At 44.4% G+C, this 144,179-nt stretch overlaps 3 protein-coding genes and 1 non-coding gene across 12 annotated transcripts in view; 1 reads left to right on the top strand and 3 right to left on the bottom strand.

The window, feature by feature from the left end:
• Positions 1-39,685: 39,685 nt before the first annotated feature.
• Positions 39,686-63,903, bottom strand: C20H17orf67 (chromosome 20 C17orf67 homolog). Its single transcript, XM_033847025.2, has 4 exons — positions 63,546-63,903; positions 62,492-62,592; positions 42,290-42,427; positions 39,686-40,125 (listed from the first exon to the last, which is right to left on the bottom strand). Exons 1-3 carry the CDS (start codon positions 63,598-63,600, stop codon positions 42,311-42,313), a joined length of 273 nt encoding a protein of 90 aa, XP_033702916.1. The 5' UTR covers positions 63,601-63,903; the 3' UTR covers positions 39,686-40,125; positions 42,290-42,310.
• A 9,799-nt stretch (positions 63,904-73,702) lies between these two features.
• Positions 73,703-98,837, top strand: DGKE (diacylglycerol kinase epsilon). Of its 7 annotated transcripts, none has more exons than XM_019945478.3 (13): positions 73,722-74,338; positions 74,603-75,079; positions 82,533-82,692; positions 84,471-84,590; positions 86,638-86,781; positions 87,026-87,183; positions 87,561-87,612; positions 88,698-88,811; positions 89,856-89,927; positions 92,598-92,725; positions 92,942-93,053; positions 93,434-93,609; positions 94,291-98,837. In XM_019945478.3, the coding sequence occupies exons 2-13, from the start codon at positions 74,625-74,627 to the stop codon at positions 94,316-94,318; spliced, it is 1,719 nt and encodes a 572-aa protein (XP_019801037.1). In that variant the 5' UTR covers positions 73,722-74,338; positions 74,603-74,624; the 3' UTR covers positions 94,319-98,837. The 7 variants fall into 7 exon arrangements, 6 of the variants coding, with proteins under 6 accessions (XP_019801040.1, XP_019801037.1, XP_019801038.1 ...); XM_019945479.3 differs by having other exon boundaries at positions 73,722-74,060; XM_019945477.3 differs by having other exon boundaries at positions 73,723-75,079.
• On the bottom strand, positions 76,873-76,945 carry TRNAE-CUC (transfer RNA glutamic acid (anticodon CUC)). The gene has a single exon. It is a non-coding gene; the product is annotated as a tRNA-Glu (tRNA).
• A 29,191-nt stretch (positions 98,838-128,028) lies between the features above and the next one.
• Positions 128,029-144,179, bottom strand: part of TRIM25 (tripartite motif containing 25) — a 22,971-nt gene continuing 6,820 nt past the window's right edge. The window contains exons 3-9 of one of the 3 annotated variants that reach the window (XM_033846611.2): positions 142,471-142,704; positions 140,226-140,397; positions 138,649-138,714; positions 136,443-136,469; positions 136,035-136,118; positions 135,858-135,956; positions 128,029-134,404 (exon numbers count right to left, since the gene is read on the bottom strand). In XM_033846611.2, the coding sequence (XP_033702502.1) occupies positions 133,875-134,404; positions 135,858-135,956; positions 136,035-136,118; positions 136,443-136,469; positions 138,649-138,714; positions 140,226-140,397; positions 142,471-142,704 (1,212 nt within the window). In that variant the 3' untranslated portion in view covers positions 128,029-133,874. The remainder of the gene's footprint in view (positions 134,405-135,857; positions 135,957-136,034; positions 136,119-136,442; positions 136,470-138,648; positions 138,715-140,225; positions 140,398-142,470; positions 142,705-144,179) is intronic. The other 2 variants (XM_019945458.3, XM_073797639.1) reach the window with 2 other exon arrangements.

Genomic DNA, 144,179 nt, shown 5'->3' on the forward strand with positions numbered 1-144,179 from the left:
AGTTGTTCTGGCATGAACACTGCCCCCTGCTCTGTTCTTCTGTCCCTTCTTCGTCCATACCAGGGGAAGACCTGGTTATCCCCTGTCCTCTTAGGGAGGAATTAATTGATAAAAATGACAACTTTCAGCTCCATTCTGATGACCAAATTTCACCTCAGGTCTCACTTCACAGGGGTGTGGCAAATCACCAAACCCCCCAACTTCAACAAAGCTTTAGAATCCTTGGCTATTACCTCCCAAAGGGGGGCAGTCAGGGGTTCCATCTTTAATGTACTCTTTGCCCCTCGGGGTCAAAGGAAATGAATCGAATCAACTGAGTCCAAATTGATTCTACTCACATACCCCCTGTAGCTTAGCAGCTTGGTTAAACACATTCCCTTTGAAGCCAGCCAACCCCAGGCAAGCTGGTGGACTTCTCTGAGCCTCACTTTCCTCAATGCAAAAATAATCATGCTGCCCATTTGTGGGTAGCTGTGGGAATAGAAGGAAAGGACTGGACACAGAGAAGCCTTCCATAGACTCTTCTGCCCCAGGTCAACCCTGTGGTGCAGGTGTGGCAGATAAACAAACAGGATCGTAATAACCAGGAAGGAATTTCTCATGGACCCACACCAGTGAGTTCATCTCAAATCCAGGTCTGCCTTTGCCCAAAGCCAGTGGCCCTCCACGTCCCCTGCCTGTCCCAACCGGCCCTCCCAGTTGACTTTTACCCATCAGGGAATAGTCACTATATTTTGAAGAAGCCAAAAACATTTTCTTTCTGCTTGGTTTGAGAACGCGTTCTGTGGCTTTATTTTTCCAGTAATTATTTCTTGCTTGTTACAGGCAGATGGGAACCTAGGTGTGCAGATGTAGGCTTCCAGGGATCTCAGCTGTGGAGACAGCGCTGAAAGGCAGAGGGTGGCAGGAGAGAAGAGTTCGCTGTGTCTCTGAATGGAGCACCCACGTGAGGAAATGGAGATGCTGACCACATCTTGTTCTTCGGACTTTTCTTTCACTGAAACTACCAGCATTGGGTATTGGAGTCAGGACCCCGGGAACCTCAGCCTTATTCCTGACCACCACCACCCCCAAAGCCTGGAGCAGCTCATTCCTCCAGATCCTGTGCTCCAAATCTAGAGAACGGGTTTCTTCCACTCTTGCAAGGCTAGGGGATGAGTTCAAGTCATTCAGAAAGCTGGGACCCAGGAAGTCAATGTTAGAGGTTGGTTCAGAAATGAACTTTGGAGTCTTGGCTTTGAGTCCTGACCTGAACTCTGCTCTGCATGACCTTGGGCAAATTACTTCATCCTCTCGCCCTCATTTTTCTCATCTGTGAAGTGGGGGTGATAATGCAGACCTCCAGGTGTCCTGAGGAGCGTGCAGTGAGCTCACATCTAGAAGGCCTCCACACAGGGCTGGAAGTGCTCAGCAAGTGGGAGGGGCGTTGAGGGAACAAGATGCATCAGAGCAAAAGCCACCCTCTCCTGCCACGCAAGCCAGGGGTGCCCAAGAGCAGCCTCCTGGGTTCTTTAGGCCAAGACAAAGCTCCTATCTGCAGGCCTCGGGCCTCCCTGCCCCTCTCAACCTGTCGTCCCCTCTTACTCAAAAGAAAAGCCAAGAGAAGGGAAGGGAAGAGAAAGGAAGGCAAGGGAAGGGAAGGGAAAGGAAGAAGAAGAGAGGAGAAGAGAAGAGAAGAGAAGAAAAGAAAAGGAGCATCCTCCCTCTGGAGACCTTTGTCCTGAAACTAGCTGGGGAATGCTAGAGACAGTCACTCCACACTCAGTACGTTGAGCCACCTTCTGGGCTTAAAAAAATATATTATTGTTTACCTAACGGTTCTTCTGTGAGAAATGGGTGTCTGTTCCTTTAAACAGAACACAGCGCTGCAGACAGAGCGGCTCCGGGGTTGTTTGCAGCCAGAGGAGGGGGAGACAGAGGACATCCTGTTGTTGAGTAGAAACAACAGAGACAGACAGACAGACAGGGAGGAAAGGTCAGCACAGACCCTAGCAGGCGAACCCAGCTCATTTTTTTCAATATTTTCTTTCAAAAAGAAAATAGTCACTTTTTTTTTTTTTTGGCTTACATTTGCCAGTCTAACCCCAGATCCTACTGGCTTACTTAAGACAAGGGAACCTTCTCCAAGCGGAGTGGCATATCAAGATAAAAGAGGTACTGACAGTCTCAGGTCCTTGAACTTTGTGCAGAAGGTAGCATGTTGCAAGCTTTTCCTAAATTCGGGACTTGGGAATAGGAATCAGGAAAAACATATGTCATTTGCTGAATGGTGGCACCTATCACATATGATCTCCAATCTTCCCAAGAGCCCTGCCAGGGAGGTTTATGCATCACCATTTTACAGATGTAGAAACTGAGGCTCAGGCAGATGAGCCAAATCAGACTGTGTGACTCTCCTGCTTACATTTAGAAGTTGGCTCCCCAAATCCTGCAGGATCTGGTCCCTGCCTACTCCTCCCGTCCCATCTCCTCACCCTCATCCTTGCTCACCGTGCTCTGTCAGTCACACCTTCAAAACTCTCTCAGTTCCTCTTACACTGTGCTACCCTAAGTGAAAGCCACAGCCTCAGACCAGCAGCAGCAGCACCTGGGAGCTGGCTGGAAATTCAAGAGTTCAGCCCCATCCTAGAATCTGCCTTTTTAATAATACCCCCAGGTGCACATTAAAGTGTGAGAAGCACCACTACTGCACATCTAGTTTTTTCGACCTCAGGACCTTTGCACATGCTGCTCCCGCTGTGTAAAACGATCCTCTTTCATCTGGGCCTGACTTGGCCCTACTCATCCTGAACTCATATGTCACTTCCTCAGGAAGGGCTCCCTTGACCCTCCAATAATGTTATTCTCCCTTAAAAGTCCACTTCTTCTCTTTTATAGCAATTTTTGCAGTGTAATTACTTATTGAATGTCTGTCTCTGTGAAGGCTGAGGCCATGTCTCACTGGCTTACCAGGAGCATGGTAGGAGCTGCACAAACATATGTTGAATGAATAAACATGGTACTATTTCTGGTGCTGCAAGGAGAAAGGTTCACAGACAGACCCACTGCTTGGGCCATTGGGGCTCTTGAGGCATTTTCATTCAGTTTCAGCAAATATTTACTAGGCGCTATTATGTATCCATAGCTGGGGTCATATGTGCAAGGAGGCTACTTGTGCCACAGTGGATCCCTGAATTCAGAACAGTGATTCTGTTGTCCTGTTTAGGGCACAAGGTCAGGGGCTGAATAAAACTAAGTCAAGAAATGTACATTCCTGGTGGTAACGACAAAGAACCCTCAGAAGAAGGGATAGGAAATTAACATTTCCTGGGCCCCACTTTTGGGCCAGGCACCTACACAGCTTGTAAACGTCATATATATACATGGTACATCGTTATATATGTGTATATATACACACAAAGTGTGAAGGACTAGAATTAGCCAAGATAATTGTGAAGAAGACAAGAGGGAAGATTCATGTTTTCACATATCAAGACATATTATAAATTTACAGTAATTAAATCCATGTGGTTTTGGCGCAGAGACTGACAAATAGACCCACAGAACAAAACAGAGAGTCCAGAAAGAGACCTACACATAAATGGAAACTACCTACATGCAGTGATGACATTATCCATCAATGAGGAGAAGCTGGCTTGCTCAGTAACTGGTGCTAGGCCAACTAGCTACTCACATGGAAAAATTAAAGTGAGATTTCTCACCCACTCTACAAACAAATAAAATCCAGATGGATTAAAGACTAGATTTTTTTTAAAGCTTTATATTTGTTTTAGAGAAAATAGAGGAGAGTATCTTTATAATATTGGCATATGGAAAGCTCCTTAAAGCAGGATGGAAAAATAATAATCCAGAAAGAAAAAGACTAATTCATTTGACTGAAGTAAAATTTAAAAGTTCTGTACAACAAATAACGCCATAAACAAAGTTAGAGGGCAAGTCACAGAATAGATGTTCCATTCACATGACTGGTACCCAGACTATATCGTATCAGCCTACAAATCACTAAGAAATTAAACAAGCAAAGAAGGAAGGAAGGAAGGGAGGAAAGGAGGGAGGGAGGGAGGGAGAATGAAAGAGAAAGAAAGAAAAAGAAAAAAGGGCAAAGAACGTGAATTGTGATTTCCAAAAAGAAAAGCCCAGGTGAGCAATAATCATTGAAAATATGGTCAATGACCCTAATGATCAGGGAAATGCAAATTAAAACAGTGAGTCACTCAACAGATCACAAAAATTAACACATCTGTCCATAGAGTGTTGATGAAGACGTGGGGAAATATTGATACACCCACCACTGGTGCTGGGATGACTTGACACAACCAGTTTGGAAAGCAATTTATTAATATTCAGTAAAACTGAAGGTGTCTCAATGACATAACCCAGCAATTTCACTTCTCGAAGGTAGGAACGTTCAAGAAACTCTTACATATAAGCATGAACATTTATATGTAAAAGTATTCACTGTGGCATTGTTTAATAACAAAAAACAAAAGGAACTGAACTTTTTAAGAATAGGAGAATGGATAAACAAATCATAGTGTTTATTCAAAATGGAATGGTACCCTAGGAGGAGAGGAGAGTCACGGGTGGAAAGGAAAGAAAGGCATGTGGCTTATATGTCATTCTAACCCAGAGGCTAGCCCATGATCTTCCTTAGCACCAACCTGACTCCTCTAAAGCAGTTAAATCCTCATCTCCGTCAGATCTTTGGTTGCAGGTAACAAGTATTGGCTCTGATTAAGTAAAAGGAAGAAGGAATGTTTCGGAAGGATACTGGGCCCAGAGACTCCATGGAGAAGCATGGAGATAGGTATAGGAACCAGGCATCTCTGGGGCCTCAGTGTCAGAGCACGTGGACCATTCCTCTAGAGCAAGCTTTCTCAACCTGAACACTACGGACGTTGGCAGCTGCCTAATTCCTTGCTCTCGGGGGCTGTCCTGTACAGTGGAGGATGTTTAGCAGCCTCCCTGACCTCTCTACCCACTAGATATTAGTAGCGGCCCTTCACTTGTGAAAATTAAAAATGTCTCCCGACATTGCTCTATGTCCCCTGGAGGGCAAAAATCACCGATGGCGGTGAAGCTCTGACTTTGGTCCCGTGAGCAGCAGCGTCGCCTGGGAACTTAGTAGAAATGCAAATTCTTGGGCCCTACCCTAGACCTTCTGAATCAGGTGCTCTGAGGGTAGGCCCAGCCTGCTTTAACAAGGCTTCTGGGTGATTCTGAGATCTGCTTTGCCAGGCTTGGTCTTGGAATGACCCAGCTACTACTTCCCTCCGTCCCTGTGTGTAACCTCTCGAGACTCAGATACTGGGATCATGTATCTCGTTGGTCTAGATTAAATCACATGCCCCTCTCAGGCAAGGAGAAGCAGCTTCACATAGACCTACACTGAATAGAGAAGGAGACAGTTCCCCCCAAATCAGGGATGGAGGCCATGGTTTCCAGTAGGTGGAGAGAAGGGATTCTGGGCTGGGGCTCCTCCACTCACCAGATATTTAATGATTTCCTTCTGATCCCTGAGTGCTTCGTAGGAGTCTTTACTATCACTGACGGTGCTGTTGAACTCCAGGTTGGCCTCTGATGGTCCCAGGAAACTATTAGGAAACACTGTGAGCTAGAACTTCTACAATGGGAAGCCCCAGACTCACTCCCTAGTTCTACTCCTTCCCAGATGCATTACCTTCAGCTTCTGAGTCTCAGTTTCCTCATCAGCAAATGGGAATAATAATCCTTACCTCACTGGACTGTTGTGAGGTTCAAATAAAATAATGTTAAGATGCATTACAAATATTTATTATTATAGGAGAGGCATAGATTCGCAGCAGTGGACAGGGTGGGTAGCCTGGGGAGGCAGTGGATTGCAAAGTCGTTTTTTCAGCATTTTGATAATAATCGAATGGCCTTCTCCATGCCAGATCCCCCCATCTCTGGTTAAAACGTCAGTCACATCAGACACTAGCCACACGAGCTGCTAGTGTCTCAGCAGCTGTACAGTGATACCTTGTGTTTACATGGTGTGTCAGAGCTTGCAGCGTGTTTTCTGATCTATCATCTCGCTGGATTGGATCCTTACAATATCCCTGGGAGGAAAGGGGAACAGCATTCATATACCCATTTCATAGGCAAGGAAGTTGAGGGTCAGCATGATGAAAATTTGGCAAAGATCACAGGACCAAGCCCTAGTAGAACTGGGACCAAATGTCAGCCTTCTGAGAAAGGGAGATTTCGCTGCCCTGTACTGTGATACCCAGGAAGGACACCTCACTGTGGTGAAACAATTTAGGGAAGCTTCATGAAGCAGAAACCTATGCATGTGCAAAGCTTACTAAGAACAGGTGAGTACACTCATGGTCTCTTTCCTGAACTTGGAATGTCTTGATCTCGAGTGGGTAGCTGGAGACCCTCTGGTGAGTTTTGTCTGTCAGCTCACTGCTTTTAAAGGTTCTCTACCAATCACCATTCAAACACACCTAAACACAGCCTATGTCATCTCTCCTCCTCTGTGCTGTTGTCACTCATGCAAGACTCCAGGTCCTGGGAAGGAGCATCTAATCGGCTGAGCCTAGGAAGGGCACCTGTGCCTGGGCTGCCAGGGGCAGGAAAAACGAGGGGTTCCGCAATGGGAAATGCATCCACCATCGCACACCACCCTGTATGATCAAACACTATACAAAGGGAGGCTGAGGTGGGGAGAGGGGGCCAAAGTCCAGCCCACCTCTACTCCCCAAGCCATGTGTCCTGACCAGGGCTTGTTAAGCAGAGCATGGACTGTATTCCAGTCTCCAGTTGCCCTATCAGCTGAGCATCTTGTGCAGTCTACAACCCACACTAGCGTACATGGCAGCTCTGCTTCTCAGGAAAACACGGAAGACTTGGCCACGACAGGCTCCATTCCCACGTGGCAGCAACTGGCGGGAGCCAAGTCATAGAAGCTGCCCTCCCGGGATGGGTACGCACTCTCTATATCCCCACAGCCCCTAGCTGGCCTGCTTCACTTGTTTGTGCCATCTGCCTGGCCCCCACCCCTGTCTTAAACAATACATTTTTTACATGGGTTTATCTAGGTAATTAGTTTCACAGTCTATTTCTGAATGACATTTTTTCTTTCCCACCCAACCCCCTTTCCCAGCACTCCTGGTTAATCTATTTATTTTTACTCTACTTCCTCCTAAAAATACATACAATACAAGGGTTTTTTTAAAAAAAAGTCAGACTCCTGGTAATCTCTGGAATGTGGGAGAAGCACTTTTACCACAAAGTTATATTAAGAAGTTTAATTATCATAAAATTACTGTATAACAAATATATCAAACATTAAGTATGTACACTGTATATATACACCGAGAATTCCTGGGCAGCCTCAGTCTATAAACCCATTCACCTCACCTACAATCTCAACAGACTCTTTTTCCCTTTTCTTTGACCAGCATGGGAGACTCATGCTTCTGGACAGCCTCCCACCTTCCCAGGGCCCACCACTCATGCTGAGTTCTCAAGGTAGTTGGGAGAACTTTCTCAGCTCATTCCAAGGATGCTATCATTTCTTTTTTCTGTTGACAAAGCCCTACTCTCAATTTGTTAGGCACTTATTTGTTCACTTCCCCTATTTCAGGAAGCCATGGGGCTCCAGGTTGATATTGTGGGTTGTCTCAGTCAGCTACTGCTGTATAACAAACACAAATATCACAGTGGCATACAACAGGAAGTATTTCTCACCCTATGCCTGAGGGTCAGTGGGGGGTGACTTTGCTTCAGGCTACAGGTCTTCGGGTCACCCACGGCAGCTCTGCATAACTGTTATCCTCCTGGGTCCGTGTCATGTTTTTCTCGTGGCCACTGCAGAAGCAAGGCAGCAAGCTCAACAGCACAAGCACCTTTCAAGCCCCTGCTCATGTCATATCCAGTAATCCTCATTGCCAAAACAAATAAAACAATGAAGCCCAAAGCAAGGGCAGAAAAGTATACTTGCCCCACGGAGATGGACAGAAAGGGGAGAGAGCAAATATTTACAGACAATGCCCTCCTTGTGCCCTTTTGGTCACAAATATTCATTCCTTTCCCACATGCAAAATACACTCACTCCATCCCGAAGACACTCAAAAATCTTATCCAATTCTGACACTGAGCTGGAAATCAAGAAACTCATGATCTACATCAGATCTCACTGAGGCTCTTCTTGATCCACAGACCCGAAAATCAAAAAGACAAGTTGTTTTTCCCACATACACCTAACATACAATGGCAAAACAGGGTCAGCATCGCTGCAAAAACATTCCCATTTGAACAGGGAGTAACCTGGGAGTAAGGAATGTCCCTTGATTTGACCCCTGTCCTATGCCCTCAGACTAGCTCCCCAGACCTCTCTTCCCCGAGACCCCTGGCTCTGCCCTTGGGAGGTCCTCCCTGTCCATCAGCCTGGGCCACTGATGAAGTGTTCGTTGGGGAAGATTTCCTTCTTAGTGGTGAGCAGCTCTCCAGTTGGCATCCTGCCTGAAGAAAGGTAGGGACCGAGAAATGTACTCACATCTCCAGCTGCCTCATTTTCTTTCAGATCAGTCTGGTAGCAGTTTTGACCATAAGCTTTCTCAAAAACTTTTATGTTTTCTGTGAATTTTATTCTAGTCAACTCTAAGCACCGAAAGCTATATCCATAATTCTTTTGGAGTCTCTCTCTCTCTCTCTCTCTCTCTCTCTCTCTCTCTCTCTCTCTCTCTCCTCTCTCTCTCTCTCTCTCTCTCTCCTCTCTCTCTCTCTCTCTCTCTCTCTCTCTCTCTCTCTCTCTCTATATATATATATATATATATATATCTTCACACACACACTTTTAATTTTTCCAGGAGTCATTTTGTCTAGCTGAAAGGCTGCACCCAACACTCCACTCACGCAGAAAAGCTTCAGCTTAGTGGAGGAGCAGGTGGAGAGCAAGTTTCACTTGTGTGCAAGTTCACACACGTGCTTAAGGGAGGTGTAGAAATCTCTTTATAATATCTGTTATCTCTGTAGCATCCCTTCTACTTCTAGAAGGTACTGACTGGACCATGTCAACTCTTGTGGTTCATGCCTGATACCATGTAAATGGGCTTCCCTGGCATATATTTTCCATTAATTTCAATGCCCCCCTTTGTCCCAGGCCACCCTACATAAAGTTGTAACACTTCCACTCCTGTCTTATTTGTCTCCCCATGATATATTTCATGTATTTTTAGCTACTGTTTATTGTCTGTCCACCTTCAACAAAATGTAAGTTCCATAAGGACAGAGATCATTTTCAGAGTTATTCACTTTGTTTCCAGTGCCTGGAAAAGTCTCTAGAATGGAATACGTTCTTAATAAATGGAATGATAAGTGGATTGATGGATGGATGGAAGAAGGAATAAATGAATGAATGTATAAGCAAGTCCTGAATCTTCCACTTGAAAGGGACCTCATACTTTGGGCCACACCCAGGCTCCAGCCCTGCTGAAAGACAAAACATTGCCTTATCTTTCTGGTTCTGACTTGTCTTCTCTCCTTTATGATTCTTCCCAACGCTGCAGGAATTCTTCAAATTCCCTCAGTGAACAACTTATTAAGAAGTCTCCCAGATACACACCCCCAAGTTGTCTGAACGTCTCCTGGATTCCCGTGGACTTGAAGACAAATCTTCAACAAATAGTAGAGAATGGTTAAAACTGAGGCAGGTGAACCAAAATCAGAGTCAGAATCAAAAAGCTTAAACTAAGGAAAACTAGTGCAGTTGAGCAAAATGTTTCACTGAGCTTCCTGGTGGCCAAGGCATAAAGGAAAAGATGATGAGGTGCACCATTAAAAGACGTATGCTAGTTTGTTAGGCAAGACCACCTTTTTTCCTGGGCACCATCAAGTATGGTAAGCAGGGTAAAATTCAGATAGAGAAAACTTCCCACAGTGAAGGCAACTTCCTGCAGACCTGCGAACTCAACAATGACCTTGAAATTAAAAAGGAGACGCTCATGTGAACTTCAAGAAAGGGCATCATAACCTAAGGACAACATCCTGTTTCTTGGAAGAGAGAGGAAGTCAGAGTGGGGAAAAAAGAAGGAGTTTAAAGCACCTTCCAAGAGAGAGAAACTCAAGATTTATCCAACTGTATCTTATTTTGTTTTTCAAGCTGCAAAAAGCTTACGAGAACCACAAATTAATTAGCTCCCATAACTGGAGAGCAGGTAGAAGATGTACCATTTCACCAGCTCCCTGACTTGCTAACTCGCTGGCTCACTATCTGTACTGTGGTGACCTTGGGGGTGTTATTTTGTCTGAGAGCTGAGGGCTGATGTGGACGTTTATTTTTTGAGGATGTTGGAGAGCCCAGATCCCTGGGGCTCCCATTTGAGGCTTAGGGGAGAGCATGCCCGAGAGGCTGTAGTGTCCCCTCTGATTTGGAGAGTCAGGGTGTGTGACGAAGAGGGAGAGTTATTATGTTAATAATAGAAAGGTATTAAAGAGACAAGCTATTTTTTATTGAAATTCCCTTTTACCATATGGAGTGGGATTCGGTTCCCGGGACAACCAGTGACCAAACTCATTGCTTACTCATGGCTTTGTAAAACAGTGTTGACCCCTCCAGTCCCACAGTTTACATGATTACGCTTCATTCTAGAAGCCAGGCTTCCCAGCTCCAGGGCCTGCTTTGTCGGGAGAGGACAGGGAGATGCAGACAACGTATTTATAGAATAGCCCTCCTTAGGAATTCCAGGAAAGTGAGCTGACCTTTCAATTCAGAGGACCTTGACCTCCACACTACCCTCCTCAGTTTGGCTCTGTTGGGCTTGAAGCAGAGGAGGGGGCTCAGAGAATCGTGGACAGAAGAGTTTACTGGATCCCAAAGCACCTTGCCACCAATACAAGAGGCTGTTTTGTCTCCTCTGCCTGGGTCCTGCCTGGCTCATGGCTGAGTGCCGAAGCCAAAATTTGGTCAAACTCTTTCCCGGATTCCCAGCTGGGGCTCCCCTGTCCTGGGTTTCTGGCATCTTCTCTACTTACTAAATGTGCTTCGTGATCTCAGATAGAGTGGGAGGGAGAGAACCCACTGCTAAACAGAGAAGCAACTAAAAACCCCAAATGCCAACATGTCCAGTCGGGTACACGGTCATGCACCATCCCACTCATTCATTAATATCTCCATTCACAAATATCTATGGCCGGTCGGCTACCTGCAGTGGCAATGCAAGGCTGCAGGTCTAGAAGCTTCATGTAAGACTGGGAAGGAGAACCGATGGTGGTCAGAGTGGTTAGAGAAAGGGAAAGGGCCTTCAGTCTGCGAGGGTGCCGTTGAGCATAGCCTGAGGGCAGCTGGGGTATCCGAAAGAGGGGCGTGAAGAATGAGATGGAGCCAGTAGGTTAGTAAAGCAATTAAAGAACGAAATTAAGAACACTCTCAGCACTGGCCCCCGAGGAGGGTTAGAATATAGCACAGCGAGCCTCATCTAAACCTCGCCTCAGAGACCATCCCCAGGACGCTGGGGAACTCGGGCAGCCTCCCTGCTGCGGGGCAGGCATCCTTGGCGAGCAGGGAAATCATCAAAGGCTCCAGCAGCAGGAGCATTCCAGCCATTAGACAGTGGAAGACAGATTTCCTCTGAAATGTGCCTTTAAAGACAGCTCATTTACCTTCACGGGCCCCAGGAAAGCCCACAAGATGTGGCATCCGGGAAACCCAGACTCTGTCAGATCAACACGGTCTAATGCAGCATAAGAGCCGTACGTCAGACCAAGAAACGACTTCCTGACTGTAAGGGCCTATTGAACCATGAAAGAGGACTCCTAGAGAGACTGTGAAATCGCCTTCTCTCAACGTTTTTAGATTCTTGTTTCTTTGGGGCAGTGGATTGCGGGCCAACCCCAGGGGCAGGCAGAGAGATGTGATGAATTCTCAAGTCCCTTCGTCTCATCTCACTTTCCAATCTGAGAACTGAGGTTTCTCCTGCCTTTCTGGGTGGATAGTTGAGTCCAGAAAGCAGATGGGGACAGCAACGGTTGTATTCTGCCTAAGTTGCTCTTAAGGAGTTGGGGGTGACAGGTTTAGGATGGAGCCTTCACATTTTACTTTTTTATTTTATTTTTCAGAGATAGGTCAACTGGGTCGCAGGCTCCAGATTTTCAAATACTGAATAAGAAATACTCTTCGCCTGAAAGCCATTTTACTATTTTAAATATGTGGGGTTTCTCCAGTACAGCTGTAGGATGTAAAATAAAATTCATTTCTCTCCAGTCCCTGGGCAACTCTAAAGTATCAAATGGCAAACCAGGATGGCGCTGGGTGGGGAGTGGAGGGTGGGAAGTGGGGGGGATGGGAGGTGGGGGGCGGGGAGTGGCGGGGGGATGAAAAGTGGGGCAGGGAGTACATTTGCTCTATCTTGTGGAAGAGTTTCTAAAACAGTAGATGTGAACCCTCAGAGCCCACGGAGAGCTATAGATTTTTTATCAGCATCTGAGAGCTTTGGAAATGCCCCCAAAATTTGAATACAAGCTCCCCAAGTGACATGGTCAGACTCAGACAGCTCTCCTGGCAACTGGACACTGACATTCCCTGGTTGAAGAAAGAGAAGGAGGGACGGGGTTAGGAGGTCATCCTTCCATCTGGGCCGCTTTGGATTTGTGATGTTTCTCCGGGATAATTCGTACTGGATTTGCAAACACTACAATTGCCACGCCAGGGCAGATGCCACAACCAATCTGGTTAAATGAATTCTTGTATGAAATGCCTATGTACTGGGCACATTACTCCATGAGATATGGGGTTGGTGCTGGGCTTCTGATGATGGTACCAAGTGGCCCCGATCTTACCTGACCTTCTCTCCCTGCTGTATCCTTACCCTTGGTGCTTTAGAGAGCACAGAACTATTCACTCATTCATTCATTCAACTGATCGTTCAATGCACTCAGTAGATATTCACTGTGCTCCTCTCAAGAACTATAAATGTAGCCATGAATGAGACAACCCACCGCCCTGCTCCCATGGGCCTCACATCCTAGTGATGGGAGACTCACAAGCAAAGAAACAACCATAGCTAGCTAGATAGACAGACAGACAGTCAGATAGATAGATACATAGATACATACATAGATAGGTAGATATAGAAAGAGAGAGAACTTTTATATTTATTATAAATAGATTAAAATGTATATATGTGTATATACACATATGTGTATGTGCATAGATAGATAGACAGATAGATAGATGATAGATAGATAGATAGATGATAGATAGATGATAGATACAATTTCAAATGGTGACAAGTGCTATGCAGCCAACCAGGCAATGGAGTGACTGGCATGGGGCCCCAACATTAGCTCAGGTGGGTGGGAAAGTCCTCTCTGTGACACTTAACCTGAAACTTTTGTGCCAAGGAGCCAGCCAGCCCCATGAAGATCAGAGAAGGATGCTCCAGGCAGAGGGCCTGGCAGGTACCAAAGCTGTGGGAGTAGGAAGGAGCTTGATGTGTTCAAGGAGCAGGAAGAAGGGCAGCATGGCTGGGGCACGGGGAGGGGCAGAGCTAGAAAGAACCACGTAGATCCAGAATTAGCACCGGGAAGAAACGTGGAGTTCATGGGTCCAATTCCCAGCTTTACAGCTGGAAAATCCAAGGCTCACAGAGCAAACCTGACTTACTCAGGGTGACACAGCGATTAAGAATAGATCGGAGGGCTTCCCTGGTGGCGCAGTGGTTGAGAGTCCACCTGCCGATGCAGGGGACATGGGTTCGTGCCCCAGTCCGGGAAGATCCCACATGCCGCGGAGCGGCTGGGCCCGTGAGCCATGGCCGCTGGGCCTGCATGTCCGGAGCCTGTGCTCTGCAATGGGAGAGGCCACAACAGTGAGAGGCCCGCGTACCGCAAAAAAAAAAGAATAGAGCAGAGACTAGTCCCTGCGCCTGTGACGGTCTTCTCCATGTTCATTCCGTGTGTCACATGTCACAGCACACATGTGGGCAGCACAGGCCTACAGGACACTTCATTGGGGAAAAAGCAAGAGCTATAGTAGGTGGTAAAAGAGAGCCCAGACGTCTGTGTTAGCCAGCACTGGCCTCAGGTTCAGACTGTCCCTTACAAGATTTGTGACCTTGGGAATGTCATTTAACCTTCCTGAGCCTCAGTCTCTTCATCTATGAAGCGGATATACTGTGGGGATCGTGTGAGATGGTACATCTGGAGGGCCTAGCATAGCATCTGACGTATAGAAGGGGCCCCGTTGCACATTCATTGTTCTATGCTTATCATATAGCTCGGGCCTGTTGTGCTGGAGAGAACACCCAGGCACAAACCTTGCAAACACTTCATGCTTGTTCACACACTCACCAAACATTTACTGAGCACCTACTCTGTGACAGGCACTGCGTCAATCACTGGGAACACCGCAGGGGACAAAGCCACATGTGGTTGGGCTCAGCACACCAGATGGGCCACTATGGCCATAACCACGCAGAGAAGTCCACGGTTGTGACTGCAGAAAGCACAGGGCAGGTCACAGTGTTTTGAGACACCATCAGGAAGATGGAGATCTGGTTGGTGAGGTCAGCGCAGGCCTCGCAGAGAAAGTCAAGCTTGGGAAGCAATGTGAACCATGAGCTGGAGGTAACCAGGCAATTGACAAGAGCAAAGAACAGTGTTCCAGCAGAAGGAACAGCAGGTGCCAATGTCCTGGGACGGCAGAGCACGGTGGGTGTGAGTGACCAAGATGAAGCTGAAGTGGCCACAGAGGGGACGGGCCCATCAGTACAGGAGGATGGAGATGGAGGTAGGGGCCAGACCACAGAGGGTCATGTGCAGAGATAAGGGGTCTGGGCTTTATCTGAAAATAATAGGACATTTAAGCAGGGATGCTTGGAACATAAACATGTCATTCTCTCAAATGTATTAATTTATTCAACAAGCATTTACCAGGTACCTTGTGTGTATATAACACTGTTCCAGGCACCATGAGGATAGGCAAGATGCCCTGGGCACTAAGGCTCTAATAGAACAGTGGAGCAAATGGGTATGTTAGCAATGGTTTATTGTAGAAGAGCTCTGGACTGTATATCAAAGACAGGGCTTCAAGTCCCAGCTCTGCTGTTTACTGAATAACCCAGAGTCCCTTGAAGACAGTGACTAGGTTTGATTATCTTTGGGTCCCCAGCACCTGGCACACAGGAGGATGGGTAAACTTAGAATAATCACATCACTGTGTATAATATCAATAAGGCCTTACATTTGTTTAGTGCTTTATTGTCTTTAAAGCACTTTCACATACTGGATCTTATTTTATTCTCACACCATCCTCGTGAGGTAGATTCAGGACCAACTACATAATTTGTGAGGTCAAGTGCAAATGAAAATATGGGCCTCTTTGTTCAAAAATTAATAAGAGGGCTTCCCTGGTGGTGCAGTGGTTGGGAGTCCTCCTGCCGATGCAGGGGACACGGGTTCATGCCTTGGTCCGGGAAGATCCCACATGCCATGTAGCGGCTGGGCCCGTGAGCCATGGCCGCTGGGCCTGTGCGTCTGGAGCCTGTGCTCTGCAATGGGAGAGGCCACAGCGGTGAGAGGCCCGCGTACTGCAAAAAAAAAAAAAAATTAATAAGAATGTCATGACAGTGGTAGCAGAGCATTAAACCAAGGTCAATATCACTATAAGGATGGGGTCCTGTGTTACTGCACAGGCTGCACGTCCATGAAGCCAGTTCTGGGTAAATTCTATTTTATTCATTTTACAGGTGAGGAAACTGAGGCACAAGGGAAAGTGACTCTGTCAATGCCACTCAGCTGGTACCCAAAAGAGTAAGCCTCAAAAGAAACCCAGGCCTTCTGCTTCCAGGTCCAGGATGCTTCCTGGTAAAATAGGGCTGACTCACTTCTGCTCTGGGTTGCAGCTCTGCTCTGGGCTGTGTTCCTGGCAGGCTAGTTCTAAGCATTGTTTGAAAAGTGATGTAGACAGCAAAGTGGATTGCAATTGTTCATGATGTTGCATGAAACCCTTCAACAGGTCCCGTTGCTCTCAGGAGAAAGGCCAAAGGTGGAGTCCCTTTGCAGTCTGATCCCTGATGAAAATTCTCCAGCTGCACCACCCACCCCTGCTGCCTCATTCAAAATGTGCTTCCCATCCACACACACCTTCCTGCAATTTCCCAACTGGACCTTGCTCCCTCTGACTTCCAGGCCTTTGCTTGTACTACTCCCTCTGCCCCAGATGCTGTGCTATGAAGGGTGAGTTCAAGGTGGCCAACTAATGGAGGGAGCAGGGCAGGATAAGAAAAGGCATCTAAGGCAGATGACTAGTCTGTCTGCATCCTTGGAAAAACTATCCATCCATCCATCCATCCATCCAACAAACATTCACTGAGCCCTGTGTGCTATACACCAGGTATTAAGTTAGGCACTGGGCATCCAGAGATGAATAGCCACACCTCCCACCCTCAAGAAGCTCACAGTCCAATGGAAAGACAAACAAGTGTTACCCATAGTGCAAAACCAATTTCATAACCTATGTGAAGCCAGACTCCTTCTCATCATTTATGCAAATTCTTTCTTTCTTCTTCCTGATCCTGTCTCCATTCTTGTTCATAAGTGTCATCCCAGTATGGCCTTGAGACAGTTGGGACAAAGCCCTAAGCCCCTTTACTGCTTTTCCATAAGAAATACAATTCCAGTGATGATCTTATGGATTTGATGACTTTATCATATATGGACCTGAAGAGTTATGGTACAGGATTATGTCTCACACTCTACAGCCTTCCACCATCTTGCTGGTTCGCCATCCATAATCCTCCACTTCCCCAAAGCCCAGCGATTAGCATGGACCCCTCCCCACTGCACAGCCCCCTGGGAGTATCATCCAATCCTCGCTCCCTACCCTGACACATCCCGCAAGGACAGCTGGCTCCCCAGAACCTGGTGAAGATAATGTGCTCGAATTCACAGAAGGGGACCACGACAATACAGAGAGTGGTGAGCGCTACAACGGGGCAAGTTCAGGGTGACCGTACAAGGTGTTACAGAAGACGGCTGGGTCCTGGGAAAGACTCCTGGATGAAGAGGCAGATCGGAAGAGAGAGAATATTCCAAACAGAACAAAAGACAAGGACAAGGAAGCCAGAGAGGGCCTGGCGATTTAGCGTCAACAAAAGTGGTTCAGCAGGGCTAGAGGATCAGGTGTGAGGGGCAAGGTGACACTGGAGAGGCAGGCAGGCCATGAGGCGTCGGGGGGCAGAGCTGAGGACCATGGACTTGAAGCTCTAGCTGCAGAGCCGCTGCTGAGAGATCTAAAGCTGAGAAGTGGTAAGATGATAAGAGAATTCAGAAAAATTATAGGGGCTGAGATATATGGGGTCACTCCACCCCAACCTGGAGGCTATGGGAGCCTCAAGTGCAGGGCCAACGTCATTACAAGGCAGCAGTCTGCCCACCCACCCCACCGGGGAGTAGGCATGAGACCAGACAGAGCCACTCCTGGGGACAAGGTCTTGTGATAAAGACAGGCAGCAGAGCCCCAGGGTGGCTGTCCTTGTGTCCCTGGCAGGGGTGGGGCGAGGGTAGTGGCCTCACACCCACTCTGTTCTGCAACAAGTCCTCTTGGGGATCTGTTATCAGAGCAAAAACAAAGTCTCTGAGATTCATGGACTGTCAGGACCTGACAGAAGGATTCAAACTAATTTTCAAATGTCTTCAGGTCAGCAAAACCTCAAATGCACTTTTTCCAGAGCTCTTTCCTATCTCCACACGCCCACCACCACCCCATCACTGCTTCATTCTAGAAGCCGCATGGATTTCAAGGGAAATGGAATCAGTGTGGTCCTGCTTCTTTCACACTTGAATCCTCAAACAGGCTGTTTTGTAAGAGACCAAGCACTTCCAAGACACCTTTGCAGACTCCCTGAGCATCTTGTTTTGAATCAGGAAATTGGATTTTGCCAGAACTTTATGTTCAAGTTCAATATTAATGTCAGAACCCATGAAATGTGAGTGGGTTCTAAATTTGGAAAAACATATTCTTCAATCTCTCCCCAAATCATTCCTTCAGCTACTGGCTTCGGAGGCAAGTTCTCTATTCTGTGTGGCTGTCCAATGTTGGCTCTGAATGATACACTCAGGCTTCGAACACACGAGGTGCTCACTCAGCCAATCAATAGATCAATAACCTGCTTTGGAAGAGTACGCAGAGGGAATCCAATATCTAGCCAGCTTCCTTTCTTGGCAAAGCTGCTGGGTTGAGTCTTGTTTCTGTGCAGGACATCTGCCCTGACTTGAACTTTGACTCCCTACCAGTGTCCTTCCTGAATTATTTACACTGAGAACATAGCGCCTAAAAAGATTTATTTTAAAAAAAAAAAGAAAAAAGAAAGAGCCGAGTGTCATTTTTAGAAAGGCGAGACACCCAACACATCCTACTCTGAGTAGATTTCTTTGACGGCTTATGATGTTGCCTGAATGGTAAATATACCCTCAGACTCCGAGTAAATAGTCCATGGCATGTAACTTGGGATAAAAGAGGAAATTTTGCACAACGTAGCCACAGACGCCTTGTCATTTCCCAGAAAATTGGAGGGTCTTCCAGTGACCCTGTAAATTTATCACACAAGTATTCTTCCACGACTTCAGGAACAGATGGGGTCTGTTTTGATAATGTTTTCCAATCCCCATAGATAACACGGAGGGGGGCAGGGAGGGGACGGGGGGAGGGAAGGGGAGGGGGAGGGGGAGGGCGGGACGGCCTGCCATTGCCCCCAGAACGGGAAACCAGCGCTCAGGCAGGCAGCCGGGCGTTCTGTGCCTCTGGTCACTTGAAAGACACTTTGTTAGCACCGAGCATTTCGTTTTTGAAGGGAAGCAGCAAGGGATCTGGGGGAACACTCATTCCTGTACTGGTAGCCCTTCACTAAAGCACTGAGGTGGGAAAGGATTGGCCAAAGAGAGACTCAGATGCAGAGGAGGAGCTAGGATCAAAGACAGGCTGCAGGGCTTCCCTGGTGGCGCAGTGGTTGAGAGTCCGCCTGCCGATGCAGGGGACACGGGTTCGTGCCCCACCCGGGAGATGCAGGGTGATGCTGTGCAAGTCTCTGGTCTCTCCACAACCTGGATTCCTCACCTGTAAAGTGGAGCTGACCACAGCAATATGACACAAGTCTTTTCCTTTCTTTTTTTATCTTTTCTCTCTCTCTTTTTTTTTTTTTTTTTTTTTTTTTTTTTACCAGGCCCATATGCTTTTAAACCACAGTTTCTTTCAGGGTTCTCATTTCCAACTTTCATCACTCATTTGTCCATTCAGCACATGTGATTGAGCAATCACTAGTTATGTTACCGTCATCCAGACTTCCAATCGGGACCTTTGTAATTAGCCCACCCACTGCCTTTTCACGGTGGGCTTTCCCATCATTATCGTGCCTTTGACAAGCATCTCTTTATGCCATTGTCTGTTTTACAAAAACTAACTATATCTGTCTTGTGCTTTACTGTTCACAAAATCCTGTCCCATCAACTTACTTACTTGTATGTGATCTTTAGGACAACCTAGCAGAGAAAAGAGAAACAGATATGATCTTTATTATTACTGTCATTTTCCTATTTTACACACAGTGAAAGCACAGCCCAAGCGTTCCAAGTGAATGCTGGAGCCAGGATTCAAACTCAGATCTCAGGATGCCTACACTGGACCCTTTCTGCATAAACATGGCCACCATCTGGGGGCTCACCCTCCTTCCCCGCAGTGGGCCACGTTGGTAAAGGACAGCCACACAGAGCACTGCGGAGCTTGGCGGTTACACACGTGGACTCTTGAGCCAGATGGCCTGGGTTCTAAATCCTGCCCCTGCCACGTACTAGTTGATGACCTTGGGCGAATGCCTCCATCTCCTCATGTGTTAAAAAGGGGATAATAAGAGTACCTACCCTCATAGGATTGTTGTGAAGATCAATGTATATTCATTATGATTGATATAACATATATCATATATAATATTAATGTTTATTATGTTACAAATTAATTATAATCTAGAATACTGATTAATTTAGTACATTAATAGAAAGCTCTTAGGACAGTGTCTCACACTTAAATGCCATCTAATTATTCATTCTTTTAACGTAATTATGGAGGCATCTGAAAGCAAACAGAGACTGGGAAGGAAAGGGCAGAATAGAGCAAAGAGCTCTAGCTGGGGATGCAGGAGGAGGAAAACTAACTGGAACTGACAGTCGGGAGATATGGTTCTACTCTCCACTCTGCCACAGTTACAATCTGTGCAACTGGGGACAAATCCGTCACTCTCCACCTCTTTGGTTTCCTCATCTGTCTGATGGGAGGGAGTTAAACCACTCTGGGTAGGGGCGACTTGACAAAGACTCACTGACTCCCTCATCTGACCCAAAGCCTCTGGCAACTGATGAGTACACCAGCCACCCCACTTTGATTAAGACCAGTGAGTGAACACAATCGGTTAGTTTCACTTAGAATCAGTCTGACAAATTCATCTCAGTTTGCCTGGGACTTTCTCGGTTCTCAGACTGAAAGTCCCACATCCCAGATACACAATCCCAGGAAAACCAGGACAACCAATCGCACTAATTAGGTCAGCCCCTTAAACAATTCTGTAATTTCATCCATCATTCTCGAAACTTTGCCACGCATGTTATCACCTTCAGATATTGTGCCATAACTGGGTTCCAACTGTGAACTTACTCAAATACACTTATTTCAAAAGAGTGTTTTACATCATTACTGCAGCAATCAGGATAGGCCAGGTTAGCTGAGGTGACAAAGCAGAGAGCTGGAAATATGCGGGAATAGCACTACAGCTGTGAAAGCAAACCTGCATCGTGGGCCATAAAGAGAAGGGAAAATAAAAATCAATGAAAATAAAGCGCATGACACTAGCTAGTAGAGCTGACTAAAACTTCTGTCTGGTCCCAGGTACCTGCTCACTCTTTGCTAAAAGGAAAGATTAGTAAGAATTTAAAACATCCTGGGATTTTTCTCCTTTCCATAAACAGGATTGAAAATAAAGAATTTATCACTCTGTGATTTTATCTTATTTAATGTCATGTCCATCTACCATCTAAAATCATCTCCCACGCCACCAGTGGAGGACACCAAATACACTGGGAAAGACAGAATCAGAGAGAGCATAAAGGTGAGAGGGCAAGGGCTGGGTCATGCATTTAAATGTTCAAATCTTCGAGAGGCACCCTTCCCTCCAAAGCAACTTTTACCACTACTTAATAGCAAGTCAGACAGGCCACAAGCTGAGAGGGGACCCCTCTCCAGCCCTTCTTTTATCAGGAACCCCACCTTGCCTAGGGCAAGTACTGCAAGAGACAGAAAGCACTCAAGAGAGGTCCTTGTTGCAACAAGGTCAGATGGGAAGAATTTCAGCACCACAAAGCAGCCGCAAAGGACCCATGACTTTTAAATCCCAACAAGGTTTAGGCAAGTCCCCAGAACAGATTAAGAAATGACTGTAAATTCTCATCATGTGGTTGAAAGGGCCTACGTCACTGCTACTTCTTCCAAAGCCATAATAGTACCAAATATGGTTTGCCACCTGAGATTGGTTGGTTACCGAGACAAATGCCAGATGGTGCTGCAGGAGAGCCCAGCCCTGCTATCTGTAGTCTCCCCTTCTCCACTCCTCCAATTCCGTGAGCGCCATTCACTTTCTCCGTTCCAGCACTGACACGCTTACTCGGCTGGGCCATCTTACCCACTCTGTGGCTTTAAATGCCACCTACAATGGCCAATGACTCCCAATCTTTAACACCAGCCCATCCCATCTGCTGCACTTCAGAATCCAGACCCTACCCAATAGCCCCCACTTCAACGTCTCACCAGGACCTCAGACACAACGTGTCCAAGCTGAACCTACAGTCTGCTCTGCCCCAAGCCCACTTCTCCTCCACCATCCACTCCTTTGCTCAAAGGCAAAACCTGGGAGTCTTCTGTGATTCCTCTTTCTCCTTTGTCACCCCAAATCCAGTCCTATTAATTTTATCACCTAAATGTTTATAGAATTGATCTTCTCCAACCCCACCCCCACCCCACTGCAGGCCACCCACCCACATCTCTCCCCCAGCCAATTATGGAATCTCCTAATTGGTCTCCCAAGATCACCTTTGTTTCTCTCTAATCCTCGCCAATCCACAACACAGCTATAAGCAACTTTTTAAATGTAAATCTTATCTTCTTGTTTAAATCCTTCAACTGTACCCTATTACCCTTGTAATAGAAACCGTGGCCTGAAATCCATTTCACCTGCCTTCACTAATCAAGGTCCTTTTAAGGCTTGCAAAGTCCTCCAAGCATCACATAGACTAAACAGTAAGATGTTTGCCAGAGTTGTTTTCTAGGAACTTGGAGTCAGCTGCTCTAGTTGGAGCTGAGCTGGTTAAGACTGGATAGGACCACCAACCCTTCACCTGGGCATGCACAAGTATCTACACTGAGTGACCTTTTGACATCAGGTGCCTGAAAACTCCACCCTCGGAACATGCAGATAGGGAAAATCACCTTTCCCCATGCTCCCCATGTCTTAGAGCACCCTGATTCTTTATTCACTAACCCAGAAATGCCGTGGGCCTCTTGCCTTCAGGGAGGTGGATTTGAGATTTGCTCTATCATCTCCTCGCTTGGCTGCCTGGCAAATAAACCCTCCCTTTGCTGCAAACCTCGGAGTCACAGCATTTGGCAAGCCAGCCAGGAGGTAAGACAAGACAGACGATTTGTCTGTGGCTTGTTGGCCTTTTGCTGGTATTGAACCTGTGGATGAGTCCAAGCAGCTGCCTGGTCCCTCTGTTCCAGGGACCATCCCTTGGATGGTGAGATGCCATCCTGGTGGTGAGATGGTCCTGGTGAGATGCCACCAACCTTTGGTGCTTAGTTTTGTTTTGCAGCAAAGAGACGGTTTTGGGGTTTCAGGGTTTTGAGGTTCAGAAGACTTTTTTGGGAGAGTAATTTTGTTAAAGAAATCACCTATGCCTAGATTGTCTTTGCAATCCTGACCAAATGGCAGGTTGGAGGCCCACCTGGCAGGATTTTGGCAGGCAACATGAAAAGTTACCACTACTGCGACACTCTATACCTGAGTTAAAGGCCCAGGGCTCTAGTTCTGGTTTTGTTTCTGTTGGTCTCGTTTGTCTGTGTCTGATTGTCTTAATTGTAAAGAATTGGCTATTGGGGATTGAGCTTCTTGGTGACTATAGCAAGGACCCTTAGAAAGATTTCATTGCTGCTACCACCTGGAAGCAAAACCCCTTCAATATGGGATATGTTAATCCAATTCCCTCTTGCAGCCCTCTAGGCTGTATTCTTTTAATTGGATGACTTTCAAGTTATGAATCCACGGTAAAGAAAAAGATGATTTTTTTTTGTAACACTGTGTGATCACAATATCCTTTAGACTCAGGAGCAAGATGACCTGAAAATGGGTCCTTAAATTACCATATAATTCTGCAACTAGATTTATTTTATAAACGGGAAGAAAAATGGGATGTAATATCCTATGTACAGTCTTATGTTACTGTATCAAAATAAACCTGTGCAAAGAAGATGTAACCTTGGACTTCCATGGTGGTGCAGTGGTTAGGAATCTGCCTGCCAATGCAGGGGACACAGGTTTGAGCCCTGGTCTGGGAAGATCCCACATGCTGCAGAACAACTAAGCCCCTGCACAACTACTGAGTCTGCGCTCTAGAGCCCACCAGTCACAACTACTGAAGCCCACTCTCCTAGAGCCCATGCTCCGCAACAAGAGAAGCCACCGCAGTGAGAAGCCCATGCACCACAATGAAGAGTAGCCCCTGCTCACCACAACTAGAGAAAGCCCGCGTGGAGCAACAAAGACCAAATGCAGCCAAAAATTAATTAATTAATTAATTTTTAAAAAAGGAAGATGTAACCTTATAGTCCAACAGAAAAGGAAGGCAAAGAAATTTGTTTTGCTTGACTCTAATGAAAAGGAGGACAACTTTCTCAACTTGCTGTTGATTCAGCTGAACACTCTGACTGCTCCTCCTCCACCCACATACAATGGTGTTGCTGCTCTTTCGTTGCCAGCACCTGAGCCAGAGCCTCAGGCCTGGCCACCTCAGTCTCTGAGGGTCAAGAAATAAGAATGGTCTCCCCCTCTCATACCCACTAGGGCACTCAATTTGGCCAGGGAGCTACCCTGCTCTAGTTGGAGCTGAGCTGGTTAAGACTGGATAGGACCACCAACCCTTCACCTGGGCATGTACAAGTATCTACACTGAGTGACCTTTTGACATCAGAGGCCTGAAAACTCCACCCTCGGAACATGCAGATGCCAGTAACCTAGTTACGCAGCAGGGGGGGGGGCAAGATTCATTAAGGCAAGTCCCCATTAGCGTTGTAAATGCTGAGACTGGGCAGTTGATGGGGTTGAGAAAAAGGAGTGGACTCAGATCAACTTCCAATTAATTTAACTGGAAGAGCAACATGCCGTCTTATAGAGATGATCCAAAGAGAATGGAAAATCTTTTCATCGATTTTTTTTGGCAACCCACACCCCAACCTGGACAGATGTTCAAAATTTATTAAATATCCTCTTCACTTCAGAAGAACATATAACAGTGCTGGATAAAGCTATGGAGGAGGTAGATCGGCTTCACACAGTACCTGGCAAGCTGGTACGGGAGGCAGCAAGGGTAGCTGTACCAGCAGTGGATCCTAACTGGGATGTGAATGCTAGGGATAGGCTAAAAGTTGAACACTACTAAGAGTGCATTCTTGCAGGACTGTGAAGAGGGGCACCAGAACAAAGAAGCCTTAATAGAGTACAGGAGGTAAAACAGAAACCAAATGAGGATCCTTTGGAATTTCTAGAAAGGGTCTTTAAAGCCCATAGGCAGTATACAGGTATAGACCTATGGCCCTGGAGAATTTAAAGATAGTTAATATGACTTACCAGTCAGAGTGCCCCCAACATACAGAAGAAACTGCAAAAGGTAGAAGTGTTACTGAATTAAGTGGTATGGACCCCGCTTGAGCCCTAGTCCCGCCAAGTCCCTCTGCCTTGGCTGGGAAGGTTCCTTTTCCATTCGTGTTCATGCAACCAAAAACAAAACTGAAGCTGAGATGGAAGCAGCACAAGCTTTATGCAGTGGCCAGAGAATGGTGACATAGGAGCTCAGTTCACAAATCAACTTCTCCCCTTAAGTGAGAGGGATTTGCTTTTAAGGAGTAAGAACAGTGGGAGGAGGAGTGAGGCTGATGATGGGGAGGCGTAAGCATTAGTTTTCTGGGAGAGAGACAGGGCTTTCCTGGAAGTGGGGTGTCAGCCCTTTATGGTCTGTGACTTCCAGGCATGGCCACTGGTAGGTGTGTCATTCATTATGCTAATGTAGTAAAATCAGCGTAGAATGAGACTCAGGGTCTGTTGGAGATCAGATTCGTTGCCATCTTGGTTTCAGCTGGTTCTATCTGGTTTTTGCTTTTCTCTTCCTATAGCTTCCTTTCTTTGTGTCTAGACTTTGTACCTTAAAGATATAAGTTAGGGGGGCTTCCCTGGTGGCGCAGTGGTTGGGAGTCCGCCTGCTGATGCAGGGGACGCGGGTTCGTGCCCCGGTCCGGGAGGATCCCACGTGCCGCGGAGCGGCTGGGCCCGTGGGCCATGGCCGCTGGGCCTGCGCGTCCGGAGCCTGTGCTCCACAGAGGGAGAGGCCACAGCAGTGAGAGGCCCGCATACCATAAAAAAAAAAAAAAGAAGAAGAAGAAGATATAAGTTAGTTCCTCTTCAAGGGAGGGGGTTGATGGGTTTTGAGCAAGGGTCTGGTGGCAACCCTGGTAACAGAAAGGAGTTTAGCGATGCCTATGTCTCAAGTTGTTGAAATTGCCTTTAAAGTTTTTAATGGCAGAGACCAGGTTCAGGAGCAAAGGGAACAACAGAGAATGAAACAGGCCACTCTGGTGGCTGCTGCCCTAACACAGGGAAGAGAAGGGCCAAACTGAGGACCTCAACAAGGGACTCAGCAAAAGGGTTACCTCTGCACCTGGACAAATGGACACAAAGTACCACCAGAACAGGCTTGTGCATTACAGACTCTATTGTTCCAATCCTGAAAAGAATAGCCTGCAACCATTCCAGAAGAATACACCAAAGAAGGAAACTCTTAAAGGAGGAAACAATGAACCTCTAGGCTGAAATCTTGGAAGATTAAACAACCACAGACCAGATCCATCCTCGCTGGACTGGACCTTATGAGGAACGCAGTGAGATACGGAAACCATGCTGCAGAAGAAAAACTGCAACCAAGATCATCCAAACGTTGGCTTGTTGGACCCCCGACATTGACTTCTCTGAGTGGGCAGGGGAATGCCTAACAGATCTCAAGATCCTTTTCAGAAGGAAGCTGTGAGGAAGAAATTATGGTGATCGTCTTTGTCTGCAATACGGCAGTGGTGACTGGGGTAAGGTTAAACTAACTCTTCAGAAGACAATTTAGATCACTTGTTACATTACCAGAATGACTGTTCTCTTCTAGTTATGCCTTCTCAGTCCTCAAGCCCTTGTTAGGTCTACGCTCCTTATCAGCAGGAAGTAGCCAGAGCAATTGTTGCCTCTCTTCCTCAAGGTTGAGGAATAATCAAGGGGGGCTGAAACCGTGGCTTAAATCCATTTCACCTGCCTTCACTAATCAAGGTCATTTTAAGACTTGTATGTCCTCCAAAACTCACATAACCTAAACAATAAGATGTTTGCCAAAGTTGCTTTCCAGGAACTTGGAGTCAGCTGCATCTAGTTTGAGCTGAGCTGGTTAAGGCTGGATAGGACCACCGACCATTCAACTGGGCATGCGTGAGTATCCACTCAGTGACCTTTGGACATCAGAGGCCCGAAAACTCCACCCTCAGAACATGCAGAGCCCTGTAGCCTAGATATACCTGCACAGAACCCCATTATTACACCGTCTTCCCATCACCTTTCCCCACGCTCCCCATGCCTTAGGCACCCTGCTTCTTTATTCGTTATCCCATAAATACCCTGAGCCCCTGGCCTTTACGGTGGTGGGTTTGAGATTTGTTCTCTCATCTCCTCACTTGGCTGCCTTGCAAATAAACCCTCTTTGCTGCAAGCCTCGGACAGCCTTGCTGTCTGTTGGGCAAAAAGAACCTGGCTGGATAGCAATGAATCCTCAAGTCCTTAAGGTGGCTATGAAGGTACCATGTGCTCTGCCCTCCCACATGTGCAGGCTTACCTCCACCCATGCTCCCTGCCCTGGGAGCCTCTTCACTCCAGCCCCACACACTTCCTCCACCTTCTCCTCAATGCCAGGGTGTTGAACAAGCTAGGAACAGGCCCTCTCTCTGCCTAGCACATTCCTCACAACTCAGCTTAGCACTCCTCTGGGAAAGCTTCCTGATCCCCAGGCCAAAGTAGGGCCCTCTCACCCCCTATATAAACCCTAGAGCACCCTGGCCTCCTCCTTCCCAGTGCTCAACATAACAGCATTTCCTGTCCATTAGCTGTTGCCCATTAGGCTGCCTGTTCCTTGGAGACAGGGACCCACTGGTATCCCCACACCTAGTACTGTGCCCAAGGGTATAGCAAGTGCTCCACAGATATTTGGAGACTGAGTGATAACCATGAGAGTCACTCCCCAGTGGTCTGGGTCCCCACCCGCATGCCTCTCTGTGCCCTTTCTGAAGAAGACTCAATAGCAGGCATTCTAGTCTTAGAGAACATGGGATCTGGTGACACCACTGGGAACACTGACAAAAATGTGTCTGTGGTGGGTTCACCCAGCCCTCAGGAAGGACTAAGGATGGAGTCATGCTGCGTCACGCACAGGAAGAGCCTGAGCTGGTGCTGCCGGCACGGGGTGTCCTAAGCCTTTGGTCTTGGCTTTCTCTTCCTAGAGTATTTATATCCATCCAGAGAAGCCTGCTGGCTTCATTAATTGTGAACGTATGTCCACCCAAAGCAGCCATAAGCTGAATGTATTGAATACCAGACCTTATATGGGCATCCCCTGTTGATTTATATGTTAATATGTGACATGAAGGGGAGGGCTAAGGCGGAAGACCAAACGTTCGCCTTCCCCTGTGATCTCAAAGGCGCGAGTTTGTTGGTGTATTGTTTGTTTTTAATGGATTGACTACCTTTCCTATGAAAAAAGGGCATTGTAAGGCCCACAGACATTTGATCGCCAGTATAGGGACAAGCATACAGTTGAGAAGTGGCAGCAAAAAGTGCAGATTCTGTGTCCGTGTCTCCAATGAGAACAGCTAACATGCAGTAGATGTTAGTGCCCAGCACCCTCAACACAAATGCACCCACTCATTCCATCCCCACAATAGCTCTATGCGGCGGGTACCGCTGTTACGCGCTTTTTGCGAATGGGGAAAGCAAGGCCCAGAGAGGTTAAGGGATGGGCCCTGTTAGTAAGCGGCAGAGCTGGAATCTGAATCCAGGCAGTGTGGCTGCAGAGTCCTGAGTAGTCAGGACCCACGGGGATCCATTCCGTCTAAACCAAAGCCAAACCCAGGGACCCGCTTCCAGAGGACTCCAGCCCTTGCCCTGATTGGGAGCCAGGGGCCGGGGAGTGGGTCATCCAAGTAGGCAGAGGCCTTGAAGCACCGATCACCAGGTACATCCCTGCTCTGTGGTTACCAGGTTCCATGGCGGTGGGCAAGTCGGCGGTTTCCTCTTGCGGGGCTCAACTTCCAAATCTGTAAAACGGAAATGCTGACGATAACATCGTGCTAGTTCCTGTCTCCCAGGGATGGTGTAAGGATTGTAGGAGAGAAAACATGCAAAGCATTTAGGACAGGGAATGTCTTCAATAAACATCAGTCCTATTATTTCTAGCCGGGGGGGTTCAGGACATCACCAGTTATTCATTCACAAACATATATCAAGCACCTACTAACAATGTACCAGGCACCACGCCAGGTGCTAGGCACACAAAGAAGGAGATGGCAGCCAGGCCTTCAAAGAGCACATGGTTCAGAGAGGCTGTGATATGGTTCTACACAAGGGACAGCAGGGGAGGGGGATACAAGGCTGGTGGGAGCCTTGGGTTCTTGCAGGGGAATCAAGAAGGTGCCACGGAGGAGGGCGACAAGGATGCAGGAAATGGGGCGAGGTTGTTTCCTACATTTGCAAGAGCACCAGTAAGGGGCCAGCTTCACAGCATCCAACAGTGGGGTCAGTGGGCTTGAGGAGGGGGGTCACCATCACACAGGGACTGGGTTCCAGGCAGGCAGCTCTGATGTGAAGTCTACATCCACGTCCTGAAGTCTTCTTTATCTCCAGACTCAGCCCGAGACAAAGAAATAACTAAACATTGAAGCAGGAATCTAAGTTTGGGTTTTTTTTGTTGTTTGTTTTGGTGCCCAGTTATTTGCCTGTTAGCCAGCCCCGGGATAAGACAGAATTTATGTCTCACCAAAGAGGCACCAAAAAGGGAAGGAGAGAGAGACAGAGAGAGAGCAGATTATGCAGAGTTTTGTGTTTTTTTTTTTTTCCTTCAGAGTGTCTCCTCACTAGAATCCTGCCGCTCTGTCTCCGGGGAGCGGTTCGCCCTCCAGAAAATATGACACTTTATTTCCTGCCCTTGTTTGTTAACACACCCCATTACCATCCATCTCAGTTTCAAGTAACTGCCAGCCGGCATTAACGCCCTCCTCCTCGCCGAGGCAGAAAATAGAAAGGGAAGAATTCAGCAGATTTTCCCCCATGGCACCCTCGGAGGCACCAAGATAACCAGAGCAGAAACCACAATTGGATTCTTATTCCTTCAGCCCAGGAATGCGAAGGACGGGACGGTTTAACCACCTCCTGCATTTTCCTGCAAAGAGAGCCTTGTTATTTCGGTTGTCTGGGCTCCCTTCTCTGCTACGGAGAAAGATACATTAATTAATTAATTTTTTTTTTTTTTTTTTTTTAACGTTAGGCAGGAGATGTTACAAACTGTCAGGAACTGTCAGTGGGCGCCTGCCCCAGTCAGGTGAGCGGCCTGCGGCGGAGACACACTGACCCCTAGTGGCCGTCCGGGCCCTCGCAGCCCCGGCGCCCCGCCCTTGCCCTGGGCTGGATAAAACCGCTCTTTCCTCCCGGCAGCGTTGTGTGGGCTGCGGGGTGGCCAGTGTTGTGTGCCCACCGCCTGCCCCAGCGCAGGCACAGACACACACACACACCATGTCCAATTTCTTCTCTCCTTTTCCAATTCCATAGAGCATACATTTCCTAAGAACCTTCACAGTGCAGGCTCTGGGTTACAGATAAGGCCTGTTTCTGTTTCTCTGGTCCTGAGCAGTTGCTGGAAAGGCAGACAGGGCCCCAGCAGGACACAGGGCTGGGAGGGAGGAAGGGAGCCGGCTTTGTGGAGGGGCTGCCTTGTGCCAGGCACTGTGCATATATTATCCCACTGGAGCCTCACAGTGGCCCCAATGGACAGATTTGGAAACTGAGGCTCTGGCTGTCCAGTGGCTTGCCCATGTCACAATGCTAATGTTTTACTGATTTTATTTATTTTAATAAGCAAATATTTACATAACACTTAACCTGCCAGGCATTCATCTAGTGCTTTATCTATATTACAATTAACTAGATTGAATCTTTATCACGATCCTATGAAGTAAGTACTATTATCTCCATTTCACAGATGAGGAAACTGAGGCACAGAGAGGTTAAGTTACTAATGAGTGGTGGATCTGGATTCAGCCCCACAGTCCAGCTTCAGAGCGCTCTCGACCGTGGCGGGGCTCCGTGTACCCTGGATACTGGTAAGGAGGAGACCAGGACTCCAAATCCAAGCTCTTCCCCTGACCTCCTTTATCCCCTGAGGATAAAGTGCTGCAGCCGTGCAGGAGAGCGTGCGGTGCTTCTAACTGCTGCAACAGGAAGAAGCCTGGTAGAGGAGGTGGCATGGAAGCTCCTGCAGAGGAGCTCCTGCATGGTCCCAGACCATGCCATTTACCTGCAGAGCCCCAGGCCTGGCACATGGTGGGGAGGGCTGCTCAACAAAAGCTCAGCTGGACTGGACCTTGAAAGAAGGTTCAAAGACCTTGAAGGACGTTTCAAGGAAGGTAGGAGGGAGGCTACGAGGGCTGCACGTACCACAATGCTGAGGTAGAAAAGTACAGGCATGTTTCCATGACCAACCCCACAAAAAGGTATTTTCAAAACCGTCCCTGCTCTTTTGGGCCAATACAAGGGGATTAGCTAGACTGCAATTGAGCGCCCCCTGCTGCACACACCTGTGATTAATATCATCTAAAGTGTGTGTGCCCCTCCCCGCTCTGAATTTTATCTCATCTGAGCTTCACAGCAGGCCCATGAGATAAATATAACCAGCTTCACATTTAACATGAGAAAACGGAGGGCTTTTCCAAATGGGCTGAGTAACTTGTCCCCAGTGTCCCAGCGAATACATAGAGACCTGGACACCGAGGCTTCCTGACTCCAAAACTTATGCCCCCTCATGCTGTCACCATCAGCCAGGACCCCATGCAGGGAAAGCCCAGCACCCACCCTGGCAGCCCCGTCCTTCTCTCATGCAGTGTTTTGAACTGGCCAGCTTGTTCCCGTCTTGCCCCAGCCGTTCCCTCAGCCTGAAATGCTCTTCCTGTACATGGATCTTCCCGCAGTTGGCTTCTTCCTGTCATTCCGGTGTCAGCTCAAGTGTCATCTCCTCTGAAAAGCCTTCCTTGTCCACCCAACCGAAAATAGCCTTCCAGTCACTCTCTATTGCATCACTGTTTTGTCTTCTTCCCAGCAGTTATTCATCCCTGATAATTTCGTGTTTAGTTGCTATCGTTAGTCTCATCTCATGTATAATACGGGCTATCAATTACATGGCACAAACCTACCGTGTGCCAGCAATCTTTCAAGAACTCTGCACACAGTAGGTCATTTACTCTTCACACTATCCTTTACTGTAGGTTCTATTATTATCCCCATTTTACAGAAGAGGAAACTGAGGCAGGGGAAGTTCAGTAACTTGTCCAAGATTCCACCTCTAGTAAACACTGCTCTTAGCCACTACAAAGACATCAGCCCTTCAATAACAAAAAGACAAGGGAATTCCCTGGTGGTTCAGTGGTTAGGACTCGGCACTTTCATGCTTTCACTGCTGTGGCCCAGGGTTCAGTCCCTGGTCGGGGAACTAAGATCCTGCAATCCCTGTGGCACAGACAGAAACAACAACGACAACAACAAAAAGACAAACAATTGAATTTTTTAAATGAGTAAAGGACTTAAATAGATATTTCTCCAAAGAAAATACACAAATGGCCAATAAGCATATGAACAGATGCTTCATTAGTCATTAGGGAAATGCAAATCAAAACCGTAGTAAGATACCTCTGCACAGCTACTAGGAAGGCTATAATAAAACAGAAGATACCAAGTGTTGGCAAGGATGTGGAGAAACTGGAACCCCCATACATTGCTAGTAGGAATGTAAAGTGGTGCAGACACTATAGAAAACAGTTTGGTGGTTCCTCAAAAAGGTAATCATAGAATTACCATATCACCCTGCAATTCTACTTTTAAGTATACACCACAACATTGTATGCACAACATTGTGAATGTACTAACTGCCATTAAATTGTATACTTTATAATGGTTAAAATGGTGGCTTATATTAATATATGTATGAATTTTAAAATTTTTTTAAAAATTCAACCTTGTCTGTCTTGTTCATTTCTGGGTCCCCAGGGCTTAGAACAGTGCACGACACACAGTAGGTACTCAGAACATATTTGTTGGAGAAATGAAGAAAGAGGACCAGGGCCCAGGCCTCCCAGCTCTCAGTCTTGGGTTCTTCCCGTAGCATCAGGAAGCTCTAACTCAGTGGTTCTCATCCTCTTCAGAGGACTCACTAAATCACCTCAATCACCTGGAGGGCTCACTAAAACCAGACTGCAGGGCCTTAAGCCCTCGGGGTCTGAGAGTTTGCATATCTGACAAGTTCCCTACTGGCCTCAACATACCTCAATGTAATAAAGGCCGTATATGACAAACCTACAGCTAACATCACACTCAATGGCGAAAAGCTGAAAGCATTTCCTCTAAGATCAGGAGCAAGATAAGAAGGTCCACTCTCGACACTTTTATTCAACATAGTTTTGGAAGTCCTAGCTACAGCAGTCAGAGAAGAAAAAGAAATAAAAGGAATCCAAACTGGAAAAGAAGTTAAGCTGTCACTGTTTGCAGATGACGTGATACTATACATAGAAAATCCTAAAGATGCTACCAGAAAACTACTAGAGCTAATCAATGAATTTGGTAAGGTTGCAGGTTACAAAATTAATATACAGAAATCTGTTGCATTTAGGGCCACACTTTGAGAACAACTTCTCTCTGTTGCCCATTAAACCACTAAAGAGAAGAGAAGAGGAACCTTGACATGACCAAGAGAGAGGAAAGGCAGGGCCAACATCTAATTAAAAGAGAAACAGAGAGATTTAAACTACCTAAACTGAACCACACAAAAAATGTTGTCAGGGTTTTTTTAAGTTATTTTTATTTATTTATTATTTTTGGCTGTGTTGGGTCTTCACTGCTGCGCACAGGCTTTCTCTAGTTGCGGCGAGTGGGGGCTACTCTTCGTTGCGGTGCACGGGCTTCTCATTGGTGGCTTCTTTTGTTGCAGAGCACGGGCTCTAGAGCACGGGGCCTTCAGTAGATGCGGCACGTGGGCTCAGTAGTTGTGGCTCGTGGGCTCTAGAGCACAGGCTCAGTAGTTGTGGCGCATGGGCTTAGTTGCCCCGCAGCACGTGGGATCTTCCCGGACCAGGGCTCGAGCCCGTGTGCCCTGCATTGGCAGGCAGATTCTTAACCATTGCGCCACCAGGGAAGCCCTGTTGTCAGTGTTAATCAGTTGAAAAATCTCTGAGGCAGAGACTTGTTTTCTATCAGGTGAGTTTACAGGTTTGGTGCAGAGGGTAACGGGACCAGAGGAGACTTACTACTTACCACCTCGTCTCAGACACTCTCCGCTCACTCCTCAGAGGTGAGGCCACACTGGCTTTCAGGAAGCTCCTACAACAAAGTGGCTCCTTCCCCACCTGAGGGCCTTTGCACCTGCAGCTGCCCCTGCCTGCAACAACTCTGGCCCTTACCCTTCCCTCCCTTTCTTCCCCACCTCCATCTCCTTTGCCCAGCTAATTACTTCACAATCATTGAAGGCTCTCCCTCTAGGAAATCTTCCCTGACAAGCTGTACTAGCTCAGGAATTTAAGGATGGTTTAACATTAGAAAAATCTATTATTATCACATTAATGTTGTTACAAATAATATGGCCTTTTTTTTGGCCATGCCACTTGGCTTGCAGCATCTCAGTTCCCTGCACAAGGGATTGAACCCAGGCCACAGCAGTGAAAGCCTGGAACCCTAACCACTAGGCCACCCAGGAACTCGCAGTATATTTATTTCAATTAATGCAAAAGAGCATTCAAAAAATTAAATACCCCTTTATAATTTTTTTTTCAAACTAAGAACGGACAGGAACTTCCCTAGCCCCAAAATAGCTTTCTACCAAAAGGCTACAGGAATCATATTTATTCCCTTTAAAGATAGGTATGAGGCAAGAAGACACTATTATGACCTCTGTTCAACACTGTTCTAGAAGTCCTAGGTACAGTGATAAGACAAGAAAAACTAATAAGAGTTATACCTCTTGTAAAAGAAGAAACAGTATTGTCATGGACAATAAGATTTTCTACATAGAAAATGTGATGGAACCTACAATATGTGAGGGACATTTGTTTCCTGTTTCTTCATGTTTCCTTATTCTCCATTAGACTAACACCCTTGGCCTCTATTTGCTCCCTCACCCACCCTAAAAGAGTAAGTTATCAAGTTTGGAGAAGGAACTGAGCCTGCACAGCCCAGTACCCTCCTTTCTACTCACTTGGGGAGCCAGCCTGCCTGTAGGAACCTCTCATCCTCTGCTCCTTTACTCCATGGGCTTTGCAACGGCAGGGCCTGCAGTTTTCCAGCTCTATGTGCAACTGGGTACATTTAATTATGGAATTGAAACTGTGTAACTCAGATTGGGACTTGAACCCACGTTCTTTTAACTGAAATCACACACCTGGTCTCAGGACTTAATGAAGCTCAGGTTCTTTTTCTTTTCTTTTTTTTTTTTTTTTTTTTTTTTGCTGTACGCGGGCCTCTCACTGTTGTGGCCTCTCCCGTTGCGGAGCACAGGCTCCAGACGCGCAGACCCAGCCACTCCGCGGCACGTGGGATCCTACCGGACCGGGGCACGAACACTGCATCCCCTGCATCGGCAGGCAGACTCTCAACCACTGCGCCACCAGGGAAGCTCAGGTTCTTGATGTCTCATGGCAGAAAGGGTTCAGTGAGAGACAAAGTGATAGGTAAGAAGTGGATTTATTTAGAGAGAAACACACTTCCCAGACAGAGTGTGGGCCATCTCAGAAGCTGAGAGCAGCCCCAGGGTTTGGGGTTCTCAGTTTTTATAGGGGTGGGTGATTTCATAGGCTAATGAGTGGGAGGAGTATTCCAGCTATTTCAGGAAGGGGTGGGGATTTCCAGGAATTGGGCCACCGCCCACTTTTGATCTCTGATGGTTGGCCTCAGAGCTGTCATGGCGCTGGTCAGTGTGTCACTTAGCGTACGCTAATGTATTACGTATAATGAGGCTTGAGCGTATAATGAGGCTCAAGGTCTGCCGGAAGTCAAATCTTCCACCAGCTTGGACCTATTTGGTTCTAATCAGTTTATGTCATGTCCTCGGGCTATGTCATTCTTTTAAATGTTGTGCCCTGCCTCCTTCCCCCCCGTTTCAGAATGGGGTATTAAAGAGCCTATTGTAGCCACAGATTTAACCCATATTTTGCAAAGAACCTTATGAGTAATAAAGGTGACAGCTTGTACTGTCCATCTGACTCCTGTATTTACTTCTCAATTTGTTCTAAACTTGGGAGAGGAGCAAATGTCATACATAGTAACCGTCTCAAAACCCCAAAGTATTAGAATTAATAAGAGATATCAGAAAGGTAGCTGGACACAATCAATATATAAAAATCAATATTAGGACTTCCCTGGTGGCGCAGTGGTTGAGAGTCTGCCTGCAGATGCAGGGGACACGGGTTCGTGCCCCGGTCCGGGAAGATCCCACGTGCCGCAGAGCGGCTGGGCCCGTGAGCCATGGCCGCTGAGCCTGCGCGTCCGGAGCCTGTGCTCCGCAACGGGAGAGGCCACAACAGTGAGAGGCCCGCATACTGCAAAAATAAATAAATAAATAAATAAATATTATTCCTATACACAGCGGAATAACCAACTAGAATATGTAATTTTTAAATTTATTTATTTTTTAATTTATTTTGGCTGCACTGCATGGCAGCTTGCAAGATCTTAGTTCCCCGACCAGGGATTGAACCTGCACCCTCAGCAGTGAAAGTGCAGAGTCTTAACCGCTGGACTGCCAGGGAATTCCCTAGAAAATGTAATTTTAAGAAAATTCCAGGACTTCCCTGGTGGCGCAGTGGTTAAGAATCCGCCTGCCAATGCAGGGGACATGGGTTCGATCCCTGGTCCTGGAAGATCCCACATGCCGCGGAGCAATTAAGCCTGTGCCCTACAACTACTGAAGCTCACACACTCTAAGGTCCGCGTGCTGCAACTACTGAAGCTCACACACCTAAAGCCCACTCTCCGCAACAAGAGAAGCCACTGCAATGAGAAGCCTGTGCACCGCAACGAAGAGTAGCCCCTGCTCGCCGCAACTAGAGAAAGCCCGTACGCAGCAATGAAGACGCAACGCAGCCAAAAATAAATAAATAAATAGAAAATTCCAATTATAATTTTAAGGGTCCTGCAAGGTCTCCAGGAATAATGCTCAGAGAACACAATCTTTAGGAAGAAAATTATAAAATTGTAACAATGGACGCTAAAAAATGGCCTAAATAAATGGAGACATAAACCTTGTTCAGAGATAGGAAGTTTCAATAATGTAAAGATGGCAACTCTTTCTCAAGTAGGGAGACAGCCCTTCTGTATTCTGGATTCCCCCAACCACTCTCTACCTCTTCTCTAAATAAGAAGTTTTAAAATATAAATAGAGAGTGAGAATTTATCTTGATTGATAAAATAATGCCCAAGAATTTTTTTTTAAGTAGTAATGGCTACTTTTATGGAGTGCTACTCAGTAAAGGAATAATCACAACATTTTGAACTAAGTATTATTATTATTATTCCCATTTTACAGACAAGGGAGTTGAGGCCCAGAGAGGTTAATCAATTTGCCCAAGGGCACACAGCTAGTCAGTTGGTGGAGCCAGGATTGGAATGCAGTCTGGCTCCAAGCCTGTTTTCTGCTGCTGTCAAGTTTGTCCTGAGGTGCCCTCGCTCTCACTCACCTTCCATCTGAGAAGCTGCTGTGAGGGGGGGAGGTGACATTGGAGTGAGCTCACTGTGAACACAGAGCTCTAGCCCCTTTGTCTGTGGCCTCTGGGAAGTGTGCACCAGGTAAAGTAAGCACAGCCGGCCTGTGTGTCCAGGGGAGGAGGTTGAAAATCAGGGTCTATCTGATAGAAGAAGAATGCCCTCTGATCGTAAAAGGAGTGTTTGCCCCTGAGATGTGAGCTGTGTCCAAGTTTCCTAGAAACTCAAGGAGGCCCCCTCCTCCTCTGCTGGGATGTGAGACCCTGGCTCCCTGTGGGTCTGCTTTATTTTTAATTCTGCTTCATTCCTGCTCTTCTTTGGAACCTATCAGTGTCATTACCTTGCATCCTGTCCCCCACACACATGTGCAGCTCCTACTTCTTGGAAAACACCCTGAGACACAGGTGGTGTGGTGGCCTGAACGGAACCGTTCTGTCTGCCACTACGCCCCATACAAGTCCCTGTATTAAATTTCAGAGTCCATGGAATGGGTCTGGCACTCAAACAATGCCCCTGCTAGATGGGAGGTGCAATAGTGTCCCATTAAGGTCCCATTCTGAGCACTCAAGGAGCTCAGGTGAGAAAACGACTTAACCACTTAAGGCAGATGGATTTCAGGTTTAAGGGCAGAGGTGCAGAATGGTTGGGGGACCAGAGTAGTGAGGGGCTTCCTAGGGTCAGATTCCAGCTCTGGTAGCCCGTGGTAGGCAGAATAACACCTCCCCTCAAGATGTCCACATCTTCATCCCTGGAACCTGTAAATATGTTACCTTGAGTGGCAATGGGGAATCAAGGTTACTAATCAACTAACCTTAAGATAGGAAGGTTGTCCTGGGTTATCCGAATGGGCCCAATGTAATCACAAAGGTCCTTAAAAGTGGAAGAGGAAGGTAGGAGGGCTGGTCAGAATGATATGGTGTGAGAAGAACTCAACTCATTATTACTGGCCTTGGAGACAGAGGAAAGGAGACACAATGTGAGAGAGGCAGGCAGCCTCTAGAAGCTGGAAAAGGCAAAGAAACAGATTCACCCCGAGAGCCTGCAGAGAGGCTGACACTCCGACTTTAGCCCCATGAGACTCAGGTTGGACTTCTGACCTCCAGAATGTAAGATAATAAACGTGTGTTGTTTTAAGTTTCTGGTCATTCGTTACAGCCAAGGTAGAAAACTAATACACTACCTAAATTCTGTAAACCTCAGTTTTCTCATCTATAAAGTGGGAATAATAACCACAGCTACTGCACAGAGTAGGTGTTGTCGACTGAAGAAAAACGCACTGCCTAAATATTTTAAGTTTTATTCGGGGACCTTACTGAGGACTCTCGCCTGGGAGACAGCCTCACAGATAGCTCTGAGAACTGCTCTGAAGAGGTGAGGGAGGAGCCTTATACACAGGAGTTTTTGCTGGGGAAAAAAAAAAAGCAAACACACAGGTAGCTGAACATTGAAAGATTACTGCTAATCACAAAAAACCAGACATCTCAAGTTAATGATTTTAGTGCTTTTCCATGTTTAGGAAGTTGCAAGTCTGGGCTCATTGAAAGTATTCCTTAGATATGCATCTTCACTATCTAGGGTCAGTATCCTGTTTTTCTCCATCGTGAGTTCCCCTCAGGACGCACCCACGGTCCAAGGGCAGTTCAGTGGCTGATGGCTTGATGGCCGGCAACATTCACTGTTTACTGAAACGGCAGGCAACATTTTTTTGTCCACTGTGTGATGAACAAATGAGGCGCTGTATGTAAAAATCTTAGTGCAGGATTCAGCCCATAATAGGGATAGAATAAATGTTAGTATCATCATTGTTGAGAGCTCAGTAACTTTCTCGTGGACAAGCCCTCCCGGCTCCCCTGGCACAGACCCTCCTCTGTAGCCCAGGGCGGACGAGCATCTCTCCTTATCCTTTTTGAGGATGTCATCACATTCTCCCTAGGACCACCTGGTCCACTTTCCCTTGCCCTCCCAATTTCTGCTTTTGTTGGTCTTTGATAGTCCAATCTCTGATTCTGGGGTTTGTGGGCAGGTGAGGGGCACTAGGATATAGAAGCTGCAACCCACTTTCCACAAGAAACGTCCCCTTGGCTAGAAGACCAGGCTGTAGAGCTGGTACTAAGTTACGGCTCTATGTCCAGAGCTGGCCTTAGGTAAAGAATCTCTTTACCAAAAGAGATGGCTCTTGTGAAAAATTGCTGGGTGTTTGTATTTTTATCCACTCATCTATTCAAAGAACAGTAAATTTTCTGATCCTGGAGTCACAAAGATAAACAAGGAAGAAAAACCTCTGCTTCTCTTCTTGTAGGAAAGGAAAAGAGACAACCATGGAAAGCAGGCTTAACACCAGTGTTTATTAGAGCAGAAAAGGAGAGGAAAAAAAAAAAAAAAAAGCAATGACCAAAACCCCAGCCGCCCCAAGCGGTGTGCTTCACTTAGCAGAACAAGGCTTGCTCGCTAACCCCTCTCCTGTTCTGGAGGCCCCAGCTCCACCGGCCCCAGGAAAGGTTCTCCCTCTGCTCACCCTGCCACAGTGGTAGGAAGGCCATTGCGGGGCAGGGAGGGGGGCCTGGAGTTTAACGATTGGTTTTAATGAGTTGTGCACGTTAGTCAAATGAAGCAGCACAAATATCTGCCATCAATCCCCAAGGCAACCTCTGCTGTGCCCACGACTCACAAAGCCTGAAGACGCCCATTCCACAGCTGAAAAAGAAACGAAAGGAGCCTCATCTTGTTTCAATAGTATCCGCGCCGCTGTTTATCAAAATGCTTGCTGGAAAAGAACAAGAAAATAATGTTAATGTGATGATGATGTCGATAAAAAAGAAGAAGTGGGGGGGGAAGAGAGGAGGGAGAGGAGGGGAAGGGGGAGGGGAAGGGGGAGGGGGAGGAGGAGGAAACAGTTATCGAGCTGCCATTTCCTGAGCACTTCCTAGCATGCGCCAGGGCAGCGCTGTTTTCCATGCGCTGACTTTTTTGATGCTCAGAACAGCTTTATGAGGGAGGAACTCTTCCGTGTTACAGGTGAGGAAACCGAGACAGAAGTTAGGAATCGTTTCCGAAATGGAGTCACAATCTGAATGCTACCTGACTCCAAGTTCCAAGTGGACCCATCCCTCCAGCCACTACGGCCTGGTTTTCCTGGTTGAAATGGATGTTGCCTGGAGCGAGGCCTCTGTTTGGCAGGAGCAACCCCCGCCCCACCACCACCAGTGTCCCGGAAGCCTCTCCCCTCCCCTGGCCTGCACCATGGTGACAAGTGCCTCTGCTCACAGAGCCAGTCACTAAGCTCCAGGCTCTGTAGATATCATCACTACCCCAGTTTACAGATATAGAAATGGAGACTCAGAGAGGGTAGGTGACTTGTCCAAAGTCACAGAGCAGGAACACAGAGCACAAAACCCAAGTCTGCCCAACTCCAGAGTCTGAGCTCTTAAGTACTCCGCAGTGCTGTGTTCTGAAAGAAGCCAAGAGCGGGCTTCTGGTGCTGGAGGAAAAAGGTCCCTGGTGCCGGGGGTGGGAGAAGCTCTGACCTAGAACAGGGATCCAGAGGCAGTGGGGACCAGAGCACGATGTCAACCCAGCCCCTAGCCCTCAAAAGCAGAACTCCTGTTCCATTCCTAGCAGATGCTCCTCTCACTGTCTGTTAAAGCCCCTCACGAGGACCGTGCCCACCCCCATCCCCAACACACACACACACACACACACACACCCAGGTTCCAGCAGTACCGCCCGCGGAAAGCTTGCAGGATTTGGAGTTGTCAGAAGACAGACATACCAACTACTGCCCAGCATGACTTAGTAGCTTAATCACGCTCAGTTAGGTCCCCTATAAAACAGAGTTAAAACACACGCCCTGCAGGCTTCCCTGGTGGCGCAGTGGTTGAGAGTCGTGCCCCAGTCCGGGAAGATCCCACATGTCGCGGAGCGGCTGGGCCCGTGAGCCATGGCCGCTGAGCCTGCGCGTCTGGAGCCTGTGCTCCGCAGCAGGAGAGGCCACGACAGTGACAGGCCCGCATACCACAAAAAAAAAAAAAACAAAACAAAACACGCCCTGCAATGATCAGGAGTGTTAAGAGGATCAAATGAGAGATTTTGTGCGATAGCACCCTGAAAATTATAAAGAGCAGTCCTCTAACGGGAGTGTTCCTGTGTCAATTCACAGCAGCACAAAATAAACAGCAAGGAAACAAGATTTCTCTTAACAACAAATGATCAAGTACCCAGTTATATCCTGTCCTGCTTAATACATACAAATCACAGAGGAGGAATGAGACTCACTAGGCTTAACCTCTGAAGGGATTTAGTTATGTAATCTAGCAAGAATTGGAAAGGGGACGAGGAGATGGACACAGACACACTGTGAGTGGAGCAGCAAACAGCCTCTCGCAGGAACAGAGGTACAGAGGTGGGCTGTGCTGGGAGTGCTGAACCATGCAGGTCAGGGGGACTGAAAGGGCAAAGCCAGAAGAAGAGGGAAGATGGGACACAGGCTGGGCAGAGCCCCAGTCTGGAAGGCTGTGGGGAGGCAGTAAAGAAGTTGCTGATCCTGGTGACAATGGTGACCGTTGTGATGGATGTCACCAGTCAAGCCCATGGATGCTGACGCCACCTGGAGAGACCCAAGTCTCAGCAAGCCATGTCTCTCCAGATTTGTATCCCAGAGGGACCCTTTCTGGATGGCAAATAGGGTCACATCCTTCCCGTACTTGGGATCTCTTGGTGACTCAGCAGGTGTCAGGCCCCCGTGCGCGTCCCCAGTGGTCCTCTCAACCTGGCTCCCACCGACCTCTCCTGCCTTGCACTTCCCGTTCTCCAACCCATAACCAGCTCACCTGCTGGTTCCCCTAACACCATGCTCTCGAAGACCCCCGAGCCATGCCTGCACTGCCCACCGCCATCTCCCTGAAACAGAAGGCCAGGGAGAAGGAACGTACCGGGGGCTGGTCCCGAGCTGCTTACACAGGATGGACCATGTTCCTGTCGCAGTGGGGCTTGCAGTGGGGGTTCAGCCAGTGCTCCAGGAACTGCTCCTCAGCACGGCGTTCCAGGCGGAGCAGATGGTGCATGTACTCCTGGCAAAACAAACCCACATCGAAGAGAAGCTTTTATTCACGGCTGATGGTCGAGCTGCCCATGTTCAGGGTACAGCTGTGGTTCTGAGACAGGGCAGCACAGCCAGGCAGGAGAAACCGCCACCAACCCTAAGTGCGGCGAGGGTGTGTATCCATGGGAACTCACAGACACTGCTGATAGAGAGTTACATGGAACAACCACTTTGGAAAACAATCGGTTGCCTGCAATCCAGAAATTTCACTCTTGTTTATATCCTCGAGCAATGATTCTCAAATTTCATCAGGCATCAGAATCACCCAGAAGACTTGTTAAAACCTACAGACTGCTGGGGCCCCACCTTCAGAGCTTCTGATTCAGTGAGTCTGGGTTAGGGCTCCAGAATCTGCATTTCTAACAAGTTCCCAGATGAGAATGCTGCTGGCCACTTCGAGAACCAGAGCAGATACGAATGTTCACAGCAGCAATAAGTTTGTAGTAGCAAAATTCTGGAAACATCTGGAAACATGTTAAATATCCATTGACAGGAGGATGGATAAATAAATTATGGTAGGGTCACAACGTGGAATATTATACAGCAATGAAAAAGTGAATTATAGCTACATACAACAACATAGATGAGTCTTAGAAATAGCATAATGAGTGGAAAGAGCAAGTCCAGGAAGACAGTGTTTACAGTGCAACACCATTTTAATAAAGCTCAAAACATGCATAACTAAATAATATATTTATTTATTTATGGCCGCACACATTTGTGATAAAATCGTCTTTTTTAAAAGGCAAGGGATAACTGTGAGAAAGCTGGAGTTGCTATACTATTATCAAACAGAATAAACCTTAAAGCCAAAATAAAGTTACTAGGGATAAGGGGCATTTTGTAAAAACAGCCTGGCAGCTCCTTAAGATGCTAAACAGAGTCAACATTTGACCCCACAATTGTGTATACAAGAGAAGTGAAAGCATATGTTCACACAGAAACGTGTACACAGCTGCTCACAGCAGCACTACTCATCACAGCCAAGAAGCGGAAACAACCCAAACGCCCATCAGCAGATGAATGGATGAAGAATGTAATGTGTCCCCACACAAGGGGAATACTACATGGCCATTGCGAGGAACGATGCATGCTACAACCCGGATGAACCTCGAAAACATTGTTACGTGAAAGAGACCAGTCACAAAGGACCACGTGTTGTATGATTCCATGTCTATGAAATGTAACTGGCTCTAAGTGTTGGTGTGTCCACAACAGAGAGCAGCTGATTGTCCGGTGCTGCCCAGCTCCGTGACCAGCCTCTCCATCGACTCAGGAACCCGAGCCAGACGTGGACCATCGTGTCTCCCTCAACTCATCCTGAGACTGAGTGTGAGGACTCTGAGCCTGTCTCCAGGAGAGTTCTCAGATGACTCCCTCCATCTCTGCCACTTCTGCAGGTCAGGTCTCCACCGTTGCCACCCAGGCTGTCCCAGCTTCCTCACCCCTCCATCCGTCACTCTACCTCCCGTTCCGCCCACACCACGTCCCACACCCCCCACCATTTCTGCTCCAACCCAACAGACTGATCTGCCCAAATGCAGCCCTGAAAGGGCCACGGCTCTTCAGAGGCCTTCGCCAGCACTGCCTTCCTGCAAGGAGGGAAGAGGTGATGATCAACTACCCCTTGGGCTTGGTCTGTGGCTCTGGATAATGTCACTGTAACCAGCAAGTGAGGACACCTCCTCGTGGGATCTACCACCTCCTGCCACTCTTCACAACGGCAGAGAGGGCCCCCTCCTGCCCTGGTCCATGGTTGTCACTGACAACAAAGCGTTGTTGGTCTCTGAGCTTCTCTAGAACCACAATTTCTCCTTCAGATGGTTCCCCTAATGGAACTTTAATGAAGGAACCATTCACAGCCGTGTAAACAGGCTGTGTAAACCACCGAAGCGCATTCCAGTACCAGGGACTAGCAATAGAGAAAAACCCCATGGCCATGCCTAGACCTGCAGGGCCCAGGGCAAGGGCTCAGCCTCTGTAAAGCAGGGGAAGAGCAGGAGACAAATACCCCATCCTCTCTCTCCTCTTGCCCTCCATCTCCTGCCAAGCCCACGCAGAAGCCAGCCGGCCAGGGATCCAGGCGATGCAGTTTCTAGGGGTCCACTTCCGGAGCCGGGCAGAGCCAGGTGGAGGATGGATGGGGGACAGGGTGGAGAAAACCAGCAGCTGTACCAGGATGATGGCGTATGAGGGGTGTGCTGTCGCCCTTAGAAGCAAGTAAAGAGCGTAAATGATAGCTGTTACTGATGTTTGCTGCAAAGGAGCCGGCTTCTTGGGCTGTGCATCCATTGATCATCGACCACTGAACACACTGATCCGGCTGGAGGAGGGGCGATTGTTCCTTTGCATGCAGTTATCGTCTCTCCCCCTCCTCTTCCTCAGTTTGCTCTTGCTCTGCCCTCGATCAACAGGAGTGTCACTTCCAGGTTCAGGGTAAACCTTCTCTTCCCAAAGTGGCTTGATTTTCAACAAAGCCAGTTCAGGCTGTGAGTTTTCTGTGTGTTGTTTCTCATTGCATTATCCCATATAAATGATACACCAGAAAAATGATAAATCAATAGGATGCTTCTTAAATAAGAGTGAAGTGTTACTTCTCTTGTCTTAATCACTTACAAATTCTCTTCTTTCCCTCCATACCTTGCCTCTCCATCCCCTGCTGCAAACAGAGAAGTGGTCCATGGGCATCGCCCAGACCACCAGCAGTAGTTCTCCACGCGTCTGGCCGTGACCCCACATGGCTGGTAAAGCAGAGTTCCAGCCTGCTCCTGGGCTCCCACCTCTTCCCCACTCTCCACCCCCACCAGCCAAGCAACCCCTAAATCCCGTGGATGCTCTTGGATCCCATCTCCCCATCCCCACTGCCCCTGCCCAGTCTCAGTCCCCACCCTCCTGCTAGATCCCTGCCACTGCATCTGCAGGGTTCTCCCTGTCTCTCGTCTTACCTCCTTCCTCTACATTCCACCCCACAGCCAGGGTGGGTATTTTTTCCTTTTTTCTTTTTAATAGACTTTATTTTTCAGAGCACTTTTAGGTTCACAGCAAAATGGAGCAGAAAGTACAGCAATTTCCCGTATACCCCCTGTCCCCACAAACACACAATCTCCCCCATTATCAACATCTCGCCCCAGAGTGGTGCGTTTGTTACAAGAGATGAACCTATGTTGACACAGCGTCATCACCCAAAGTCTATAGTTTACATTGGGGTCGCTCTTGGTGTTGCATATTCTATGCGTTTGGACAAATGTATAACGTATCCATCATTATAGTATCATACAGAGTATTTTCACTGCCTTACAATCCTCTGTGCGCTGCGTATTCATCCCTTCCTCCCCTCTAACCCTTGCAATGACTGATCCTTTTACTGTCTCCAGAGGTTTGCCTTTTCCAGAATATCATATCATTGGAATTATACTGTATGTAGCCTTTTCAGATCAGTTTCTTTCACTTAGTAATATGCATTTAAGTTTCTTCCACGTCTTTTCATGGCTTGATAGCTCACTTCTTTTTAGTGCTAAATAATATTCCACTGTCTGGATGCACCACAGTTTATCTATCCATTTACCTACTGAAGGGCATCTTGGTTGCTTCCAAGTTTTGGTAATAATGAATAAAGCTGCTATAAACGTCTGTGTGCAGGTTGTTGTGTTGAACATAAGTTTTCAACTCATTTGGGTAAATACTAAGGAGCATGATTGCTGGGTCATATGGTAAGAGGACGCTTAGTTTTGTAAGAAATTGTCAGGCTCTCTTTGAAAGTGGCTGTACCATTTTGCATTCCCACCAGCAGTGAATGCGAGTTCCTGTTGCTCCACATCCTCGCCAGTATTTGATCATGTCAGTGTTCCGGATTTGGGCCATTCCAATAGGTGTGTAGTGGTATCTCATTGCTGATTTAAATTGCATTTCCCTGATGACATATGATATGGAGCAGCTTTTCATATGCTTGTTTGTGATCCGTGTTCTTCTTTGGTGAAGTATCTGTTCAGGTCTTTTGCCAGGGTAGGTTTTTTGTTTGTTTGTTTGTTTTGTTTGTTTGTTGCGGTACGCGGACCTCTCACTGTTGTGGCCTCTCCCGTTGCGGAGCACAGGCTCCGGACGCGCAGGCTCAGCGGCCATGGCTCACGGGCCCAGCCGCTCCGCTGCATGTGGGATCTTCCTGGACCGGGGCACGAACCCGTGTCCCCTGCATGGGCAGGCGGACTCTCAACCACTGCGCCACCAGGGAAGCCCCAGGGTAGGTTTTTAAAACATGAAAAATGAAAATGGTTTTATTGGTTTTTTTATCACAACAGTGATACATATTACTGTTTTGAAACTATGTAACAATAAAAAGTTATAAAGAAGAGAGTGAAAAATCCTTGTTGTTTGTTTTGTTTTGTTTGTCTATCTCTTTATCCTGTTGCAAAGTGACATTTTTTTAAATCTACCCATGTTGTTTCCTCACTTAAAATACCTGAATGGCTTCCACTGGGCTCAGGAGAAATTCCAGTGCCTTCAATGTTTTGTGGGGCTCCCGATGGCCCAGCCTCACCCATTTCCTCTTCTCCCACCATCAACCCTTTGCACTCCGTCTGTCCCTGGATTGGCTACCCTCGCTCTGCTCTCTAATCTCATGCTATTTTCTCTGCCTGGCACACCCCTGTGCCTTCTCTTTTTCCTGTCTCACTCCTATCTGACTTTTCAGCCCTCAGCTTAGATGCTTCTTCCTCCAGGCAGCCTTCTCAGGTTCCCGGTGACCCCATAGCTCTCTGGACTTCTCCTGGCATAGCCCTGGTTACTCTGTTTAGCAGTGACCACATTCTGACAGTAGGGACTTAATTGGGCCACATCAGATTTTTTAGTGGAGGTGTCATGTGTCTTGGCTCACATATTGGCATGTGAACTTTATGTTTCCCCCACAGAAGAGATAAAAAAAAAAAGACTTTTAATTTGTAGGATGTATGTTGTCGATATTGCCCTGAAATAAGCCTTGGTGCTGAGATTATGGGATGGGAATCATTGCAAAGTGTGCATGGAACAGTCCACATAAACACATACGGGTAACCCAAAGCTGCAGGCCATTAACCAGAGAAGTGGCGTTTCACCTTGGGCGAGAGTAGTCACATGTGGTAATGTAAGATTATTTTGGCATGTATAGATATAAAAATCCTAAGTCATGAAAACCCTCCTTTGGCATTAATGAAGCTTTAACAGACGGTCCAGTCTAGAACTTTGAGTTCTTAAGTTTCAAGAAAAACCCCTAGGAAGTCTACATCCTATTTTAAATATAACTTTTTTTTTCAATTTAATGACTGTGCAAAGGAATGAATTAGGAGGTGTCCAATTTTCCTGAAATGTTTTTTCTTTCCCCCAGGACTCATGCAGTTTAAAATTGTTTTGATTATCGTTGTTTTCATTTAACTCTTCAAAATGCACCCTGTGTCCTGGGCGTGGAGTCTCCGGGGCAGCTGGGGAAGGGCTGGATGCTGGGAGGGCTGCTTATGGGATCCAACAAGGATTCCCCAGCAGCTTGCTGGACACGTTTGTGAGTCTGGGGCTGAACCCTGCCCTGTCTTCCCTGTCTGAGGAATCTTTGGCCAGAAGAATAGTCATCGGGAGGAACAGGAAGGCACTAAGAGACTGACCTAGATGAACTGCAACCACAGAGTCTTTTGTCCTGGGGTTTCCGGTTGGGTTTGGCGTATAGGAGGCGCCAGCAGCGGACTAGAGGTAGGAGGGGAGAGGCGAGGGTATGTACTCCCCTGCAACCTCCCCGAGGAGTCTCGGCAGGTTGGCTGCATCCCTCCCCTGAAGACCCAGCTCCTAGAGGGCTGCCGTTCCGGGTCTGGGAACCACACTCTTCCCTTCCGCCCTCATGCCTCAGGAGTCTTAGCCCTGCATCCTTTATCATTTCTTGGTAGTTCACCTTCATCTTGCCACACCTTTGTAAAAAGTCTCTTTATTAAGCCCTCCTCAGTTAACTTTGGTTACTATTAGATGTGGAAGATGTGAGCATGCCTTGAGGTTGTAGATGGAGCATCTCTCCCAGGAACTGGTCCACAGGAAACTTTCAATAAATGTTTGTTGAATGAAAAAATAGCTGTGGTCCTCAAAGCATGGTCTGTGCTCCCCTCGGGGGGTCCATGATGTCAAAACTATTTTTCGAGTAAAACTAAGACATTTGCCTTCTCACTGTGTGCATTGGTGGGTGAAACTGACGCCTCGGCAGGAGTCAAGGCAGTAGCACCCAACTGACCTAGTGGTCGACATATCCTTCATCACACAGTCGCAGTTAAAGTAAACACAAATAAAACATTCTCAAAATGCCAGTTTCACGGAAGCATGCCCTGGTGAAGCCGTAGAAAATGACCGCATGCACGCAGCACTTCTGCTGCACGACAAAGTACAATGATTTTCTCAAGGAAAAGCACCTGGGGGACTGTTGGCATCAAGAGCTGAAGTAGGTGTGTTTTATGCGTGTGTTTGGCAGACATATTCCCAAAAGTGAATGAAGTGAGCTTATCATTTCCAGGGAAACTGGAAATATCATTTTGTTACAAAATGATAAAACTTGAGCTTTCAAGGGGACATTAGAACTCTGGAAAACTTATATTTGTGATCATGAACCTGACAGCTTCCCAATAGTTAAAGACGTTTCCAATGAGATTGGTGGTGATAGAAAGAATGTCACCACTGATAAACAGCATCTATACACCACTTATAATTATATGCTCATTGGCATCCTTATTCATTTAATCCCTGTCCGTCTCAGCCAAATACCCAACTGGCTTTTTGACGAGAGTGTCCAAGGAATACCTAGTATACGGTTTAGTGCTTGGCATATAGTAGGGCCTCAATAAAACTCACAGGAGAAATGTACAAACAAGTGATGAATAAATGAAATGACTCTTCTTTCTCCATAATCTTACTAAATCCTCCTTGGGAGGCTCCTGGGCATCTGCGTCAATCTGCTCATTATAATGGCCCAGGCCAAATGTACATAAAAAGCATCAAAGAGTAACATGTATTTCACACCCCTAAATAGAGGCTGAAATCACTGTTGAAGAGAAACAACCAAAACAGATGCACACATAGAGAGAGAAAGAAACAAGCCCTGGTTTCCATGACATTTCACTATTTATTTAAAATGTTAGGGAAATGAATAAGCCACAAAGGCCTAAAAGCAATCATTAGTCAAAGATGAAAAGCCAAACTGCAAATCTGCTGAAAACCACAAATTCAACAATTGTGTTGGCTAAGTTAGAAATGATCCAGCATTAATGGTAATCTCAAATGTTCCTGGATCACGAAAGAAGGGGTAGATGAAAAATAAGTTTTCATTTTTTTTTTAGATTCCTTTTTTCAAGGGGAAAAAAATTAAAGCAAAACAAAAACTAATATCTGCATTTCGTGTCCAATGCCAACTGGAATGATTTAAGTAAATAATTTCTCAAGATTTAGAGCAGAAATTGCAGGGGGTCCTTTATGATGGCACAGGAGAGGTGTGATAATGAAAGTAAATACCCACTGGAACCTGATCCAAGCTGAGAATCATAAAGTAGACAGTTAATCGATCAAGGTGGGATCTTTTTCCAAGAAGGCAAAATCCTTCCCGTGACATTTGCATGAAATTAAAGGTCCATCGACATCTGGATGAATTATTTTGCTCATTAGTAAAAGCAAGATGATCATATAGGCAGAAGGGTGGCTCAGAACTTAACTGCTCTGGGCCACTTAGAAGGCTTAGCCCTGAAAGAGGGCAAATCAGTGATGTGCACAGTTTGTATCTCAGTCGCTCTGAACTGGTCTTGGAGATCACAGGGAACAAAAGGGTAACGGAGTTACTACATACATTTGTCAAGGGGCTAAAAATGAAAGCATATTTCACAAAGACTATTTACAATAAAGCTAATATGATTTATACTTGCCCCACAAGAACATTCCTTAAAGGAACACAGGCCAAAATGGAAAGCATATTCCCAGGGCACACAAGTGCTTACGAATACAATCACAAAGGACATAATTTTAGCTCGGATGTCATCTTTTTTAGAGAATTTCCATGGTTCACCCCAGCAGTTGGCAATAATTTTTTCCCTAAAATTTGGGACGACTAAGAGAAATTTAATGAATTTAAGTGAGGCAATAGAAGATTTCTTTGAAATAACCTCCAGGTTCTATGGTAGAGTAATGTCCTACAAAATTTCTCCCCTGGAGAGAAGCAAAGAAAGGAATGGAAACAAGTATAATGAGCATTTAGTAAATGTCAAATTCTGTGCTTGGTGCTGGGGACCCAGAAGTGAAACAAACAGTCCATCTGCTCAAGCAGTTTAGAGCAGTCTAGTAGGAGAGAGAGATTTTTTTTTTAAGTCAGAAATAGCAATTTTGTGCTGTGAGTGCTAGGCCAGAGGGATGCTCTAATTCATGGTGGGAGGGTAGGGGCATCAGGAGGGCCTCTCAAAACAGGCATCATTTCAGGTGAATCTCTACAAATGAGTAAGAGTTAACCAGGTAGACAAGAGCAGAAGAAACAAGTACAAAGGCAGGTGCTGTCAGAGAAGAACTTCAAACACACCCTCATTCCAGACAACCTGCTTCTTCTCCTAGGTTTCTAATGCCAATGAGGGGCACCAAGGTGTCCACACAGACACCCACACGTCCCTAATCCTCCCTTACTGCATCCACTCTGCCCCAGAAATGGCCAACTCTAATCCAATTTAAGATATTATATCATGCTCCCATTATCTTTACCTTAAAACCTCTACTGAAACGTTCTCTTGGATGACAAGACATAAATTATTTTTTAAAACTTTTAGAAAGCAATGTGGTAATATATACTAAAAGGTTCAAAAATACTGTATTCATATCCTTGGATCCAAAAATTTATTTTCTGGGAACATATCCCTAGCAAATAATTCAAAATATTAAAAGCACTTTAAGAACAAAATTTTAGAGTGCTGTTTATAATAGAAAAAATAGTGGGAAAGGGAACCTTCCTACATCGTAAGTTGGAATGTAAATTGGTACAACCACTATGGAGAACAGTATGGAGGTTCCTTAAAAAACTAAAAATAGAGCTACCATATGATCCAGCAATCCCACTCCTGGGCATATTTCTGGTGAAAACCGTAAGTCGAAAAGATACATGCACCCCAATGTTCATTGCAGCACTATTTACAATAGCCAAGACATGGAAGCAGCCTAAATGTCCATTGACAGAGGAATGGATAAAGATGTGGTACATATATAGAATGGAATATTACTCAGCCATAAAAAAAGAATGAAATAATGTCATTTGCAGCAACATGGATGGACCTAGAGATTATCATACTAAGTGAAGTAAGTCAAAGACAAATATTATATGATATCACTTATATGTGGAAATCTCATAAGATGATACAAATGAATTTATTTACAAAACAGAAACAGACTCCCAGACTTTGAAAACAAACTTATGGTTACCAAAGGGGAAAGGTGGGGGGAAGGATAAATTAGGAGTTTGGAATTAACATATATACACACTACTATATATAAAATAGATAACCGGGCTTCCATGGTGGCGCAGTGGTTGAGGGTCCGCCTGCCGATGCAGGGGACACGGGTTCGTGCCCCAGTCCGGGAAGATCCCAGATGCCGCGGAGCGGCTGGGCCCGTGAGCCTTGGCCGCTGAGCCTGTGCATCCGGAGCCTGTGCTCCGCAATGGGAGAGGCCACAACAGTGAGAGGCCCGTGTACCGAAAAAAAAAAAAAAAAAAAGATAACCAACAAGTACCTACTGTATAGCACAGGGAACTCTACTCTTCTGTAATAACCTATATGGGAAAAGAATCTGAAAAAGAATGGATATATGTATAACTGAATCACTTTGCTATACACCTGAAACTAACACAACACTGTAAATCAAATATACCCCAACATAAAATAAAAATTAAATTTAGAAAAATAGTGGAAATGATCTAACAAAAGAGGGTAATTCACTATCATTATGGTTATAAAGAGTTTCTAGTAATATGAGGAAATGTGTATGTTATAATATTAAGAGAAAAACCAAGATACAAAATTGTAGAGTGTGATTATACTTTTTAAAAATACACACAAAAAGACTAAAAAGAAATACATCAAAAATGGCAATGCTGTCTTTGGGGAGAGGGAGTAAGACTACAACAGATTTTTTTTTTCTTCTTTTGACCCTTTCTTGGTTTCCAAGTTTTGTATAATAAATATGAATGGCTTAAATTTTTATTTGTAATTACACAAGTAACACATGAACATATTGTTACTGTTTAAAGTTTAAACATCAAATATAAAGTTCCCTAGATCAGTACCTGCAATCTTAACCTCCTGAATGAGATGACACAATTAAGAGTCAACTGATCATATTTCTAGACCTTTTTCTAGAAATTTACATACATATAGACGTACCTATATATAGTATTGTTTTGTGAGTGAGTACTAGGAGGGCAGGACCAACTCAGGGGAGATAGAAAAAGTGACATTGAGAATGAAGAAGAGGGTACCAGGCATAAATAATGGAGAATAGCTCTGCAGGCAAAGGGAATCATTTGTGAAAGGATGCTGAGACCAGGGAGAGGATGGTTTATTTTTAAAAACAATGAGAAGTTCCAGGTGGTTGGAGCATAAATGGCCTTGGACGAGTGGCAGGAAATGGGACACAATGGTGGCTTAGGGCTGGTCTGTCTCCCAGGCCAAGATACTTGGCCCTTATCTTATAAGCAGTGAGGAGCCAAAGAGGTTTTTGTTTTGTTATATTTTAAAAAGTATTTATTCAGCTGCTGCTTTGTAAAAAACAAGAAGAATGAGAGCCAATGTCATCACTCAGGCACTGTGCTTTGCATGCTTTCTCTCACAATAAGTCTCTGAGGTAGGTTTGATTATCATATCCCATTTTATAGATAAGAAAACTGAGACTTACAGAGTTTAAGCAACCCGGCCAGGATGTGATAGCCAGTAAGTGGTGAGCTGGGATTCAGACTCAACACTCTGCTGCCCCACTCTTAAATGCTCTCCTGTGTTGTTTTTGGTGAAAACTACACATACACTTATTAAAAATAAAAAACTGAATGTCCTGAATTGAATAATGTCCCCCAAAATTTCATGTCCACCTGAATCCTGTGAATGTGGTCTTATTTGGAAACAAGGTCATACTGGAGTAGGGTAGGCCCTAAAGCCAAAGACTAGCATCCTTAGAAGAAGGAAATTTGGACACAGGGACACACAGGGAAGAAGGCCATGTAAAGACAGATGCAGAGATTGGAGTAATGTAGCTACAAGTGAAGAAATGCCAAAGATTGCCAGCAACCACCAGAAGCTAGGAGAGAAGCATGGGACAGATTCTCCCTCCAAGCTCCCAGAAGGAATCAACCTTGCCAGCTCCTTGATTTCAAACTTCTAGCCTCCCAAACTGAGAGAGAATAAATTTCTATTGTTGGACCTCCTTGGTGGTCCAGTAGTTAAGACTCTGCACTTCCACTGAAGCAGGTGCAGGTTCGATCCCTGGTGGGGAAACTAAGATCCCACACACTGCCCGGCACGACCATTAAAAATAAATTAATTAATTAATTAATAGACAGATCAATAAATAAATAGATTTCTATTGTTTCAAGCAATCCAGTTTGTGGTACTTTGTCATGGCAGCCTTAAGAAACTAATATACTAAGTAATAGCAAAAAGCATGAAAATAAAAAGTATAAATTTGTCCCAAATTTTATCATGGAGAAAATAATGTCATTATTGTTTGGCAACATGTCTCCATATACATGTGCAGATAGAAGAGTAGATAGGATTTCTTTCCATTTTGAAAGCTGTACACACAAAACTTTCATAATATCAAGTGCTGACAAGAGTACAGGGACCCAGGTATTCTTATACACACTACTGGTGGGAGCTGGTAAGTCAGTTTGGCAAGTTGGCAGTACCCATTTCACCTGGAAGGACATAAACCCTCTGACTCAGAAATTTCATTTCTTATCGCTGAACTTGGCAAAACACACATGTGTACAAGGATCTTCATCATTGGAAATAAGTAAAATGGCCATTGTTCCAGGAAGGGCTAAATAAATAAGTTGTAATATGTCTCAGTCCATTCGGGCTGCTATAACCTGAAATACCACAAACCGGGCAGCTTATAAACAGCAGAAGTTTATTTCTCACAGCTCAGGAGGTGGAAGTCCAAGATCAGGGTACCAGTACGGGTGGGTGAGGGCTCTCCTTCAGGTCACAGACTTCTCGTTATATCTTCACGTGGCTGGTGGGACTAGGGAGCTTTGGGGGGTCTCTTCTATAAGGGTGCTAATCCCATTTACAATCCACGAGAGCAGAGCCCTCATGACCTAAGTACCTCCTAAAGGCCCCATCCCTTAATACCATCACTTGCGAGTTAAGATTTCAACATATGAATTTGGGGTCTGGGGGGACACAAACATTCAGATCATAGCATCATACATTTACCCTAGGCTTCAATTTAAAATGAGCTAGAACAAGATGTATTACTGAGTGAATAAAAGCAAGTTACAGAATAAACGCAACACTGCTTTCCACATAGCCTGAACTACATCAATGAAGGGACAAGCAAGCCTGACACATTCAAGGCGCAATGAGGAGGCCAGCATGGCTGGAACGGTGGCAGGGGTGGGGGGCAGGGATGAGATGCAGGTAGAGGCCAAGGAGGGAGCAGAGGGAGCAGACAGACCTCTAGGGCCTAGTAGGCCACTATAGGACCATGGATTTGTTTGGAGTAAGGCAGGAGGTCATTGGAAGGTTTTGAGCAGGAGAAAGATGGGATCCGGTTTACGTTTTTAAGAACTGACTATTGCTGCTCTGCTGAGAACAGATGCAGAGGGATCTAGAGAGGAAGAGGGAGGCAGGGTAAGAGAGTATTGCTCAGTCCACTCTAGGGACTCGGGTGGTGGCAGGGGAGGGTGAGAAGTGGGCAGATTCTGGATTTGGGGCCCATGCAACTAGGAGGAGGTGGCCCACCTTACCCCACCGTGGAAGGCAAGGGCAGGGCTGGTGTAAGGCCACAATCTGGAATTCCTCTTGAGGCTGTTAAGTCTGAGATGCTGGTTAAATATTCCAGTGCAAACAGCCAAGTGGACAGTTGCGTGAGGGAGCTCACAGACAGAGTCCAGGCTACAGATAGGAGTGTGTGGCCATCAGCATAGAGGTGATATTTAAGCTCGGGGACTAAAAAAGGCAGAGAGCAGAGCCCTGGGATGCTCTGACATTTAAAGGACCGTCAAGGGCTAAGAACCCAGCAAAGGAAACTGAGCAGCAAAAACCACAAAGCAGGAGGAGAAACCAGGAGCCAGGGGTCCTGGAAAACAGGAATCCACAGAGCAGAGAGCCCAGAGGAAGGAAGAGGGATCCTTGTGTCAAAACAAAACAAGCGCAGGCTGGTTCCCAGTCCCCAGGATGCCGGGAGCAGAGGCTAAGAGCCATTTCTCTAGGACAGCACTTCTTAAACTTAAATGTGCACCTCGGTCATCCAGCCTTGTGGCCCAGATCCGCCTTCAGGTGTGGGGAGGAGCCTGAGGCTCTGGGCTCCCAAGTGAAGCCCAGCGGCCTGGCTGGGGACCACTTTTTGAGTTGCAAGAGTTCAGCCCTAATCCCTGAAAATCAACAGAAGCACAGTCATGACTGAGGACACATTCCAGGGAAAGCTCAGGATTCTTTTTTCTAGCTTCTTCCCTCTAACCACAAGTCCAGCCCTTCTTTTCACACAGCCCTGTCCTCATCAGATTCTCAGATTGTTTTTCCTCCATTAGGATCTTGAGGCTTTGTTACAAGCTCTTCTAACATGATGTCTTCACAAACTGAAGTCCTAAGTCCTAGAGTAGCAAATGAATTCAGCTGAAACCCAGATGTCTCCAGATGGGGTGTCCCCACGTGAATCCCAGGCTTCCTGGAGTGCCCATCCCACTCCTGTGACATCTAGAACCCAATTCCCCAAAATCTCTGAAGATCTGGGACTCGTGTTTCTCCACCACTGCAGCGTCCAGATCTGAGCGATTACCTCCCTCTTTCGTCAGCCCCCCTTCAGCACACACCTGCCATCTGTCATTCCCCCAAAGAACCACTAACACAAGGTTGCTGTGCACAGCAGACTTTTCCTACGGTTTGGAGGCTTCAGAGGGTAATCACCGCACAGAGCTGAGAACAAGTTCTAACCCAATGTCAAGGAGTTGCCATAAAATAGATGTGTTAGCTATTTCCTGCCACAGGGAATCTGTCAGGTCTGGGCCCTCTCTACCTCCCCACCTGCCCCCTCTCTCTGACCCGTGTTCACATCCCCCAGCTCGGGGCCTTTCATCCTCTTCCTCCCCAGCTGCCTCCATGCACTCAGAACCCCTCCTGCTTTCTTCCCCGGAGCCGGGTCTCCTCTTCCTCTCTCCCCCCATCCTCACTGAGGCCCTACCTTTCTCCATCAAGGATGCCAGCAAGGTGTTCCCACTCCTCTGGGGTGGAAGCCAGCCCTCCCCACAAGGCAGGGCACACCAGCGATCTTTTCAATGCATTATCCACCACACAGGCAAAAAAGAACGGTTGTTGCCATGAGGATACAAGCTGTCAAAAGGGTCCAGTCGTTTGCATGTGTGGGCATAGCTTGTCTGAACCTGTTTCCAAAACACCTATCATCCCACAGAAGCCAACATCTGCCAATATTAAAGCCAAGTGTCAAGAATATAACATTGTTTTATAGATACTCCCGAGGAGAGACTACTGCAAATCTTCGTATGTGCTTTCATTTTGAATGCTTAATACCCTCCCAAAGCACCATCCATTTACTCTCGTCAATGGCCTCTCCCCTCTCTGAAAGGGTTTTCTTCCGCTCAGTCCCTCAGAGGGGAGAAGCGAAATGAAATAACGCACCCGGTCATCTCTCGGTAATTCTGAGTGAGTCTCAGAGCTCAGCTCCCGAGGGCACACACATTCCCAGAGATCACTACCTCTGCTCATCCGTCCCAGTCCACCTGTCTGTCTCCAGGCTGCCATGGGAAGGAGGTACAATAACACGTCCAACAATGTAATCTCCCATGTCCCACGTATAATGGTAACTGAAGGCCAGCGTCCAAGAGGCTGTGTCCTGAGCCTCTAAACGGCTCCAGCACGCCAGCCCTAATCCCATCATCCCCCACTTCAAATCCCTTGGTGGCTCCCACCGAGTACAGAACGAAAGTCCACTCCACTATGACTCCAGGTCCTTCCAACCTGGCCCCGAGAGGACCTTCTGTGCCCATCACCCATCATGCCATAAATCCCAGACACTCAGGTGAAGGTCAAAAGACAGGAAACTGGAATCCAGAGCTTCTGAAAAAATTATCCTGCAAGGCCTGTTCCAAAACACACATGCACACACAGAATCATACACACACCCATACACAAACACTCACATACACATGCACACACCCCCTCACACATGTACAGTCACATACACACATACATATCCTCACACACACCCCCTCACATACATATATATCCTCATACACGCACAGTCATACACAAACCTTCACACACACTCACACACAATCCACACATACATGCAATATGTACCATCCTGCACACACAGGACGGTGTGTCCATCTCTAGCAAAGGGATATGCAAGCAGATGGTTTGCACAGAGAAAGAAGGAGGGTAGAAGGTGGTCTCGGCAAGAGGTAAAGAGCAGGGAAGGGTGGTTCCCTTGGCCAGAGGTCCCACCTCATGGCCTCCTGGTGACCTGCTGATAAACGTGGGGTCACTGCGTCCAATGCTTCATTCAGCAGTGATGCAGGCTGGGATGGCTGTGACATCTGTCAGCCGCTCAGATAAAAGGGGTAAATCGAAACAGGGTCCTACTGTACAGCACAGGGAACTACATTCAATATCCTGTGATAAACCATAATGGAAAAGAATATGAAAGAGAATATATATATATATATATAAAAATGCGTTATATATATATAAATGCGTCACTTTGCTGTACAGCAGCAATTAACACAACACTGTAAATCAACTGTACTTCAATACAAAATACTGTAATTTTTTTAAAAGGGGGTGAATTGCTTCTTTTTATATAACAGGTGATTCGTATTATTCATCTTGCTCTCAGTAAATCCCTTAAAAGGAAAAGTCAACAACAAGCCACAAGGGGGAACCAGGTCAGACAGCAAGTGCAGGAGGCCGGGAGGCCCTGGTGTTTGAGAAAAATGCCCACATGAGCCCCTCCAGGGCCTCCAGATAAACCCCTCTGGCCCTCACCAAGTCCACAGCCGGCTGCCAGGGCTCTTCCTACCAGTTGCTGACTGGCACCAAGAACCTGGTCGTCCGGAAGCTCTATCCAGACCCTCATATTCTATATGAGACCTGGGATGAACCTTCTAGTCAGACTCTGGGCCAAACTCTGCATTTTACAGAGAAAACTGGGTTTTCTCTGTAAGGAAAAAAAAGGAAAGGACTCATCCTCATTCTAAAGCCCAAAGTCCACAACGAGTTTGTGCCGAACACCGCCTGGAATCACACTGAGGGGGAACTCTCTTCCCACCTCGCCCACCGCTGCACTGCCTGTAAACTCCGCATCCTTCCAGCCTCAGCTCCGTGGCGCCTCCTCCAAGAAGCCTGACCAGCCTCTCTCCTCCTTCCGGTTGGAGCTTGAAGGCCCTGTCCTCAGACCCCGTGCGCCAGATGACCTTGTTAGAGAGCTGGAAACAGGCCGGATGCTCTGGCTCATCCGTCCCCATGCAGTGCACACAGCATCTCAAACGAACGGAGAATGTCTAGTCTATGTCCTCAGTGCCTGGTGCTCGGCCCGGCACGGTCGAGGTGAAGTATAATTAAGTGCCCATCTTGGTCAGCAAGGAGTGCTCTCTGATCGACCACCTGACCCTCTCACTCTGTCTCTCTGACCTGCATCTGAACAAGTATCCCATCTACTCTCCAGACCCTCATTTCAACATTCAGCTAAATGCATTCCCAACCGGACCACGGGAGCTGCTGTTACCCATGGCGGGTCTCCCCCAGAAGGCTTGGCCCACTGGTTCTCAGCTTCGGTTGCACATTGATGCCACCTAGGGGGCTCTCATCCCCCTCCCCAATGCCTAGGACACACCGCAGGGCACCCCTCTGTGTGGGGAACCCAGACATCAGATTCTTAACCTCCCCATTTGGTTCCAGCATGTGGCCAAGGTTAAGAAACATGCTCCTAAGAAAAATGGGATTCCAGAAACTATGTGTTGGTTCAGCCAGTACTGCGTGTGGGTGGATGTATGACAGTGCGAGAGACACACAGAGTGACACACGCAGTAAAAGAGAAAGAGACTGTCCATCATCATAGCCAGTGTTCCTCACCCCCGACACAATTACATTCCAGGCCAGATCATTTTTGTTGTGGGAGCTGCCCTGTGCATTGTCTAGCAGCATCCCTGGCCCTAACCCATTAGATGCCAATAGCAAACCCTCCTCCCACCAGTTGTGACAACCAAAAATGTCTCCAGACATTGCCAGATGTCCCTAGGGCGGGGGAGCAAAATCACCCCTGGATGAGAACTACAGGTATAGGCTAGCTGCCAAACAACTTATTGCATATTTATGTTCACATTTCAACTGTAGGTCACACAGGCATTTTTCCAAACTTGACTGAGTGGCTGAGGATTCTGGACACAGGTCAGTGTCTTTGTGACAGACATACAGGACTGTACCATACACGGGATGGGTGGGAAATGGTGGGTGAGTCTAGAGAGAATCACAGAAACTAGATCAGGCAGGTTCAAGGCAGCTAAGATGAGTCAGTGGTGGTCAAGCCTATAAAAGATGACCAAAACCAACAAAACCCAAAAAGCCAGATATTCAGTAAAGGAGCAACGCCAGAGGCAAGCAGAGGGTTGTCACAGGTGAAGGCAGGTGATGACCAGGAGCCAGGAAGAGGGAAATGAGAGAGAAGGAGCTCATGGAAGTTCTGGGCAGGGAAGGACCACTCCAAGCAGCGTTTGGGGATAAAGTGTAGCACGGTGTGTAGCTAGCATGGGGGGAGGAAGGACGCCGGGGGCGGAGACGGAGCCGTAACACCCACACCCACGTGCTGCCTGATGCCTAAACCACCCCCAGTCCCTGCCCAGGCCGCCCTTCCACAACCAGAGCTCAGGACCGCCAGGGCCAGATGCCAGCAGAGAAAACACCCAGCCAACGCTGGGGCTGAGCAGAGCCTGTCTACTGAGCACCTGGAGGGGGCCTGCTGCCTCAGAGCCCCTTGAACCAGCCTCCCACAGCCTCCAGGGCCCCCAGGGAAGAGCCTCTGGAACGGCCCCTCCAGACATCACCCCAAAGGAGCAAAGAGCCAGTTGGAGTTCCCCAGGACCCTCGGGCCAGGCATCCTGCTCCCCACTGGCTCCCTCACCATCCACCCCACCCCTTCCCAACCCTCATCCCCCGTGCTGGAGGCTTGGTTTCCCCCAATATCCCCTCACGTTCCTTCTCATCCCCTCGGGATCCTCTGTCTCTGCCCACCTCTGAGCCCTGGTGTGCTCAGACTTCAATGCTGGGCCTCTTCTAAATGCATCTCAAACCATCTGTCTAAAACCCGACTGTGCACTCCCCCATTCGAGACATGCTTTGATTGTCCTCTACTGAACCCAAGGTAAAGTCCAACGTACCCGAAGCCCTGCTGCTCTCGCGCCGGCCCACCTCCCAGACCCCTTCCACCTGTGTGTGGAGATTCCAGCCACCTCTGACTTCTCCTACCAAAGAGAACAAAGCCACGTCCACCCCTAACAGCCTGAATCGCTTGCTCGTTTCTAAGCCGTTCTGTGAAACAGTGATTTGCTGACTCTTCTGTGTCTGCCACCAACTCTGAGCAGAAACCCAGGTGACTGTCTGCAGCCTCGGCCCCACCCCGTCCCTGGTACTGAATACTCAAAGGAGCTGTTACTGCTTGCTGAGTACTATTTTAAGTGCCTTACTATGAATTACCTTATTTTATTCTCATAAAGTAGTTGTTTCATGCTCTTATAATAATAATATTATAGAAATATAAGTAATAATATTGTTTACCCCCTTTTCATAGTCGAGAGTACTGAGGTACAGAAATGTGAGGAGACTTCTTCAAAGTTACATAGTTTGAAAATGGGGAGATTCAAACCGGGACAGTCTGCCCACAGCCAGTACTCCTCACCGCTGTGCGACCCGGCATCATACTGAGAGACTTTTAAGTGAACTAATCCAACTACCCACACGATTCCGCAGGGAGCAAAGGCCAGTGCTGCTGCAGATCCTCTGGGCCTCAACACAGAGATGCAATGAACAGAGGGTGAGCATGCGGCCCGACTGATGTGGGCACAGGTGGGAGACCAGCCTTGACCACAGACACGGCTTCACAGACACGCTGACTCTGCCTGGGTCCCTGCTACTTACCTTCACCTGAGTGGGGTAAAAATACCAGGAATGTCAGCATTTCCGTCATGGGAGGGAGAGACAAGCCAGGCCCGAACTGGCCTGAGGCCAGGGTGGCAGGGCCTAGTAGCACCCACCACAAGTCACAGAGTGAAGGCAGCAGAGGGTACTCTGGTTCAGAAAGACTAGGTGGATGCCACAAACCTACAGGGCAGAGCTGAGGCCAAAGACCAAAATCAGAGGCACAAGGCGAGGGTGGAACCTGGTGGCAGCAGGGGCAGAGGTTCTGCCTAATCAGACAGAGCATCACTAGCCGGGGATGCTGTTCCAGCTTGCCCGGCACCCAAGGGAAGAGGGAGAAGATGGGGTTGGCACCAGCCTCAGGGCACAGCTCCCTAGCATCCCATTCAGGGGAGCCACCCAGCCGCCCACGCGGGATTCTGGACTCCCACCATCGGCCCCACTGTTTCCACTTTAAATACTGTTCGAACAGTAGGGGAGCAGAGCTGGCACCTCCGGAGAAGAAAAGGTGAGATCACCTTACACCTGGGACTCCACAGAACCTCCATCTAGCACCCATGCTGGGCTGGGACCAGCACCTCATTTGGGTTCATAATGAACAAGCATTCAAATGATCTCCCTCTCCCTTCAAAGAGCCAGAGCCCGGAACTCACCCTCATGGGCTCATCAGGGAACCCGGGTTTGCTCGGCCTGTCCTGGCGCCGGGATCTCAGGACCTGTTTGGCCTCCTTTTCCGTCAGAATCGGGGAGGCCCCTGAAAAAGTCAGGAAGGGACCTTAGGGACCCTCAGACACACGCATCCACGCTCTGTCTCACCTTCCAAGGCGAAGCATTTGCAAGTCCAATTTGGGTCAACACACAAAAGTTCTTTCAAAGGGACCTGCCCCAAAGGACGAGGCGTTCCAGAGGGCTCAGAGGGGAATTTTTAATTGTTTCTAACATGGTTAACTCAGAGTAAAAGCATATTTACCTGCTGCCACCATGGCTCATTCCTCTAAAAGGCTGTTAATTTAATGAACATGTTTCTTTAAACATATTTTCTTCAGTTCACTGGTCAGTGTGTTTATTGTCCCTCAGGGTTGCTTTGGTGGGATTCTTTTAAATCCTCAATACACTAAATCAAGTTTAAGTTGTTATTAGAAAATTCCCCCATGACAATAAGATTATATTAAACTTGATAAGCACCCACGATCCCTCAAAGAAAATATTATAACTAAAGTAAGTCAAGTTTTGATAATCACACACAAATTCTAAAAGATACTATTATAATAAAAGTATATCAAGGGAATTCTCTGGCGGTCCAGTGATTAGGACTCCTGCTTTCACTGCAGTGGGCCTGAGTTCAATCCCTGGTCAGGGAACTAAAATCCCACAAGCCACGCGGCGTAGCCAAAAAAAAAAAAAAAGGAAAAACGAAAGTATACCAAATTCTGATGATCTCAGATAAACTCTAAAAGACAGTATCCTTGAAGATTTATCAGCATTTTTGAGAATTAGTGTTCAATATGTTTAAAGATTAAAAATATAATTTATCCCTAATTATACCAATTCCGGGAGCCTGCTCTTAGGAAGAAAAAAAAAGAAGCACTGAATTATTATACATTACATATTACTTGAAATTTTGAAAGAATATTTTAAAAATATAAGATAGACTTATTTCAGTTTATCTTGTCAGCACAGAAATAGGTTTCGGGAGTTAATGCTCACCTGAGAAGAAAATCAGTAAGGTGAGAGACAGCACGAGCACAAATAACCTCTTCATCCTGCCTTGATCCCTCTCTCCGCCTGTTGCAGAATGAATCCCCCCGGTCAAAGAGCCAGGCTACTTGAAGAGAGCCACATCCGGCCCAAAGGCTGTTTATGCTCTGACTAACAGCACTCACAGCATGACGCTAAACGCATCTGACGCTAAATTTTCAGTATGATCACGAAAATATTTTCCTCTGAATTCCTATAAATTTTCATCCTGAGGAAGGAAATTATCCTTCTGTCATCAAACTTTTGGAGCTTGAATTTGACAAAGCAACACATGACAACCATTTCATTTAAATAGATATGTCTATATATACATCATGGAGTAGTTTGTGTTTATCTGTAGCTTCAGTTCATGCTCCTACTGTTTCATTGAGAATTAATCACCTCTCACATTTACATATTTTATGACATTTTTCCAAAACCCATTCACCAATCCATTTTGACCTCCCCAGTAATTTCGGAAATTAGCAGGGAAATTAGCAAGGAGCCTAATGAGGGGAAAAATTTTTTTTCAGCTGACCTTGAAGCCAGATAGACCAGGGTTCATGCCCAGGCTTCCCCTCTTTCTAGCAACATAAACTTCGGTCAATCACTTATCCTTTCTGAACTTCAGTTTCCTCTCCTGTACAAAGGAAATAACAGTACCTACCACGTGGGTGATTAAGGATGAGGGATAAGGGATGAGATGCATGGCTCATCTTCATTTTACAAGTAAGGAATTGGGGTTCAGACAGGTGAAATGATGTCCAAGTTCATACATTTTGCTGAAGTTGAGCCAAATTCTTCTGTTTTTAAAGCTTGGAGCTCTTCCCATTATACCACAAAAGGGCCTTGTGCAATAAGTCAGTAATACTGTAAGCAGCCTTACTCCACACTTAAGTTTATTTTTATAAAGATAATAAAATCTCAATAAGCTGAAGTCTTTTTAAATTCAAATCACCAATATATATTACATAAGTTATTAAATATATTATAAAAATATGTGTGGAAGGTATGTGGCATTTATTGGGATAAAATTCTCAGTTCAGAGAAATGATCTGATGTTTCTGTAGTTACTTTGCCAGCTCAAAAGAAAACAACCCCCTATCGGTGGTTGCCCAAGTTTATGCTAATGTTGTGTAACTGATATTAAACTTAAATGTTCTGCCCATTCTGCTGGTATAAAAATAGTCTGAACCGACTGTTATCAAGGAAAAGAAATCATGCATTGTTAGCAAAGTTGCCTCATATGTTAATTTGCTCAAAATTAGATGTTTGGTTTTATGTACTCTGTTGCTATTAACATCCTTCTGTTCTCATACAGTTTTCAATAACTGCGAAATTTTAGGAGCACTATTTTAGCAATATACATTTGTCACACGAAGCATCTTGGTTTTTTATGTGCATTGTCAAGTTTTTTATTCCTCTTGTTCTTTGTGGTTGGAACAAACACTAACTGCATTGTTTTGTTATATCAAATAAACATCTTCTATGGATCAGAAAAAATATTTATACCTAGCTAGAAATGTCTAATGTATCCAATGTAAATTCAGTACAAAAGTATTTTTTAATTTGGTAACTGCTGTCTATATCAGCACTGTCCAATAAAATCATAATGTAAGTTATGGATGCAAGCCACATAAGTTAAATTTTTCTAGTAGCCACATTTTTTAATAGTAAAAAGACAGGTAAAATTTTTTAAATTATATTTTATTTAACGAAATACGCAAAATATTGTTTCAACATGTAATCAAGATAAAGTACTAAGCAGATATTTTACATTCTTTTTTTTTGTACCACGTCTTTAAAACCTGGTGTGTATTTCATACTTGCACATTTCAAGTGCTCAGTAACCACATGTGGCTAGCGGCTACCACACTGAACAGTGCAGGTCCAGATTCTTCCATCTCTCATGCCACTACCAGAGTCTAGGCTACTGCTACTTCTCACCCAGCCTCCTGCACCAGGCTCCCAACTGGTCTCCCAGCTTCCCTCCCTGTTTGCTTCAATCCATTTTCCATGCAGCAGTAATGATGGTCCTCTTAAAACAGAAATACAAAATATAAATTGGACCTCATCACTTCCCTGCTTACGAGTCTTTCTTTATCTTCCCACTGGGTTCAGAACAGAATCAGAAACCCTACCGTGCACTACAGGACGCTGTGTTACCTGGGACTGTGGTTTTTTCCAACCCCACTCCAATCGCACCCCTCCAGCTCATGCCAATCCAGCTACACTTCGTTACTTTCAATTTAACAAGCTCTTTCCCGCCCAGGATCTTTGCACATGCTCTTCCTCCCTCTTTTAATGACTGGATTCTTCTCAGTCTTCAGGTTTCAATTTGTACTTTCTCTTGCTCAAGCAAGCCTGTCTTTACCAGCATACTTAATGAAGGTTCCCTGCCACCCCACAACCACCATGACTCTCTACCTCACAGCACTCCCCGTAATGGGTAAATGTTGTCTTTGTTTACTTTTTAAAATCTGTCTCCTCCACTGGACCGTAAGCTCTAGGTAAGCTTATGTTACTTTTTTTTTAATATTGTTTCTAATATTCTCCATTTATTTATTTGTTTGTTTGTTTGTTTTCGGCTGTGTTGGGTGTTTGTTGCTGCGCGCAGGCTTTCTCTAGTTGTGGCGAGCTGGGGCTACTCTTAGTTGCGGTGCGCGGGCTTCTCATTGTGGTGGCTTCTCTTGTTGTGGAGCACAGGCTCTAGCCGTGGGGGCTTCAGTAGTTGCTTGAGGGCCCTTAAGAGCGCAGGCTCAGTAGCTGTGGCACACGGGCTTAGTTGCTCCGTGGCATGTAGGATCTTCCCAGACCAGGGATTGAATCCGTGTCCCCTGCATTGGCAGGCGGATTCTTAACCACTGCACTACCAAGGAAGTCCCATGTTACTTTTCTAATTTAAAAAAAAAGAGAGAGAGAGAGAGAGAAAGAAAAGGGAAACTTGGGTGGACAGGAGAAGTGAGACTGGAGAAAGCCTGTATCCCACCCTGGGGTGCTGGTTCAAGGTCTCAGGTGGAGAGGGCCCCTCAGGTGTGATAGTCGCAGGGTCATTCAAATGCCTTTCAGGTGGGCTCTGAAGATATCATCTCAAAAGGGGGAACTATAGAAAAACTGAAAGAGCAAGGTAACCTGATTGTGAGTGTCACTCTGGTGGGGAGAATTCTCTTCTACCTGCCTATGCTCCTTTCTAGGCAAAGTGTCAGCCAGATCAATTAGGTGAGTCAACAGGGCTCACAGTAGAAGACACAATTCCCAAAAAATCCACAAGGTGGCAGAGTAGAGAGAAGAACCTGGGACAACAAAGGTCAGGGGAAAGACACTTCAGGCCACCAACATTCACCACTCCAGAAGTTGCAAAGAATACCAGGGAATCCACTGGAGGTGGAGAGAGGTGGCACTGCAGTGCCTCAGACTATTTTCCTAGGATTTTAATTGATCTGAAGGTCCCCATCAGATACTGAGACATGGGAAAGCTACATTACCAATTTGACAACATTTAAGAATATATAAAGGAAGAGTGCTACCACCATATCACAGCATCCTGACATAACTGATATTTTCATTCATGTGGGTTTCCCACCTCTTTTAAAAAGAAATCCTTAAATGTTTAAAGATCAGTGATAAAGCCGACACCATCAAGTTCTCAACACCATCACACTGCATACTCTTTCAATAGGATAAGACAGTGATTTCAAATTCTGTGAGCTAAAGAAACTTCAAAAACAAGGGAACATCTTTTTTTTTTTTCCCTATAGAAAGCTGCTGAATCTGTCTCAAGAAAATTATAACGTGTCCACATTCTTTAGGCCCAGAGCCAATAAAATAAATTCTAACATTCCTTTTTGCAGTTGTTTTCTTTTTTATTGTTAGTTTTTTTGGCTCCCTTTCCCACTAGACTATAAACTCTACATTTTTACCATGTACATATAATTGTTGTATACTATTCATAACAGTACCTCCATAAATCTCATGTGTACCTACCCACACATTAATTTATAGGCACACTGTGTGGGCAGATGTTAGGTTTGGGTTAGGCAGGTTGAATTATTAGCACCAGTTCTTCACCATCACCAGTGCACATCTATGCTCTTCACCATATGACTTTGCAGTCCTGCCCCTTAACTTTGGGCCCAACCACGTGACTTGCTCTGGACAATGGGATGGTAGCAGACATGACACAAACAGAGGCAGGAAATGTGTTTGCAGAGTTAGGGGTACCCTCTTGCATTTTGCAGCCATTGCTACAAAAAGAGCTTCCCCCAGACAGCTGCCATCCTTCAAGCTAGGTCTCAGAATTAACTCCCATGAAAAGTGTCTGCATAGATGTACAGCCTCCAGTAGACCCACCCAGGCCAGTCCAGCCTCACTCAGCTGACCTCCAGCTACCACCACCTGTAGCAGAGCCTCCCATTAACCTGCAGACCCTTAAGAGTAAATGATTATTTCAAGCCACTGAGCTAGGAGCACTTTGTTACACAGCACTACTCTGACAATAGATAACTGATACAGGGGGTATAATGGGATGGTCAGTGTGTCCAAATCTGGGTGCTTTGGGGTCTAAGTTAATAATAGGGTCCTGCCAGATACTTCATTCAAAAGTGAATGAATATCTGCTGTGTGGGCTGAGTGATATAATGGTCCAGATTGTGGGCTGCAGAGTTATCAATAGAGCTGGGCTTGAATCCTGGCTCTGAAACTTATTATCTGTGCCACACTGAAGCTGTGTGACATTGGGCACATTTCTTTACTATCCAAGTCACTGTTTACTCACTATTAAAAAATAATTATTATTATAATAAAACTTACATCTTAAGGTGTTTTGAGACTTAAAAGAGAAAGTGTATGTAAAGTACTTGACAGATATAGTAACTAATACCTGGAAACTATTACTGTTTTATTATTCCTCCTTCTCTGTGAAATCACTCTTCTTTATATTTGCACACCCTCCCCATTCTCAGACACATGATAGAAAGCCTGTAAAAAAATTTTTAATGACCAAATGATATCGAGATTAACCAAACACATCTTAAGATAATTTTATATACTGTTGAAATAAAAATACATCTTTATTAGAAAATAAAATATGGCCCCTTTTAAGTGTGAGTTGCTTTCCCCTGCTCTGTCTCTACACCCCACGCCCTGAGTTTCCTTTCACGTGTCCTCAGTCCTGCTACACAAACACACACCTTCCTCTCTGGAGCAGCAATACAATGGTAAGACGGTTTAGCCTTGGACAGGGCCCTTTCTGGCCTGCTGCATGCTTCCCCGAGCAGGCTATAATTTCTGCTCTGGGCCAGGACGTTGGCCTCAACTTACATCTGCCCAGCAGGTAAGGATGGCCAAGGTCTCACCAGGTCCCTGACAGCTATTGCCAGGCTTCTCTCCAGCCTAAATGGGAATGACCATGGCACTGGCAAAGGTGTAGGAATGTAAGATGGTACAAATAAACACAAGAGGGATGGAGCATGGACTGAATAACTCGTGAAACCACCTCTAAGGCTACTGTTATATTTCATCGAGGAAAATGGCTAAGGCTGTAACTGGAAGAGAAAAGCTCCAATTCTTCTGGAGAAAAAAATACTGAAATATGTGTTGTTTTTCTCTGTGGGATTTCAGCTGGGATGACAAGCTTGAGGGATTAAGAGATACTCTAGCAGCAGTTCTCAAATCTCAAGGTGCCTAAGAGTCACCGGGAGGATCATCAGACATGTGAGAAAGCCTCTGACATGGAAGATGAAGACAAAAGAAACTACAGGAAAAAGCAACTTGAGGCAATCACAGATCAGGCAAGGAGAGGAAGGAAGAAAATATCTAACAGTATCCTCCGAGAGATGAGAGAAAAATTTTGCTCCCATGAAGCATGAATAGGATGCTATAAAAAAAAGTAAGACTCAGAAAACAAATCAACAAAAAAGTTCTTAGAAATTAAAAACTCAATAAAAAGATGCAAAAATAAAGCTATGAAAATCTTTTAGAATATTAGAGCAAAAATGAGAGATTAAAAAAAAAACTGAGAAAAAAATGTTTACACAGAGGACATTTATCCAAAGGATTTGTAAACTTATGTCCACACAAAAACCTGTACACAGATGTGTCTAGGAGCTTTACTCATAATTGCCAAAACTTGGAAGCTACCAAGATGTCCTTCAGAGGTAAATGGATAAATAAACTGTGGTCCATCCAGACAATGGAATATTATTCAGCACTAAAAAGAAATGAGCTATCAAACCATGAAAAGACATGGAGGAAACTTAAATGCACGTTCCTAAGTGAAAGAAGCCAATCTGAAAAGGCTACACACAGTATGAGTCCAATGATATGACATTCTAGAAAAGGTAAACCTATGGAGACAGTAAAAGTCAGTGGTTACCAGGGGTGAGGGTCTGGGGAGAAAGGAATAAGCAGAACCCAGATGATTTGTGGGCACTGTAATAACCTGTGTGACACTATAATAGTGGATACATGTCATTATACATTTGTCCAAACCCACAGAATGTACACCACCAAGAGTGAACTCTAATGCAAACTATGGACTTTGGGTGATGATGCTGTGTCAATGTAGGTTTATGGACTGTAGCAAACACGCCACTCTGGTTCAGGATGTGGATAATTTTTCTGTACTTTCTGCTCCATTTTGCTGTGAATCTAAAACTGCTCTAAAAAATAAAGTCTATTTTAAAAGGAGAGAGAAGAGGGAGGGGGTATGGGGATATATGTATGCATATAGCTGATTCACTTTGTTATACAGCAGAAACTAACACAATATTGTAAAGCAATTATACGCCAATAAAAATGTTAAACAAATAAATTAATTAAATAAAAATAAAAAGAGAGAGAACGGTCTAGGAGGTCCAACATCCAGGTAACAAAAGTTTCAAAAAGAACACAGAAAATAGAGAGGAGGAAATCAACAAAGTAATTCCAGAACTGAAGGACATGAGCTTCTAGACTGAAAGGGTCCAGAAAACCTGGCAAAATACATGAAAACAGACTCACACCAAGGCACATCTTTGTGAAATTTCAGAACACTGGAGAAAAAGCGAAGATTCTACAAGTTTCAGGAAAGCAAAAACAACTTGCATTCTTGGGATCAGGAATAAGAGTAACGTCAGACATCTCTACAGCAACACTAAAAGCAAGCAGAAATGGAGAACTGTCTTTAATGATGTGAAGGAAAATTATCTCCAACTTGGAATTCTACATGCAGATAAATAATCAGGTATGGAGGGTGGAACAGAGACATTTGTAGACACCATGCAAGGACTCAAAAATAAGCTCAAAATGGATTAAAGACCTAAATGTAAGGCCAGAAACTATAAACTCTTAGAGGAAAACATAGGCAGAACACTACATGACATAAATCACAGCAAGATCCTTTTTGACCCACCTCCTAGAGAAATGGAAGTAAAAACAAAAATAAACAAATGGCACCTAATGAAAATTCAAAGCTTTTGCACAGCAAAGGAAACCATAAACAAGACCAAAAGACAACCCTCAGAATGGGAGAAAATATTTGCAAATGAAGCAACTGACAAAGGATTATTCTCCAAAATTTATAAGCAGCTCATGCAGCTCAATAACAAAAAAACAAACAACCCAATCCAAAAATGGGCAGAAGACCTAAATAGACATTTCTCCAAAGAAGATATACAGACTGCCAACAAACACATGAAAGAATGCTCAACATCATTAATCATTAGAGAAATGCAAATCAAAACTACAATGAGATATCATCTTACACCAGTCAGAATGGCCATCATCAAAAAATCTAGAAACAATAAATGCTGGAGAGGGTGTGGAGAAAAGGGAACACTCTTGCACTGCTGGTGGGAATGTGAATTGGTACAGCCACTATGGAGAACAGTATGGAGGTTCCTTAAAAAACTACAAATAGAACTACCAAATGACCCAGCAATCCCACTACTGGGCATATACCCTAAGAAAACCATAATTCAAAGAGTCATGTACCAAAATGTTCATTGCAGCTCTATTTACAATAGCCTGGAGATGGAAACAACCTAAGTGTCCATCATCGGATGAATGGATAAAGAAGATGTGGCACATATATACAATGGAATATTACTCAGCCATAAAAAGAAACGAAATTGAGTTATTTGTAGTGAGGTGGATGGACCTAGAGTCTGTCATACATAGTGAAGTAAGTCCGAAAGAGAAAGACAAATACCATATGCTAACACATATATATGGAATTTAAGAAAAAAAATGTCATGAAGAACCTAGGGGTAAGACAGGAGTAAAGACACAGACCCACTAGAGAATGGACTTGACGATATGCGGAGGGGGAAGGGTGAGCTGTGACAAAGTGAGAGAGAGGCATGGACATATATACACTACCAAATGTAAGGTAGATAGCTAGTGGGAAGCAGCTGCATAGCACAGGGAGATCAGCTCGGTGCTTTGTGACCGCCTGGAGGGGTGGGATAGGGAGGGTGGGAGGAAGGGAGACACAAGAGGGAAGAGATATGGGAACATATGTATAACTGATTCACTTTGTTATAAAGCAGAAACTAACACACCATTGTAAAGCAATTATACTCTAATAAAGATGTAAAAAAATATATATATATGCTTCCCCTGTACCCTTGCTCTAAAAGCTACTGAAGGATGTGCTCCACAAAAACTAGAGAATTCACCAAGAAAGGGGAAATCACAGGACCTAGGAAACAAGGTGCAAACAGGAGCGCGGTGAAGGGGATCCCGGATGACCTCTGTGTTCTGACATCGGGGGCAGGCGGTCCAGTTGCTTCTAATATTTTAGAAACAACTTAAATAGCCAACAACGGAGTTAAGGTTACATAAACTGTGAACTGTATTCATAGAATGGAATATTATGCAACCATTAAATATAAATTTATAAAAACATGTAAAGGATATTTTGTCATGTTAAATGAAAAATGAGCTAGATAGAGAATATATCTACCATATGATCAAAATTATGTGTACAAAAAAGTTATCCATTGTTTCCATAGAAAATAATGGAAGAAAATAGGCCAAAATGTTCAAACATAGAGTGTCTTTGAGGTGAGAGATGGATGATTCTTTTCTTCCTTTATATTTTTCTGTATTTCCCAAATGTTCTATAATGGGAATGGGGAGGGGGAATCCTCACTTTTTAAAAGTATATTCTTTTGTTACGTTTCCAAATCTAAACTAATTTAAGGGCTCTGCCTCAACTAGGAGTCATAAAAGACAACGATATTTCCATACACATGAAGGCTATCAGAGCGGAAGGGAAGCTTTAGAGATCTCATCCACTGTCCCATGTGGCAGATGAGGAACGTGAGGCCCAGAGAGATGAACAGACAAGCACAGGAAGATACAATTAGATGTGTGAGGGCAGGAATCTGATCCCAGGCCTCATAATGCCATCTAACTGCTCTTCCCATTTCACCACATGCCCTCCCTCAATCTTCACAATCCAGGTTATTAAATGTTTCAGCATTGCCACTCCAAGTGTGGCCTGGGAACCATCAACATTAGACCAGTTATTAGAAATGAAGACTCTCAGTCCTCATCCCTGAAAAAGGAAATAAGAATCTGCTTTTTAACAAGACAGTCCAGGGCACAGTTTCTCAGAGAAGTAACAAAATAAGAGAAATTCTCTCTTTGATGGTTTAGATTGAAGCAACTTCGGTGACGAAGTTAAAACAAAGTGATCTCAGCCCCAACACTGGGTTTGTGACAACAATCATGTACCTCTGTTTTCCTCATCTGTAAAATGGGGATGATAAATTTAGCATGGCGCGTGGTAAGTGCAGAGATTGAAGCTGGGGTGCAGTAAGCCATTACAAACAGGGCTAATAAATCCTTCTTGTTAGGCATGTTTCAACAGTCCTGGCACTCTGGGAGAGCTGGGGCTCTTCGCACAGTGCTTGGCACATAGTAAGCCCTCAGCTTTCTGTTTAATAAGTAACTAGCGGGAGCGCAGGTGACAGCTACCAATTTTTTACTGGGATTGTCCTGTTCTATCAGAACATAACACTCTCAAAACTGCCAGTTTTCTCCCTTACAACTTTCAAAACTGCGCCAGCTCCCACCTCCACCAGTGAGGCTGGAAGTCACAGAAAAGGTTAATTTATACTGTGTAAATCATTCATGCTAGAACTCTCGCTGATTACACACTCAGAAGACTCAACCATCCATCCTCTCTAACGCCCCCACCTAATTGTTACTCCGCCCACTGTTCTCCCTAAGCCACGCCCACGGGGGCCGCCCTTCCCATCCTGCTCCTCCTCCCCCTCCCCAAGGCCCTGCCGCCGCAGGCCTCTCGGCCTTCCGGTCGCATATTACACTCAGTCCAGCCGCCGAGCTCTAGCCGCAGGCCCCGCCCTCGCCCGCGGCTCCAGTGGACCCGGGCAGCTCCAGTGGCGTCCGCACGACCCCGCAGGCCTCCTGGTGGCGCGAGGGTGCGAGGAAGGCCCGAAACCTGGCCCCGGGAGCCGCGCCACCGCCCCAGACTAGGTAGGGCCGGAGGGGCGGCTGGGGCCGGGGCCCTGGCCCCCGAGGCCTCGCGAGAGGGGCGGGGCCGCGCGGTGGGCGGGGGCGGGCCTGAGGGAGGCCGCGCGGGCCCAGGAGCTGCAGTACGCGTATGTTTGCTGGGTGTGGGCTAATGGTTACGGGAGCCAGCAGGCTCCGTGCGGCCCACGCGCGCTGTCGCGCCCAAAGAGTGGGCGCCGCACCGGCCTTCCCGTGGGGGCAGCCTGTACATTGTGATTGCGCCTTTCCCCGTGCCGGACGAGGTGAGGAGGCGGTGGCCGGGCCCAAGGAGGAGGGAGGGGACGGAGCGTGACAGCCCTGGGCGCCGCCCCCTCGGCGCCGCAGGTCCGCGGCGCGGCCACCCGGAGGCACTGGGGTCGCGCCGCGGGGAAGACGGCGCGCGTGCCCCTCCTTGGAGAGAGCGGAGCCACCTGGGCCGACGGCGCTTTTGGGATCCCCTGAAAGGCAGGAAGGAGGGCGGGACGGGGACAGCGAGCCCGAGGTGGACCCGCCCGTGTCTCTCCTAGTTAGAAATAGACCTTGGGGAAGATGGAAGGGGAGAAGCGGCCGGCGCCTTACGAGGGCCTGTTTGCGGACGGGCACCTGGTCCTGTGGACGCTGTGCTCGGTGCTGCTGCCCGTGTTCATCACCTTCTGGTGCAGCCTCCAGCGGTCGCGCCGGCAGCTGCACCGCAGGGACATCTTCCGCAAGAGCAAGCATGGGTGGCGCGACACGGACCTGTTCAGCCATCCCACCTACTGCTGCGTGTGCGCGCAGCACATCCTGCAGGGCGCCTTCTGCGACTGCTGCGGGCTGCGCGTGGACGAGGGCTGCCTCAAGAAGGCCGACAAGCGCTTTCACTGCAAGGAGATCATGCTCAAGAATGACAGCAAGGCCTTGGACGCCATGCACCACCACTGGATCCGGGGCAACGTGCCCCTGTGCAGTTACTGTGTGGTTTGCAAGCAGCAATGCGGCAGTCAACCCAAGCTCTGCGATTACAGGTACGGCCTTTGTGGGTACTGATTGTCCCACAATGCTTGGAGGGAGTCAGGATTTCAAAGAGTGGGCGTAGCAGCCTGCTTTGATCTCCACAAATGGCCTCAACTGCTCACTTAGAGGACACAAGCTAATAAATAGCCCTGGTATTATATACAGTGAGGCAGCTTTGCAATAGTCATTTGCCTCGTTGATTCATCTAGCCTACACTCCTTAGCCAACTTGCCCTTTTGGGTAATAAAACTTGGCTCTTAATTTTCATCCAGAGGTCTCTAAGTGCCACATACTTTATGGCCACTGTATGTTATATTTTAGCTTTTGTTTCTATTGTTTAGCTGCATTTTGCATGAGAAAAAATGAAGTATGAACAAATTAACTTTTCCCTAAAGTCTCAAAACTGATTCATCCTGGGTGTTGTGTTATGAATGTACAATGAAAACAAGTGTCATTCCAGAGGAGCACTTTAAGTATCTTTTCTAATCTATATTCGGTGCTATAGTGAAATACACTCCAAAAGAACACTCCTTTTGCCAGATGGTGTTTCAGGACCTGTAGCATCTTAGACAAGTGACTTTGATTAATCCAAGAATATTTTAATCGCTTTTAAATACACACTGGACAACACATTTGTGTTCTTAAATGTCTGAAAATAGGTGAAGATGTCCTTTCCTCATGTTAGAGGTTGGTAATAAAAGGGGATACTGCTTTGCAGATTATCTGTTCTAACTCATTTGAGAGAATTTGATAGTTCAGAGAAATTTACTCAGTGGTAAAGCAGAACTGGCATCCTGGATTTCTAACCCCCAGTACAGGGTTAGGAATACTAACCCCTAGCCTCTTCTCTGCCTTAAGTCTGGACATCTTCATTGTGATGGGTTTTGTTTCTGACAAGTTGAAAAGTCCCTAAACATATTTAAGAACAGAAATAGAAAGCTGGCATGAGATAGCAAGTTACTTTTTTGATTATATTTTGTTTATTTTATTTAAAAATCCTTTTTTTAATTAGCATGAGCATTGTTATATCAACAATTATTTTTAAATCTTATTTTAAATAATTTTATACTTAAGATTTAGACTTTAAAAGTTACCAAAATATATACTTTAAACAACTACAGAGATTTATAACCATTTTTACTTGATATCTTTCAAATTTAGATGTCTTTTTGGCATCAGTGAGAGCTAGGTTACCAGTGTCTTTTAAAAAATTTCATAATTGTCTCCCTAGTTAAGCTTCAGTCTTGGAGAATTGGGATTAGTTGGAAAGAAGGCATGAATTGAATATTGTTTTATTTCCTTCCCTTCTTTGTGTCTGTGCAGAATTAGATTAAAATGGCTTCTATAAATATCTTAACTGCATTTCATATACTCCTTAACAAATAATTATAATGCTCTGATTCTCCAACCAAATGATCTTTCTAGAAATGCATATCTGATTGGGGTTTCTGCTCTGTTTAAAACGCTTCAATTACCCCCATCACTTAAAGTGATGGTCTTTCAGTGTTAACTCCAAGTGCTTAACGTGGTATACAAGGTCCTCGTGCTCTCTGGACCCTGCTTGCCTGTCTAGTCTTATCTACCACCATCTGCATTAAACTTTATGCACCAGCAACATCAGGCTGGTTGTGGTTTCCTTTAAATACCCTTTTCATACTACCCTTTTTTTCCTCAAGGCTTAAGTATCCTCCTCCTGGCTAGCTTCTAGGCATCCTTCAAAGATTTTTTTTTTTTAATTTATTTGGCTGCGCTGTGTCTTAGTTGCAGCATGCGGGAACTTTTAGTTGCGGCATGCAGGATCTAGTTCCCTGACCAGGGGTCGAACCCTGGCCCCCTGCATTGAGAGTGCAGAGTCTTAACCACTGGACCACCAGGGAAGTCCCTCTAGGCATCCTAATGACTCATCTTGTGCCCTTTACTCCAGGAACACTTCCCTAATCTACTCACCCCTGCCCCCAATTTTTCCTTCTTAATGATGACATCATATCCTATATCTCAGTAGTTCTCAAAGTAAGGTCCCCAGACCAGCAGCATCAGTATCACTTGGAAACTTGTTACAAATGCAAATTCTAACACAGATTTAGATTTACACACTAAATAAAATATTTGTATTTAATACAAAATAAAATGTTTACAATATTTGAGACATACTTAGACCAAAAATTGTTTGTTGTTTATCTGTAATTCACATTTAACTGAGCATCTTCTATTTTTCCTGGCAGTGTTAGCCCCAGTCCAGACACACTGAATCAGAAACTTGGGCTGGCAACCAACAATCTTCGTCTAACAGGCCCTGCAGATAATTCTAAAGTTTAAGAACCACTGCTATATTTATGTACTTCTTAAACATGAGCCTCTGTCCTTAATTTTGTGTTCCCTCCTTTGAGCACAGTGAACATGGCAGTGATAGGTCTCCTTTTCTGCCTTAGCTTGTTCTTACTGGTTACTGAGCAGTCTGTTCCCAGCATGCTGGAACTCCTCACCCATGGTAAAAATGGTTCCTGTATAATTTAGGAAGTGTTTATCATTCCCAGGAGAAGAGAGCACAGTGTCCTGAAGTAGTATGTATTTTATAATATTCTGATTTATTTTAGCAGATAATTTTATGCAGGATTACAGTCTGCTGTGACCTTCTGTAGGAATGAGATATTTTGGAAAAAGGAACAGAATAAATATTTACAACCTTTAAACACAGACCAGACTGTCCCTCTCTGGATTTTATCCAGCCCTGGGGAGGGCACCTTCTGTGTCTGCGTCACATTCTTGAGAAGTCTAAGATTTCAAGTGAACTGTGAAGACTGTTCAACAAGGTCGCATTTTGAAGGGCCATATGACAGGTGGTAACTGATTTTAAAGGCTACAGAATAAGTGACAAAGGACTTTTAATTTATACTCACTGTCGTTATTTAGTTTTCACATATTAAGCATATATTTTGTGCCAGGCACTGTGCTGGATCCTATTTTCCCTGTAGGCTTCTTTCTTTTCTGTGTTTTCCTGCCTCTGCCCCAACCACGGCAGAGTATGTCTGCACCTAGTATCATCTTATCACTGCTCCCCACACTTCTTTTGTTTCTTCTAACCTCTATTCTGACTAAAATAGGAAATCAGGTTCTATTTTTAAGTATTCATTATGTTTATTGTGTAAACCTTTGTTCCTTATAGTGTTCTGTCTCTCATTAAGAAAACTTTTTGGTTTATATTGTATTTTTATTTATAAAAACCTTTATAAAACGCTTTTTTATTTATTAAAAAACCTTTTATTTATAAGGCCTTTTCTTCATTACACCCCCCTCCACACACACACACACACACACACACACACACACACACACACACACACACACAGTGATTAATAAAACAGGCTTCTGACTCTTGGAAGGTAATTACATTGGCAGCTTTACTCTAGGCTTTGATCTTAAACTTTATGATTCTGGATTCTAATGTTTATTCATTTCATTAATTATCCGAAACAATGAAAGGGTACCAAATTATCTTCTGGAGCAGAGGTGAGCATACTTTTTCTATAAAGAGCCAAACTAAGTATTTCAGGCTTTGCAGACCATATGGTCTGTTATAATTACTTCACTCTACCGTCCATCATAGTACAAAACTAGCAACAGACAGCACATAAATGAATGGCGTAGCTATATTCCAATAAAACTTATTCACAGAATTAGGAGGCAGATGTATTTGTAGTTTGCCAACCCCATTCTAGTGTGAATTTCATAGATGACCATCTCAGCTCCGCATATAATTCTGTTGCCTCTTCTAGCATACTAAAGAAGAGAGCTATTGTGAACAGGTAACTTTAGAGAAGACTTTTTTTTTTTTTTAATAAAACAGTCATACCCCTGCACAAGAATGGCACATAGGGTAATGTTCTGTGTCTTCATAAGGATAAGTTACATAATTATGTTTACTTGTCAGAACTCAGCAGATGTACATATTTGTACATTTCATCATATATAAATTTTACATTGAAAGAAAAAAACCTATAAACAAATACTGAACTCAAGGTAATGATATGCCTGCTTGCTGAGGTGTTTAAGAGATATTCTAATGTCTGCGATTTATGTTCAATGCACCAAAAATAAGATAGATTAATGGATAGATAGAAATGAAACAAAGCAGTTACAGTTAATATATTAATGTTGGAATATAGGTGGTGGGCTTACCTGTGTTCCTGTAAAAAAAATTTTTTTAATGCAGAAACACTTAAAAAAGCAAGGAACTAATAAGAACCTACTGTATAGCACAGGGAACTCCACTCAGTACTACTCTGTAATGGCCTATATGGGAAAAGAATCTAAAAAAGAGTGGATATATGTATAACTGATTCACTTTGCTGTACACCTGAAACTAACACAACATTGGAAATCAACTATACTCCAATAAAAATTAAAGTGTGTGTGTGTGTGTGTGTGTGTGTGTGTGTGTGTGTATAAAAGCAAGGAGACTATCATTGTGTTTTGGAAATACTTGCTGAAGTATTGAAAGGTCAAATCTCATAATGTCCATAATTTACTTTCAAATGATTTAGCAAAATATGAGTTTATTTTGAAAGAGAGAAAGAAAATGTGGGAGAAAATGTTACTTAAGAATCAGAGTTAAGGGTTGGTTTAAGGGTATTCATTTTGCTATTCTTTTGACTTCTGTGTAGGTTTAAAAATTTTCAAAATAAAAAGTTGGGGAAAGAATAAAGATCATAAACAATCACTCAAAGACATGACTGCTAAAACTAACTAAGTATCAAGACATTATTAGTAATGTCTTATTTTCCCATCAGGTTTGAAATCTAGGTCAAATAAAATACCAATTACAAAATTTATATCGAGAACAGGTCTCGATTTTGATTGTGGTATTTCTCAGGAAAAATATAAAGCTGAATAAGGAGTAAGTATTTTGGCTTTACCTTTACAGAGCAAAGGCTGATAATAGCCATCACCTTGGTTAAGAGTCTTTTCTGAAATTTATGAGAACTTATTAAATGATAAAGGTGTCACAAATCAGTGGGATAGAAAAGATTACTTTATAAATCATTCTAGGACATGTGCTCTTTGAGGAAATAAAAGTTGACTCTTCATATCACACTCTATACCAAAATAAACTCCAGATGGATTGAAGCAGGAGTTCTTAGTTCATAGATAGATAAGGTTCCAGGAAGCCTGACACTTTCATGAGATTCTCAGTGGAATCTGTAGCCCCAGAAGGTTAAGAAGCACTGAATTAAAGGCATAAATATGAAAACAAGTGTGAGGGGGGAATAGCTATAGGCAAATATCTAATTTGGAAAGGTAAAGGACTTCAGAGCATGAAAGCATTTAAATAAACCACAAAGGGAAGTACAGATCTGTCTAGCAAAAAATAAACTAAAGTACATTAAAAGGTAAATTTAAGAGAAAACTGAAATGTTTGCAATAACTATGACAGAAAAGAAGTTGATATCCTATATAAATTAAAAGTACATGCAGTTATTAAAACCTAGTAAAAGATGAATATAGACCATGAATCAATTCACAAAAAATTATGATATATCCATGTGATATGATATTAATATTCTTAACAAACCATGTTTTTTAAAAAATACTTAATGGCATAGGACAGAATTCATGATACAATTTCCAAAGAAAAGTACGGTCCAGATATATATATAAAAATACATCATATCCCTAACCTGAAAAATAAACATATAGGGACTGTAAAACTGAGAATAAATACATCAAAAAGTTAAGAGTAACTATCTCTGGATGACTTTTATGTCTTTCTGTATTTTCTAAATTCTAAAGCATAAGCCAATATCATCTAAAATGCAGTTTTAAAAATTTATACAAGTAGTTCATGAATACATACTGGTGTTTAGAAACTCAAGCAATACCAAAGAACATAGAGTAAAAAGAGAATGTTCTTCTCATCCCTCGGTCCCATTTTTCTTCCCAGAGGAAACCATTGTGAAATAATTCAGTGGGTTTCCTTTCAGGTTATTTTCAGTAATAATATACTAGTTTAAAGTTAACCGTAGAGCGGTAGGTGGAGGTGGTATACTTTGGCTGCATTAGCAGTCTGTCGTTGTTTCTCAAGCTTAGGTTGAAAACAAGTGTTAACAGGGTTATCATGCAAGTTAATTTACAGTTTTCCCTTTAACAGATCCTGCAGATAATTGTAATTTGGGCAGTAAATAGGATTCTTGGGTTAATAGCAGTAATTACTTGATAAAACTGAACATCCAGCTGAAAAAAAAACTTTAAAATAGAAGTCCAAGAGAGTTGACCTTGGGGTGAAAGAGTTTTTATCCTCTTTTTATTTTTAATTTATTTATTTAATTATAACCATTGTTTTCTGTTGACCTGTTTTTGTCTGTACAGTCAGATTTGCCTTATCTGTGAGTGGATTAAATACTTAGTAGATTAATAATAGAAACCCAGGACCTTTGCCAGTACTATTCTCTGCTTGTTTCATGCACACATTCAAATGTAGAGGCAAATTAGAACATAAATATCTGTCTGTACTTCAGATGCAAACATATAGATTAGTTTCATATTAACTGCCAATAAGAAGTTGACTATTTTACTATATTTGCTAAAGTGTTCACAGATGGTTATAAGTCAGGCGGTTTTCACACTGGACCCTGAGGAACTCTTTTAAGGACCCAGGCCAATGGGGCATTTAAGCTAAAGGCCTTTACGCCTCACGAACCTACTCCAGCCAAAGCACAAATCGATAGTACACAAAACCATTGTTCTAGACCAGCTTTGTTTATGTGGATTATATCTACTAATATTTACCACGTTGTAAATTAAAACTGAGAAATTGTTTAAATATTCATTTTAAAAATAACAATAATGGTAACAAAATATTTTTGTGAAAATTTAGTGAGAAGATTGGCATCGTTTTACTTTTTTGGTACATTTCTTTGGTGTGGAAGTCAGCTAGCGCCTCCTGTCTACTTCTGCATTCAGTCTGTTGATTTAGCACATATCATATAGCTTCCGGAAAACTCCACCGTATATTTTGGATAGAATGAAGGTGAAATAACATATTATTATTCAAATGATTTTAACCTCAGAGACACCCTGAAAGGATCTTCCCCAGACCGCACTTTAAGAACCACTGTTAGATTAAACTGTCAAGTATGCTCAAAGTTTATTGTTCTAGGGACTTCCCTGGTGGTCCAGTGGTTATGACTCTGCACTTCTACTGCAGGGGGCACGGTTTTGATCCCTGGTCAGGGAACTAAGATCCCACATGCCGCATGGCCTCCCCCAATAAAAAAGGGCATTAAAAAAAAAGTTCATTGCTCTATTTTCACTGTGCAGATACAATTATAAGTTTTTTATTTGCCAGATTTTTTCATTGGTGATGAAATTACTATTTCAGTTTTTTTTTTTGACAAAAATGATTGGTTTGCAGATGAGTAAGATTGTGGTTTAAAGTTAATTATTGTCTTTGTTTTTTCCTTCCCTCAGGTGCATTTGGTGTCAGAAAACAGTACATGATGAGTGTATGAAAAATAGCTTAAAGAATGAACAGTGTGATTTTGGAGAATTCAAAAACCTCATCATTCCACCAAGTTATTTAACCTCCATTAATCAGATGCGTAAAGACAAAAAAACAGATTATGCAATGGTAATCAGCGTTTACTTTTCCTTATGTAACTGATTTCCAAAAAGTTATTTAAGTCAGTGTATGAAACACAGCTGTGTGTGTGAGAAGACTCATTATGGTAAGCCATAATGCCCTACCCACTTGCTAAAGATGTGCCGCAAATTTTGGCGCTCGAGTTCTTTCAGGTCTGAAGGGAAATTGGAATATGTTATATTAGTGGATCCTAAATCACTGAGTCCAAATCACTTGAGGAGCTTTTTAAAAATACAGACTTCTGAGCCCACCTCCATCACCATGTTTGATTTAGTAGATCTAGGGTAAGTCCCAGGAATCTGTATTTTGTTTAAGTCCTCAGATGATTCTGACGAACAGTCGGATTTGGGATTCATGATTATTGTCAGTGAAAACAGATTTTCCTCACACGTTGTTCTAAAAGAATTTTTTCGTTTGGAACCTCACGTAGGGGCCTGGAGATAAGTTTATGTTGCGCGTCAGATGCTCCCACAGATAATGGTGAGCATTAAAGCTGTTGACAATACTTGGCAGTATGTATGTGTATGAAAATTGGTACAAACATCTTTCAGTCTTCATGTAGTTCTGAAGGAAAAACTGTAAAATCTGCAATTATTTCCTGCTTGAATGTCCCAAAGTAGTTAAACTCTTTCATTCTAAAACTAAATTGTGTTTTTTCCAAGTTCGGATTTTATATCTTAAATGTCATCTTTGTCGATATTCCTGCAAAAGAAAGAGGGATGTTAAAATTTAAAACATGTTTAATGTTGTTGTGATACTTTTTTTTAAATGGACAACACTTACGTATCTGAATTCAGTCTGAGATCATAGGGGATGAGAATCACTAAGTAAAACCGTGGAACATCTTCATTAATGTTATATCCACAAGGAGAAGGGGAGAGGAAAGAAGTGGTTAGATTAGAGAAACATTAATTTCATTTGACTTTGGGCTTTGTACAGTTCTGGATTCTTGAATCTATTTCTGAATATCCCATTAAAAAAAAAAAAAAGCTTGAAAATTAGAATTCATCCAGAAAAGGACAGTCAGGGTTAAGAGAGCAGAGAAGATCAATGTCCATTCTATGAAGGGTTGAAACGTGTTGCCTGGGAGACAAGACTAATAAACAATATAATGCTTAAGGTGTTTGAACACAACAGTTATATGGAAGAACAAATGAAATTATTCCTTGCCTCAGGAATCAAAAGTAGAACAATGGGGCTTCCCTGGTGGCGCAGTGGTTGAGAGTCCCCCTGCTGATATGGGGGACACGGGTTCGTGCCCCGGTCCAGGAGGATCCCACATGCCGCGGAGCAGCTGGGCCCGTGAGCCATGGCCGCTGAGCCTGCGCGTCCGGAGCCTGTGCTCCGCAACGGGAGAGGCCACAACAGTGAGAGGCCCACGTACCGCAAAAAAAAAAAAAAAAGTAGAACAATTAAAGTTATTGAAAGACAGATTTTTAACTCAATTTAAGTCAGAACTTTCTAATAATTTGATTTAGTAGTGGAATGGGCCGCCTTGTTAGTGAATTCCTTCTTACATGAGTATCCAAGTATATACTGGATGACTTATCTAGAATAATGTAGAAGAGAATTATATATTAAGCAGAAATTAGTTCATTTCTAAGGAACTTTTCCATTCTTAGAATTCTTTGATTTTTATATTGTATCGATTGGGATAGTTGTTCTCTCAGCAAATTTACAGCACTGTTGTTATTAAGAAATGAAAAAACTTATTGCTCACCATCTTTGAGATATTAAGGTCTTTTCACTCACATTAATTTTTTTAGCTAGCATCTAAGCTTGGAAAGCAGTGGACTCCATTAATAATCCTGGCCAACTCTCGTAGTGGAACTAATATGGGAGAAGGACTGCTGGGAGAATTCAGGATCCTCCTCAATCCCGTACAGGTAACCAAAGAGAAAACCTTCCTTTCTGTATTAAACTTTTCATTTTTAGTTTTACATTTTCCGTAAATTGTAATGGCTGTTAATGCTTGAAACCAGTAATCATCTGATTGTAGGGAAGAATAATAATTATGAAAGTATTGAGCCATTCACATATGTGGAGAAAGAGGGGTTCTCATGGTGGGGATGTAAAATGCTGCAGCAACTTTAGAAAACACTTGGACAATTTCTTAAAAAGTCAAACAGGGACTTCCCTGGTGGTCCAGTGGCTAAGGCTCCATGCTCCCGGTGTAGGTGGCCCAGGTTCGATCCCTGGTCAGGGAACTAGATCCCACATGCCACAGCTGAAAGATCCCACACACCGCAACTAAAGATCCAACAACGCCGTAATGAAGATCCTGCATGTGGCAGCGAAGATCCCGCGTGCCACAGCTAAGACCCAGCGCAGCCAAATAAATAAATAGATATTTTTTTAAAACAAGAAAGTCAAACATAAATTTACCGTACCCCCTAGAACTTCTAGGAATCTACCCAAGGGAAACAAAAACATATATCCCACGAACACTTTTATGCAAATGTTCATAGCACCATAATTCATAATAGCCAGAAAGTGAAAATACCCCACTGTCCATCAGTCGGTGGCTGGATAAAACAAAATGTGATATACCCATATGAATGGAATATTCAGTGATAAAAAGGAACTACTGATACATACATACATACTACAATAAATGAACCTCAAAAACATGCTGAGTGAAAGAAGCCCAATGCAGGGGACCCATATTGTATGATTCCATTTATATGACATGTTCAGAAAGGGTAAATCTATAGAAACAGTAAAACAGTGATTGCTGGAAACTGGGAGTAATTGCACACCAACATTTTTAAATGTAAGAATAAAAGACTCAGACCATTAAGATTGAGCTGACATGCTAGCGGCTTCTATTTTGAAAAACTAAACAACTCATTGTGCAACAATCATAAATGCAGTAACTTTTCTTTCTAATTTGTAATTTTCCCTTTCAACATTACACAACTTAAGGAAATATAAAAATAATTTTAAAAGGAAAGAGAAAGGGGAGTTCCCTGGCTGTCCATTGGTTAGGACTCGGCACTTTCACTGCCGTGGCCTGGGGTTCAGTCCCTGTTCAGGGAACTAAGATCCTGCAAGTCACGTGGCGCAGCCAAAATAAATAAATGAATAAAATTTTAAAGTAAAAGGAAAGAAAATCACCTGCATTATCTCCACACAAATACATCAGTTGTTTTCAGTTGTCCATGTTCTTTCCATGAATTGTCTGTGCATTTACATATTAGCATTTTGTAACAATAATCTAGGTGGAAGTTTACATTCTGTTTTCTTTACCTAAAAGTATATTTTTCCGTGTTGCAACATAGTCCTCATAATTATGTATGAAATGACTAAGAAATAATCAAATAATCAAATAATCAAAATAGTGTGCCATTATAAATAATGCCACACTAAATATCTTTACACACGGGGCATTTTTGTCTTTTGAAATATTTTCCTAGATCATTTACAGAATTATAGGTATCAAGGATCCTTTCACCTTTATGTCATTTTATGCATATTGCAGAATTGTTTTCCAGAAATTGGTACTAACTTGCACTAGTAATGGAGTTTTTGAATCCAGTATAAAATATGAAGCACTAGTTAAAGGTGAACTTAGCACAGCCTGGTTTTATGTGAACAGCAAAGAGGCAGTATTGTATAATGGATAAACTACAGGATTGAATTTGTATGTTAGCACCTAATTATCAGAGGAAGCGTAGGCAAGTTATTTAACCTTCCTGTGCCTCCATTTCCTGGACAGTAGAATGAGGTTTACTCGTGCTTTGTAGGGTCAGCATTGGGATGATCCACAGTGAATGTAGTCTGGCATAGTGCCTGGCATATTGTTAAAGATAAACGCGTTGTAGCCAGCATTGTTATTTATGCATATCTATGTACTCATCTAGAAGGAAATTATCCTCACAGATGGATGACAGTGTTGGATAAAATAATTTTTTCCTTTTCTTTCACGTCTAGGTTTTTGATGTTACTAAAACTCCCCCTGTCAAAGCCCTGCAACTTTGTACTCTTCTTCCCTATTACTCAGCTCGAGTCCTTGTTTGTGGAGGGGATGGGACTGTGGGCTGGGTCCTGGATGCAGTTGATGAAATGAAGATTAAGGTATCCATCTTTAAGACCTACTTGCCTTTCACAGAAGCACTTCTAAGATAACTATACAGTATTTGTGCTTATATTTTTAATTATGCAGATGAATATTAGAAGACATTGCCAATTTTAAATATTGTGATTGAGCAGTTATTATTATATTTGTATCTTTATTGCTTTGGCTTTAAATTTTACCAAATACTATTACCCTACAAATAGTCTGAAGAGAAAAATCAAAAATATATCTTCTATATTGTAGGGACAAGAGAAATACATTCCACAAGTTGCAGTCTTGCCTCTGGGAACAGGCAACGATCTATCTAATACCTTGGGTTGGGGTACAGGCTATGCGGGAGAAATCCCAGTTGCACAAGTCTTAAGAAACGTGATGGAAGCAGATGGAGTTAAACTAGATAGGTAAGTTATACTTCCCCCCAAAAGTAGATTTCTTGAGCTTTGGGAATATTGTTTGGATTATAAATGAAAACTTGTATAGTTATAAAGTTAAATGTAATTTAAATGTAAAAAACTATGTTAGTTGTACTTATACATGGATACTGGTGTTTTATTTTGTTGCTGTATATTTTGTTGTTATGTAAGGACTGAAGTCATAAATTAGGCTGAGTACTCATTTCAAAACTTACATACTCACTTAAATGTGCTTATTTCTCCAAATGCTATTTTAATAGAACAACCTCGTCTACCAGGTGTCCAGAGTTGATTGGTAATAATTATAGTTAACTGGCAGTTAATTTGGTAATAATTACTGATTCTTTTTTTAACTTCCGTTTTAGATGGAAAGTTCAAGTAACAAATAAAGGATACTACAACTTAAGAAAACTCAAGGTATGTTTTTAGGGCTGCAGTTTCGAGTGGTCTCAACAAGCATGATGGAGTGCTTCCATTGTGGTGCTGTGATGGGACACAGCGACAGGTCCTTATCTCTAGGGAGCTGGTTATGAAATAGGCTGGGGGTGTGCCTGGTTCCACCCTGGTAGATCAGGCTGGAAATATTTCAGGGGAAGTGACCTGGGAGTTGGTCCTTAAAATTCAAATACAATTTAGATCAACAGAGAAAGGAACAAAAGGCTTCCCAGGTAGAGGAAATAGAGACGAGAGGGTGCACATCATGGTTAGTAAATAGCAATACAGAGATAGCAGATCTGTATTTTTAAAAAGATACTCTGGAGATAGTGTGAAAATAGCTTAGAAACCTGCACTATGACCCAAAACAAGGGCATCTTCGGATGAGGACAATTCAGAGACGCTTTAGAGGTGGAATTGATCAAGACTTGGCGGCTGATTGGTATCAGGGGAAGCGAGAAAAAACGTTACTGCCAGATTTCTAGTTTTTATGACGGGATGTATAGAAGTGACGTTAACCAGGATAAGAAAAATAGAGTTTCAGGTTTGAATAGGAAGAAAATGCATTAAGATTTTGGGCATGTCACCCTTGAGTCTGTGGCCCACTGAACAAGAAGTCAGAAATGCAAGCTTATTGCTCAGGAAGAAGATTAAGTGCAGCTAGGTTGAGGGGATCCAGGCTGGATTGGGAAGTAAGATAAGTTAAGCGGGGATCAGTAGCCTGATTGAGACTGAAAAAGCTGAGAGCCTGAGAGTTGCAATGGAAGTAAAAAGCAAATGTAATGGGAACACAGGAGTGGAAAGCCTGGGTGCAAAGTAGAGCCATTTAGATGTAGCATATTAACCAGAAATGGAAAGTGAAATTTATATCTTATAGGATCAACCTTTGAACTGAAGCTTTATCTCTGGAAACTTCACTGGATAGCATAAAATAACTATGCAAAAAGTGAATGTAGAAAGTACTTAATTTTCATAAAGAACACAAAAACTAAGATTTACATATTTATTATATAACACAGGCTTGGATGGAAGCATAATCTGTTGCTTATTTTTACCCTTTTCCACAGGAATTCACAATGAACAACTATTTTTCTGTTGGACCTGATGCGCTTATGGCCCTCAATTTTCACGCTCATCGTGAGAAGGCACCATCTCTGTTTTCTAGCAGAATTCTTAATAAGGTGTGTTGGATAAAATAACCTTTCCTGCTTATCACCTAAGGTACAGTAAAAATCAATAGTTCAATTATATCTAGCACTCTTTCAACTAGATTGAGATAGAACTAACTTATGGAAACATTTACCTGTTCTGTTTTATGTAAGACTGTCAAATTAGATCCTTAAATGTATTAAAGTATTTCATAACCACGACCAAATTTTTTTAACTCAGAGTTGGGATGTTTTACAGCATATTTCGCTTAGATGGCAACTAAATGGAATGTATGAGAGCTTATCTTACTTAAATGGCAAGTAGCATTGGAAATAAATTTAGGCAGGATAAATTTTTGGTGAAGTCATTAATGGAAAACTAGATTCCATTGGCCTGAAAAGACTCTAAAAGGCAGATGAGGTAAGAAAAGGAGCCGTTTGTTTACCGCACTTTTAACTGGGATCATCTCTGGTTTCTAGTACAATTGATTCCTTTGGTGGAAGTTTTGTCTTGGAATCTTTTTAATGACTTTTGGTGATTGAGCAATAGGATGCAAAAAATAGATACAAAACAGTTTTGTTCCTGGTTCTGTTTTACAAATATTTCAAATTTACAAATAGCTCTCTTTTATTAATATAGTTACTAAGGCAATAAGAATTGCTGTTTATACAGTTGCTAATTAACATCTCAGTGCTTCCATCAACCTTTCTGTATTCAAAAGTGATTATAAAATGTTTGCTAGACTTACCTGTGTTACTTTCATTAAGTAATCTGAAGTACTAGGAAAAGGTGGAATTTTCTAATTTTAACACAGTATTTCTTTATAAGGTGTACCTTTTTGGATAAACTGGGAGAAAACAGCATTTAAGCACAAACCACCCCATCCTACATTCCCCTGAAAAAATGGGCTAATTAAACTCAGAAGTAATGGTGCCCCTTCTTCCATCTGTATCTAGTCCACTCTCTGGATACATGACTCAACCATCACATCAGGGAGCTTTGGTTCAGTGTCTTTTTCTTGCTTACAGGGCTTCTTAGATTGCTTTAATATCATATTTTCTGTCCATTTCTCATAGGCTGTTTACTTATTTTATGGAACCAAAGATTGTTTAGTGCAAGAATGTAAAGATTTGAATAAAAAAGTTGAGGTAAGCTTTTTTTTTTACATCTTTATTGGAGTATAATTGCTTTACAATGGTGTGTTAGTTTCAGCTTTATAACAAAGTAAATCAGTTATACATGTACATGTGTTCCCATATCTCTTCCCTCTTGCATCTCCCTCCCTCCCACCCTCCCTATCCCACCCCTCCAGGCAGTCACAAAGCACCGAGCTGATCTCCCTGTGCTGTGCGGCTGCTTCCCACTAGCTATCTAACTTACGTTTGGTAGTGTATATATGTAAGCTTTTAAACTTTTAGGTGGTCTCTGGATTATGAACTTTTTTTTAACGAAAACGCTGAACTTTCTATTAACATATTTTGCTAACACATAGGGAGTATTTGTTGTGTACCAGACACTCTACTAAGTGCTTTATACACATTTTCCCACTGAATTCTCACTACAACCTGTAAGGCAGGTACTATTATATTCCCATCTCGCAGAAAACTATTTGAAATTAAATAACTTGCCCACATTCATAAAGTGCCCAAGGATATAGGTAACCAGGATTTGAACCCGGGATTATGTAACTCCAGAGTCTGTTACATAGACAGACTCTGAACAGCGTCCATGTGAGTTCTCTGACACAGTGCCTAACTCATCATGTACTCAGAGAAAGTTTAAGTCCAAAGTTTAACTCCTATTATGGTTGTGATGTGTCTCTCTTACATACTAAAGCAAAATAGAAATGTATGAGCAATAAAGATAGGATATTCATGATTGCTTATTGCTACAGCGCCCCTGACATCACGATATGGCAAAGTTTTATATGTATTTCTTGCTTGCTTCAGAAAAGAATCTGTAATGGTTAATAGCAATGGCAAAGACATTAATACAGAGAAACCTAGAACTACTAAAATAAGTAAAAAGGGGGACTTCCTCCACAGTCCAGTGGTTAAGACTCCACACTTCCACTGCAGTGGGTGTGGGTTTGATCCCTGGTTGGGGAACCAAGATCTCACATACCATAGCTCAGCCAAAAAAAAAAAAAAAGTAAGAAGGGAAGAGCCAAACAATAAACAACTTAGGGAAAGCGTGAAAAAAGAGCCAAGAGGGAGGAGCCTGACCGTATACTCACCAAGGAAAGCTGCTGCGGTGAGGTAGACGCTGAGCTCACGGCACAGGAGGAATGGTGAGGGTTGCCATAAAAAATGTTGCCTTCTGCTTTTATCATATTTCCTTTTTCCTGGGCTTTGATAGCAGGGGTAGAGTGAAGCATACAAGGTAGCACTTTTTTTTTTTTTTGGTCTAATAGTTTATTTATACAAAAATTATTTGTGAAACCACCTACAAAATGCCAGGCACTGTTCTAGGTACTAGCTGTACAGTGATAAATCCCTCGGTCTCACTAAGTTTACAGTCTGGAGAGAAGAAAGACATTTAAATCATATTGCAATATGGCATGAGAAGTGATCTGATAAGGAAAATATGCGGTCTTAGAGGAATAGATAAGAGCAGTACATAACCCAGGGACTGGAAACTGTCTAGGGAAAGTGACTGACAAGGAAGTCTTTCTGGAAGAAGTGACAAGCTGCCGTCTGCAAATTAAATAAAACTTAGCTAAGTGAAGAGAGGTGAAAATTATTCTAGGCTTAGAACAGCATGTGTGGAGGCCCAGAGACAAGAGAGAATGTGACATATTTGAGTGTGTTCAAGCTGGACCATAGCTTGCGGGAGAGAAAGGGATAAGAGAGCTGAGGCTGGAGAGATGGACAGAGGCCAAGATCACAGAGGAACTTGTGACTTGTTAAGGAACTTGGATTTCATCATGAGCACTGAGTCAAGCCATTGAAGGGATGTAATAAGGGGATAAGTGTCAATCTAACCAATCTTTGAGAGATGAATAAGAGGACAGTAAAGCTAGAGAAACGATGGGCTGCTGGACTAGGGTACTGTCAGGAATGATGGAGAAGGATGGTTACTTAGAAGAAGCAGCATCAGTTGTTTTTAGTGATTAATTGGTATGAAGGGTAAAGGCACAGAAGTCAAAGATAATTCCCAGGTTTCTGGTTAGGCTGTGGCATTGGGGGCGGGGGAGTGCTACTCTTTCTTGGCAAAGTAGATTAGGTGCCACAGTCAGTTGGCAGTGTTTTGTGGGCAGTTAGATTTATAGATCTAGCCCAGTTCACTTTCCTGGACAAGCAAAATAGAGCCATCAGCACAGAGGTGGCAATTAGCAAGATAGAAGTGGCTCAGATTTCAATCCAGAGTGTGTAGAGAAGAGAAAGGAGCCCAGTACATAGCTATGTGGAATGCCTTCAACGTGAGGTTGGGAGTAGTGACTGAGGAGGAACATCCAGAGAAGTAGTCTGGTTCCCAGAAAGCAAAGGAGGAGAATAATTCAGGAAAAGAGGAAGGGGTCAACAGCGTGAGGTGCTATTAAAACAGCAAGTTAGATAAAACCTGAAAATATAAGGGGATTCAACAAAAAAGGATTTCTTTGATGACCTTGGTTTTAGAAATTTTCATTTGTTATAATTCATTTATTACAGTAAACATTGAACAGGTGAGAAAGGCCAGGTTACCTGGAGTGAGGAGTAGGAAGCAGTCTTCCTACCAGCTGTCACATCTTATGTGTATGAAAATGGATGGGAATTCTAAGTGAGTATGTCTGGCAGTAGCATACCCTGAAGTAACTTACTCCTTGTATTTCTTTAAAGCTAGAGCTGGATGGTGAGCGAGTAGAACTGCCGAATTTGGAAGGTATTATCGTTCTGAACATTGGCTACTGGGGCGGTGGCTGCAGACTGTGGGAAGGGATGGGAGATGAGACTTACCCTCTAGCCAGGTATGTACATTTGCAAGTGGTTTTTTAATGTCACTGGTTTCTGTCGTTCTTTGTAGACTTTTAACATTTTCCCCACAGATTTTCTTTATTGTATACCTTGTTAATATCAATACTTAATAAGTTGTTGGTCCACCTATGTTAAAAAGTAATTGTCCTACTGGGGCTGATTTTATTTTATTGCATCACATAATCCATATTTCCTTTGTCCAATTTTAGGCATGATGATGGTTTACTGGAAGTTGTTGGAGTATATGGGTCTTTCCACTGTGCTCAGATTCAAGTGAAACTGGCAAATCCTTTTCGAATAGGACAAGCACATACAGTGCGGGTAGGTGAAATATTGCTACAATGGACCAATTTGTCCATTTCTAAGCCATTGATGTGTAGGAGTAAGTATACGTGCTATACCTTGCCTTGAACCAGTATGTGGTTTACAGCCCATGCTGTTGGTCACCCTCCACCAGGGGTGAGTAGGATGGGGAGAAACAGGAAATATGACCCTCAATCCAGCTGAAGAAATGAAGTGTTCAGGGAAAAAGAATCCCTTAAACAATTGAGGAATAAAGATATATTCAGATTAGTTTTCTAAGAGTGAAATGCTAATAAATGTCCCTGAGAAGGGTTAAGGGACTTGGGGTGTTATTAAGGAAGATTTTTCTGAGCTTTTTGGGGGCTGACTGTTTTCTCGTTATTTGTCCCTAATTCTAGCTGATCTTGAAGTGCTCGATGATGCCGATGCAGGTAGATGGGGAGCCGTGGGCCCAGGGGCCCTGCACTGTCACCATAACCCACAAGACACACGCGCTGATGTTATATTTCTCTGGAGAACAAACAGATGACGACATCTCTAGTACTTCAGATCCAGAGGACACAAAGGAAACTGAGTAGGTGGAGGAGGAAAAGAGAGCTTAGTGTAGAATCCTCACAAGCAAGTAGTTACACATTCATCCAAAATAGAACTCTGTCAGCTGGTTTAGTCTTCATTTCATCAGTAGTGTAATGGGTATACATTTATGTAAATAGCATTCCAAAATCAGCCAGAGCTCCGGTTGCTTCCAAATGCCTGGTCTTTTTTCAACAAACTCTTTGATCATGTAGCACTAACTACAAGTCCCAGGACATTCCCTGAAGGCTCTGTGTTTGCGAGTTGGCTCGCTGAAGTGTGCACTCGTTCCTTATTCTTGAGCCACACAGTTGATGGACACGTACATGCAACAAGATGTGGGTGGGAAAATCATTTTCTTAATTTTTACTGTGGTGACACCATAACGTTTTAAAAATTACTTGCGTTTTTGAAAGGAGATAGTTGGTGTCAAACTGGCATGGTTCATGCTGGACATCCTCCCTGCAGCAAGCCTCTTAAGATTTCCTACAGCCCAGCACCGGGTGGATCCATAAAGATCTGTTTCCAGGAACCCCAAAAGGAGACATGTAAAAGGAAGACAACACTCAGATTTTTTATTTTAAATTTTATTTTAGGAACATTTTCAGACCCCCTAATGTTGTTTGGTTAACTCTGTTAATGACCAAGTTGAGCCGAAATTCAGCATCTTGTTTTATCCCAGTGTAGCCAGAAGAGAACCACCTAGGTGAATTGCAAAATTAACATTCAGAGCACTTTGGATTGGAAGTTACAGGTTTTGGAACTTCCCTCGTGGTCCAGTGGTTAAGACTCCACGCTTCCGTTGCAGGGGGAGTGGCCAAAAAAAGAAAAGAAAAGAAAAAGAAAGTTACAGGTTTAAAGCTGGATGGTTCACCGACTTCTCTTTTGATTAAAAGACAGTGTCAACAATTGAAAAAAATGTACTAAAGAAAATTTACCAGTCAGATTAACTGCCCAAAAATGTTCAGTGTTAATTGATAAGTTTTAAAAATTTAGTGGTCTGGTAGTATTTTGAAATATAGTAGTCTTTTATATCCAAAGTACTTAACAGAATTTCCCCTTGGGGAAGTGGATATGGAATCCTCTGCTAAAATGTTTATATCATATTTATTTTAAAATGAGAGATATATATTTTTTTACTTATTTATTTTCTTCATTGTCGTATACCTGTGTTTAGTGTTTACAATATATTGCTTTATTTAATAAGTTAAATTGATCACATGAATTCTGCTACTCACAATCAGAAGTGTAGCCTAAGTAATAGTTGAAACCCATGATTTAATTCTCGTGACAGATATATTATGTAGATATTCTCATTCTTCAGAAATATGCCGAGGGTGCCCCTCTGCTGCTCCCCAACCTACTCCCTCAGGTCCTGCCGTGGGGCCGCCCCACGGGGCCTCCAGCCTGGTGTTTTAGGACAGGTGGCCCATTTGTGGGCTTGGTGGTCTTTTATGACATTAATCTCTGAAGGATTGGAATGTATGCCCCCAAACACCGTTAGCTCCCCTTAAGGGTCTATTATGAATCTGTCATCTATTATGAATTGCCAGAAACTTAAATTTCAGTCACCTTCAGGCCCAGGCCATGTCTTGAAGGAACAACTAAGTAGTGTATACAGTAGTCAGTACATTACATCAGAATGCTTTTATTTTGCTTAAATTAACCTCTTCCATGTCTCAGTGGGAGCAGCTGAATTCTAGTATTCTTAAGATTTTGTGAGCAGAGCTGTTTCTACCTTATTCATATACCATTCATGGTAGGTTACCTATTGCGGTGGTGGGAGAGTTTGTAGATTTTCTTTCAAGGGGCTGATCATGTTTTGAGTATAATGAGCTTCATTGTTTAATTCATGGTCAAAATTGTTACAGATATCACATTTTACAAATATACTGTTAAATTCACTTTGCTTTAGGCTATATTTTATCTATAATTCATAGTGCTAATTATAGCATCAAAGTAAATATTTAATATGGGATATCAGAATTAAAATAATCAAAATAACTTATCATTTTTTAATTTTTAAAACTGTAACTATAATGTTACATTTGATTTTGAACAGATTTATATACAACACCCTCATTTATTTAAAAACAAATTGTTTTTTCAGTTTTCGTAATCCAGTGAAGTTTTTTCCCTGCTTTGACCCTTCACAAAGTTTACCTATTACTGTATTCACTCATTCAGACTTAATTTTTATTTAGGAAAGTTATTTCAGAATACCATATCATAAAACATACTATCTTATTTTTTAAAACTTCACTAACTTTTTGGGCACATTTACTCGGCATTTCAAATAAATGTGTAGGCATGTGCCTTGTTTTAAATAAGTACAATTTATAAGACTCATGTTTGCACGTTATATATTTAGAGTATATTTGTTGACATTACCAGGGATTCCACACTTTACAAAACATGATTTGCCACAGGATTTTTCTGTTCCCTTTTAAACTGTCTGGATTAAAAAAAAAAAAAAAAGTAACTTCTAAATTCTCAGGAAGAAGAGTAGTAAAGCATGTCTTCATGTCTGTTTTCAGGTTTCTCTCATCTTTTACTGTTCTAATGCATTCCTAACTCCTCGCAAACTTAGTCACTTAAATACTGAATACCTGGCAGCTCTTAGGGATCCCATAAGTAGATGGAGATAATTTTCAGTGCTTTGTTGTATTTAATAGAAATCAAACTGACTTGTGTTTTAAAATACAAGTTGTCTAATGGTAAGATTACATGATCTTAAATGTGTTTTAGGTTTTCTGCAACAATTAGCTGTGACCCCTTAATGTAGCTAATGTTTATAAAATTTTATAGTCAAAATTATTATTTTTTTTTTAGTGTGTGTCAAAAAACATGTAGTATATGTTTGCCTACTTAGAGTTGGAAAATATACTGTGACTCAGAAATTGTAAACAGTTCTTTTTGTGTAAAAATGAATACTACCAGTATGTCAAAAGAAAACTAGTGTGCATTTGTAATATAAAGTAAAATTGTATGTAATGTATATTATGGAATTTTAAATTTGCGCTCACTTAGGAAACTGTAAAGGTGGTGTTAATTTACAGATTCCTGTGGATCTGAATACGTAATTTGTAAGCTTTGTGTGGTTTTCCCCTCAAAACGATAACACTGAAACAAGAACCAGCACTTTATATTCAGACTTTTAAAAAATTCTACCTAATTTGGGACAATGGAACATAGGTAGATTTACTTTAAAAATCTAGAAATTTAAAAAGAAAAAACAGTGTTGTTACTCTATCCCAATCTGAATGAAAGTGTGTTCTCAGCAACAAGACAGAAGAGGTGGTTTTGGTTTTGCTTTTTAGAAGTATGCCCCTGCCTTTCTCAAATTTTCCCTTGAAGGCTTATCTCCTGTTTCTCCAAGTATACTCTGCAGTCTGTCCGCAGCATCAGAATCACCTCAGGAGCTGTTTGACAGTGTGGCTGCCTAAGCCCAGCAACCAGCCCTTGACTTGAGGAATTGGGGTCTCTGGAGGTGGGACCTCGGCATCTCTGGTTTCATTAACAGGCACCTCACATGCTTCTGATGCGCACTGAAATTTTAAAGTTACTCGTCTGTACCTCGTGTGTTCACCCAGGGCTTTTGCCGGCTAGATACTATGCAGAAATTTTGAAATAATTGGATGTTCTTAAATGTGTTTTTCCTTCACTCCACTAACTGCTTTCTTCCCCCAAAATCTATCTTCTAAAGGAACTCTATGAAAAATTGGTTCGTATCCTATGCAAATTGATAAACTCTGTTACATAAAAATTGGTAGCCTCAGATTTTTCTGTGGAACTATAGGTTCTGGGCTATGATCCATGGAGTCTTGGAGGACAAGCAGTGCTTCAGGGGCCAGTGGAGTGGAGCCCACTGGGGCTTCTGCTTTCTCCCCACGCCGGGGTGCTGCTTCAGATCAGATTTCAGTAGATAAAACACTTCCTTTTTTTAAGAAAATAGTTTCCACTATTTTCTTTCAAGGAGTTCGGAAGCCACTATAATGACTCTGTCACCTGGTTAATTTTCTAGTGATTTTTACATATCCAGAAACCTCGTGTTTTTTTGTAAAAAGAATATTTTGGATGTCTCAGTTGCTGCCTGGAATAGGGCCACTTGGAATATGGCTGTTTCACAAATTTTGAAGGCATTTTGTTGAATAGTAAAGCACTGACTTAGCCTCTGTTCCTTGTACTTCTAATTTTAGTAAAGTATAGAAATGGTCTGTGTATTTAATTTTAGTTACGTAAGTACACACACACACACACACACACACACACACACACACACACACACACTTACCCCCATGGCCCTGACTGTGCAGTCAGTGCATGAGGCCCACAGGTCTCAAAAAGGTGCATTCTAAGGTTCTGGAGAAAGAATCACAAAATGTCACCCTCTAATACAGAAGTTCACAGAACTTAAATGATTGAGGTTAGTCACCTACAGAAATGTCTGCAGAAACTAAGTCACCTAGAAGCTATAAATCGACGTGTACTGCTGATAGTAGACCTAGGACACTTCAGTCTCTGCAAAGATGCCCTGAGCTACCTCACCGATAAAGGAAGTGTCAAAGCAGAATGCGGCTTGCAAGATAAACTACAGGAAATCACCATCACGTGGTACTTTTTGATGACTGACTCGGAATGTGGAAAAGAGAGCTGGAAAGTTAGATTGCTTTCCTTGTTCCTCTGACATTGTCCAGGCAAAGGGACAACCTGACTGGATGAGAAGGTTGGGCTATCTGAGCAGATTCCTAGAGTAAGGAAGGGCGCTTTGTGTACTTGGGTGACAGTGGCTCCTAAGAACTTTTGTTCTCATTACTCCAGTTCTGGGCTCTGCCAGCAGTCTTCTTCTCAAATTTGATCAGCTTGAATGAGCCCAGCACATAAGTCGGCGCTCTGGTTTTAGTTCTGTTTTGTGCAAGTTTAGAGCAGCCAGATCCTTGGCCCTGATCACCTGCAGGTGAACTGACTGGATCGGCTCTGTGAACCCACAGTGTCAAGGACGCTTGTGACGGGTCCGCTCGAGCAGCCAGCTGGCCTCATGTACTTTCTCCCCCCTTGGCCTCAGTACTATGTCCCTATCACTAATTACCCTGTGTTGACTGCTTTTGTTGTGTTGGGTCTGTATTGTGGTCAATGCCTACAGACAGAGAAATGTGAATTAAAGCATTTGATACGTTGATGATGTTTGCTTGTTTTTTAATAAAATTAAAGTGCAGCACTTGAAAAGTATGATCCTGTGTTGCTTTTTTTGACACAACCATGAGAAGACGGCTTTGAGTTACTTTCACAGAAGATGGTCCTTGGCCTACAGCAGAACAGAAATTACAATGTGTGGCAAGTTCTGGGTCAGATAAGTTTGGACGGAAAGGAAAATATACATACTTAGCAACTGGCTTGTGGCAGAGTAGACCAGTAAAGGAAGTCAAGTAAATGAGGTGCATTCATCTCATTTTCAGTTGTTACAGTGGAAAGAGAAGAGAATTTATTTGAAATATCTAGGTTGAAAACCCATCCTCTACCACTGTTTAACATTAGGCAAGTTATTTGTTCTGCTTGAGCCCCCCAGTTCTTTATAAAAGTGGGAGCTATGCCAGTGGAGAGGTTGCAGACTCAGGTGCTTAGAGGAGAGAGGCAGGTGACGAAGGTGGGGGTGGTGGAACTGGGCAAACTAGAGCACCTGACCGCAGGGAAGCAGGTCCAGGAGCACAGAGCTCATCTTTCTAGGAAAGGTAGAACTGCGGGCTTTTTGTATGAAACCTAATTTTAAAGTACAGGTTGGCAGCTAATTGCCTGTAGCCTCCCACAGGCTTATATGATGATTGTAATGGGAGGGAAAAGTGAAGGCATCTTATACTTGGCAGAAACTTGCACTTCCTTCCATTTGGATTTTTAGAAAGCTTTATGGTTTAACAGCTGTGATCTGGATTTCATATGACGTTTTGTGGCAAATAACATTTTTATTCATTTCATTAGAGGAAAAAGTGCAGTCCAGCTTCATTCTGTCATGTTAGAATTGTGTTTTTACAATTTTTTTTGAAATAACTTAAAATTCACTGCTCATTTGCCTGTTTTTTTTTTTAAACAGCGCCAAGCGTAATGCACCCTTTCTTGATCATAATTTTAAACATGAGTTATCACGTTTGGCGGTGATATCTACAGAAGTTCCCAAGAAGGCTATTAACTAAATAGCCCCTGACAGTTCCATGTTCTGACTTCTTTTTTTTTTTTTTTTTTTTTCCCGTTTTGGCCGTGCCACACCCTTTGCTTAGTTCCCCAGCCAGGGATTGAAACCGGGCCATGGCAGTGAAAGTGGTGAGCCCTAACCACTGGACTACCAGGGAACACCCCATGTTTTTACTTCTTAAATTACAGCTTGGGCACTTGGGTGTTATGCTAGATGTTTTATTTACTTTTATCTCATTATAATCTACAATTTTGTGAGGTAGGCATTATGAACTCCATTTCACAGATCGGTAACTCAGGGCTGGATGTTAATCCCGGGTCCTCATCCCTGCTGCTTTTTCATCATCAACACAACCACCGCCAACAGTATAAAAAAAAGTTGAATATAGGCAGATATATCATTGTGCTGGACACTAGGAATGCTAGGGCTTATGATACAGCCTTCAACAAGGAAACTGATCACATACATGGAAGGAATTCAGAGATTAATGAACTGAAAGTGTTAAACATTGCCTATAAATAGAAATTTAATTTTTTTGGTACCGTTGTGGAACTAGAAAATGAAAACTTTTTATCACGTGTGAGTAGACAGAAGGTAAATTCATCTATGACAAAGCTGTGTACGCTGTGAGCTTCTTGAGGACAGGTTGCTCACCTTGGTCATTTTGCATTCAAATTAATGAGCATTTGCATGTCTTTTTGAAAATTCTGTTCTATGTGTTATGGAACACTTACTCTTCAGGGAATTATACTCATCCTCCAATTTCCAGCATAGGCGGGCACCCAGGAGTTTTGAACAGATGAAGTTGCTGAGGCGCTGCACTCGGAGACCAGCCCTGGCAAACAGCAGGGCTGTGTGCTGCCAGGGCCTGTGTGTGTGCTCCTACAGCATGTCTGCGTACATCTCAGGCCCCATTCCCGGGAAGTGCTCCAGCCAAGGCTCTGCCAACGGCCATCAACGGGAGCAGAATTCTTACCCCAAAATAGCCACTTTGGCATGAGTTTTAGTTTGGGCTAAAGGTAGTCAAAAACACAGTAGATTCAGGGAAAGTTCTTTACTTCCCCCTCAATTGCTTAAATTTACATTGGAAAAGAGCCCGTACCAGAAGAGAGCTGTTATCAGATATACCTCATTACCTAAGAAACATCAGCATAACAGGACAACCTTTGTTTTTCAAACACCTCCTCTAGCTTCCTAGGAATGGCCTTCCTCCCCTTTGTACCCTCAGATCCCTACCCCTTTCTTTGGCTCAGAACGTTACAGAAGTTTCAATTACATGGCTGTCCTTTGGGTCTTCATATCTTTACGGGGCTCTCACATGTACATAATTTTGTTTGTTTTCCCGTTAATCTGTCTTATATCAATTTAATTATTAGACCAACTGAAGAACCAAGAAGGAAAAATGTTCCCACCCCTACAGCCATGTTTAGACCATGTGACCATTCCTCCCTTGTAGTTGATTGGACCCAGGAAGCCCATCCACAGACCAGCAAGCAATCAGATTATCCACTGGGCTTCGTTTTCACAAAATGCTTTTGTAACCTTTAAATCTGTCCTCCTCAGAGTATGGCCCACAGACTGTTTTCTTCCAATCCACCTGGAAATAAGTACAGAAACTGAGAGTAAGAGTTTAGAAATTTGCATAGCTATTTTGTCAGTTGACTATTGGATCTAATCCTAATAAAAATGTAGCTTGTATTGTGTATGTCTCTTTATGTCATTTTTCTCTTTATTTTATAAAAATATTGATACATGATGCTGTTGACCTAAAACAATAGACTGCCAAATAGTACTCCAGCAAAGATAGGTTTATCCATGATCAGCAAAGAATTGTAATTCAAGGTCTATAACCATAGCAAGCCACATGCAAGGGAAGGAGCACTCTTATAGAGGGGAAAAGGAAGTTGGGAGGGCTGTAGTAAACAAAGATTCCATGGCTTTTCATTGGCTCAGTCCTCGCCAGGAAAGAAGAGGAATATTTCTTCTTCCTGTTGGGCCATACTATCATCGCAGGGTTTGAGAGTTCCTCATTCTTGTCTCCTGACTCTTTTTAATTGAGGTTTCTGTTTATTAATTTTTTACAGTGTATTAGAATTTTTTTAAAGAAGAAAGAAACAAAAAAACAAAACACCTGATTTTGGACTTCCCTGGTGGCACAGTGGTTACGAATCCACCTGCCAGTGCAGGGGACACGGGTTCGATCTCTGGCCCTGGAAGATCCCACATGCTGTGGAGCAACTAAGCCTGTGTGCCACAACTACTGAGCCCACCTGTTGCAACTACTGAAGCCCTCATGCCTAGAGCCCATGCTCCACAACAAGAGAAGCCACCGCAATGAGAAGCCCATACACCGCAACACAGAGTAGCGCCCGCTCGCCCCAACTAGGCAAAGCCTGCATGCAACAACAAAGACCCAATGCAGCCAAAAATAAATAAAATTTAAAAAACAAAAACAAAAAAACCACCTGATTTTTCACTACAGATGGTTTAAGAAGCACTGCTTTAAATAACATGCTTTCTTCCACTGGGAAAGGAGGGGCCGAGCTGCAGTGAGTTTCTGTTCCTTAGAAAAAAATAAACTCGAGTAACATGTTGCAAGAGGCTTGCTTTAATTTGGTAAAAGGAGCAGTGACCTTTAGTATCTGATACCAAAGCTTGTGACCATGATACAGGTAATAGCAGTGGACTCCGGACCAATGAAACACCCAGACAACAGGAGGAGGAAATAAGACTAGTAAGGAACTATTATTTCAAGAGAGGTAAGAAATTATGTAAACTGGAACATATAAGCTAAGAACCATATGGTCTGGAATTAAGTAGCATAATAACATATTTGTAGAGCATTTCATCATTTATAAAACAATTTTATATGAAATATTTTCTTTATTCCTCACAAAAACCCAATTGATTAGGCAGAGCAGATAATAATTTCAATTTTCCAAATGAGTACACTGTGATTCAGAAAGGTTAGTGACATACCAGTGTCACACAGAGCTGGGATAAGATACCAATCCAGTCTTGTGACTCTAAAATCTAGTGGGGTGGTTGCTTGTTTTTTTCACTAAGTTATGTCACCTTCTGTCTAGGTCAGGGGTTCTTAGCCTTTACTGGGCCACAAGCAGACCTTTGTAAGAAGCTGATTATAGTTATGGACACACATACACATGTTGCTATACACATTCAGCAGGATTTTGCAATGAACTTCAGGGGCCTCCTAGATTCCAATTAAGAACCTCTGTACCAAGAACCAGTCCTAGCTGGATTCCTCAGACACATTTAGTATTGACTGGCAATGAACTTGCTCTTTCTAGTTATCTTCTGCCATCTTCAGTCATTTTGTATTCTGACTCATCCACAAGCCCATTGAGTACTACAGAGAACTCAAGGGTATACAGGTTCAGAAGAGCTGGCAGTGGAGGGATGCTTCAGGAAGAAAGGAAGTGTCATTAGGCTAAGCCTCAAGGGAAATTCCATTCTGGCATATTCAAAGGACATAGTGTTGGCCAAGCTGGAGAGAAGCAAATATTTTTGTGTGTTTTCTGTTTTGTTTTTTTAATTAATTAATTTATTTTTGGCTGCGTTGGGTCTTTGTTGCCGTGTGCAAGCTTTCTCTAGGTGCGGCAAGCAGGGGCTACTCTTCTGTGCTGTGCCTGGGCTTCTCATTGCAGTGGCTTCTCATTGCAGAGCACGGGTTCTAGGCACGCTGGCTTCAGTAGCTGTGGTACGTGGGCTCAGGAGTTGTGGCGCACGGGCTTAGCTGCTCCGCAGCATGTGGTATCTTCCCGGACCAGGGATCGAACCCATGCATTGGCAGGCGGATTCTTAACCACTGCGCCACCAGGGAAGTCCCGAGAAGCAAATGTTGATGTAGAAGATTAGTAGAAGATGAATTTGGAGAAATAACAGAAGACCAAGTTGTAGAGCATTGAACAAGGAGCTAAAGATGTCAGCTTTAAGTCTGTGAACCATATGGTACCATCTATAAATGGCATTTTAAGAAGATTACTCTAGAAGTACTGCGGAAGATGGATCGGAAGGGGATGGATTGGAAACAGGAAGCCTAGTTTTACTATAATCCAGGAGCAAGCAGACTAGGGTTTGAATTTAGGTAGAGACAACAGACACGGAAATAGAGGCAGAAATGAGAATATTTATAGAGGAAGAATTGACAGATCTGGATGAAGGATACCTTGAAGAAAGGATTAACTCGTCTCTCAAGATTCTGAACCTTGGAAAAGTGAATTTGTTCAACAAATATTGATGTGACTGATACAAACGGGGAACTGCTGGGTATCAGGTTCACACGTACAAGGCCAAGGCCAGCACCTGACTGATTCAACCAGTAAAGTTATAAGCAGCCATTTTTACAAGTAGCAAAGTTACAATAAGCCAAAGGTGCCAACTCCCCATGGTTTTTGTACAGCACCCAAAGAGGCAGTGACTGCAATGTGAGTTAGGGGACACCCCATTGCTAAGGAGCTAATTCTAGATTGGAGGAAGTGGTTTTGAAATTCTGAAGCCCAGTTCTCACCAGAACCCCAGAGAAATGGGAAACTGGCTCATGACAGCTTCCCACGGGGTATAAGGACGTGAACAGAAGATGACCTTGTACCGGCTCCTTATAGGCTTCCCATGATCTCATGCCTGGGAATGGAGCTGTTCCTCTACACTGGGGGTGGCAGTGGCTGGGGGGTGGTGGCAGGAGCTAGTTTTCAGGAATAGAAGATACACTTGTTACTAGATACATAGACTATAAAGTTAGATCAGGACATTCATGTACTGGCCAGACTACAGGAATAGGTTTTTTTTGTTGTTTTGGGTTTTTTTGCGGTACGCGAGCCTCTCACTGCTGCGGCCTCTCCCGTTGCAGAGCACAGGCTCCGGACGCGCAGGCCCAGCGGCCGTGGCTCACGGGCCCAGCCGCTCCGCGGCATGTGGGGTCCTCCCGGACCGGGGCACGAACCCGTGTCCCCTGCATCAGCAGGCGGACTCTCAACCACTGCGCCACCAGGGAAGCCCAGGCATAGGTTTTTGTGTCATTCACAGAGAGGTGGGGCATATTGAGTGTTGGACTTTCAGCTCCAGGTCCTGGGTTCAGGTCCTGCTCTGTCACTCACTAGGTATGTGTTCCAGTCACCATGGCTGTGTGACACACTACCTGAAAACGAAGTGGCTTAAAATAGCAACATTTATTTTGTTCCTGAATCTGCAACAAGGGCAGGCCTCCGTACATTTTCACATGAGTCAGATCCTCCTCCCAGCATATGCTGGAACAGCTCGAAGGCTGGGGGCTGAATCGGTGGAAAACTCACCCATCTGGCAGGTGCTGTTGGCTGTCAGCTGGGGCTGCAGCTTGCTCACGCATGGTGTCTGAGTTCCCAGGAAAGCATCCTGAGAGGGAGGGCCAGGCGGAAGCCCTACTCCTTTGTGCCCCAGCCTCAGAAGTCACACAGTGTCACTTCTACCATATTCTATTCACCAAGGTAGTGACAAAGCCCTGCCCGGTTTCAACAAGAGGAGAAACAGACAGCCTCTATTGGGGGTGGGGAGGAAGGTTCTGGAAGAGCATGCTGTCCTGGAAAGACTGCTGTGGCCATTTTTGGAGGACACAATCTGCCAGAATGTTAACCTGATCTCTCTCTTTTTCTTTTTAATTGTGGTAAAATACACATAATATAAAACTTACCATTGTAACCATTTTTAAGTGTGCAATTTGGTGGCATTAAGTACACTCGCAGTGTTGTGCAATTATCACCACTATTCATTCCCAGAAACATTTCATCATCCCAAACAGAAACTCCAAACCCATGAGACAATAACTCCCTATCCTTCTTCCAGCCCCTGGTCACCTCTGTTCTGCTTTCTGTCTCTGTGAATGTGCCTATTCTAAGTACTTCATTGAAGTGGAATTCATACACTATTTGTCCTTTTGTGTCTGGTTTATTTCACTTAGCGTAATGTTTTCAAGGTTCTAACATGAGTCTCTTTCCTCATCTATAAAAAAAATGAAGAATAGAACAGGGCTGCTTGGAGGATTTAATCCGGTAGTACATGTTATGGTGTACAAATTTCTTGATACTCCTCCCATCAAAAAGTGAAATCTAATTCCACTTATATGGACTGGCCTTAGTGACCTGTTTCCAATGAAGGGAATGCAGCAGAAATCGGGGTCTTCTGAGGCTTCGTCATAAAAGGTGATATGACTTTTGCCTGGCTGTTGGGACACTTGCCCTTGGGACTCAGCCCTTTCTTCAGTATTGCATAGAGAAAATATATCTGCTGCCAGGAAAAGCCCCTAGCATTAACTGTTAGGTGTGTGAGTGAGTCAGCCTGAAGACGATTACAGCCCAGCCTTCAAGCCACCACCACAGACGCCAAGTGGAGCAGAAATGAGCTGTTCCAAGCAAACCCTACACAAGTTACAAAGTCAAGAGCAAAACCAATGTTATTTTTGTGTTTTTACACAGCAGTAGATAACCAGAACATAAGTTTCTGTTCTTATGTTCAAAGCCAACCAACCAACCAATCATCATTTCCCTCTTCTTCCTTGTGCCCCCAAATGACAGCCAAGTACTCGGAGAAGGTGACCTCACCCCAACTCAGGGGTAACCAACATGGTAATCCCATTCTCTTGGCAGCTGGAGGTGGACATGTGACCCAGTTCTAGTCAATGAGACATAATGGGGAGATCTGCTGGGGTACCTCCAGAAAAGACTGCCTGGCTCTTAAAAAGAGATACAGAGAGGGCTTCCCTGGTGGCGCAGTGGTTGAGAGTCCGCCTGCCGATGCAGGGGACACGGGTTCGTGCCCCGGTCCGGGAAGATCCCACATGCCGCGGAGTGGCTGGGCCCGTGAGCCATGGCTGCTGAGCCTGCGCGTCCGGAGCCTGTGCTCCGCAACGGGAGAGGCCACAACAGTGAGAGGCCTGCGTACCGCAAAAAAAAAAAAAAAGAGATACAGAGAGAAAGAGATGGTGTCATGACTGTGTGGGATACCTGCAACCACTGAGGTCATTTTTTTAAACCAGGAGGTAAGCAGAAATGAGGGCAAAGCCAACAGGGCAAGAATGGCAGTGTGGGAAGTTGGAAAGACCCATTGATGACAATGTTGCGGCACTGAGTCAGCCAGTCCTGGAACTGCCCTTCCTTGGGAGTATATGATGGTATGTGAGATGAAAACTTTCCTTATTTTTTAAAGTTGGGTATTTTGTTCATGGCCACCAAAAGCAACATCCTAACTGACATGTTTATGTCAAGTGTGGTATATTATAAGGAACATAGGAACACAGTCAGTGGAAATAAATGTCAGCTGTGATGATGATGATGATGATGAAGAAGAAGAGGGCGCATTCTTGGAGAGCAGAATACTCAGGTGATAATAGCAGAGCTCCCGCATTTTGAAGAAAACGCTCCCCTTTATGGGGGAGTGGACAAGTAGAATCAACAGAGGACAAGGTGACAAATAACCAGGAAATGAAAGAAGCCGTGAAGTATGATGCAAGCCAAAGAGATGAGATTACAGGTATCTCCCACTTTCTGAAAGTTCACATTACACTATTTTGCTTTTACAAAACACCTACCTTAGTCCCTGTTTTCAACAACCGAGAGACATCCACAGAGGATTTTCGCTTTTATGAAAAAAATCCATTGCCATATTAACGTACTATGAAAAAAATCCATTGCCATATTAATGTACTAATGTACATTTTTTGTAAAAGCAAAGTGATCTAGCTCAAATTATTTGAAAGCAGGAGGATACTCTTTGCTTTATGCCATATAGGAGCACTCTACTTTCAGATAGTGGGGAAAACCTGTATCAATACCAAGGGGTGATTCCACCACATAGAATCCTGCAGAGCAGATTCTCTTGCCATCACATCAGTGGTGACCTCAAAGGGGACAAACTTGACATGCAAAACCCAGGTGGTCGTATGTGCTGACACCCCATGAGGTGTTCTGCTAGATCAGTGATTCTCAGAGTGGAGCCCCCAGATCAGCAGCAGCAGCAACACCTGTGAACTTGCTAGAAATGTAAATTCTCAAATCTCACCCTACACCTATTAAATCAGAAACTCAGGGGTGGAGACCAGGAATCTGTTTCCACAAGTCCTTGAGGGGATTCAAATGCCTCTAAAGGCTGAGAATCACTCAGACTAAACATCTAGATGTTAGGAAATTTGCTCCTAAGGATGTTGTGTCTATGAATTGCCCTGTGGGGAGAAATGGAGAGAACTAAATCTGGGGACAAAAGCAATTCTTTGGGGGGAGGGGGTTGGTGAGAATTTCCTGTAGGGGTGTTACTGAGTCCAACCTCTCTGCTTGCTGCACGACAGGCCAGTAAATCGGGAGACAAGGTGTTGAGGCAAGGAATAACGACTTTATCCAGAAAGCCCGCGAACCGAGAAGGTGGCAGACTAGGGTCTCCAAAAACCATCTTATTGGGGTCTGGATGCCAGTTTTTTTTGTAGAACAGAGAGGGGGAGGAGGTGAGGCAGTATAGTAAAAAGGCCATTAGTTTTGCCTGGCTTGGCCAGCATCAGGGAGGGGATGTGTTAATTTCTTCTTTTCTGCAGCCATTCACAGGTGGGCAGGGTCAGATTGTCTCCCTGTGTGCTGAACAAAGACACTTTAGTTTAACATGCAGGCTGAGGGGCAGGGTTCCCTGAGACAGGCCATTAAGTATGATTATGATAACAAAGGCAACGAAAAGCAAAGGTTAAAGTCAAAGAAACAGATCCAACATGGAGTCAGAATCGGCTCTTCCCTGTTACAGAGGGACGGAGATTTTTCTATGTGCAAGATTGAAGAAAGGGCTCTCTCTTCACTGTAAAATCAGAGGATGGGCAAGGACAGAAAAGATAGGCTAGTATCTAGAGTGCTTCGAGGGGACCCTATGAAGGATTTAAACTGTACTTTTCCTTTTTTCCTAGGACTCTGGGAATAGTCGTGTTTATGGTCTGGTTTTTAATTTTACTTTCCTCCTCTTTTATAGATTCCTCTGGCTGCCCCCAAATGTACAGCAGAGTCTTTCAGGCACTGGAGTTTGCATCCTTGAAATTCAGTCACACACTCAGCAAATGTTTTGTCTACTGTGTCCCAGGCATTTTTCTGTGTATTTAGGAAACAGCAGTGAACAAAGGCCCCCACCATGGTGGAGGATGGTAACTTCAGGATGATCACAAGATCCCTGGAGCACCACCCTGTTACCTCATCACCAACCAATCAGAAGAAAGTCACACACCATGCAGCCCTCAACCCAAATTTTGCCTATAAAAACTTCTCCCCCCAAACCATTGGGGAGCTCAAGGTTTGGGGTTTTTTTTTTTTTCAATATGTATTTATTTATTTGGTTGTGCTGGGTCTTAGTTGTGGCAGGTGGGCTCCTCAGTTGTGGCAGGCAGGCTCTTTAGTTGTGGCATGCAAACTCTTAGTTGCAGCATGCATGTGGGATCTAGTTCCCTGGCCAGTGATCAAACCTGCGCCCCCTGCATTGGGAGAGTGGAGTCTTAAACCACTGTGCCACCAGGTAAGTCTCAGTTCCAGGCTTTTAAGCCCAAGCCACCCATTCTCCTTGCTTGGTCCTGCAATAAACCTTTCTCTGCCCCAAACTCCGATATTTCAGTTTGTTTGGCCTCACTGTGCATCAGGCACATGAACAGAGGAGCAGCTCCATCCTACATGGAGCAGCAGCAGATGACCCATGACCTAGAGAGGCAGACACTTGGGCTACAACAGATTTAGCAAGTTGGTGGGGTTTTTCATTAAATATTGTTGCTTTGTTAAGAAATGTAGTGGCATAATTGGCAGCACAGGGGAAAGGAACTACCTACTGGAAAGGGAAAGAGTAAAAATACACAAGAGAAAAGATAACTGTGGAATAGAATTCCAGCCTCTACTTTTCAGCTTCTTTTAGTTTCCATCTTGCCGTAAGATTGGGAATTATCACTTCTGTTACTCTTTCCTTTTCCCCATGTAAAGACAGCTATTTCCCAAAAGGGTACAAGAGTGACCAGTACTGCTGTACTTAGTTCCTGGTAGTTGGTTACCTTCCAGAGAGGTGACAAAGGAAAGGTCACTGTGTGCCATTGTTACAATGTGTTAAACAAATCTGACTTGAGGCGTATTAAACAGCTAGACGTAAAGAGTCATGACTCATTATGAGTCATTAAGGGATAGAAACGCAAAACAGAAACCACTCCACCTAACAGGTGGGGTCCTGTTAATAGAGCAAAGAGCTGCTCCCAGAATAGTACAAAATTGTGCAGCAACCCCACGACGGCAAAATAAATGCAGAAGTTTTTTGTTTACATTTCATAGAAGTTTTCTTAAGGTGACATTGCTGGCATCCATTTCTGCCTAAAGATAGTTGGCACTTCCTACATCATTAGAAAACTTAGATTTAAAAAAATAACTTTCCAAAAAGGGAACAGAGCACAGATTGCCTTCAGCCTTTTCTTTAAGTGTTGTATAAAGAGGTGTCATTTCTTACAGATAAGCAATGAGTGCTTTATAAAGTGGGAATACATTTTTGAGCTTTTTTAAAAAAGAAGTAATTTCTGTTAAAAGAAGCATTTGTTTGATGTGGCATTTCGAGAAGTTAGTTTTTTTGCTCTTAAAAGGTGACACTACTCTTTGTGTCACTTCAAGGGTTATTGCATCTGATAGTCCCAGTAACATCAGAGGGTGATTAATAATCCAATATTATTCATGGGTATTGATATTGAAGGTCAAACACTTTGTGTGTGTGTGTCTGTGAACCTTTTACATAGGGAAAGATGAATGTAAAGTTGCAAACTGAGTCTTTTTTTTTTTTAATATGAACATTCCCCTATCCTCAAGAGTAAAGCAACAGTATTTTTACAGAACAACAGTAAATTAACACAGGTGTTGGCAAGCTGAAACTAAGTGCTCCAGGAGAAAGAAAAGACTCAGAGGATTATGGCAGATTTTTTTCCCCAGAGATGACCACAGCATTATTTCCCATTCTACATGCTCAATTACATTAAATGCAGACGGTCTAAACTCACTAATTAAAAGCAGATTGTCATTTCTGCAAGACCCAAATATATGCTGTCTATAAGAAATACACTTTAAATATAATGACACAGGTTAAAAGCAAAAGGATGGAAAAAAGATATGTCACGCTAACATTAATCAAAAGAAAGTTAGATTGTCTATATTAATATCACTCAAAGTAGTTTTCAGAGCAAAGAATATTAGCAGGGATACAAAGGGTCACTTCATAATAATAAAGGGGTCAAGTCACCAAGAGGATATAAAAATCCTAAATATTTATACACTTAGGAAAAAAAGCTTCAAATTACATAAAAAGAAGAGTGATGGAGGGCTTCCCTCGTGGCACAGTGCTTAAGAATCCACCTGCCAACACAGGGGACACAGGTTCAAGCCCTGGTCTGGGAAGATCCCACATGCCGCAGAGCAACTGAGCCCGTGTGCCACAACTACTGAGCCCACATGCTGCAACTACTGAAGCCCGTGCGCCTAGAGTCCATGCTCCCCAACAAGAGAAGCCACCTCAACAAGAAGGCTGCGCACCACAACGAAGAGTAGCCCCTGCTCGCCACAACCAGAGAAAGCCCATGCGCAGCAAAAAAGACCCAACACAGCCAAAATAAATAAATAAATAAATTTATTAAAAAAGAAAAAAAAAGACTGATAGAACTTCAAGGAAAAGATAGATACATTCAAAGTTTTAGTTAGAGATTTTAACACCCTTTCCCAATAATTAATACAAGTAGACACAAATCAGTCATAATATAAAAGACCTAAACACTATCAACCAACTTGACAAATTGACACAGAACACTCCACTCGACAATAGCAGCATACACATTAGTGTCCTTTTTTTATTGAAATATTGTTGATGTACAATGTTGTGTCAATCTCTGCTGTACAGCAAAGTGACTCAGTTATAGAGACATTCTTTTTCTATGGTTTTCCATTATGGTTTATCCCAGGATAGTGAATATAGTTCCCTGTGCTGTACAGTAGGACCTTGTTGTCCATCCATTCTATATATAATAGTTTTCATCTACTAACCACAAACTCCCAGTCCATCCTTCCCCCACCCTGCTCCCCCTTGGAAACCACAAGTCTGTACTCTATGTCTGTGAGTCTGTTTCTATTTTGCAGATAGGTTCATTTGAGCCATATTTTAGATTCCACATGTAAGTGATATCATATGGTATTTGTCTTTCTCTTTCTGACTTACTTCATTCAGTATGGTAATCTCTAGTTGCATCCATGTTGCTGCAAATGGCATTATTTCATTCTTTTTTGTGGCTGAGTAGTATTCCATTATATATATGTACCACATCTTCTTTATCCATTCACCTGTTGATGGACATTTAGGTTGTTTCCATGTTTTGGCTATTGTGAATAGTGCTACTGTGAACATAAGGGTGCATGTATCTTTTTGAATTACGGTATTGTCCAGATAGATGCCCAGGAGTAGGATTGCTGGATCCTATGGTAATTCTATTTTTAGTTTTCTGAGGAAACTCTACACTGTTTTCCATAGTGGCTGCAACAACTTACATTCCCACCAACAGGGTAAGAGGGTTCTCTTTTCTCCACACTCTCTCCAGAATTTGTTATTTGTAGACTTTTTAATGATGGCCATTCTGACTGGAGTGAGGTGGTACCTCATTGTAGTTTTGATTTGCATTTGTCTAATAATTAGTGATGTTGAGCATCTTTTCATGTGCCTATTGGTCATTTGTATTTCTTTTTTAGACAACTATCTATTTAGGTCTTCTGTCCATTTTTAGATGGGCTGGGTTTTTTTGTTGTTGAGTTGTATGAACTGTTTGTATATTTTGGAAATTAAGCCCTTGTCGGTTGCATCGTTTGCAAATATTTTCTCCCATTCCGTAGGTTGTCTTTTCATTTTGTTTATGGTTTCCTTTGCTGTGTACACATTATTTTCAAGTGCACATGTAACATTTTCCAAGATAGATCATATTCTCAGTCATAAACCTCGATACATTTAAAATAATTCAAACTGTTGTAGGAAAATGGGACTCAAGAGGATGGTCATGTCCCGTGTCTCAGGTAAGTCCCTGGAATGGGCCACCAAGTGAGGGACCTGGGCTTCGTGCAGGAAAAAATTCAAGAGCCAGCCATAGTAAACTCAAAGCAGGTTTACTGAGAGAGAGACACTTTCCATAGGCACAATGCAGTCTGTCTCAGAAGGCGAGAGCGGCCATGGGAGAAACACACTCCACAGAGTGTGGGCCATCTTTGAAGATGACAGCAGCCCCAAAATATGGGGTGATCAGTTTTTATGGGCTGGGTAATTTCATAGGCTAATGAGTAGGAGGATTATTCCAACTATTTTGGGGAAGAGGGCGGGGATTTCCAGGAATTGGGCCACCACCCAATTTTCGCCCTTTTTATGGTCACCCTTAGAACTGTCATGGTGCCTGTGGGTGTGCACTTAGTATGCTAATGCATTACAATGAGGATGTAACGAGGCTAATTGTCTACCAGAAGTTGAAGCTTATGCAATCTTGGGCCTAGTTGGTTTTAACCAGTTTATGTCGTATCCTCAATGGCGATGTCATTCTTTTAAAGGTTGGGCCCTACCCACTTCCCTCCTGTCTCAAAACTATGGAAAGATATTCTCAAACACAATGGAATTAAATTAAAAACCAGTAAAAAAAGACATCTGGAAAACCCCCAAATATGTGAAAACTAAACAGCACACTTCTAAATAACTGATGAGTCAAAGAAGAAAGGGACACTTAAAAGTATTTTGGGGCTTCCCTGGTGGCGCAGTGGTTGAGAGTCCGCCTGCCGATGCAGGGGACACGGGTTCGTGCCCCGGTCCGGGAAGATCCCACATGCCGCAGAGCGGCTGGGCCCGTGAGCCATGGCCGCTGAGCTTGCGCGTCCGGAGCCTGTGCTCTGCAACGGGAGAGGCCACAACAGTGAGAGGTCCGCGTAACGCAAAAAAAAAAAAAAAAAAAAAAAAGTATTTTGAACTGAATGATAATGAAATCATGAATATCCAGTTTCCAGTTCCACATGTAAGAAGCTTGGAGTTGCTGTTCCTTCCTGACAAGTAAAAAGTTGAACAGACTGAAAAATCAACAATGCTGCTGCTTTTTTTTTTTTTTTTGCGGTACGCGGGCCTCTCACTGTTGTGGCCTCTCCCGTTGCGGAGCACAGGCTCTGAACCCGCAGGCTCAGCGGCCATGGCTCACGGGCCCAGCCGCTCCGCGGCATGTGGGATCCTCCCGGACCGGGGCAAGAACCTGTGTCCCCTACATCGGCAGGTGGACTCGCAACCACTGCGCCACCAGGGAAGCCCATCAATGCTTCTTGAATCCATAAAAGAGGGGAGTACACAGGGCAAACCATTGCCCTCAAGGTTGGAGAGACAGGCAATAACAGGGAATCATGAATTACCAGAGCAGAGACTTGGGAGCTGAAACCACCTATCAGGGTTAAAAAATACAAGGAAACCCAGTCATAGGGCCCCCACCATATTGTAAAATGTATCTCCAAAAGCTCAACGTGTTTCCCACAGTAAATATCAGAGGAAAATCCCCTCAAGCTTCTGGCAGGCAAAGGAGAAAAGGTATCATTTTGAAATACACCAGAGCACTCTGGTCCTAACAAGGCCTGCCCTCAGGGTAAACTAATTAACCAGACCCTAAACTGCTGTGATTTTATCAGAGCCTAACTGACCTGGAGAAAGGAAAATACCCAATTCCAGCCCATTCTAGCATACTGTCCCACTTAGGGGGAAGAGGAAAAAACTGAGAAACACTGTGATGTTCACAGTTTAGAAGCATAGGCTCACTAAAATACCAAGACCTAAATAATAGTACTATAGAACACTTCCCCTTCTCCCACACCAAAGACCTATTTACAGCAGTACCATTTACCTAGTACAACAGGTTTGGCTAGCAAGAAAAAATTACAAGATATACCAAAAGGCAAAAACACAATTTGAAGAGACAGAGCAAGCATCAGAACCAGACATGGCAGAGATGTTGGAATTATCAGACTGGGAATTTAAAACAGCTGTGATTGATGAATGGATAAAGAAGATGTGGCACATATATACAATGGAGTATTACTCAGCCATAAAATGGAACGAAATTGGGTCATTTGTAGAGCCGTCGATGGATCTAGAGACTGTCATACAGAGTGAAGTAAGTCAGAAAGAGAAAAACAAATATCGTATGTTAACACATATATGTGGAACCTAGAAAAGTGGTACAGATGAACCAGTTTTCAGGGCAGAAATAGAGACACAGATGTAGAGAACAAACATATGGACACCAAGGGGGGGAAAGTGGTGGCGTCGTGGTGGTGGTGTAATGAATTGGGAGATTGGGATTGACATATATACACTAACATGTATAAAATGGATAACTAATAAGAACCTGCTGTATAAAAAAGTAAATTAAATAAAAGTCAAAAAAAACCCAGCTGTGATTAATATACTAAGAGAGTTAATGGATAAAGTAGACAGCATGCAAGTACAGATGGACAAGGTAAGCCAAGAGATGGAATTCTTAATAAAGAACAAAATGAAATGCTAGAGATCAAAAACGCTCAACAGAGGGAATTCCCTGGAAGTTCAGTGGTTAGGACTCTGCACTTTCACTGCCAAGGGCCTGGGTTCAATCCCTGGTTGGGGAAAAAAAACCAAAAAACACTGTAACGAAGATGAAGAATGCCTTAAATCGCAGCAATATCTTTACTGATCCGTCTCCCAGAGTCATGGAAATAAAAACAAAAATAAACAAATGAGACCTAATTAAACTCAAAAGTTTTGCACAACAAAGGAAACCATAAACAAAAGGACAACCTACAGGTTGGGAGAAAATATTTGCAAATGATGTGACTGACAAGGGATTAGTCTCCAAAATTTACAAACAGCTCATGTGGTTTAATATCATCAAAACAAACAACCCAATCGAAAAATGGGCAGAAGACCTAAATAGACATTTTTCCAAGGAAGACATACGGATGGCCAAGAGGCACATGAAAAGATGTGCAACATGCTAATGATTAGAGAAATGCAAATCAAAACTACAATGAAATATCACCCCACACCAGTCAAAATGGCTATCATCAAAAAATCCATAAACAGTAGATGCTGGAGAGTGTGTGGAGAGAAGGGAACCCTCCTACACTATTGGTGGGAATGTGAATTGGTAGAGCCACTATGGAGAACAGTATGGAGGTTCCTTAAAAACTAAAAATAGAGCTACCATATGAGCCTGCAATCCCAGTCCTGCGCTTATATCTGGAGAAAACCATGGTCCAAAAGGATACATGCTCCCCAATGTTCATTGCAGCACTATTTACAATAGCCAGGACATGGAAGCAACCTAAATGTCCATCGACAGAGGAATGGATAAAGATGTGGTACATATATACAATGGAATATTACTCAGCCATAAAAAAGAATGAAATAATGCCATTTGCAGCAACATGAATGCACCTGGAGATGGTCATAGTGAGTGAAGTAAGTCAGACAGAGAAAGAGAATATCATATGATATCAGTTATATGCGGAATCTAAACAGAAATAATACAATTGAGCGTATCTACAAAACAGAAATGGACTCACAGACTTAGAGAATGACCTTATGGTTATGGAGGTGGGGGGAGGGGGGAGGGAAGGAATAGTTAGGGAGTTTGGGACTGACATGTACACACTACTATATTAAAAAGGATAACCAACAAGGACCTACTGTATAGCACAGGGAACTCTGCTCAATGTTATGTGTTACGTGGCAGCCTGGAGGGGAGTCTGGAGGAGAATGGATACATGTATATGTATGGCTGATTCACTTTGCTGTGCACCTGAAACTATAACAACATTGTTATTGTTAATCAGCTATATATATATATATATATATATATAAAATGAAGAATGCCTTTGATGGCTTATTAGTAGACTGGACGTGACTGAGAAAAGAATCTCTGAGCTAAGATATATATCAATAGAATCCTCAAAAACGGAAAAGCACAGAGACCAAAGACTGAAAAAAAAAGAGAACAAAATATCCAACAATTATGGGACAACTACAAAACGTGTAATATATGCATAATAAAAATACCAGAAGGAGAAGAAAGAGAGAAAGGAACAGAACTATTTGAAAGAATAATGACTCAGAATTTCCCCAAGTTAACGTCAGACGGCAAATCACAGATCCAGGAAACTCAGAGAACACAAGTAGGAACAGTACTTTAAAAGGCATATCATTTTCATGCTACATAAAATAAAAGATAAAGTAAAAATCCAGAAAGAAGTCAGAAGGAAAAAAAAACACCTTACCAATAGAGGAACAAAGATAAGAATTACATACAATTTCTCCTTGGAAATCATACAAGGTAGAAGTGAAATATTTAAAGTGTTGAGAGAGAGAAAAAAATACCATCCTAGAATTCTGTACCCTGTGAAATCATCCTTCAAAAGTCAAGGAGAAATAGAATTTTTCAGACAAACAAAAAGTGAAGGAATTTGCTGTCAGTAGACCTACTTTGCAAGAAACGTGAAAAGAAGGTCTTTAGAGAAAAGGAAAATAATGTAGGTCAGAAACTCAGATCTACAAAAAGTAAGGAAGAACACTGAAGAAGGAATAAATGAAATTTAAAATTTTATTTTCCTTATTCTTAGTAAGGAAACAAGATAACTGCTTGTTCAATACCCACAATGTATTTGATTATGTGTGTTTATGTATATATCTTATGTTTATGTATGCTTGCGTATACTTATATATAAGTGAAAGAAATGACAGCAATGATAAAAGGGACAGGAAGGATAAATTATGATAATTTTGTTATTTTTAAAATTGTATTTATTTATTTTTGGCTGCATTGGGTCTTCATTGCTGTATATGGGCTTTCTCTAATTGTGGCAATGGGGGGCTACTCTATGTAGCAGTGCACAGACTTCTCACTGTGGATTCTAGGTGCACGTGCTTCAGTAGTTGTGGCGCATGGGCTCCGTAGTTGTGGCTCACCAGCTCTAGAGCACAGGCTCAGTAGTTGTGACGCAGGGGTTTATTTGCTCCATGGCATGTGGGATCTTCCCGGACCAGGGATCGAACCCCTGTCCCCTGCACTGGCAGGTGGGTTCTTAACCACTGCACCACCAGGGAAGTCCAGGATAATTTTGTTATTATAAGGTAATCACATTACCTGTGAAGTAGTATAGAGGTATTTGAAAGTGGACTTCGATTAGCCGTAAATGTATATTGCAAATTCTAAAAAAAAACAATAATTAAAAAAAATTTTTTTAAGTGCTAAGAAATATGCTAAGAAAGAAGACAAAAAGGAATCATTTAAAATTCAAACCATGAAAGACAGAGGAGCTTCAAGATGGCGGAAGAATACGACGCGGAGATCACCTTCCTCCCCACAGATACACCAGAAATACATCTACATGTGGAACAGCTCCTACAGAACACCTACTGGACGCTGGCAGAAGACCTCAGACCTCCCAAAACGCAAGAAACTCCTCACCTACCTGGGTAGGGCAAAAGAAAAAAGAGACGAATAGGGATGGGACCTGCACCAGTGGGAGGGAGCTGTGAAGGAGGAAAGGTTTCCACATACTAGGAAGCCCCTTCGCGGGCGGAGACTGCGGGTGGCGGAGGGGGGAGCTTCGAAGCCACGGAGGAGAGCGCAGCAACAGGGGTGCGGAGGGCAAAGCAGAGAGATTCCCGCACAGAGGATCGGTGCCGACTAGCACTCACCAGCCTGACAGGCTTGTCTGCTCACCCGCCGGGGCGGGCGGGGGTTGGGAGCTGAGGCTTGGGCTTCGGTCGGATCCCAGGGAGAGGACTGGGGTTGGCGGCGTGAACACAGCCTAAAGGGGGCTAGTGCGCCACAGCTAGCCGGGAGTCCGGGAAAAGTCTGGAGCTGCCAAAGAGGCAAGAGACTTTTTCTTGCCTCTTTGTTTCCTGGTGCGCGAGGAGAGGAGATTAACAGCACTGCTTGAAGGAGCTCCAGAGACAGGCGCGAGCCGCGGCTGACCCCAGAGACGGGCATGAGACGCTAAGGCTGCTGCTGCCGCCACCAAGAGTCCTGGGTGCAAACACAGGTCACTATCCCCACCTCGCCTCCCGGGAGCCTGTGCAGCCCACCACTGCCAGGGTCCCGGGATCCAGGGACAACTTCCCAGGGAGAACGCACAGCGCCTCAGGCTGTGCAACGTCATGCAGGCCTCTGCTGCCGCAGGCTCGCCCCGCACTCCGTACCGCTCCCTCCCCCCGGCGTGAGTGAGCCAGAGTCCCCGAATCAGCTGCTCCTTTAACCCCGTCCTGTCTGAGTGAAGAAAAGACGTCCTCAGGCGACCTACACGCAGAGGCGGGGCCAAATCCAAACCTGAACCCCGAGAGCTGTGCGAACAAAGAAGAGAAAGGGAAACCTCTCCCAGCAGCCTCAGGAGCAGTGGATTAAATCTCCACAATCAACTTGATGTACCCGGCATCTGTGGAATACATGAATAGAAAACAAATCATCCCAAATTGAGGAGGTGGACTTTGGGAGCAACGATTTTTTTTTCCCTTTTTCTCTTTTTGTGAGTGTGTACGTGTATGCTTCTGTGTGTGATTTTGTCTGTAAAGCTTTGCTTTTACCATTTGTCCTAGAGTTCGGTCTGTCCGTTTTTGTTTTTGTTTTTTAGTGTAGTTTTTAACGCTTGTTATCATTGGTGGATTTTTTTTTTTTTTTTTTTTTGGTTTGGTTGCTCTCTTCTTTCTTTCTTTTTTATAATTTTTTAAAAAAATTTTTAATAATTATTTTTTATTTTAATAACTTTTATTTTATTTTACTTTATCTTCTTCTTTCATTCTTTCCTTTTTTTTTCTCCATTTTATTCTGAGCCATGTGGATGACAGGCTCTTGGTGCTCCAGCCAGGCATCAGGGCTGTTTCTCTGAGGTGGGAGAGCCAAGTTCAGGACATTGGACCACAAGAGACCTCCCAGCTCCACATAATATCAAATGGTGAAAATCTCCCAGAGATCTCCATCTCAATGCCAAGATCCAGCTCCACTCAATGATCAGCAAGCTACAGTGCTGGACACCCTATGCCAAACAACTAGTAAGACAGGCACACAACCCCACCCATTAGCAGAGAGGCTGCCTAAATTCGTAATAAGGCACAGATACCCCAAAACACACCACCAGACGTGGACCTGCCCAACAGAAAGACAAGATGAGCCTCATCCACCAGAACACAGGCACTAGTCCCTTCCACCAGGAGGCCTACACAACCCACTGAACCGACATTAGCCACTGGGGGCAGACACCAAAAACAACAGGAACTACGAACCTGCAGCCTGCAAAAAGGAGACCCCAAACACAGTAAGTTAAGCAAAATGAGAAGAGAGAGAAACAGCAGATGAAGGAGCAAGGCAAAAACCCATGAGACCTAACAAATGAAGAGGAAATAGGCAGTCTACCTGAAAAGGAATTCAGAATAATGATAGTAAAGATGATCCAAAATCTTCGAAACAGAATGGAGAAAATACAAGAAACGTTTAACAAGGACCTAGAGGAACTAAAGAGCAAACAAACAGTGATGAACAATACAATAAATGAAATTAAAAATTCTCTAGAAGGGATCAATAGCAGAATAACTGAGGCAGAAGAACGGATAAGTGACCTGGAAGATAAAATAGTGGAAATAACTACTGCAGAGAAGAATAAAGAAAAAAGAATGAAAAGAATTGAGCAAAGTCTCAGAGACCTCTGGGACAACATTAAATGCACCAAAATTTGAATTATAGGGATCCCAGAAGAAGGGAAAAAGAAAGGGACCGAGAAAATATTTGAAGAGATTATAGTTGAAAACTTCCCTAATATGGTAAAGGAAATAGTTAAGTCCAGGAAGCACAGAGAGTCCCATACAAAAATAAATCCAAGGAGAAACACACCAAGACACATATTAATCAAACTATCAAAAATTAAATACAAAGAAAAAATATTAAGAGCAGAAAGGGAAAAACAACAAATAACATAAAAGGGAATCCCCATAAGTTTAACAGCTGATCTTTCAGCAGAAACTCTGCAAGCCAGAAGGGAGTGGCAGGACATATTTAAAGTGATGAAGGGGAAAAACCTACAACCAAGATTACTCTACCCAGCAAGGATCTCATTCAGATTTGACAGAGAAATTAAAACCTTTACAGACAAGCAAAAGCTAAGAGAATTCAGCACCACCAAACCAACTTTACAACAAATGCTAAAGGAACTTCTCTAGGCAGGAAACACAAGAGAAGGAAAAGACCTACAATAACAAACCCAAAACAATTAGGAAAATGGTCACAGGAACATACATATCGATAATTACCTTAAATGTAAATGGATTAAATTCTCCAACCAAAAGACATAGACTGGCTGAATGGATACAAAAACAAGACCCGTATATATGCTGTCTACAAGAGACGCACTTCAGACCTAGGGACACATACAGACTGAAAGTGAGGGGATAGAAAAAGATATTCCATGCAAATGGAAATCAAAAGAAAGCTGGAGTAGCAATTCTCATATAAGAAAAAAATAGGCTTTAGAAAAAGACTATTACAAGAGACAAAGAAGGACACTACATAATGATTAAGGGATCAATTCAAGAAGAAGATATAACAATTGTAAATATTTAGGCACCCAACATAGGAGCACCTCAATACATAAGGCAAATGCTAACAGCCATAAAAGGGGAAATCGACAGTAACACAATCATAGTAGGGGACTTTAACACCCCACTTTCACGAATGGAAAGATCATGCAAAATGAAAATAAATAAGGAAACACAAGCTTTAAATGATACATTAAACAAGATGGACTTAACTGATATTTATAGGACATTCCATCCAAAAACAACAGAATACACTGTCTTCTCAAGTGCTCATGGAACATTCTGCAGGATAGATCATATTTGGGGTCACAAATCAAGCCTTGGTATTTAAGAAAATTGAAATCGTATCAAGTATCTTTTCCAACGACAACACTATGGGACTAGATATCAGTTACAGGAAAAAATCTGTAGAAAATAAAAACACATGGAGGCTAAACAATACACTACTAAATAACTAAGAGATCACTGAAGAAATGAAAGAGGAAATCAAAAAATACCTAGAAACAAATGACAATGAAAACACGACGACCCAAAACCTATGGGATGCAGCAAAAGCAGTTCTAAGAGCGAAGTTAATAGCACTACAATCCTACCTTAAGAAACAAGAAACACCTCAAATAAACAACCTAACCTTACACCTAAAGCAATTAGAGAAAGAAGAACAAAAAAAAAAAAACCCAAAGTTAGCAGAAGGAAACATATGATAAAGATCAGATCGGAAATAAATGAAAAAGAAATGAAGGAAACGATAGCAAAGATCAATAAAACTAAAAGCTGGTTCTTTGAGAAGATAAACAAAATTGATAAACCATTAGCCAGACTCATCAAGAAAAAAAGGGAGAAGACTCAAATCAATAGAATTAGAAATGAAAAAGGAGAAGTAACAAATGACACTGCAGAAATACAAAGGATCATGAGAGATTACTACAAGCAACTATATGCAAATACAGCCTCTTCAATAAGTGGTTCTGGGAAAACTGGACAGCTATATGTAAAAGAATGACATTAGAACATTCCCTAACACCATACACAAAAATAAACTCAAAATGGATTAAAGACCTAAATGTAAGGCCAGACACTATCAAAGTCTTAGAGGAAAACATAGGCAGAACACTACATGACATAAATCACAGCAAGCTCCTTTTTGACCCACCTCCTAGAGAAATGGAAATAAAACCAAAAATAAACAAATGGGACCTAATGAAACTTAAAAGCTTTTGCACAGCAAAGGAAACCATAAAAAAGACCAAAAGACAACCCTCAGAATGGGAGAAAATATTTGCAAACGAAGCAACTGACAAAGGATTATTCTCCAAAATTTACAAGCAGCTCATGCAGCTCAATAACCAAAAAACAAACAACCCAATCCAAAAATGGGCAGAAGACCTAAATAGACATTTCTCCAAAGAAGATATACAGACTGCCAACAAACACATGAAAGAATGCTCAACATCATTAATCATTAGAGAAATGCAAATCAAAACTACAATGAGATATCATCTCACACCGGTCAGAATGGCCATCATCAAAAAATCTAGAAACAATAAATGCTGGAGAGGGTGTGGAGAAAAGGGAACCCTCTTGCACTGTTGGTGGAAATGTGAATTGGTACAGCCACTATGGAGAACAGTATGGAGGTTCCTTACAAAACTAAAAATAGAACTACCGTACGACCCAGCAATTCCACTGCTGGGCATATACCCTGAGAAAACCATAATTCAAAAAGAGTCATGTACCAAAATGTTCATTGCAGCTCTATTTACAATAGGCTGGAGATGGAAACAACCTAAGTGTCCATCATCGGATGAATGGATAAAGAAGATGTGGCATATATATACAATGGAATATTACTCAGCCATAAAAAGAAACGAAATTGAGTTATTTGTAGTGAGGTTGATGGACCTAGAGTCTGTCATACAGAGTGAAGTAAGTCAGAAAGAGAAAGACAAATACCATATGCTAACACATATATATGGAATGTAAAAAACAAACAAAAAAAATGGTCATGAAGAACCTAGGGGCAAGACGGGAATAAAGACACAGACCTCTTAGAGCATGGGCTTGAGGATATGGGGAGGGGGAAGGGTAAGCTGGGACAAAGTGAGAGAGTGGCATGGACATATATACACTACCAAATGTAAAATAGATAGCTAGTGGGAAGCAGCCGCATAGCACAGGGAGATCACATTGGTGCTTTGTGACCACCTAGAGGGGTGGGATAGGGAGGGTGGGAGGGGGGGAGACACAAGAGGGAAGAGATGTGGGGACATATGTATATGTATAACTGATTCACTTTGTTATAAAGCAGAAACTAACACACCATTGTAAAGCAATTATACTCCAATAAAGATGTAAAAAAAAATAAAGAACATGAAAGGCAGAAAAAGAGTGGGAGAGAAAAATAGGAACAAAGAACAAGGGCGGCAACTAGAAAAAAGCAATGAATATGGCAGATATTAATCCAACTGTATCAATATTCACTTTAAACATCAATGGTCTAGATGTACCAGTTAAAACACAGAGATTGTCAGAGTGGATCAAAAAACAAGACCCAACTATGTGTTCTCTACAAGAAACCCACTTTAAATATAAAGACACATATAGATTAAAAGTGAATGGATGGAGAAAAGTACACCATGCTAACATTAATCAAAAGAAAGCAGGAGTAGCTATGTTAATTTCAGACAAAATAGGCTTCAAAGCAAAGAAAATTATCAGGGATTTTAAAAAAAGGCATTACGTGATGGTTAAGGGATCAGTTCTTCAAGAAGACACAACAATTCTTAATATATATGCACCTAACAACAGAGCATCAAACATGTGAGGCAAAAATGAATAGAATTGCAAAGAGAAATAGATGCATCCACTATCACTGTTGGATAATTCAACAATCCTATATCAGAAATGGACAAAGTCATAAGGACATCAGCAAATTCAACAACACTATCAATTAACTGGATATAATTGACATCTATAGACTATTTTATCCAACAGTGGCAAGATATACATTCTTCTCAAGCTCACATGAAACATTCACCAAGATAGATTACATTCTGAGCCATAAAACATACCTTAGCAAATTTAAAAGAATAGAAATTATACAATGTCTGCTTTCACACCACAATGGAATTAAGCTAGGAATCAGTAACAGAAAGGTAACTGGAAAATCCCAAAATATGTGGAGATTGAAAGCACTTCTAAATAACACATGGGTCAAAGAAGAAATCTCAAGAGAAATTTTAAAATATTTTGAACTGAATTAAAATTAAAACACAACTTATCAAAATTTGTGGGATGAAGTGAAAACAATGCTTAGAGGGAAATTTATAGCATTGAATGTAAATATTAGAAAAGAAGGAAGCTCTAAGATCAATAATATAAGTTCCCACATTAGAAAACTAGTAAAAGAAGGCAAGTTACGTCCAAATTTAGCAGAAAAAGAAACAATAAGAAATAGAGCAGAAATCAGTAAAATTGAAAACAGGAAATTAATAGAGAAAATCAATGAAACCAAACACTGATTCTTTAAAAAAAATCAGTAAAATCAATAGGCCTCTAGCCAGACTAAGACCAAAAAAAAGGACATGAATTACTAATATCAGAAATGAAAAAAAGAGATATCACTACTGACCCTATGAGCATTAGAACATTAATAAAGGGATACTATGAATAACTCCATGCCCACAGATTTGATAATCACTTAGCTTCCCAGTCTGAGGTGTTTGCACTTGGATTATTTCATTGATGACTGGAAGTCACCCAAGATATCTGTCCCAAGACAATGAAAATATCTGCCCAAAGAAAAATTCCTTGATTCCACTGTTAGCCATTAGACATGTATTTCAGGTGATTTTAGAATAGGTATTCTGTCCCTGCTTCCAGCCATCAAGGGTTCTGAAACATTGAGGTCCAGACCCAGAATGGCCCAATCCAGCCAGTATGGAGTGAATCCTGGTGGTGAGTAAACACTCAGTACTCAGACAGAAGAACATTCTGAATCCTGAATGATTCAGGAATTCTCAGTGGGAATTCTGTCTCACTGAGCTCCTGGCTCTAGGAGAGGGACTGATCTAGGCAAGACCTCTTCCAGATTTGACCTGGACGAACTGGTTGTCAAGGCTGGGTGAGAATTTACAACTTCTAATAGATGGATTACCTCTTGTTTAATGGAGACAATATCACTGGTCTAGGGGTAAGAAATCGGGGAGCTTCAAACTTCTTATATCTTTTCCTGGAATAAACTATCCTCATAAGGCAAAGAACTGCTTTTTGCATATGACACTGGATGGCAGACTAGCATTGAGTGTGGCACAATGGTGTTGCTGCCAGGGACCCAAAGAGGATGAGCCATGGGTCAGGGTGCAGGAAGAGTGAGGAATCTCTCTCGACATCCTTCTCAGAGGGGACACGTCTGAGAAAGCTGAGTTGGATCCTTCAAGGCCATGGGACCCTTGTAGAAAAGACAGGTGAGATGAGTACAAAACGAAGTCTTCAGGGATGCTTTAAAAAGCTGAATTGTTGGTGCCATGGAAATGGAAAATCATCATTAGTCACTAATGCAAGTTTGGAAATGGTGTGTGACCCCTGGTTAAGAGCCAGTTAGCAGTGAAGCAGCTTCTCAAATCCTATACTCACATTCCATCTGTAGATAATAAGGTTTTAGGGCATAAACCTTCTGGGAAATCCCTATGGAGAAAGACCATCACCTAGAGTCACACTACATTCGTGTCTGCCCACTAAGTCCCTCACAGGGATTCTGTGGAAATCCAGGATGAGACCCACATATCCAGGCTCCAGGACTCTTCAGAAGCCACAGAGCATGGATTTCTCCCATGACTCAGGCACTGTCAGCCCATGCGGTGGACCCAGCAGCTGGACATCCTAGAAGCACTGCAGCCTGTGCCATGCCCCACGCCATGCAGCTTCTCATCAGCAAGCTTCTGAGGGAAGGGCCTGGGGGCTGCCCAGCAGGAACTTTTCCAAGTCCAACTGGAAGATGTGCCCCCACCTACATGTTTTCAATCAAGAAAAGCCAGAAGCATACGGGGAAATGTAAAAGAAACTCGAGTGTCTGAACTTTTGAGAGGGAATAACCTCAGCACAGAAGATAGGCAGGAAAATCATCAGTCATGAGGCGTTTTTACCCCAATTATCCCCTTTCCACTAGGCTTTCTTATTGGTTCAGTATTACAATCCCTTCCTTTACCCCCACTCTTAGACCCACTGTTTTAGTGTCTTCCTGTAGTATACGCATTAAGATTGTTCCACAGTAAAAGACAGGTAGACCAACACCCGGGGTCAGTAAAGGCTGGGGAGCCTCCCGTTAATGAAGGTGCAATGGCCTTTTAAGACCACCTGGGAACTGGAGAGAAAACAGATGGAAGACCCATGAGAGAATCGAGGAAAAATAAATGAGTCATTCCCTGACCACAGCTGACTTTGAAATTAGCCCCTCATACACACACACATAAACACACACACACATAAACACACACACACATAAACACAAACACACACACACATAAACACACACACACCACTCACCACCCTTCTGTACTTTACTAAGGAGTCTAAAGTTACTGTCCTGAACTTTTCACTGGAACAGAAGAGTGTCCCATGACAGTTTAAGTGGCATCTCTGAATGGGAGGACACTTCTGTAACTGACATCCTGAGTATTTTTGTGGGCACAGTGACAGTGAGGAAGAAAAAGCTGCAAGAGAAGTGGGGGCGAGAGAGCAAAACCCAAGACTTTAAGCCCTGGCGACTTGGCATCGGAAAGAAGAAACTTTCGAAGCTCCTTTAAGAGCAGTGTGTTTTAGGGAATTCCCTGGTGGTCCAGTGGTTAGGACTCGGTGCTCTCACTGCCAAAGGCCCGGGTTCAACCCCTGGTTGGGGAAGTAAAATCCCACAAGCCAAGAGGCGCTGCCAAAACGAAAAAAAAGAACGAACAATGTGTTTTGTTTTATTTTATTATTTTATTTTATATATATATTTCTAACATCTTTATTGGAGTATAACTGCTTTACAATGGTGTGTTAGTTGCTGCTGTACAACAAAGTGAATCAGCTATATGCATACATATATCTCCATATCCCCTCCCTCTTGCATCTCCCTCCCTCCCACCCTCCCTATCCCACCCCTCTAGATGGTCACAAGGCACTGAGCTGATCTCCCTGTGCGATGCAGCAGCTTCCCACTAGCTATCTATTTTACATTTGGTAGTGGATATATGTCCATGCTACTCTCTTACTTCGTCCCAGCTTACCCTTCCCCCTCCCCATATCAAGTTCATTCTCTACATCTGCATCTTTATTCCTGTCCAACCCCTAGGTTCACCAGAACCTTTTTTTTTTTTTAGATTGCATATATAGAACAATGTGTTTTAAACAGAAACAGACTCATAGATACAGAGAACAAAACAGGTTGTTGCTAGAGGGGAGGGGGTTGCTAGAGGGGAGGGGGTTGTGGGGATGAATGAAAGAGGTGAGGGAGACTGATGGTGACAGATGGTAACTAAACGTGGTGATCATCTTGTCATGTATAGAAATATTGAATCACTATATTGTGCACCTGGAGCTAACGATTATACTTCAATTAAAAAATTAAAATTAAAAAAAGCTTTATTGAGGTATAATTGACACAGTAAGCTGCATATATTTAAGTTGTACAATTTAAGTTTCGACATACGCAAATACCCATGAAACTATCACCTTAATCAAGATAGTGAACATAACCATCTTCCCCTAAGTTTCCTCATGCCTCATTATAATCCCTCCCTGCAGCCTCTCCTGCCCACCCCCCTTCCAGGGCAATACCTAAACTGCTTTCTGTCACTATAGAGAGTTTGCATTTTCTAGAGTTTTACATAAATGCAATCATACACTATATACTCTTTCACGTCTGGCTTTTTTCAGTCAGCATAATTATTTTGAGATTTATCTATGTTTTCACGTGCATCAATAGTTCCTTCCTTATACTGCTGAGCAGTTTTCCACTGTATGGCTACAGCAAAATTTATCTGTTCACCCTGTTTATGGACACTTGGGTTGTTTCCAGTTTTTGCAAATAAACCTGCTATAAGAAATGTTTAAAAAGAAAGAAAGAACAGTGTAGTTTCTTCTGACAAGTTGGTCAAGGGCTTATTCAAAGTTTGCAAGTCCTGCCATCTCTCTCTGACACCACCTGGCATCCTGCAGTACAATTCTGCTGATAACCCCTGGAGTCAGAGTCAGGCTCCACAGGCCAAAGGACACAGTCCCAGCAAGACTGCCCTCACTTCAGACCCCAGCCACACTTCAGGGGGTCCCCAGGCCACCCACACTTCTGACCCACTGGCTACACACACATCCAGAAGGCTTAGTCTGGTCTGCTATAACAAAAATGCCATAAACTGGGTGGCTTAAACAAAAACACTTATTTCTCACAGCTCTGAAGGCTGAAGTCCAAGAAGCAGGCGCTGGCAGGTTGTGTCTGGTAAGGAACTGCTTCCTTGTTGAGAGACAGCTGTCTTCTTGCTCTGTCCTCACATGACAAAAGGGGTGAGGGAGCTCTCTGGGGTCTCACGTATAAGGGCACTAACCCCTTTCATGAGGGTGCCACCCTCTAATCACCTCCAATACCACCACACTGGGGGTGAGGTTTCAACATATGAATTGGGCGGCAGCACCAACCTCCGGTCTATAGCACATGACCTCCCTCAGCTTCAGTGTAAGTGTTACTCGAATTCACAGAGCTCAGGAAATCACTATACTTATGATTACAGTTTCATTGGAAAGGATACAGATCAAGACTGCCCAAATGAAGAGACATATGGAGTGAGGTCCAGAAGGGACACCAACCCAGAGCTCCTGTCCCTCTCCCTGTGGAATCGGGGTGTTCAGTGGAGCTGAAACCATGCACCTCAGATTGGGACTTGAACCCACATGCCGGGACTCAAACCCGGGCAAAACCCACCGTCTTCCAACTGAGATCACACACCTGGTTTCAGGACTTAATGAAGCTCAGGTTCTTGATGTCTCATGGCAGAAAGAATTCAGTGAGAAACAAAGTGATAGGTAAGAAGTGGATTTATTTAGAAAGAAACACACTACACAGACAGAGTGTGGGCCATCTCAGAAGCTGAGAGCAGCCCCAGGGTATGCGGTTCTCAGTTTTTAAAGAGGTGGGTGATTTCATAGGCTAATGAGTGGGAGGAGTATTCCAGCTATTTCAGGAAGGGGTGGGGATTTCCAGGAATTGGGCCACCGCCCACTTTTTGATCCTTATGGTGGGCCTTGGAACTGTCATGGCGCCTGTGGCTGTGTCATTTAGCTTGCTGATGTGTTACAAAGAGCGTATACCGGGCTTCCCTGGTGGCGCAGTGGTTAAGAATCCGCCTGCCAATGCAGGGGACATGGGTTCGAGCCCTGGTCCAGGAAGATCCCACATGCCACGCAGCAACTAAGCCCGTGCGCCACAACTACTGAGCCTGAGCTCTAGAGCCCACGAGCCACACTACTGAGCCCACGTGCCACAACTATTGAAGCCCGTGCACCTAGAGCCCATGCTACACAACAAGAGAAGCCACCATAATGAGAAGCCCACGCACCGCAACAAAGAGTAGCCCCTGCTCGCCGCAACTAGAGAAAGCCCGCGCGCAGCAACAAAGACCCAACGCTGCCAAAAATAAAAATAAATAAAATAAATACATTTAAAAAGAAGAAGAGTGTATATACTGAGGCACAACGTCTGGTGAAGTCGACTTGTCCTCCAGCTTGGACTCATTTGCTTCTAATCAGTTTATGTCATGTCCTCGGGCTATGTCATTCTTTCAAAGGTTGTGCCCTGCCCTCTTCCCTCCTGTTTCAGGTCTTTGGGGTGACCAGCTTTTATCAGGCACGACTGATTGAATCACTGACCACATATTTCAACTCGATTTCCAGCCCCTCTCCCCTCCTGGGGGTAAGGCTGGCTCAGGGAGACCAACCCTCTCATCTCACGCCTGGTCTCTCTGCCGACCAGCCCCGATCCTGGGTCATCTCACTTCTTAGCATAAATTCAGGTGTGATCCAAGGGGCTCATGAATAATAAGGACGCTCCTATTACTGGGGAAATTCCAAGGATTTAGTATCTCCCCAGCAGGAACAAGAGACAACAGCCAGTCAAATTATTATTCAACAACCTCAAATCCACACCAAGCCCAACTCCTACCTCTCTTCAAACAAGGATAAAATCCGTGAACAGGGCCCACTGCTGGCTGGTTTTTGTTTCATTTTTTCAACTTTTTATTATAGAAAATTTCAAACAGAGATAACAATAGAAGGCATAATACAATGAACCCTCCCACTTCCATCACTGTTGCCCTGATTACCCCATTTACCTTTTCACTCATACCCCTCCCCTTCCTCCCCACCCACATCCTGAGGCAAAGCCCAGAAGGACATCTTATCCGGCTGAGATTTCTGCATCGAAAGCTTCCTGAGTGGCTGCCACACCCATGACAGCCTCAAATGGGCTACAGTTCTGCTGAAATCCCAGCCCCCAGGCATCTGGGTGGGGGGCAGCCAGGGGCCCTTGGACACCTCATTTGCTGACTCCAGCATGACAGGTAAGTAACACTTTCTACACACACTGCCATGTGTGAAACAATACCACACACAGCTTTATTGCATTCAAAGCTTCTAAGGCATGTCAGCGGGCCCTGGCTCTGGTATTTCTCGTGGGTTTCAGAAGATCTGTGTCTACAGCCCTTATTATCTCTGAAAGAATCAACTCTTAAAAATATAAGCTCAAGAATATAAGCTTAAATACTCCTAATTATTTAAAATCAATACAGTGGGGCAGAATAAGGTAAGAAATAATGTATCAGTATTATGTATAGATCACAGACCCATTTCAGAGTAATTATAACAGGAGAACCAATCAATCAGCCCTTGAATAATAATGAACACTTGACCCTGACCTTACGTTTGTCACACCAGAGTGACTGAGACAGCCCCTGATACCTAGGTTGGGAGAGTGTTTTTATGTCTGCGTATCTGGGAAGTTCTGACCCTTCCCCCAGGGTACCAGGGGCATCTAAGGAGGCACCTCCTCCATAATGGGATGTCAAGAGCGGTGAGTGGAGTCATCCGATACCTCCCCATCTGACTTACTTTGCAAAACGGGAAGTCAGATGAACACAAAATTTCCCCCAACTCTAGGACGCTAGTGTCGGGCACCGGCCCCGCAAGTCAAGGGAGGGGACGTAAAGTCTCACCACTGGAAACAGAATGGTTCGGAATGCCCCTCAGTTCACGCAAAGAACCCACACAGGGCTCACCTTGGGTTACCTGCTTGCCTCTCATCAACACAGGGGCTCATGCTTCCCTTTCCTGAGCTGGATGACAGATCATCAGGGAACAGCCCTCTTGGCTGCCCTCATTTCTGCAGAAGAGCCCAAGCAGGACCCGTGGTTTAATCTTCGGCATTCCCCTCTGAACCCAGCTGTTTCCCGAGTATAAACTGGCTTCAAACAAGGCGTTTGTTTCAGGAGATCGATGAAGATGCTTTGGACCATCTCCAAAAGCAGAGAAGAATCAACAAAGAACTTTTCTTCCCAGGAGCAAAGAAAGAAAACTTTTAAAAACCACATTTCAGCTATCGCAGGGGGATCTTCCCTACAAAGATGATTTCTCTCCCAAGGAAGTGGAAGTTCTTGTTGGGAGGTGACACAGATGAACACATCTGTCAGAAATATCAAGTGCTCTGGGCCTGGCTAGAGTGCCCTGGGGGCCCAGCACAAGGCTCCAGAAGCACTAACTTGTCAAACATCCATGTGGACAGGCCTGGGGTCCCCGTCTCCAGTGGTATTATTATCCTTTTCATACCACAAGGAGCCTGACCTCAGCTCTCCTCTTGGCAAAGCCCAGAGCAGGACACATTTCACCACAAGAGGTTCCATTTCTCTCACTTTGGGGATCAGAACTTACATCCTGACAGTATCAGGATATAAGGAGCTTGGGAAATTCCAGCAATCCATTCACTCCCACCATGAGTGGACTGGGGTTATTTTCACTGCACAGAAACACTGCAGGAAAAATAGCTCCTTGTGCTGAAGCCTGGCAGCTTCTTTCCTCCCTGCTCCTTAAGTCTTCCTGACCCTTTGCCTGGTCAATTCCTACATCTGGAATTGGCTCAAACGAGGAGGAAAGTAGAAAGGGCTAGGGCTGGTGACAGGCCTCGAACTCACACAAGGACCAGTGCTGGGTTGAACGGGAATGTTGCTGTTTCCCATGCATCTGCTAGAAGGCCCTTCTGGCCATAGGTAGTCAGCCCAGCAGGTGACCTAGTATGGTCCCTGAGGTAGCCACACCTGGCCTGTCTGCCTGACAGCGGGCTTAGCTGAACGTTCAACTGTGCTGGCCACAGTGGCATCTCCACCAGCCAGTGCAGGATCTCACAATCCTGGGGAACAGAGGCTGTCGCTGAGGAGGGTGATCAGTAAGAAGGCAAGAGGCTCCACTCAGAAGAAAACCTCCAACTGTGAACGCAGTCAGGGTCCCTCTTGCCTGGTGAAGAGCCTTGCCCCAAAGCCTGGGCTAGGGGAAGAAAGCTCTGTAGTTGTAACCAAGGCATCTCTGCTGAGATGCCTTTCAGAATACATGAGAGTGGGAGGGGCTTCTAGCCACATGGGACCTGGGTCACCTTGACCCTGAATCACAAATCCAAAACAGGCTGATTCAGATTATGGTTTGAAATCTTAGACTGAAAAGGGTCCTGTTGGACTCAACATTTTAAAACCATGGATGGGGTGTTGAGGTCCGAGACAGAAAGGGAAACAGTGGAGGAAAAGGACATACTTCTTTGGGAAACTCTGGTCTGGGTGGAGACCTGTTGTGCGCAGCTTCCCTCAAGCACAGAAAATAACCAGAGGTCTGAGCATTCACCCCAACTCCCACGTGTAGGTAGTGGAGGGTGAGTAATAATGAAATTCAGTGACTTTGGAATGTTTTAAAAAATCTATAGAGTTAAGTAGCTCTGTAGAGAATCATCAAAACTCCAAGATTTGAAGGCTACCCCAGACAGCAGAGAGGCAGACCCCAGAGGCCTAAGGAAGAACCCACAGTGGCTATAGATTATGTCCAAGAGCAGAGGGGCACTAAGGACTTCACTCCGCAAAGCCGCACCCGGCCACCGGGCAGCCTGGAGATCTACCAGAACAAGGGGGGGGGGGGGGGTCATCCTGCCTGATGGGCAGCAGAAGGCAGAAAGGCTTCCTCACCCATAACGCAATCACCCCATCCCTTTCCCTGGCCAAACCCATCCTCTTAGCCCATCTCCCTATCCTCCCACCCTCACCAGCTCCCCTCCCATCCTTTCAGCCCTTGGGGACTCTCAGGAACCTCCCTGAGAGCTCCACCTACATACAGCATTTTCACTAGAGTCCCGGGCACTGCACAGGCAGTCAGGCCAAGCGTCCAGAGCCCGCCTACTTGGAGGAGCAGATGGAGAGCGTGGCGCCCGTGGTGAACAGCCAGAAGGCCGGGTACAGAGCTTCAGTAAAGTCCACCTTGTACTTATACAACAAGTGGACCTTGTCAGCCACGGCGAAGAAGATGACAAAGCCATGGTCGCAGTTGAGAAGCACGCCCACTCGCGAGGCCTTTGTGGAGGGCAGGGTTTTCTCCACGTTGTTGTGCCAGGCAGAAATCTTGGTATTGAACCACTCCACGCACCAAGAGGCACTGTTGCGGCCAAGCCGGCTCTCGTGGCCCTGCCGTTCCATGCTGCCATAGCAGACGCCCACCCCACAGAAGTTGTTCTTCTGCAGCTCCACCTCCCAGTAGTGGATCCCTTTCTTGTAGCAGTGCAGGCCCAACACCTGAGAGCAGTATGTGAACCTCTGGGGATGTGATCGGTAGTTTTGGGGTACGTCAGCCACAGAAGCTACGGTGTAGTCCTCGGACACAGTCACCTTGTTGTGGGCAGTGTTGTAGTCCAGGACGACTTTAACAGTATCTAAGGGAGCACCAAGGAGTCAGTTACAAGGAGCCCAAAGTGCTCTCACTTTCAATCCTTTTCCTAACTGGTCATATTTATTCATTTGTTTCATCCATCCATTCTATCTAGCCAGGCGGACATTTGTCCATCTCTCTATCCATCAATCCAGCCATCAGTGCATCTATTAGTCACCCATCTCTCTGTCTATTCTTCCATCTAAGACCATTTATTGAGCCCCTGGCTTATGCCAAATTCCATGCAGGATGTACAACCATGAACCAGACACGGTGCCTGGCCTTGTGGAGCTCACACTCCCACAAACAAGGCAAGCCCGTCAGTAATGACAACACTACGGGCCCTGCACTCTGCTAAAGGGCAGGCACACTGCTGGAGGGACACAGCCACGGGGCAACGGCTAAAGGGTGGGGAGAGCACAGGGGAACACTTCACAGGTGGGCTAGAATTGGAGCTGGCGACAGGAAGAGGAAGAGAATTAAACAGAGGAGAGCAGAGGAGGGAGAAAGGCTATGCTCGGCAGAGGGGACAGTGAAGGCAAACGTGGAGTCACGAGGACGGTGGACAGGTGCTGGGACCAGGGAAGGCTGGGCAGCTGGGAGCACAGAGGCCACAGCAGGAGGAGAGGGACACATGGGGCCACAAGTAGAGAGCTAAGCGGTCTAGACTTGAATTGGTTGCAACGGGGAACCAGTCAAGGTCTGGAAGCACACCCATGACCTGAATATACTCCTTGGTTGGGACACGAGCATGGCCTCCCCGCCCTTCCTGCCACACTTCCAGCCAGTTCTGGCAAGTCCGAAGACTGAGCAGAGATGAGTGCTGTCCCCACCCTCCACCTCCTCCCCAGGACACACCCATCTCTGCCCCTCTGCTCACAGGGAACCCTGGACCAGTGGGAGACAGCAGGCAGAGAAGACAATCCCTAGCTTGGGAATTCAGGACTGGGGTTATCTGCCACTCCCTGGCTCGGGGGCTCAGGGAAGGATACTTTGCTCCGGTTTTCCCCCAGGGCAAAATGAATGGCCTGGGAAAATATCCTCTAAGACCCTAAGTCCCTAGAACTCGTTTCCTCTGCTTACACGGCTGTATCACAGAGCACAGGGGGCCCCACAAATGGGGGGCGGTGGGGGGAGGCGCCGGCCCGAGAACCAGCCATCCACTGCTCCCCACCAAGCCTGCTGTGGCTGTGGGGAAAGGAGGGCCAGAGCGCACTTTGCAGAGAGAGGTTATGGCCACTACGTGGAAGTGAGCACAAGTGGAGGATGCTCTGTGGGTGAAGCTACGAGCGGGTGGCCCCTAGGCTGGCCTGGAGGAAGGAACTCCCACCACTTCCGGGCTGGAAGCCAGAGGGGAGCAAGTAAGGATGTGACAGAGTAGAGCACAGTGGGTCCTCTAGGGGAGAGGCTGACCAAGCTAGACAGAGGCAAGGGTAAGCAAGCCAGCAGCTACTCACACTTCAGGAGCTCAGGCCTGGACTTGGCTAGGAAGGTCTCCAGCACCTTGGCCTTGAGAGTCACTGGGGTCAACGGTCTGGCGGGGACTTTGGCCTCAGCTGGATGAAGAAGAGAGAGATGTTTTCAGAACAAACTCAGAGTGGGCAGCCCACTGCCCCTGGCCCACCAGAACTCACTCTCTTGGCCAGTTTGTTTGAGATCCACTAAATGTTCTGGGGCTCCGAAGGTGGGAAGCTTGCTGGCTGAGACAAGGATTGGGGCTGAGGGAGGAGACGCATGAGTTGGGGACGTGACAGGGTGACCTGATGGCCTATACTCCCTGCCACGCTGATTCTCAAGAGCTGCTTCCACAAACACACACCTGGACAGCCACGGCGACACAAATGAGTCCAGACAGGGCAACACTCATCCTATTGGTCTTATGCATTTACACTTGCCGCCTCCAAGCCCAGGCCTGGCTGCCAGCACGGGACACAGTCACAGAGCCCAGACCCCCAAACCCCATGGCTCAGACTTCCCTGCTGGCATTCAGTTCTACACTCAGGCACTCAAGAAACAAAGAGATGCAGAAATGCGTAACTTACCAGGTTTCTTGGGTTTCTTTTCTTCTTCTGAAAAAGAAAATTTTCAGAATTAACATATTTTAAACACAATGACCCTTTCAAAACACCATAATAGCAATCAATGCACTAATGTGACCCACGCAAATAAAGCTAGGATTATACTCGAAAAGTATAAGGGGTCAACAGGCAAATCAATCTACGGTGATAGAAGCCTGAATCATGGTTTTGGTAGGGAGGGGGCTCACTAATAAGCAGCAGGAACGAATTTCCTGGAATAATGGAAATCTTTATCCTGATCTGGGTAATGGTAACACAGATGTGTGCATTTGTCAAAATTAATCTAACTGTACTTTTAAGATCTGGGCATTTTACTGTAGTATTAAATTATATCTCCACAGAAGAAAAAATGCAAAAACAAACACAAAAAAAGACCCACATAGGGAGCCGGCCAAAAAAATGTGCTTGCCAAGTATCACGACAGTCTTTAGAAAGTATCACGAGTGTGTGCCTGCGGGAACTGAGTTTAGCTAAAACACCCGTCCGCAAAGCGTGGTCCCCAAACCAGTAGCATCAGCATCACCTGGGAAGCTGTAGGGATGCAAATTCTCAGACCCACCCAGACCAGCTGAAACTGAGAGTCTGGGGGTGAGGCTCAGAAGTCTGTCTCTTACAAGCCCCTGGGATTGCGATGAGGGCTCAAGTTTGAGCAGGCTAGAAGATTTCAGGTTCCCTTTCTGCCACCTTCCCCACCACTGAAATGCCAAGGGGGGTTTTGGATCTCATCCCTGCCTGCCTGCAGGATCCTGTACATTCCAGACCAGCCCTGCTCTCTCCCCTCCCTGGTCCCACATGCCCCACTGGCTCCCCGTTCCTCCCGCTTCAGAGCCGTATTTCTCGGGAGTCGTTCTCACTCTTCCCATCTCCCCCCTGCTCCTCTCCTGCCCACTGCCACTGGACCAGCATCTTGGCAGGACCCCGGGCTATGAGCTTGGCCTCAGGCAAAGGGCCCCCTCCCCAGTCATCACGATTCTTAGAAGCCTCATCCACAGTGATGAGCCTACCCCTTCCTTGCCTGTTTCCCCGCCTCAGCCCCCCACAGCTCACTCACGTGAAGCGCGGGGCTTATGAAGTGGGGCAGCGGGAAGGAGGCTTTCAGGAGTTGTGCCTTGAGAAGGCCACAGGTTTACAGTACCTCCCTCTTCACACAAGGTGCCCTTCCACGTTTTCAGGCTCCGCTGATGGCTCCCTCCTCACCTGTCCCAGGCATCCCAGTCCCCGACCCCATTCCACTCAGGAACTGGTACCACACATTTGTCTGCCAAAGACAACCACTAAACACTAACACCAAGCAAACAACAACAAAAACCAGCCCGGAGTTCTCTCATCCCAACCACCCAATGGGGGCAGCCCTCCTCCGTCCTCACTGACTTTTTGGCCAACAGTTCGGTGACATATGCCCGTCCTTTAGAGAGCTTTCACCATCAGTGTCCCATGTGAACCTCACACAATAATCCCATGAGGTGGACATCATTATGGTCCAAATTTGACAGATGAGGAAACTGAGGACCATTCTTCACCCCAGCCCCATCTCAACAAGGTGATTTCGCCCCCAAGGGGGAGCAAAAATTGATTCTTAGGAGGTGAGGGGGAGAGAAGGATGGAAAAAACTTGTTCTTTTTATGTATAAAAGCACAGTATATAAACAGATATATCGTATGTGCGGTATTAAAATTTCATGGATGGGGGTGATTAGGAAAATAATTTCTAAAAGGGCCTGAGAGGTAAGAGCAAAGGAGGGCAACAGGGAAAAAAGGTTGAAGAGCTCTGTGATGGCAGAAACACATCCCAACCCGAGGCTGAACGGCACTGGGCTACGGTGAGGCTCAGCCTCTGCTCAGGGGGTCACCCCAAATGCCAGAACTCGGGCATCGTAAGTATTTCTCAAGACAAGCCAGCTTCGGTCATCTTGCCGTTCCAGGCAGTCAGAATATCCAGTGCTGATGGCCGGTCCTCCCGCGTGCCCCAGCAGGGCTCCTGCAACAGTCCTGCCACCTCCCCTCAGTGGGGTCAGGCAGCACTTGCCTCCAGGTGCGCCCGGGCCCCGCGGAGCCTGGGATGGGCTGTGCCCCACTGAAAGGAGCCGTGACGCCTGCCAGTGCCTCAGCCCGAGCACCGCCTGCCACAGTCGCTGCTGCCCCAGGGACAGAGGTGGGCTTACTTTACTTACTTGGGATCTTCTTCACAGGCCGTGGGGGTTTCGGCATGTGCGGCAGGTCATGTCCTCCAGGGCCCCCTGTGCCAAAGAAGAAGAGGGTTGTCGATGCGGCTCTTCCGAACCAAGCCTAGGAGCCAGCCCCGCGGTCGGCAGGCGGGGAGAGGCTTACAAAGTTGATTTCCGCTGACCTTCCCCATCCGATCACTTACAAGCACTAGAAACAAGATAACTGAAAGACAAATTCGGTGTGTTCCCTCTTTTCTCTGCCTTAACATGCAGCCAGGGTGGAGTCTTTCCTCCACCAGCACCCAGCTCCATGACCTCTGAACCGTCCGTGAGCTTTGGTTTCTTCCGACGTATGACGGGGCTGACTCTCCTCGCTCGTGGTGGTGAGATCAAGATGTCTGGCATGTCGTGGTAGCTCCTTTCCCTCTGGTTCCTCTCACCCCTCCGTCCCCAGACCAGTGATCACTGACATAGCAGGAAAACAAGTATGCAGAGCTAATCCATCAGTGGCTTTCCCCTCTGTGCCAGGCGCTGGGGAGAGTGCTGGATGAAAACAGACCCAGCCCCTGCCCTCACTGATCACAGTCTGGTGAATGGCAAGGAAGAGTAAAATGACAGATGCGCTAAGGGCCCCGAGGGATGATAAGGACCCGGCAACCTGGTCTGAGGAAGAGGAGTGGCAACAGGGGAGGTTTGCTGAGAAATGGAATGTTTCAACTGACCTCTGAAGGGTGACAGGAGTCACCTGGTGAAGATGTTGGAGTCTGAGCCCTCTAGGCAGTGGGGGAGCATGTACAAAGGCCCTGTGGCAGGAAGCTTAACATTTTTTTTTTTTTAAGCTTAACATATTTGAAGAATTGTAGAGTGTAGAGGGATGTATGGGAGGAGGGGGTAACTTCAGGGCTAAAGAGACAGACGGGGCCTGACCAGGCAGGGGTTGACAGCCAGGGTCAAGAGTCTGGTCTGCAATCTAAAAGCAATGGAAAGTCTCTGAACAGGAGGCAGGGGAGAAGGTGCCAAGAAATCAGATTTGCATCCTGAAAAGCTCTCTCCAGCTGCAACAGGAGTGGATGCAGAGGGACTCATTAGGAAGCTGCCACGGGTGATTGCAATGGACAGCAGGTGACTGGTGGCTGGCAGTGAAATCAGCTGACTGAAGCACGAGATATTTAAGAAGCAAAATCTGACAATGGGTTGGATATAAGTGGAAGGGCAGGGGGTATCAAGGAGGAGTTCCATGTTTCTCTGACCCCCAAACTAGCCACTTCCCTACCAAATAACACTGACAACCCAGAATCCATTCAACCCATCTGAGCCAACCTCAGACTCACAAAAAAAAGCCTATCTAGAAAGACCCTTCATAACATCCAGCCCCCAAAAATATTTTAGGAAGGACAGCTACAATCTCAGGAAGAGGCAAAAACTCCCCACTACCTCCTAGGTGGAGGGCAAATGTTTTATAACCCCCGAAACTCAAGCCCCAATGCTCCAGTTCAAGATTTCTCTCCCACCCCAAAACACTGAGGGGACACATCCCATTTCAGGGGCCCCAGTGGAAAGCATAGGAGGTTGCTAATAGTTACCTGGGATGATGAGCTCCTCAGGCTTCTTGTCCTGGAGCTGTTTGAGGTACTGCTTCAGCTCATTTTTGAGCTCAGAGGTGCCCTGACAGACACCCTTTATCAGCTCGTGATTCAGCTCCACCCTGGGGACATAGACTGGCTTCGTTGTGATTCCTTGCAGTTTTGCTGCTTTCTGCAACAAGCCAGGGGGTTAGTTCAGGCAGCTCTGGTGAAGCCAGGGCCTGGGCTCAGGCCTCATGAACCCCAGAAGGAGCTTCCCTGTGCCCATGGGCACTAAGTCTAATCAGCCTCTCAAATTAGAGCCAGAGGTCATGGGGGTTAAAGTGCCACTTCAAGACACAGCGATCTGGAGCTGGAAGGGCCCTCAGAGGTCCCTCACCTTACAAACGGGAAAACTGAAGTCAAAAATGACAAGTGTCTTGCCAGGACCTCTGCCAATTCATGGCAGGGACAAAGCTGGGACCCAGATCTCCTGACCCCCACGGACAATGCTCTTTCCACCCCTCCAGCTGTGGCTGAAGAAGTACAGGAGACTCATCACCATCTCCATCCCGCAAGGACCAGCTCTGAACACATGTCCTGAAAATAGACAGGAATGCCTGGAAGGCTGCAGGATTCAGCCACATATCCAACGAAAAAGCAGGATCTTACGGAAGGTTCCAGGCCTGGGGACCAAATCACGTCATACAGCAACCAGAGGACCAGATGTGGACTCGGAATCCTTCTGTGGGAGCTCAAGGCGGCTAGGCCAGCAAACGGGAAAGAGCACGTGAGATGAAACTTAATGCCATCCAGCCTAGGTGTGGCTAGAAGACCCTGAACAGAGAAGAGAAGGCTGCCAGGCACTCCTGTCCCTCCTCAGGACCTGAACATGGAATCTGGGCCTTGGACGTGTCAAAGCAGCACGTCACCCAATCAACGGGCCACCCCAGAACATCTGCCGCGTGCCAGACACTCTGCCGTGCACTGGACATGCCAGGAGGGTGAAGGGCCCCGCCCGAAAAGAGCTGACAGCATTTTTCTTTTTTCTTTTTTTTTTTGGCCACACTGCGCCATGTGGGATCTTAGTTCCCTGACCAGGGATTGAACCCACACCCCCTGCGTTGGGAGCACGGAGTCTTAACCACTGGACCACCAGGCAGGTCCCCTGACAGCCTTTTAAACAGACATGAAAACAAGCACATCTAAAACAACGTTGTCGAGGGCAAGAGCAGAGGCAGGTAACATGCTCCGGATCGCCAGCAATGGCAGAATAACGGGATCTGAGGACAAAGGACAGGGTTTACTAGGCAGAGCCAGCCACGGCATTCCCTCCCAATGCCCAGTGCATCTGAGGAGTGCTCTGCTGTGGTCAGAGCACAGGGCATGGGCAGGGGGTGGCTGGCAAAGGCAGGCTGGTCACCAAGGTCCTGTGGGAATGTGAAATCAGGAAGGGCGGGGGGTGGTGCCTGTGCTTTAGAGAGACACTTCCAGGGGCCGTGCAGAGGCAGGATGGAGGCAAGCGGTGGAGGCCTATGCAGTAGGCAGCATGCTAAGATGGCCCCCAAGACTCCTGCCTGCCCCGGGCACACATCCTATACATCCTCTCCTCCTGAGTATGAGCATGACACTGAGTATGAAAGGATATTACTCCATGGTTAGGTTACATTACATGGGAAAACTGAAGGAATACTGAGATGTAATTAAGATCCCGAATCCGTTGGTTTTGAGTTAATCAAAAAGATGATTCTCCCAGGTGGGCCTCACTTAATCAGGTAAAAGTCCTTAAAAAAGGAACTGGGCTTTCGGGGAGGGAGAAATTCTCTGCCGGTTTTGAAGAAGCCGGCTGCCAACTCGAAAGAGGGCCACACGGCGAGGAATCACAGCAGCCTCTAGGAACTGCGGACGGCCCCTGCTGACAGCCAGCAAGGACATGGGGACCCCCGTCCTGCATTACAGGAGACTGAATTCTGCCAACAAGAATGTGAGCTTGGAAGACAACCTTGAGCTCCAAAAGGAATGTAGCCTGGTGAGACCTCAGCCATGCCCTGAGCCACAGAAAGTGTGAGATAACAGACAGATGTTCTTCTAAGCCACTCAGTTTGTGGTAAGTTGTCATGAAATGTAGAAAACTAACACAGCATGTGTCTCAGGGATGCTTCCCATGACCTCATACAGCCTCAGCTCCTCGAGGGCCCCAACGCACCCACAGTCAACATCATGACGCTAGGCAGAAAGAGTACTCAACGCCCTCATCTTGACCCACCTCCAGAAACTCATACTCGTCCCCCTTAGTCAGGGCAAGTTCAATCTCTTCCTTCAGGGTCTGGATCTCACTCTTCTTCTTGAGGAGGATCTGATAAATGTTGTCGAACTTGCTGTTGACCCTCTTCTCCTCTTCCTTTATCTTTCGTGTGGAGTTGGCCTCTGAGGCATCAATGAGAGCCTTCATTTCCATGTATTCTTGTCTAAGCTGGTCCATCTTCCTGTGTGCAACCTCCTGAGAAGCCAAAACAAGAGGGCATCCATCAGACCGGCAAAAAAGCTAAGCCTGAGACACGGAGCGCCAGGAGCTCTTACCTATACTTCCTGGGAATACAAAGGGATGCAACCACTTTGGAGAGCAAGATCTGGTGTATTTGAAGGTGCTCATACCCTTTGACCCAGCAACTCAGTCTAGGAATATACTCTAGAAAAAATCCGGGGACTTCCCTGGTGACGCAGTGGATAAGACCCCGTGCCCCCAATGCAGGGGGCCTGCGTTCAATCCCTGGTCAGGGAACTAGATCCCACATGCATGCTGGAACTAAGAGTTCTCATGCCACCACTAAGAAGCCCGCGAACCGTAAGTAAGGAGCCCACGTACCGCAACTAAGGAGCTGGCGAGCCACAACTAAGGAGTCCTGGAGCTGCAACTAAGGAGCCCACCTGCAGCCACTAAGACCCCATGCAACCAAGTAAATAAATAAAGGAAAAAATCTCAGAACCTGTCCAAGAGACACACAAGAATGCTCTAAGCAGCACTGTTTGAATTAGCAAAACCCTGGAAACAACCTGAATGTCTATCAATAGAAGACGGAAAATTATTCACAGGATGGAATATTAAACAGTAATAAGGGAAAAACAACTTGTAAAAGAAGACATACAGTATGATGCTCCTTACATAAAGGTTAGAAACAAACAGAATGGTAGTATTTATTGCCAAAGGAATACATTACATACATATTACAAGTATAAAGAAACACATGGGAATGTATAAATTCAGGATAGTGGTTACTTCTGGAAGAGAGGAAAGGGGATGTAAAAAGGGAGAAGCAAAGCAGGGGCTTCATCTTCCATGGCGATATTTTATTTCTTAAGCTGGAAAGCAGTTCATGAGTAATTTTTTAAAGGGTATGAGGCTGCTCTAGAAAATTTCCTCTAGAACTGCGCTTTCTAATACCATAGCTACTTGCTACACGTAGCTACAGAGCACTTGAACTATGGCTAGTCCAAGTTAAGATGTGCTACAAGTGTAAAATAAAAGGAATTTGAAATATCTCATTAATACTTTATACTGATTAAAATAATACTTTGGATATACTGAGTTAAATAAAATATATTATTAAAATCAATTTCATGTGTTATTCAAATTAGAGTTATACACAGTATAAGGCTCACTTTATATTTCTAGCGGACAGCACTGCTCAAGAAGCTGCAGTTTCGCTTTACATGTTGGGAAACCTCAATAGCTCAGAATCAAACGTGACAGAAACACACATAAGAGGAACAGGAAGACTGGAACTCAATTATCTCTTTTTCTTTCTCTTTTGGCCACACTGCGCGGCACATGGCATCTTAGTTCCCCGATGGAACCCGTGCCCCCTGCAGTGGAAGCACAGAGTCTTAACCACTGGACCACCAGGGAAGTCCCGGGAATTCAATTATTTCTTTAACCAACACTTTACCCTGCCACCTCCGATGTGACTACCAATG

This window comes from Tursiops truncatus, chromosome 20 (assembly GCF_011762595.2).
Source record: "Tursiops truncatus isolate mTurTru1 chromosome 20, mTurTru1.mat.Y, whole genome shotgun sequence".
Classification (NCBI taxonomy): domain Eukaryota; kingdom Metazoa; phylum Chordata; class Mammalia; order Artiodactyla; family Delphinidae; genus Tursiops; species Tursiops truncatus.

What these genes read in the sequence shown, in the direction of transcription:
- C20H17orf67 (XM_033847025.2), bottom strand. Translation starts at nt 63,600, where the DNA reads ATGAAGAGGTTATTTGTGCTCGTGCTGTCTCTCACCTTACTGATTTTC. An exon ending in CTTACTGATTTTCTTCTCAG is followed by an intron (nt 62,593 to 63,545) that starts GTGAGCATTAAC and finishes TGACTTTTTCAG; the next exon opens with GGGCCTCCCCGATTCTGACG. An exon ending in TCCCTGATGAGCCCATGAGG is followed by an intron (nt 42,428 to 62,491) that starts GTGAGTTCCGGG and finishes TTGTTTTGCCAG; the next exon opens with GAGTACATGCACCATCTGCT.
- DGKE (XM_019945478.3), top strand. Translation starts at nt 74,625, where the DNA reads ATGGAAGGGGAGAAGCGGCCGGCGCCTTACGAGGGCCTGTTTGCGGAC. An exon ending in TTGATGAAATGAAGATTAAG is followed by an intron (nt 86,782 to 87,025) that starts GTATCCATCTTT and finishes TCTATATTGTAG; the next exon opens with GGACAAGAGAAATACATTCC. An exon ending in GAGGACACAAAGGAAACTGA is followed by an intron (nt 93,610 to 94,290) that starts GTAGGTGGAGGA and finishes GTTTTATCCCAG; the next exon opens with TGTAGCCAGAAGAGAACCAC.